General features: G+C 43.2%; 1 protein-coding gene and 1 long non-coding RNA gene across 2 annotated transcripts; one reads left to right on the top strand and one right to left on the bottom strand.

Annotated features, from left to right (window-relative positions):
- The first annotated feature begins 83,690 nt into the window (after positions 1-83,690).
- N4BP1 (NEDD4 binding protein 1) lies at positions 83,691-131,722 on the top strand. The gene is made up of 7 exons (XM_059999855.1): positions 83,691-84,138; positions 110,380-112,073; positions 119,349-119,479; positions 121,050-121,146; positions 123,241-123,348; positions 125,007-125,114; positions 126,930-131,722. Exons 1-7 carry the CDS (start codon positions 83,941-83,943, stop codon positions 127,285-127,287), a joined length of 2,694 nt encoding a protein of 897 aa, XP_059855838.1. The 5' UTR covers positions 83,691-83,940; the 3' UTR covers positions 127,288-131,722.
- On the bottom strand, positions 105,178-111,777 carry LOC132416482 (uncharacterized). Its single transcript, XR_009517608.1, has 2 exons — positions 111,640-111,777; positions 105,178-105,539 (listed from the first exon to the last, which is right to left on the bottom strand). It is a non-coding gene; the product is annotated as an uncharacterized lncRNA (long non-coding RNA).
- Positions 131,723-144,179: the final 12,457 nt, after the last annotated feature.

Genomic DNA, 144,179 nt, shown 5'->3' with positions numbered 1-144,179 from the left:
TTAAAATAAAAAACTTCTGCTCTGTGAAAGACAAGAGAAGACAAACCAGTCTGGGAGAAAATATTTTCAAAAGAAACATCTGATAAAAGACTTATCCTATATGCACAAAGAACTCTTAAAGCTCAACAAAAAGAAAATAAACAACCCAATTAAAAACTGGGCCAAAGACTTTAGCAGACGTCTTACCAAAGAAAATATACAGATGGAAAGTAAGCATATGAAAAGATGTTCAACATCACATGTCATTAGGGAACTGAAAATTTTTTTCGTAATGAAATACTACTACACACATATTAGAATGGCCAAAATTGAAAACACTGACAACACTAGATGCTGGCAAGGATGTGGAGCAATAGGCACCCTCATTCATTGCTGGTAAAATGCAAAAATAGTACAGCCACTTCAGCAGACAATTTGACAGTTCCTTACAAAACTAAACATACCCTTATCATAGAACCAGCGATCATGCTCCTTGGTATTTCCCCAAATAAAATGAAAATTTATGTCCACACAGAAACCTGTACATGGAAGTTTATAGCAGCTTTATTCATAATTACCAAAACTTGGAAGCAACCTAGAAGTCCTTAGTAGATAAATGGTTAAATAAACTGTGGTACATCCAGGCAATGGAATATTATTAATTGCTTTAAAAAAAAAAGAGCAATCAAGCCATGAAAAGACACGGAGGAACCTTAAATGTATAGTACTGAGTGAAAGAAGTCAATCTGAAAAGGCTGCATACTCTCTGATTCCACCTACGTGCCATTCTGGAAAGGGCAAAACTATGAAGACAATAAAAAGATTAGTGGTTGCCAAGGGTTAGGAAGGAGGAAAGGAGCAATGAATAGGCAGAGCACAGAAGTTTTTATGGCAGGGAAACTATTCTGCATAATAATATAATGGTGGATACAAGCCATTATAGATTTGTCTAAACCCGTAGAATGTACAACTCCAAGAGTGAACCCCAAAGTAAACCATGGACTTTGCGTGATAATCATGTGTCAGTGTAGGTTCATCAAGCGTAACAAATGTACCACACTGGTACAGAATGTAGATAATGGGAGAGGTTGTGTAGGGACAGGGAATATACGGAAACTCTCAGTACTTCACATTCAACTTTTCTGTGAACTTAAAACTGCTCTAAAAAATGAACTTTATTAACTTAAAAAAAAACTAATAGGACCACAAAAAGAACATTGTTTGTAATGCTAGGGATCCTGAATACCACTCCTTACTGTGACCGCCCCCCCCCCCCATCCAGGTCCTTGTGCAGAGACCCAGGTACAAAGAGGCCATTCTGCTTTGGCCCAAGATTCAGTGACTGAGCAGAACTGGTTCCTTGTGTAAAATCAGGCACTTCATTCTGATTGCCCACTCTTATAGCACACTTCCAGACTATTTTGCTTGTCTCTAAGTCCATAAAACAGCAGCATTAAGATAATTAGGCTTAGAAAAATATAACTCCTTAAAAATGAGGTAGCCTCTCAGAAACAATCTTAATGGCAGGAATTTGTTTTAAAAATTAACTTCAGTGCTCCAAGGCATCAGAGTTTATCTGGACTTTACGGCAATAGAGTCACCATCTCCTCTTGCACAGAACATAGAGGCTCAATAATAGAATCTCATATTATTCAAGCACCATCATCATCATCATCATGGCCATGATCGTAATCATCATCATCATCCTAAAATTTTGGAGCACTTATTATGTGCCAGGTGCAGTGTCAAGCATTTTGCATATATCATCTCATTTAATCTTCATAGCAGCTCTATGACATACTTTGTGGGAAAGTGATGAAACTAGGATTACAACCCAATCAATTCAATTCCAGAACAAATATTCTTAACCATGGAATCCCCGGGCCAAACTGAGAGCTACAATATCTGACTTCCTGGGTCCTAGGGAAGGTCCTACTGGGAGCCCACTCGGGATCCTTCAGTCTGAGCACGCCTTTATATTCCAATAAAAATTTCAGCATGCCTGGGAACACACAGATTGAATCACCACACATGACCCCAAGCTTGCTGGTGCCTGTTGGAGGTGAGAGACCCATCTGTGTCAGCTAAACAGAGAGAAGATGGAAGATGTATCTGTTTATTTTGATAAATGTAAATGAATTCTATTACTTGTCAAAATGTTATCAGGACCACAGTGAAATGAGCTCTGGTTTTTTTTCCCCCTTTCAGGGTGAAGGGAGAGAAGCGGGAGAGAAATGAATGCTCAAGACAGATTGCTTTGATTTGAAATGAAAACAAACAACTTTAGAGAAAAAAAAAAAGGCTTTCATTACATTGGAGACCTTGGCATTCTTGCAGATACGTTCATGAATTAATCATTAAAATCCTGAAATGTGGAATAAATCATGTGGTTTTCAAGGCCAGACCACGATAAAGGGGGCCTCAAACAGTTATTAAGACACAGCACTCTAAGCTGCTACAGCCCAGAATGACTTTTCTCCAGGAATAAAGTGGGTAAGATGAGTGAGTATATGTGTGTGTGTGTGTGTGTGTGTGTGTGTGTGTGTGTGTGTAAGGCAGCCCCAGGGTCCCAGGCTGGAACTGTGTGCAAACCAGCTCCAACCATGTGTCACCACACATTAGCGCTATTTAATATCTGCTAATGGAATGGCTCTGTCTGGCGTCAACAGCAGGATCAGAAGAGGGCCATGCAGCTTTTACATTATTAGTACTAATTAGGTAAATCAAAGAGGAGGAGGGCAAAGAGACCAGAGAATGCATTAGAAGGAAAGTAAGGGGATCGCTACGTACCTCGTAGTGTCAAGATCAAGGTACCAAACAGGCAATTAGTGCGGAAGATCCTTCCTGAGTGAGGAGAGAATGAGCAAGGCCCGCCCGGGGAAAAGGAGGATGACTTCATTACAGTGACTCCCTAATTAAAATGTAAGTGTTGCTGATCACTGCATAATTAAATGAGGTGGCAGGCGGTAGCAGTCAGTTATCCAGGAGTTTCTGGGCTCATGTTACTAAAGCCCCCTTCACAGGCTCCTTCACCGCCCTCCAGCAAGAGAGTCCTGGAGCTGTCCGTGGTCCTGACAGACGTCTGACTTCTAACAGGTCTGTTAGAGTGATGCTTCGAAGGGGCTTTTCTCCTAACTGCCCCGTGACCGCTTTACCAGTCCTGAGAACCACTCTGATTCTCTTTGTAACCCATTTTCAAACTATTCAGGAAAAAGAAAATGGGAAGGTGGGATTGGAAAAGACACCAAGTTTAATTAACTCCCAGCCACTGCATTCCCTATATAAAGTTGCTGAAGCTCAGGTTGACTCCTGCTGGCGTAACCTTTATCTCTCTTCTGTTTTACCTGCCAGGAGGAAGCTCTACTTCCTTAAGAGCTTGACTGGGAGCTAATCTCAGGTTTGACATGAAAACTCAGGCTACTGAGCACAGTGCCATATCTACTCAGAAATATTTGTAGGTGTGAGAGGGTAACAGCTTGGTGGATTAGATATATAGTTCCATACCAGGAAAGAAGCATCTTTCAGTATCAGAGGCTGAATGTGATGGAGAAGTTGAAATCAAGTGACTTGATTTTAATTTTTCCCCCTCGGGCTTTTTAATCTACTCTTTTCCATCTCTTTATCCTCTCCTGTTTCCTCTCTCTCTCCTCTTTATCCTCTTTCCTTTCTTCCATGTCTTCTCTCTCACATTTCTACTTCCTCTTCTCTTTCTTTCTCCCAGCTGTCTTCTTTCTCTGTGTCTATTTCTCCCTTCTTTCATGCCCCTGTGTGGGGTCCCATTATCATATTACTACTATAACCAGAGCAAACGTGAAGTTTCCATTCACTCATTCTTTTATCTTTATCTGTAGACTCCTTGGCTTAGCTCATTTTTATTAGAATGGCCCAAATTACAATTAGAGTGGCTCAAATCTTGAACAGAGGCCGGAATGATCTTTGAAAGGAAATCTAGATCCTCAGGAGCAATGACAGAAAGTAGGCATATTAGTATGGGTCTGGCTGCAGTAACAAATAGACACAATCATGTAATGTTTCAACACAATAGAATTTTATTTCTACTTGATAAAATAGAAATAAGCAGTCTATTTTATTTCTGATAAATAAAGCACCACAGTCTAGGTCAGGGAGTGGTCTCTTCTCCACACAGGCTAAGAGTGGTTTTGACATCTTCAATGGATGGCTCCCAAGACATCCAAAAAAGGGAAACAAGTAAAGAGCAGGAGTGGGAGATATGGGGGGCAGACCTGGGAGTGCCACACAACTGTAAGGGATGCTGGAAAATACATTAAACCATGTGCCATAAAGAGGAGAAAACAGATATTGGTGACCATTTAGCAGTCTCTGCCAACTGAGAGATGGGAAAGAGTCATAGGCAGAAAAGGAAACACTGAGCCAAGGGTTATATCCACACAACAGTAGAGAAGCAAGTCTTGCCACAGAACTCATCCTGGAAAAGGGTGGTGTATAACCAGAGGTATACGCCAGAAAATGTATAACCAGAGGCCCACTTCTGCTCAATCGGGATTCTCTTAAGGGCATAGGATTCGGTTTCAGAATCAGTCAGACATGGAATGAAATACAAATCCACCTCTTTCTGAGTATGTGATCATTTTTTAAAATTAATTAATTTATTTATTTGGCTGCATCAGGTCTGAGTAGTGGCACACGGGATCTTCATTGCAGTGCACAGGCTTCTCTCTAATTGTGGCACGCAGGCTCTCTAGTTGTGGCACCTGGGCTCTAGAGCTCATGGGCTCTAGAGCACATGGGCTCAGTAGTCACGGCGCATGGGCTTAGTTGTCCCATGTCATGTGACATCTCAGTTCCTCGACCAGGGATCGAACCTGCATCTCCTGCATTAGAAGGCGGATTCTTACCCACTGGACCATCAGGGAAGTACCTGAGTATGTGATCTGGAACAAACATTTCCATGAATCTCAGTTTCATCATCTGTAAAATAGGAGAAAAATATTGCTTTTTCCATATGGTGTCCCTGAAGATTACACAATATAAAAGATGCTAAATTCTTAGCATGGTATCTGGCACATAATAAGTACTCAATAGATGGTAACTGTCGATACTGTTACCATGTTCACCCCTGCTGCCATATTATTATTCTTACAGTTTCTTCTATCTGTCATGGGTGCTCCCTATTCATTTCCCCACCTAATCCGAGTCATATCTTCTCCATGAAGTCTTTCCCTCATATAGCACTCCCAGTGACTTGCTTGAACCCTTTGCCACCCAACTGAGCACTTTATTAAGGTTTGTCCACTATGAATGTAAGTCCGTGAGGTTCAGTATATTATTTATATTGTTTATTTGCTATATCTCAGAACCAAGTACAATGTCTGGTATATAGTAAGTGTTCAACTATTATTATTGTTAAATGAATATTCAGTGAATGTGAGAGACACATGTTAAAGAGCCTGATGCATGCCCTTTATAGACACAGAATCATATTGCTTTGAGGTTATTCTCTAATTTTCCGTGTCAGTTAGTCTTGTCTTCCTGATGAAATTGAATTCACAGTAGCCAGGGTGATCTTTTTAAAATGTAAATTGGATCCTTTCATTCCTCTGGTGACCCCCTCCAATAACTTTTCATCATCCTTAGAATAAAACCCAAAATCTTCACTGCAACATATAAGGCCCTGTAAGACCTGGCCCTGTCACCCTCTCTATCCTTTTATCTTACTTTCCTTCTCCATCACTACCCTCAAGCCCCATAGGCCTTCTTCCTATTCCTTTAATACATCAAGACGGTTCCCATCTCACGGGCTTTGTACTAATTATCCTCTAATATATGTACTAATATACTCCGGAGATACTTTCCCCAAGCATATTCTCAAAGCTGAGTCCCGCCTCATTATTCAGGACTCAGCTCAAACATTACCCTCTCAGAGAGGTCTTCTGGCAACACTGTATAACTTAATTCTCCTTCCATCAGTCACACACTGTCTTGGGTTGGATTCTCCAGGAAACAGACTCTGAGTTGGAGACCTGTTTGCGGAAAGTTTATGGGCCTCCCTTGGAACCAGCACTTGTCATGGGTGAAGGAAACAGGACAGAGTAGAAGGAGGGGTTAAGCTTAGATACACTCACAGCAAAGACCTCAGGTGATCCCACTGGGAGCCCTGGAGCTGAGCCAAGGGGGCTGGGCTTTGGACTTCTGCCCTGCTCACCTTTGGATGCAAGCTACTCTCATGAAGGAGACATGACCTTGGGAAAGGCAGCTCTCCCTTGGAGGGAGGTTTCCAGAGAGTGATTTGGCTGAGAGCTGTCAGCCACCAACACTCCCAACAACTGGGAAACGAGTGCCTGTGTCCTAAAGGGGGTGCGTTTGTGACACATCATAGCATCTGCTACATTCCACTCATTGTGCTCATCAGATCTGCTCCCTTCATTTGCTCAGCTCTGTGAACAGCTTCCCTAGGATTCTGGTTGGTCTCTTTTGGGGGCAAACTTCCAAGAGAGGATTCATGGGATCATCTGAGCCCCCACCACCACAGCTAACCTCTGGGTCACCTTCTTCTCCTACCCATTCCGGATCCCCCTTCCCCTCACAGCAAGCGTGCTGGTCTTCATGGCTTACCTGGTGGCAGGTCTGGCCACCATCATCATGCCCTTCTTGGGCCATGGCTGCTGCATTTACCCATCTACTTACAAAATTGGACAAGAAGTGCCCCATGGATCACCTGGGTGACAAGTATATTCTTCCCTGCCCCCATGACTCAATAGCAGCCTACATCCTATTGATGATCAGAGTTACTTAACCGGGAGCCTGAAGTGACCAGGAGGCAGCCACACCTTGAGGCGTACGTGACTCTAGCTGTGGCCCCCTGTTGGCAAAACCCCTCTCTGGGAACCAGGACTTCTAAGCCCACAGATCCCAGATTTGCTGAATAAGTGCGTCACCCCTGAAGGGAGACATCTGGGTAGCACATCACAAACCCCACTACACAAATCTGTCACACAAAACCCCACTTTAGTTTCCTGCATAGCACATTCCTCACATCCTCCATTTATCGTGTTCATTTTACCTGTGTTCTGCCCGTCTCTGGTTCCAGAATATAAGGGCTTTTTTGTTCCATCTCTCAGTGCCAAATACAGTGCCTGCCTCACGGTGGATGCCCAGTCAATACTTGTTGAGGGAGTGAATGGCGGAGTGATTGAACTGAGTGACATGGTTACAAAGTCCTCAGAGGCGGGCTGTGTTTCCTGCTGTTCTTGGAGCGCAGAGCAGTGACTCAGAGAATACTTGACTGACCGGCCCATCCCCTCTCACAGGTCACTTACAACTCTCCCCGAGTGTGAGAGGCCTCCCTAACACAATCGCAGGCTATTTTTAGTCTGCTTCTTCCTCTCTGGTCTATTAAGGTGGTGAGAAGAGGCTGGCTACCTGGGGCTTGCAGTAGCTCTAAAGAAAACCAATCTTCCTCTCTCTGGAGAACCCTAGGGGGTGTCCTGTATACCAGGCTCCAGGGCGACTACTGCCCAGGTTGTGTTAGCTGAGAGTCTTGTGATTACATTTTTCATCTTCTCACCAGGGGTACCATGGAAGTGATTACTGAGGTATACACAGCAGCTGGAGTCTCTCCTCCCTCCCACAGACACACAAACATGAGCCTCTCCCTTTCCTCAGATGGTTTCATTTTCTCTCATTAGACGACTTTCTGGGGCCTTAGGAGATTTCTCTGGTGTAGACTCTAAGGGGCCTCTTCCAGCTAATTAGATTGTGAGCTGAAAGGCTGACTGTGGACTGCTTTAATAATCTTCTATTCAGGGCTTTACATGCTCATCTAGTTTGACTATTGGAGAGGAAATCCTTTTCTACTTAGAGAGAGAGAGACAGCGAGGAAGAGCGTGTGAGGAAACAGGTTTTCTCCTTGAGACTCTATCAGCACCAAGGGCAGATGTAACGATGCTCTTCCCACGGAGGTTTTAGAGGATCTGTGTGTGGCTGGGAAAGAAAACTCTAAATCAGTTGTTGTAACCCTTCTCAATCATGAGTCAGTGCCGTGATTCCCTTAGGGGAGGGAGGAGGGAAGGACCATCCTTTTTATAGGTGAGGAGAAGCCTCAGAGACACAGACTAACGCAATGGCTCTGAAATCAGTGGCCACACCCCTTACTAGCTGTGGAACCTTTCTTGCAGGGATTTGGAACACCCTGGATGTGAAACCTAGCTTCACCACTTACAGCTCTGTGCCCTTGAACAAGTGCCCTAATTCTATAAACCTAGGTGCCTTCTTCTGTCAAATGGGGATAATAATAATACCTTTAGGGTGTGTTCAGAGCATTCAACTAGAAAATAAATGCAAGTGCTAAGAAGAGTGCCAGAAATATAGTAAGTGCTCACAAATGGTAGCTACTGCTATTATATTCCTAATCTGTAAAATGGGGATATTAACAGAATCTGCCCCCTGGAGTTGGCTGAAAGGCTTAAACGAGATGATGTATGTAGCAATGTGATCAGTGCCTGGCACAGTATGTGTCTTAGCTTGGGCTTAGCTTCTCGTTTTGCCATGACAAAATACCACAGATTAAGTGGCAACAGAATTACACAACAGAAATTTGTTTTCTTACAGTTCCGGAGGCTGGAAAATCCAAGATCTAGTTTCCAGCAGGATTCGATTCCTGGTGAGGACTCTGTTCCTGGCTTGCAGTTGGTTACCTTCTCTCTGTGCCCTCATGTGGCAAAGAGAGAAAGACACACACACAGAGAGAGAGACAGAGACAGAGAGAGGCAGACAGAGACAGAAAGAGAGACAGAGGCAGAGCTAGAGACACAGTGTATGAGCTCTTTGGTGTTTCATGTCAACATTGTGTGACTGTGGCTTACTCCTTTTGGCACCCCAGCAGTTTTCTTAGAAGGTAGCATCCATCAAAGCCTTGGGAACTAGAGAGTGAATGAATGGTCTGAACACGGGTTTAGCAGCTGCCTGGATCATCCAGATAAGACACGTCATTTATTCACCTGCCGAGGTGTCCTTTCTCATGTCATCCTCCATTGGCCTCAAAAATGGCCGTGACAGATGACATCCATCCTCAGCAGCAAAACCTTCAGAAGATTTCAAACTGACTTGACTGCAACCACCAACTGCCCTTCCCCCAGCTCCACGTGACCGTGCTTATACACAAACCCATGCTCCAAGCTGACGGGTGGGGTAACAGGAATCAGCAGCAACAAAGGGAATGATGTCTAGAGCTCCCTGAGTGCTTAGTATGTATCTGCCTCGTACCAAATACACCTTATTTATGCAGTAGGTTCTATAATTGTTCCCCTCTTGTAAAGGAGGAAACTGAGGATCATGTTGTCTTCCTGATGTCACACAGCAGGTAAGAAAAGGAGCTGGGATTGGGACCTAGTTTTGTATGGCTCCGAGGCTCATTCTGTTAACCAAAGGTCACAAACTGGACGCCACAGGCCTAAAAGGTCACCAGCTATGTTTCGTTTGACCTGCAGTGGGGTTTTTAAAATTTTTTTAATCAGAGGGAAAAATTTTTAAATGTCTATTTCTCCAAATAAAATATGTTTTTTTAACTCCTCTCGGAAATGATCAGATCTGGTAACTAGAGCCCACATTCCTGCTTGGCAGAGCCGAATAGAGGCTGCTCCCATGAACGGGGCACGCCCTCTGCACTTTGCCCCAAGCCCACTGCTCCTTTTTGTTATACCCCAGCCCGTCTTTGCTCAGCATCTGGATGACGGGGATAATAATAATGTATTGATGTTCCACATTTTACATAGTACTCCTGCATCCATTATCTCATTTAATCTTCAAAACAATAAACATTTCCTGGGTAACTGATCTGGGCCAAGGCCTGTTGCCAAGTACAGGAGAGGCAAAGAGAAATACAGCCTGGTGTCAGCCTCCCCAAAGCTCACAGCCTTGCAAGAGAGACAAACCACCAAAACGGCAGGCCAGTATGATCACAGAAGACATCCGTACCCAGCAAAGGGAGGTCCAGAGAGGCAGCAGCTGGCTGCCCAGGGAAGCTGCAAGGACTTCATGGAGTTGATATTCCTGCTGCATCCCGAGGGATGACCGGGACTGGGCAATGAGAAGGGGTGAAAATAACTCCCAGCAAAGGAACAGCGATGACAAGAAGCCAACGCTCCTCATTTTCAAGTCATGAGTTACTCGTAGGACAAAGGCCAAAATCCTAAAGGACATGGCCCCGCCCACCCCTCAAAATCCCTCTCAAACCCTCCCCCTGCTCATACCCTCCAGCCACACTTGCTTCCACCTGACCTAGGGACTTTGCATGTGATGCCTCCTCGTCTGGGATGTCTTCTCCTACTCTATCATCCTTCAGATCTCATCATAATCATCACCTCCTCTGGAAAGTTTACCCTGGTGCCTCTGACTAAATCAGGTCCCTCCTCAAACTCATAAATTTCCCTTCACGGCATGTGTCATAGTTTACAATTACATATTTCAGGCACTGTTTCATTAATGTCCATTTCCCTTGTGAAAAGACTGAAATATTGGTCCTAATTCTTTAACTCTCCCTGTGTCTGCACCCTTTGTTATACGATTTTGCATCCCCTGACTTGGGGCTAAGCCACATGACCTATTTTGGTAAATGGAGGGAAGTGATGGCGACTCAGTTTCGAGCCTAGACCTTGGGGTATTTGGTGCTTCTGCCATCAGCATGCGAAGAATGTGCCCAGCTATTCCACCGGCACAAGGAGGATGGGAGTCATGAGGATTGGACCCAGACTTGACCTGCAACTTAGAACAGCCCTGAGGAGCCCAGCTAGATCAGCCAAACTTGAAGCCAACACACAGATACAGAGGCATAGTAAAATAAATGCTTATTGCTGCATGCCGCTGGAATGTTAGAGCTGTTTATTACACTGCACTAGTAGGCTGATATACCCTACTATATGCTAAGCTCCATTTAAGCATACATCACATTTTTGTTCAACATCGCATCCTTACCACATAACAATAGTGGACCCTTAATAAGGATCAATATTTGCTAAATGGACGGATGATTAGTGGACCAAGTCACATCAGCAGTGAGAGAGACCTGAACCGCCGGGGGGCTTTCAACAAAACACAGCACACCTCCAGTCAGCCAGCGTGGCCCAAGCTTCTCGCAGATAAGCAAGGAAGAACTGGGTAGATAGAGACTCTCTCTGTGCCTGCGGTTCTCCAAGCCCTCTTCCTCCGGAACTTCAAAGCTTGGAGAGGAGGCTTACAGCAGAATGAGTGCTCGTACCCTTAGAAAATTAAGACATCCCTGCCATCATCAAAATCTATTTATCCCTCAGCAGCCTGAGTCTGACTTGGTACCTACAAATTAGCTCCCAAGCTGCTTGTCTTCATTTGGATCAACTCCGAGAGACCACGAGTCAATGGATGATGACGATGACTGTCTTTAATAAGAATACTAATCAGTGTGGGCTAGCCCCTGTGTCCCACCAGGTTAGCTACTTTAATTCCTTGCCATGATTAAGTGAGCTTTGTCCTATCTTACAGATGAGAAATCTGAGCTTCAGAGAGGTTTGTTAGCTTACCCCAGAGCACACAGCTAGCAAAGATCTGTAAGAATTCCAAACGGAGTTGTCCATGTCCCTCACCACTGAGATATGCTGCCTCGGCAATGATTCGGGAGCCCTGAGGCAGCCCCAGCTCCAGCCCACATGATCCACCCCGCCCATGTGGGCTCAGGAGAGGCTCTTCCTCTCTGTGAGTGTGGTTTCCTTCTCGGTTAAGAAGTCTGAAGGACTTCCCCAGTGTGGCTGCCCTTGGCCTGTGGTCTGAACTACCCTTCCTTCACCTACCCCAGCTGCCTTCCCCCGAGAGCATCCTGTTAGGACGAGCAGGACCCCACATTCTCAGACGCTGTGGCTGGCAACTGGCACAGCTTTTCCTGGAGACAGATGTGCAGTGTGTTATCAAAAGCCTTAAAAATACTCCTAGCGTTTCCCTGAGAGAAGGATCAAAAGTAAGAGCACAAGTGCTCACGGGCCTGAATGTTCACGTCAGCATTATTTGCAATAAGGGAAACCCAGAAACCACCTAGATATCCGTTCATAGTGGATTGGTTAAACAAACTGTGGCATGTCACTCGGCAGGAATATCACACAGCCTTTAAAAACTGAAAAATGGCTCATTTGCAATGTTATTTTTTACAGCAGTATTTGAAAGGGTGAATATTAAGGAAAATATCCAAATGTCTATCAATAGTGACTGGTTAAATAAATTGCAGCATATTCATATAATGGGTTACTATAGCATGACAAAAAGAAATGAGGAAGTTCTGCATACACTTGCTGTAGAAAGTTCTCTCAGAAACATTGTTCAGTGAAAAAGCAGGGTTTATAGTGTGGAACAATGATTATAGTGTGCAACCTTTTGCAGAGAAATAAAACCCTATATGCATACCACCTTGTATCATCGCAAGGAGACTCTGGAAAGAGATCCAAGAAATGAGCGAGAGTTTTTGGTGAGAGTAGTTAGAAGGGGGACAGGCATGAACAAAAGCTCCTCACCATAAATCTTTTTATTTTTTAACCATGTGAATGAATTACTTAGTTGCAAAATTAAATATTTGAAATTCTAAATTGTGTTTTAGAAGTATATTTAACCACATGTGGAAACACTTATAATATATTGTTAAAGAGCAGAAGCAGTTTACAATGGAGAATGTTTGACCTTGAGCAAGTCTTATGTCTCTGAGCCCCAACTTTCTTATCTATAAAATGGCAAAAAGGATACCCACCTCACAAGGCTATAGTGAGGTTAAAATGAAATCAGAGGAAGTAAGACGTGTTAGCAAGACACACAGTTGATACTAAATAACTACAGCTACTAATGATCTCATAAAAACAGCACTGGGCTTATGTGTTGTTAAACATGGCTGTCTCTTGGTGGTGGATGCAGGTGGTTTTTATTTTCTTCCTTGTTCTTTTCTAGATTTTTCAATTTTGCCATAAAGAACATACATTCCTTTAAGAGAACAATGGAAATATTATTTGCAAGGTGACAGAAAACAATATTTAAAGTATTTTTCAGAGCCCTCCCCAGCCCTGTCCCAAGCTTACTAGAAGGTTCCTGAGGGGGTCTGTGCAGGCGGGTCAGCAGGGCATGGATGGCACTTACTGGGAAAGCTCTGAACTGTGGGGTCACAGGCAACTGAAGGGACCACCTAACAGTTCATCTAGCGGGAAGCCCCACAGGTGAGGATGCAGAGCCCTGAAGGTGAGGACACTGACCCAGATTGGAATTTTGCCATTTGTGGCAAACATGGATGGACTTGGAGGGTATTGTGCTAAGTGAAATAAGTCAGACAGAGAAAATACAAACAACAAACTAATGAATATAACAAAAAGAAGCAGACTCACAGATATGGAAAACAAACTAGTGGTTACCAGTGGGGAGAGGGAAGGGAGGACAGGAAAAATAACGTGTAGGGGATTAAGAGGTACAAACTATTATGCTTAAAATAAATAGGCTACAAGGATATATTGTACAACAAGGGGAATATAGCCAATATTTTTAATAACTATAAATGGAGTATAACTTAAAAACTGTGAATCACTATACTGTACACCTGTAGCTTATACAATATTGTACATCATCTATACTTTGATTAAAAATATGATTTAAAAAAAATGTACCTTCAGACCCTAAACATACAAAAATTGTCATCACCACCCCTTATTGAGACCTGAGTGCTGACCAGGTGCTGCTCTAAGTCTTTAGGTTCCTTAATGCAGTTAATCCCCACTACAGCCCTGTGAGGTATTATTCCACTTACAGCTTAAGAAACTGCTGTAGAGAGTAGCTAACCAACTTAGCCAAGAGTGCAGAGTGGGCAAGGAAGAGAGCCAGGATTTAAACCCCGTCGGTTTACCCCTAGAACACGTGTTCATAATCTCTATGCTCTGCTATGGACAATGCTCATTGGTGGCCAGGCTTTATGATGAAAGCAGATTTTGGTTTGGGTAGGAATCAAACATCACTTGATGACAGATAGATAGATAGAAGATAGATAGATAGACAGACAGACATCGGTCTGGTGAACAAAACAAGGTATGAAATCCAGATATCGTCATTGTGGTTAAACCCAAGTACCACAGGGTGTATAGAAACCAGTTGCCTTGTGAGTATCAACTGGGAATATGGAGGCAGTTTGAACTTCAGGACCAGAATCAGACATTCTCCATCAGAACCATCCTCAGAATGCTGCCAAATACTCAGCCCAACCCGTGGCCAGATGTTCATTGCACTTTGGGGTAACCCGTGCTAACTTTGCCATCTCTGACTGTGAAAACCTATAATCCTAGGGTCTTTCGGGGAGACTGCTTCCTAAAGAAATCCCCATTTGGGGCATGAAGTCTTGGTCCATTTGTTAAAATAGGGGTATCATTGGTTTGTGTTTTGTTCCAAATGTCCTTTCCCAGGAGAGGTCACACTCTAAATAAAACACGGCCCCAGGTCTCTAATCCCTCCCTTTGCAGCCAGATCTTGGGAAATGTATATGTGCATTTCAGGTGGCCCTCTGTGGCTTGAGGGTGGTGGTTTGGCAGCCCCTGGCTATTGAAGATAGAGGTCTTGGTCTCATGTCCTTACCCTACCTCTCCCGTGTCTCCCATTTCACGTGGAGGGAATCCTCTCAGTGTGAGCTCGTCAGCAGCTGTCGTGGTCACTGGGCAGGTTTTCCACTTCATTTCTTAGCCTGTTAAGTTTAATGTCCCTATGCTTGGTGAAATAGAGGGAATGGCTTCTCCCTGTGGCTGTAACAGTGGTTTTAATCTTCTCTCAGAGATTCTACCAAGATACATACAGTTCATATTTATTCACTGCACGCAGTAGATTCCTGGATCAGCTAGCATGGCTTAAATGTGAGACACTATCAAAGCAGAGAAGCTTTTCCTAATCACTGACATCCTGAGTGCCTTTCATGGCAGAATACCACCCAGCTCCCTCCATCTACACTGGAAATCAAGGCATCCTTGACCCTCCTCCTTCTCCCTGCCCCCTGCGGTGCATCCACCATCAAGTCCTATTGGTTTATCCTCTAAAATATATCTCAAATCTATGCATGTACCTTCATCTTTACCACACCCCCTAGCCCCCATCAGCTCCTACCTGAACTGCTGCCAACAGCTTCTAACTGGTCCCCTGCTTCTACTTCTACTCCCATCTAATCCATTCCACAGAGCACAACCTGAGGAGCTTTTTAAATTACAAACTGTTTCATGTAATACTCCTCCCCTGCTTAAGCTCTTCAGTGGTTCCCCACACACTTAGAATCAATTCTAAGTTTCCTACTATGATCCACAAGGCCCTGTGTGATCTGGGACTGCACAGCTATCCGACTTCTACAGCTGCCATTCGCCCTGTGTGCGTTCCAGTCCAGCCATGCTCTCTGCTGGAGTTCTCCCAGAAGCAGACCTTGAGACACGGATTCGGTTCAAGGAGATAATTTGAGAGATAATCCCGGAAGCGCTGTGAAAGATTGGGAAACGTGTAACAGTGCATTACTGAGGGGATCACTTCTGTGGACAGTAGGGGCTCAGCTCTCCTGGGGACCCTCTGTGTAGACATGCCTCAGAGTGGTCTCAGCACAGAGTGAGGCAGCTGGGGAGTTCACCACCCTCACTGTTGAGCATCATTATGGGGGCATTAATTCCCAGTGCTCTGGCAGGGTGTCCATTTGGGCCTGGGAACACTCTTTTTCTTTTTTTTTTCTTAGCTCTCCTTTTATTTCTTTTATTTACTTTTTTACCATCTTTATTGGAGTATAATTGCTTTACAATGGTGTGTTAGTTTCTGCTGTATAAAAAAGTGAATCAGCTATACATATACATATATCCCCATATCTCCTCCCTCTTGCATCTCCCCCCCTCCCCCCTCCCTATCCCACCCCTCTAGGTGGTCACAAAGCACCAAGCTGATTTCCCTGTGCTATGCAGCTGCTTCCCACTAGCTATCGATTTTACGTTTGATGGTGTATATATGTCCATGCCACTCTCTCACTTCGTGGGCCTGGGAACACACTTAAGCAAGAAGACACAGGGCCATGCCTGCCTGGATAGACTGAGGGATCTGGCTGGAAAACCGTCAGCATTGGCTTCTGCAGGACTACTCAGCGTGTTGTCCCCAGACGAGCTACCATCCACAAAATGTAACCAGTCTGTGATAAGACGAGGAGCTTGGGCCAGAATGTCGATCAACTACATCACTGAGCATGCTGCTGGGTTCCACTGACATTTTCTTCAGAGCCAGACTCTCTTGATGAAGGAAGCAGCGCATTACCGTACACTCTGGTGCAAGCTTCCTCCCACGTCATAGCCTGGCAGTGTCAGAGACCAGGGCTTTGAATAGCCCCGTGTATTACCATCCCTCTGCCGCTAGATCACCCTGAGCCTAGTCCCACCACATGATCTCTATCTTTGCCGTTCCCACTACCTGAAATTATTTTCTCCCAGCTCCTTCCCAGCCTTCTTATGGTTTATGTGGTCCCACCTCAGGGAGGCCTTCCTGACTCCCTATGTAACGTATCCACCAACACGCTATCCTTTGTCAGTGCACCTGTGTACTTTCTTCAAGGGGCTAATGATACATACTTATTCTACGTGTTTGCTGGTTAGCACACTGTCAATCTCCCCACTTGAATATATGTTTCATGGGGGCAGGAAACTGGCCTTTTGCCATCACATCACCAGCACCAAGCACAGAGTTAACCTTCAATAAACACAGAACGGGTGAATGAATGAAAATCCATTCCAGCTTCCTTAGGGAATGTCCTCCTTCTGTCAGAAGGTGCTTAGTGCTGACGTGCCCTCCCCTTGGTGTCAAGAAGGAACACAGCTCCCCCACGCTCACCATTGAGCTCCCACGATTGCAGCTTAGCCACATCTTGATAACAGTGCCCCAGAGTCCAACCTCCCAAGACCAAGACTCTTCTCCATTCCTGAAACGCTGTGTACCAACCCCTTTGGAGCTACCCGCCCGTGTGGCTAAGAGCCCTGGCTTGAAATTAGACGCACATAGCTTCAACCCCGAGCCCTGCCACTCACCTATTGAGAGACCTTGGGCATATGGCTTCATCCCTGTGAGCCCGAATTTTCTCATCAGGGTCCCTGTAAGGATTAATGTAGACCACTTGTATAGAGCAGGGTTTCTTGACCTGGGCACTAGTGACATTTTAAGCTGGGTAATTCTTTGTTAGGGTTAGGAGCGGGCGTGCTGTCCTGTACATTGTGAGATGTATATCAGCATCCTTGGTCTCAACCCATTAGATGCCAGTAGCAATGCCCCTCAGCTCCACGGGAAAACCAGAAATGTCTCCTGACATTTTCAAATGTCCCCTGGGAGCAAAACCACTGCCAGTTGATAGCCACTAGTGTATCTTTAACAGAATGCCTGATAAGCTTATTACACTATGTACCTCAGTTTCCTTACCTATAAGACAGGCATAATAATGGTGCCTAATTCATAGACTGGTGTGAGGAGTGAGATAATACCTATAAAGTGTCTAGCAGAATACCTTGTACGTGCTAGTGCTTTTAAAACTAAAAGCTACTATGTGAGGTGATGGCTGTGTTAGTTAACTTGATTGTGGTAACGATTTCACAACATTTATGTATATTAAATCGTCACATTGTATACCTTTTAAAAAATCATATTGTACAACCTAAATATATACAATTTTTATTTGTCCATCAGAGCTCAGTAAAGCTGGGGAAGTAAAAGAAATAAGGAGAGACAAATAAAACAAAAAGCTATTTTTATCGTTAAAACTAAATTTGTTGCAATTATTGCTATTTGTATTAGAGTCCTCCTTTAATCACTATTCTGAGTTCAGTCCAATCACCCACATAGTTTAGTTTTCCCAGAAAGCCTTATTGGTCACACTGCATCCCCCAGAACTAGAGCCCTTTTCCTAATCCCCAGCTACCCTGGAGCTCCCCAGATATCAAGGTACCCGCTCACCTTCTAAAGCCAGTATGGCTGGCTCTGTTGGGAGCCTCATGGCTATGCCCTACTCACCTATGGGGCATTTAGTTATCTCATCGTGGCCACCTAGAGCTGACAGCTTCAACTGAGTCAGAATATTAAAGATTGTTGGTTGAGCTTCCAGAACACCATGATTCTCCTGTCCATTTGAACTTTCTTCATTAGTAAGGCCTACATTGGGCTTCATATCCAGCTTTCGATTAGAGTATTTTAAAAGACATTGAAGTAAATGAGGTCAGTGAAGCATTTGAGGATGCTGAGCTCTCCTTTACATTTTCCTAGGGACCCAGAGAATGAGACATGGACTCCTAATAAAGCAAGAGACTGTGGTCAGCCATAAGAAAGCATCACCAGGGAAATGTAGCTTTTAAAAGGAAAGGGAGGAAAATGGTGACTCCCCATCCTTGGACACCTCCAAGAAAAATTGGGCGTGTCAGATTCCCATGTGCTGAAGGAAGGGCTGGTACCACGGACCTTTGTAGGTCCTTCCCAATTCCGGGATTCTGAGCAGCATCCCTCCAATTACCCTGCTTCCCCCCAGGTTCTGTGCGTGGGCAGGACCACACTTCTAGCTCTCCAGCCTGATCAGGCACCCAGCGCATCTCCTATCTGGCCCCTGACTCAGCTGATCATTCTACAGAGTTGAACCCCACCCTCCCGACCCTGGTTAGCTGCTGCCATGACCATGGAGGGGATAGGAATGACATGCCTCTCAAATACAAAATTCTAGATTCATCCATTCCACCAGGCAGCATCTCCCAAGTTCCTGTGCTGCGTCTGGTGTCTTGTAGTCATTAGGGTTTCCAGGATGAACCTTCTACTAATGGTGTCTTCAGAGATTTCATAACTTAGTAGATTTAGAGATTTCACTGTTCACATGCCAATTTATGTGACTACGAGTGTATAAATGTATTTTTATTTTAATCGTTCCTGGTGGAAAGCTTTCTAAGATTCTTACAGATGTCACTATCTCACAGTCTACATTTTTCCTGGAACTCCAAGGCTGTGATTGCGAGCCCCAAGTGCTCTGTGGCCCTGTGATACAGAGCAGCTCTCCACAGTCCTGAGTGTGGCTTTTATTGGATTCTTATTGTTCCTTTCTCTTTCTCTATCCTCTGCCACTCATGAGCAGCAACATTCTGCCTGCTCTTAACAAACCAGGATATTCAGCAAGCACACGTAACGGGGCAGCCGCTTGATAGCAATTCTTCCTCGTCCTCTGACCCTCCAGATACACTCCTCCATCCGTGAACTCTGCACAGTGGGTACTATAGTTATGTCCATTCTATAGATGAAGAATTGAGTCTCAGATAGGTTAAGTGACTTGCCTGAAGTCACAGTAGCAGAGCCAGAACTCAAACTCAGACTGACTGATTTCCAAGATCGAATCCCTATCCACTCTGCTATACTACCGGGAGCTTGTCACCTTAGCTGGGATGATCAGAGAGCTGTGTGGCTCTATCCAAATCTAGATGGTTATGAGCTTTAAAATAACCATGACTGGATACCCCCCAGGTATTTCCTGAGCATGTAGTGTCATCAGGGATATGAAAGAGCATATCAGGTCCTTGACAGGCTCACAGTCTGCCTGGGAACATGGGCAGGAAGCAGCAAGAGGACATCACCAGACAGCCTGTAAGGAATGTGCTGGGAGGGTCCAGAATAAATGGTTCAGCAGACCAACCTCAACCCAAGGCTCCGCTTTCCACCAGAGGTGCGCTGTCAGCCCTGAATCAGAACACCTTAAAGAGCAGTGGGAGGGATGAGCTCACCAGCAGGGACAGGTGTCAGAGGCGCTGTGCTGTGTAGAGACAGGCTATATGGCTCCAAAGACCCTTGAATCCATTCCCTAAATCTTGGTTGAGCATTTACGACATGCAAGGCACACGGTGTTATGCTGAATGAAACAGGCAAGGCCTTGGGAAGCTTGCATTCTCGCTGGGGAGGCAGCCAACAATTAAACAAACCAGAGAATTAGAGACAGTGAGAAGCAAATGGGAAAGGCGCTACTTCAGGTGGGAGGAAGAGGTGAGTGACAAACTTTCCAAAGATGTAGCATGTAAGTTAGGGCATAAGAGGATGAGGAGGGGCCATACAAAGAGTGTTCCAAGGATATGGAAGAGTGCGTGAGAAGGCTCTGAGGCCCCCGGTGGCCCATGTGGATGAAAGTTATCTTGCCCCCCAGCAGGCTTTGCAGGTGGAGCTGTCGAACAGAAAGAAACACTGACAAGAGGTCTCATGGGGAGTGATTAGGCAGCTGTCCCGTGAGCAGCTTTGTTGTTAAGACCTGAGAAGGGAAGATGGAAGGATGACCTGCTACAGCTGGATGACTCTAAATATTTGATGATAAATGCTGATATAATAACTGATAACGATGATGATAAAAATGATCAAGAGACTAGGCCATCAGGGGGCAATGCTGCCCCTGGCATTGTGTATGTGGCCTTTTTCAGCCTCAAATAAAGGACAAAGTAGAGAGCAGTGTACTTCATTCTTTCTGCTGCCTGTGACACACCTGAGAAGCCCAGGGACCAGTCTCACAGCCCAGAGCCAGCTGGTTCCTCGTGTATGAAGGCATTCCTGCTGCTGCCAAGTCCCTACGGGGATCCAGGCACCATGATGCTCACAGGCTTCCCTGTTGCTAGAGAAACATGCTGCCGTCGAGCCCTTGTGGCTGGTGGGTAACATATCTGGTTTCCCCCTTAACTGTGAACACCTTGAGGACAGAACCAGGTCTTAACCGTCCTTATGCTCCCGGCACCTCCCCTGCCGTCTGGTGCACAGTACATGCTCAGTAACTATCGGCTGGAGGGAGGGAGGGAAAGATGGAGGAATGGATGGATAGAGACTAGATCAATTGCTCACCTCCAGTCAGGGCTAGGTACTTCACAGCTGTTCAGTAAATAGCTGAATTATGTGCACGAGAAAATGGTAGATCTCAATAAAATATTCATTGTTGCTGGTGTTGGTTGGATTAGACCTTGAACAACTGTTTCTGTAAGATACTGATTCTGTATATCCCAGAATGCCTCCTCTCACATTCACATCAAATAAAAGCACATTGTAGTATAGTGCAAAGGCAAAAAGTATAAGGACCACAGCTGGAGACCAGGTTCTGCCACTTACCAGGTTTGTGATTCTGGGCATATTTTCATAAGTCTCTGTTTCTTAGCAGGGAGAGTGGGGACAAGTGTGCCCACCCCAGAGAAGTACGGTAAGAATAAAATTGGATACGAGTTTTGAAAGTGTTTTGGGGGTTTTTGTTTATTTTTTGTTCTATCAAATAAATATGCATTTATTGAGTATCTGCTGCATATTCATCACTGAGTGAGTACTGGAGAGAAAGATAAAAGACAGTGACTGCCCTGGGGGAGCCCACAGTCCAGCAGTTAAGACAGACTCTGGAAGGGGAATCCCTAATTTTATGTGTCAGTTCGGCTGGGCCATGGAGCCCAGGTATTCGGTCAAACATTATTCTGGATGTTTCTGTGATGGTGTTTTTTGGATGAGATTGATGCCTAAATCAGTGGACTTTGAGTAAAAGAAGATTGCTCTCCATAATGTGGGTGGGCCTCATCCATTCAGCTGAAGGCCTGAATAGAACAAAGACTGACCTCCCCCAGAGGCAAAGGAATTCTGCCAGCAGAGGCCTTTGGACTTGAACTGCAACTCTTCCCTAAGTCTCCAGCATTCCAGCTTACCCCATCAGATTTTGGACTTGACAAGACTCCATAATCATGTGGACCAATTCCTTAAAAAAAAAAAAAAATATATATATATATATATATATATGTATATATATATATATGGTGTATATATATATATATACATATATATATATATATATATATATATATATATATATATACCCTAAGAAGAGTCCTTATGGACCTGGTGCATCCAGCAGCAATTGCTCCATCTGGAGGAGTGTAAAGAAAGGTCTTGGATATTGGAGCAGGGTCCTAGAGACTAATTTTCTGTTAAGAGATGAGAAAAGCTCTCCCAAGCGTCACTCAACAGGTTCCTGCCCACTCCCTCCATTTCCATAGTAGCTGTACTGATTTTGATCTGATCCTCTCTCTATCCTTCTCTTTCCCGGGCCTTTCCAAGCTGTCATTTAGTTTGAGTGCCCAGCTGTGTGACCTAGGCAAATCCTCTAACTTCTCTGAGCCTCAGTTTACTCCTTGTTAAAAGCCTATTTCATGAGGTCTAGAAGGCACCTTGTACACTGAAGGACCCCTATATTTCTTGATTATTATTAAAGTATCAAGTAGATTCATGCCCTAAGGAATATCAGTGAGTTTCTTCAGATTTCTGTCCAAGGAGGTAACGGGAAATGGGTTGACATTACAGCATGCAGTATTTGAGTTAGCTGTAAGACAAATATTTAACAAATTTGAACAATCAGATCGTGTTATAGAAGATTGTGGAATCTTATATTCTGGAGTTTCATTACAAACAGAGAAGCTGACTTTTTCTTCCCTCTTTGTTTCCTGGTGCGCTAGGAGAGGGGATTAAGAGCGCTGCTTAAAGGAGCTCCAGAGACGGGCGCGAGCCGCGGCTAAAAGCGCGGACCCCAGAGACGGGCAGGAGACGCTAAGGCTGCTGCTGCTGCCACCAAGAAGCCTGTGTGCGAGCACAGGTCACTATCCACACCCCCCTTCTAGGGAGCCTGTGCAGCCCGCTACTGCCAGGGTCCCGGGATCCAGGGACAACTTCCCCGGGAGAACGCACGGCGCGCCTCAGGCTGGTGCAACGTCACGCTGGCCTCTGCCGCCGCAGGCCCGCCCCGCATCCATACCCCTCCCTCCCCCCGGCCTGAGTGAGCCAGAGACCCCGAATCACCTGCTCCTTTAACCCCGTCCTGTCTGAGCGAAGAACAGACACCCTCTGGCGACCTACACGCAGAGGCGGGGCCAAATCCAAAGCTGAGCCTCTGGGAGCTGTGAGAACAAAGAAGCGAAAGGGAAATCTCTCCCAGCAGCCTCAGGAGCAGCGGACTAAATCTCCACCATCAACTTGATGTACCTGCATCTGTGGAATACAGGAATAGACAACGACTCATCCCAAATTGAGGAGGTGGACTTTGAGAGCAAGATTTATGATTTTTTCCCCTTTTCCTCTTTTTCTGCATGTATGTGTATGCTTCTGTGTGAGATTTTGTCTGTATAGCTTTGCTTCCACCGTTTGTCCTAGGGTTCTATCCGTCCTTTTTTTTTCTTTTTTTTTATCTTTTTAAAAATTTTTTTTTCTTAACAATTATTTTTTATTTTAATTATTTTATTTTACCTTATTTTATTTTATTTTATCTTCTTTCTTTCTTTCTTTCTTTCCTTCCTTCCTTACTCCCTCCCTCCCACCCTCCTATCTTTCTTTCTTTCATTCTTTCTTTCTTTCTTTCTTCCTTCCTTCCTTCCTTCACTTCCTTCCTTCCTTCCTCCCTCCTTTCTTTCTTTCTTTTTTTTCTTTCTTTCTTTCTACTTTTTCTCCCTTTTATTCTGAGCCGTGTGGATGAAAGGCTCTTGGTGCTGCAGCCGGGAGTCAGTGCTGTGCCTCTGAGGTGGGAGAGCCAACTTCAGGACACTGGTCCACAAGAGACCTCCCAGCTCCACATAATATCAAATGGCAAAAATCTCCCAGAGCTCTCCATCTCAACACCAGCACCCAGCTTCACTCACTGACCAGAAAGCTACAGTGCTGGACACCCTATGCCAAACAACTAGCAAGACAGGAACACAACCCCACCCTTTAGCAGAGAGGCTGCCTAAAATCATAATAAGTCCACAGACACCCCAAAACACACCACCAGACGTGGACCTGCCCACCAGAAAGACAAGATCCAGCCTCATCCACCAGAACACAGGCACTAGACCCCTCCACCAGGAAGCCTACACAACCCACTGAACCAACTTTAGCCACTGGGGACAGACACCAAAAACAACGGGAACTATGAACCTGCAGCCTGTGAAAAGGAGACCCCAAACAAAGTAAGATAAGCAAAATGAGAAGACAGAAAAACACACAGCAGATGAAGGAGCAAGATAAAAACCCACCAGACCTAACAAATGAAGAGGAAATAGGCAGTCTACCTGAAAAAGAATTCAGAATAATGATAGTAAAGATGATCCAAAATCTTGGAAATAGAATAGAGAAAATGCAAGAAACATTTAACAAGGACCTAGAAGAACTAAAGATGAAACAAGCAACAATGAACAACACAATAAATGAAATTAAAAATACTTTAGATGTGATCAATAGCAGAATAACTGAGGCAGAAGAACGGATAAGTGACCTGGAAGATAAAATAGTGGAAATAACTACAGCAGAGCACAATAAAGAAAAAAGAATGAAAAGAACTGAGGACAGTCTCAGAGACCTCTGGGACAACATTAAACACACCAACATTCAAATTGTAGGGTTTCCAGAAGAAGAAGAGAAAAAGAAAGGGACTGAGAAAATATTTGAAGAGATTATAGTTGAAAACTTCCCTAATATGGGAAAGGAAATAGTTAAGTCCAGGAAGCACAGAGAGTCCCATACAGGATAAATCCAAGGAGAAATACACCAAGACACGTATTAATCAAACTGTCAAAAATTAAATACAAAGAAAACATATTAAAAGCAGCAAGGGAAAAACAACAAATAACACACAAGAGAATCCCCATAAGGTTAACAGCTGACCTTTCAGCAGAGACTCCGCAAGCAAGAAGGGAGTGGCAGGACATATTTAAATTGATGAAGGAGAAAAACCTGCAACCAAGATTACTCTACTTAGCAAGGATCTCATTCAGATTTGATGGAGAAATTAAAACATTTACAGACAAGCAAAAGCTGAGACAGTTCAGTACCACCAAACCAGCTTTACAATAAATGCTAAAGGAACTTCTCTAGGCAAGAAACACAAGAGAAGGAAAAGACCTACAATAACGAACCCAAAACAATTAAGAAAATGGAAATAGGAACATACATATCGATAATTACCTTAAATGTAAATGGATTAAATGCGCCCACCAAAAGACACAGATTGGCTGAATGGATACAAAAACAAGACCCATATATATGCTGTCTACAAGAGACCCACTTCAGACCTACAGACACATACAGACTGAAAGTAAGGGGATGGAAAAGATATTCCATGCAAAGATATTCCATGCAAAAGATACCAAAACCAGACAAGGATGTCACCAAGAAAAAAACTACAGGCCAATATCACTGATGAACATAGATGCAAAAGAAAGTTGGAGTAGCAATTCTCATATCAGACAAAATAGACTTTAAAATAAAGACTATAAGAAGAGATAAAGAAGGACACTACATAATGATCAAGGGATCAATCCAAGAAAAAGATATAACAACTGTAAATATTTATGCACCCAACATAGGAGCACCTCAATACATAAGGCAAATACTAACATCCATAAAAGGGGAAATCAACAGTAACACATTCATAGTAGGGGACTTTAACACCCCACTTTCACCAATGGACAGATCATCCAAAATGAAAATAAATAAGGAAACACAAGCTTTAAATGATACATTAAACAAGATGGACTTCATTGATATTTATAGGACATTCCATCCAAAAACAACAGAATACACATTTTTCTCAAGTGCTCAAGGAACGTTCTCCAGGATAGATCATATCTTGGGTCACAAATCAAGCCTTGGTAAATTTAAGAAAATTGAAATTGTATCAAGTATCTTTTCCGACCACAATGCTATGAGACTGGATATCAATTACAGGAAAAGATCTGTAAAAAATACAAACACATGGAGACTAAACAATACACTACTTAATAACAAAGTGATCACTGAAGAAATCAAAGAGGAAATTTAAAAATACCTAGAAACAAATGACAATGGAGACACGATGACCCAAAATCTATGGGATGCAGCAAACGCAGTTCTAAGAGGGAAGTTTATAGCAATACAATCCTACCTTAAGAAACAGGAAACATCTCGAATAAACAACCTAACCTTGCACCTAAAGCAATTAGAGAAAGAAGAACAAAAAATCCCCAAAGTTAGCAGAAGGAAAGAAATCATAAAAATTAGATCAGAAATAAATGAGAAAGAAATGAAGGAAATGATAGCAAAGATCAATAAAACTAAAAGCTGGTTCTCTGAGAAGATAAACAAAATTGATAAACCATTAGCCAGACTCATCAAGAAAAAAAGGGAGAAGACTCAGAACAATAGAATTAGAAATGAAAAAGGAGAAGTAACAACTGACACTGCAGAAATTCAAAAGATCATGAGAAATTACTACAAGCAATTCTATGCCAATAAAATGGACAACCTGGAAGAAATGGACAAATTCTTAGAAATGCACAACCTGCCAAGACTGAACCAGGAAGAAATAGAAAATATGAACAGACCAATCACAAGCACTGAAATTGAAACAGTGATTAAAAATCTTCCAACAAAAAAAGCCCAGGACCAGATGGCTTCACAGGCGAATTCTATCAAAATTTAGAGAAGAGCTAACACCTATCCTTCTCAAACTCTTCCAAAATATAGCAGAGGGAGGAACACTCCCAGACTCATTCTACAAGGCTACCATCAACCTGATACCAAAACCAGACAAGGATGTCACCAAGAAAAAAACTACAGGCCAATATCACTGATGAACATAGATGCAAAAATCCTCAACAAAATACCGGCAAACAGAATCCAACAGCACATTAAAAGGATCATACACCATGATGAAGTGGGGTTTATTCCAAGAATGCAAGGATTGTTCAATATACACAAATCAATCAACGTGATACACTGTATTAACAAATTGAAGGAGAAAAACCATATGATCATCTCAATAGATGCAGAGAAAGCTTTTGACAAAATTCAACACCCATTTATGATAAAAACCCTGCAGAAAGTAGGCATAGAGGGAACTTTCCTCAACATAATAAAGGCCATATATGACAAACCCACAGCCAACATCATCCTCAATGGTGAAAAACTGAAAGCATTTCCACTAAGATCAGGAATAAGACAAGGTTGCCCACTCTCACCACTGTTACTCAATATAGTTTTGGAAGTTTTAGCCACAGCAATCAGAGAAGAAAAGGAAATAAAAGGAATCCAAATCAGAAAAGGAGAAGTAAAGCTGTCACTGTTTGCAGATGACATGATACTATAAATAGAGAATGCTAAACATGCTACCAGAAAACTACTAGAGCTAATCAATGAATTTGGTAAAGTAGCAGGATACAAAATTACTGCACAGAAATCTCTGGCGTTTCTATACATTAATGATGAAAAATTTGAAAGTGAAATCAAGAAAACACTCCCATTTACCAGTGCAACAAAAAGAATAAAATATCTAGGAATAAACCTACCTAAGGAGACAAAAGACCAGTATGCAGAAAATTATAAGACACTGATGAAAGAAATTAAAGATGATACAAATAGATGGGGAGATATACCATGTTCTTGGATTGGAAGAATCAATATTGTGAAAATGACTATACTATCCAAAGCAATATACAGATTCAATGCAATCCCTAATAAACTACTACTGGCATTTTTCACAGAACTAGAACAAAAAAATTCACAATTTGTATGCAAACACAAAAGACCCCGAATAGCCAAAGCAATCTTGAGAACAAAAAACGGAGCTGGAGGAGTCAGGCTCCCTGACTTCAGACTATACGACAAAGCTACAGTAATCAAGACAGTATGGTACTGGCACAAAAACAGAAAGATAGATCAATGGAACAGGATAGAAAGCCCAGAGATAAACCCACGCACATAAGGTCACCTTATCTTTGATAAAGGAGGCAGGAATGTACAGTGTAGAAAGGACAGCCTCTTCAATAAGTGGTGCTGGGAAAACTGGACAGGTACGTGTAAAAGTATGAGATTAGATCACTCCCTACCACCATACACAAAAATAAGCTCAAAATGGATTAAAGACCTAAATGTAAGGCCAGAAACTATCAAACTGTTAGAGGAAAACATAGGCAGAACACCTATGACATAAATCACAGCAAGATCCTTTTTGACCCACCTCCTAGAGAAATGTAAATAAAAACAAAAATAAACAAATGGGCCTACTGAAACTTCAAAGCTTTTGCACAGCAAAGGAAACCATAAACAAGACCAAAAGACAACCCTCAGAATGGGAGAAAATATTTGCAAATGAAGCAACTTACAAAGGATTAATCTCCAAAATTTACAAGCAGCTCATGCAATTCAATAACAAAAAAACAAACAACCCAATCCAAAAATGGGCAGAAGACCTAAACAGACATTTCTCCAAAGAAGATATACAGACTTCCAACAAACACATGAAAGAATGCTCAACATCATTAATCATTAGGGAAATGCAAATCAAAACTACAATGAGATATCATCTCACACCAGTCAGAATGGCCATCATCAAAAAATCTAGAAACAATAAATGCTGGAGAGGGTGTGGAGAAAAGGGAACACTCCTGCACTGCTGGTGGGAGTGTGAATTGGTACAGCCACTATGGAGAACAGTATGGAGGTTCCTTAAAAAACTACAAATCGAACTACCATATGACCCAGCAATCCCACTACTGGGCATATACCCTGAGAAAACCAAAATTCAAAAAGAGTCATGTACCAAAATTTTCCTTGCAGCTCTATTTACAATAGTCTGGAGATGGAAACAACCTAAGTGTCCATCATCGGATGAATGGATAAAGAAGATGTGGCACATATATACAATGGAATATTACTCAGCCATAAAAAGAAATGAAATTGAGCTAGTTGTAATGAGGTGGATGGACCTGGAGTCTGTCATACAGAGTGAAAGAAGTCAGAAAGAGAGAGACAGGTACCGTATGCTAACATACACATATGGAATTTAAGAAAAAATAAATGTCATGAAGAACCTAGGGGTAAGACAGGAATAAAGACACAGGCCTACTAGAGAATGGACTTGAGGATATGGGGAGGGGTAAGGGTAAGCTGTGATGGGCGAGAGAGTGGCATGGACATATATACACTGCCAAGCGTAAGATAGCTAGCTAGTGGGAGGCAGCCGCATAGCACAGGGAGATCAGCTCGGTGCTTTGTGACCACAAAGGAGGGGTGGGATAGGGAGGGTGGGAGGGAGTGAGATGCAGGAGGGAGGAGATATGGGAACATATGTATACGTATAGCTGATTCACTTTGTTATAAAGCAGAAACTAACACACCATTGTAAAGCAATTATACTCCAATAAAGATGTAAAAAAAAAAAAAGAAAAAAAAAAACAGAGAAGCTCCTGGGACATCAGCATGCAAAGGGCAAGAATGTAGAAAAAAATGGCATCTTGAATCACTCCAAGGGCATAGTTGGATACAAAACCTAGATGTCTGGACCTAAAATTGGCATCAGAGGGAGGACAGGTGGGCTGGCTATTCTCTGGGATGGGAAAAGCATTGACCATGGAAGGATGTGAGTCCTCTGATCCACTCTCCCCACTAGACAGAAAAGCAGGAGGTAAAGGTGATGCATCTGCCTGGCCACAGGCCAGAGTCATCCTCAGACACCAGGGATGACCCTGCAGAAAGCCCTGTGTGGTCAGTAAATCTATAGAACCTGCCCACTAACTGAGGACCCATCACTAGCCTGATGCAGGCTGGGCCATTCAGGGGATAAACTTCTGCTCGTGGGGCTCTCTACTTACCTGATGGACCCAGATTCTTTTTCAATAACCAGTTTTATTGTTCAAAGATGAAGGAGAATGCCCCGCGGACAGAAGAAACCAAATCCGTGCAGAATTCAATGGCTGCTGCATCCACTTCGAAGATTCAAAATATACCAGCATATACTGTTTCCCTCTTATGAGGAGCAAGCTACTAACTAGACTGCTCAAGGGGTGTTCCTTAATTCTCAGGCTAAACTAAAGCCCAGACACACATTAGGGAATTGAAAAGTTCATAAGTCTAGAGCCTCAAACTGGAAAATAAGAAAAACGAAGCAGAATTGTAAAAGGATGGAAAGGCAAGACACTCATGCAAGTATTCAGAGCCCAAAGTGGTATTGTGATAAGATCAGGGGCCTCGTGAGCCTGGGTTCAAATCCTGATTCTACCCCCTTATTAGTTTTGTCATCTTGTCTTTCCTTGCTTACCCTCTCTTTGCCTCACCTTCTTTTTCTATCAGATCTAGTTGTACCTACTCTCCAGGTATTTGAATCAAATCCAGTGACATCTACTCTTCTATTCTTCAACATTGTGAGCATTAAAGAATGGAGGATATCAGTAGCTAGTGTGCCTGACACATTGTGGGCTTTCAATAAACAGTCACAGTTAATGTTAATTCACCAGAAATGCTTCTTTAGGTTTGCATTAAAACACATGGAATAATTGTTTTGCAATCCAGACATACAGCAATGAGATTATAATCGAAGGAACAACATAGTGTGCGCTATGTAGAAGCTCTAATTCCGTGCTACCATTTGGTTTAGAATTTAACGTTTTCATCTTTATTTTATGCCCAGTGCAGAAATGCCTCAAGTTTATTTATCAACTAGACGCTAATGTGCATTCTAAGGGAAATTACCCTCACCAGGATCTGACTATGGTTGTAAAAGTATAAATAACAAATCACGTAGTGAAAAAAAAACATTCTTTTTTACTTTTAAATAAAGGTGAGAGAGATATTGGAGTTCATAAAATAAGTCAGCTCTGTGCTTTGCTCTCTTCAACATGTCACTAAAATCGAGGGTCCCCCTGTCTCCATTTATCTTAAACTGAACCGAGGCTCCCAGCTCCTGAAAATGAGACCACAAATGATCAATTACATCTTAGTACATGAAGGCAAAGGTTAAATGTATTATTGCTCACCACAGATCGACCCTAACTTCAGGATTAATGCCATAAACAAAAAAGGAAAAATAAAATTAGGGCTGTGAAGGTACCAGCTTTAGTCTCCAAAGAATTACAAAGGGAAATGGTGACCCCTACTGGTAGAAAGTAGAACAGCCAGCCCGCCCTCGGCACACGGAGGGAGGAAAGGACTTTTCAGATTCAGTGTGAGGCCCACTGAGGATCTCTGTGAGAAGAAAAGGATTGGATCTTCTCGTGTAGGTTGGAGCTGTTTTTGTATTTGCAAAACAGAGACTGAATGAGAGGGAGTGTTTCGGCCCAGGGTGTGAAGCCCGAAGGCAGGCTCCTTATGGACACAGATGGACTCTTCCGCCTCCGACTCTATCATGTCTGCCAAGGCTGAGAGGAAGGCAGGCAGTGCCGCCGCCCACCAGCCCCTTCCCATACAAGCCCTGATCTCAAAGCCCAGAGCTCACTTTCCAGCTTAGAGGTTCAAGGCCCCAACTGCAGATCCCATTATAAGGAGTCTCTTCATGGGCAATTGAGAGGGACGCATCATCCCTTAAAGTGCCCTGGAGAAGGGAAAATCCATAATCCATTGAGCCAGTCTCTGAACAATTGTGGAAGAGGATATAGAACAGGCAGAGTGGCCAAAGATGACAGTAGCCGTCACCAGGACCACTCAAAGGAACCACCTGTGGGAGTACACGGGGCTGCTCACCCACGAGTCCTGGCTCTCTACTGTCTGGGCACACACTGGAAGCATACTTTCTGGCCCACCTATGGCTGGATGGGACCTTGTAAATAGTTCCAGGCAGCTGTTTGAGCAGAAGTCAGAGCATTTAATCATGGGTGCAAAACCTTCCAGAGTTCTTTTATCCACAATGAGCAGAGCTCCCCCCGTGCCCAATCTGCAAGCACCATGTACTATAGTAGAAAAATAAAACTTGAGATTTGGGGGTTGTTTGTTATGCAGCATAACTTAGTCCATTATGACTGACTCATCATCTAAGCTCACAGGTTGAGAACTTTCTACTCAGAAGAATGTTGACATTCAAAGAGGATTTGTGAGGCCATATCAGGCAAGCCAGGGCTTAGCTGCTTCTTGAATTGATTAGAACACAAGTCAGACTGGTGCTGCTTTTGGTTCGGTAGGGCACTTCCCTGCCTTTTGCACATCTTGGCACATGTAGAAAATGTTAATATGTGTATGGCATCCAGGGGTGAACTGAAGGAAAATTAGGAATATCTATATAGGATTTGGTGAAAACTTCATTTTCTTTTCTTAATGTTATATAATTATAATAGGCAAAGATTTAGGGAACATGTTTATTATTAAATTTGACAAACCCTCCCTTTAAAGTCTTTTTTAATATTTTAATGGAGAAACTTGGGCTTGTTTTGGTGAATATAACTTTTTTTGCATTACATTTTATGCTGAAATGGCCACACACAATTCCTGATAATAAGTTGTTAATGATTATCTCTTCAAAGTCTTGGTATTCGCCATCCATGAGAAAATTTGTATATGCACAGATAGTGAGGAAATTTTTAAATTATCTTTACAACAATTCCAAAATTGTTAAAGTTATTCTTCTAGAATTGAACGGCTCTTTTGAATGTTGAAATTTCTTGTGACAATGCAAATGGTTTTTTCATTCAATGGAGCCTTTTCACATCGTGTATTTCAAAAGTGATGAAACTCTAATTTGCAAAACACAAAACACATATGAATCGTTAGAGCTGTCACCCTGTGTCTAGCTTGGACACCAGGGAGAGAGCTCATCAGCCACAAGTGGACAGAAATATCCAAGATCCATGATGTTTCTATGTCAGGGTTTCCACCGTGAGCTGCGTCCTTCTTAAACTCCTCATTGCCACCCCATTCGTCTTATAAAGAAAGCCACTCTCCTCCCTGCCCAGCTGACAAAGCCCTCCATTCTGGCCCTAGGACCTTCACACAAGCTATTTGTTATCTCTGCCTGGAACATTCTTGCCCTGCTTTCTCCCACCTAACCCCAATTTATACATCTAATTGCTCAGAAGGCCTTCTCTGACCCCCAACCCCAATAAAGTCTCCCAGATGGAGCCTGAAGTGTCACAGGCCCATCAGACTAGGTTCATGTTTAGGTTTTAAATTAACTACAAGGAGAGTGTCCACTTCTACTGCATCAGGGGAACATCAGGCTGGAGATTTTGGGGGAGATCTTTGAAATCACAAGAAGAAATTTCCTCCATGCTACGGGGGTGGGGCGAGTACCATATCCATCCTCTCATTTATCTAATTGAACGATCCATCCATTGATCTACCCATCCAATGATCCAATGAGAACTTACTGTGTACCAGACGCCATATTATTGACTTATTTTATTGTATTTTAATGCCTTTTACTTTTCCTTTGTGGCCCATATTACAATTATAAATAGATATTTATCTAGGTGTATTTGTTTCCCACTAGACTGTCAACTCCATAAGACCAGAGAGTGTGTCTTTTTTTGTCTACTACTGTATACCCAAGACCTGACACAGTCCCTGTATCAATATGTATTTGTTAAATGAATAAATGAATTCATGCATGAAGAATGCACTTGGCCATGGAAATTCTACACAGCAGAGAATCCACATAAAATAATGGAAGAGTGAATCTGAACGAGCTTAAAATGCTAACATAAAATGCATTTGGCCTACTCCCCTTGCTACCGACTCACATCCCTAGCCCCACTCTGCCCTCCTGCCTTCCCTTATTCACTATTATCCCTTTCTGCTCCTGAATCTGTTTCTCTGGCATTCTGTGTTTCTCTATTCTCTTTTGCATTCACATACGGCACCTGGTACACACTGGTACAGAGTAAGTGCTTATTAAATACGTACTGAATAAATGCTAGGATCGTTGGATGGATGGATGAATCAATCGATGGATGGATCATTGAATTAGATAAATGAGAGGATGGATATGGTACTCTCCCCACCACCACCCCTTAGCATGGAGGAAATTTCTTCTTGTGATTTCAGAGATTCCCCCCCAAATCTTCACTCTGGTGCTCCCCTGAACCAGTGGAAGTGGACACTTCCCTTGTAGTTAATTTAAAACCTAAACATGAATCTGGTCTGATGGGGCTGTGACATTCCAGACTCCACCCAGGCAGCCTCTCCATTACTCCTAATGACCAGCCTTGAAATGGAATTACTTCATTCTTCAGAGGAGAGTGCAGGAAGTTTTTGCCTCTCTGAACAGCAAGCACATACTGCAAAGACATTCTGCTTCTATAAATACGCTTTCCTAAATGTTAAAGGGTTAGCGCAATTTCCAAAGGTCTCTGCCTCGAAGGAGCCCTTAGACGGTATTTAATTGAACTACTTTTTTCTTTGAGGAGCGAGGAAACTAAAATGAAAGGAGTGGAAAAGCTTCTTGGTTTTATGTCAAAATATAGGCTTCTAGGTAAAATAATGGAAAGAGAATTTTCTGTTATTAAACTCGGGAAAATGAACATAAATGGCTCAACCAAGGAGAGAACAGTATGTATAGGATTTTTATAGGATAGTTGGAGGAAAAACAATCTCCTTTTAAACTCTGTTTTCAAACACTTGACAACTGTTGAAGGCACGTTTGCTGAGAAAAATCATTAGAAATCTCTCTCCCTCCTTCGGCATTCAAAAGTGAACATTAAATATAAACACGTCTACAGCAAGTTTAAATATTAACTTCTTTCATAATATCCCTAAGTGTTTCCAGAGCAAATTCCTTTGATCAGAGAAAACTGAATTTTGTAAAGGTCGAAAAGAGATCACCTAAAGGAAGCAAGCTCTCTGAAAACGGACAAATGATCAATTTGCCATTTTGTATTTCTGAAAACATTTGAACGACAATTGGCATACTTTCAACCCAAATCCCATCAAGGAGCCAGCAATTAAATCCTCGCTCCTGTTCGATGTATTCAGAATGTTCGTGTAATTCTGAATTTGATGTGATGTTCTCTGGAGACAAAGAGAACTGGGGACTGCTGGGTCAGCATTCACAGGATGCTGAGAAGAGAAGGTGAATGCGTGCACTGGTTTTGATTACCGCACAGTACAAGCGGCTGTGCACAGAACATGGCGGCACTTTTCATTTAGACCACGATGCAAATGGCGCCCCCTAGATTCTGCAGTGAACAACCTGCACATCTGTACTTGGTGCAGTTTGTAAGTTGTACTGTTGTCTTTTGTTTGGCTACCTGGCACGGAAATATTCTTTCAAGTCGAGGGGAATCCAAACCACAGGACCCCAAACCCCATTATGGTAGCCAAAGGGGATACGTATTTCCCCTTCCCCACAGCTTGGATCTGGGCCACGCTCAGTCAAAGTAAGCCAAAGTAAGCCAGTGCTTTTGCCCAGAACTCTAAATCTAAAAGCAGTGACACACACAAAAAACGAAAGCATTAATTTGAAAAGATACATGCACCCCAATGTTCATAGCAGCATTATTTACAATAGCCAAAATATGGAAGCAACCTAAGTGTCCATCAACAGATGAATGGATAAAGAAGATGTGGTATATATACCAAAATGGAATATTACTCAGCCATAAAAAAGAATGAAATTTTGCCAGTTGTAACAATATGGATGGACTTAGAGGGCATTATGCCTAGTGAAATAAGTCAGACAGAGAAAGACAAATACTGTATGATATCACTTATATGTGGAACCTAGTATAGAAAACAAACTAGTGAATATAAGGAAAAAGAAACAGACTCACAGATTTAGAGAACAAACTGAGGTTATCAGTGGGGAGAGGGAAAGGGGGAGGGGCCAGATAGGGGTAGAAGATTAAGAGGTACAAACTACTATGTATAAAATAAATAAACTTCAAGATATACTGTACAGCACAGGGACTATAGCCAATATTTTATAATAACTATAAATGGATATAAATCACTACATTGTACAGCTGAAACTTACATAATATCGTACATCAGCTACACACCAATTTAAATAAATAAATAAGTAGTGAAACAAAAAATGCAGCTGAATGGAAATCATCAAAGACAGCAGCAGTGGAGTTGAGAGGCCAGCAGTGGTGGGTCCAGCGGGCTGCCACTGACCCCTGCTCTAGGGTGGCCCCTGCCTGGGTAAGGACATGTTGGAGGGCTGAATCCAGGCCATGCTCTGCTCACCAAGCTGGTCCTCTAACACGTGGTTGCAAAGCAGGCTCCTCTTTCTAACCCACACAGGTGAGGAGCCGAGGTCCTGAGCAGGAGTTCAGGTGGAGGCACCAGCAGTTTACTCCAGGGCATAACACTGGTTGTGCCCTCAGCCACCCAGCCTCCCCTGGTCTCTGGTCTCCAGCCTTCCTGTGGATCCTGCAAGCTGCCCGTTACCCTCCCAACACGTCACTTTTCTCCTTAAGGCTGCAAGAGTCAGTTTCTGTTGTGTGCACATCTGGCGTCTGTCCAGCAGGGACCCCTGACCACACACCCCTTCTTAACAACTCATCCCACCTTGCTTTGTCACGTAAGGGTCCCTGGAAAAGGCCAGACTTAATGGGGTGTGTGGAATTAGAAAAGAATGAGCATGTTGGACGAGACTACCGTTCCACTACCCAGATTATAGGAACTGGTCTCCACGTACTGAATTTTTTAAACAGACTGGGATGTTAGAGAATATCTATCAGATGTTGGCAGATGAAACCCAGCAGAGGCAAGTGAGTTGTGGAAGGTCACCTAGCTAGTTAATAGCAGCTTCTACAAGCCTCTCTACCTTGGCTGCTCAATTGCATTATTTCCATGGACACCAGGATGTGGCTGGAGTTGAGTCAAAGAGGGGCATCACTTCCGCTCACCGAGCTGTGCCAAAACGCTCACAAGATGCTTTGCTGAAATCAGTTTGCCTTCAAAATTTAACCCTGGTCCGGAAGTGCAAACCTGAAACCTTAAGGGCAATGTTGTGAGATGTTTTCAACATTAAAAAATTAAGATCTACAGTATAGAGCTGCCTCCACTTGTGGTTCCTGGAATAAAATAACAAGGACCCTTGAGGCAGAATGGGAGGTGCATGCATGAGAGAAGCGATGAACCACTATTCGGACAGTCAGACATGTGCACCTTTTCTCCCAGAATAAAAAGAACCTTCGTCCCACACATGCTACAAAAGATGTGGGAGGGGAGCAGTAATGAAGGACAGAGGGGCTAATCCAAGACAAGTTTGGTTTCAGTGCCTCGTTTGTCTTAGTCTTGGTTCACAGGATACAGGACATCAAGGAAAGAATGAAAGCACATGTTGCATTTTCTCAATTACTGAGTGTGTGTTTCTTAGTGAGAAAATACAAAAATTCATCAGACAGTGTTTCAACTGTTATACCTCACACAGCAGTCTAATAAGACACAAAGGGTAGGAAGGTTTAGCCCCATCACAGAGATCGGCCAACTGAGGCCTGGAAAGGAGACCACAGAAGTAGCGGTCTTTCCTCCCGAGCTTCATCCAATAGACCACAGAATCCCTACAGTTCAGAGGTCAGCAAAGTTTTCAATAAAGAGCCAGATGGTAAATATTTTAGGCTGTGAAGACCATACAGTCACAACTACTCAACTCTGCCCATTTGGTAAAGGCAGTCATAAACGTAAACTAATGGGTGTGGGTGTGGTCCAATAAAACGTTAAGAAACAGTGGCCCAAATCTGGCCCGTGGCCATGGTTTGCTGTGGTTGATCAGTGTGCCCTCCGATACCCACCCGCTGTATCATCACAGACTCTCTAACTCAGCCTCGAATGTTTTCGAGGTAACATCATCTCTCAGATCCAGAGGTGGTAATTACTGCCATAAGAGACAACATCCTTTGATTCTCATAAACAATAACAGGCAGAGAGCCATGTCAGAGGATGGTAAACCTTTCGGACACACCCCTGTTGCTGAGACGATCTTCTCTTACCAGGAAGCCGAAAGCCCCTCTCACTCCCCCCGTGGGTCTCTCCATATAGCATGTGTAATTCGATGCACAGAATTAGTATGTGACATCTCCTCTCCCCTCGCAAGCATTTTTGCCTGAAAAACCAGACAGCAGTCTCATCGCGACAGCACGAGAATAACTTGTCATCCTGGTAATGGTCTAACTGCATACAAGTGTCTGTCATAATGAAAATTGGTCTCTTCCATTTCAATTCATTTTGTCAACAATCCAAATGGAACCCGAATATATCTTCCAACACCACTGCACACAGAGCAAATAGGAAGAGAACTTTAAAATGGACCTCATCATCATACAACTAAATATTTACATTAAAAAAGATTCTCTCTTCTGGAAGACATCCCAGCTCTACCATGCTCCCCTGCCAGTACACCTGCAGCTTTTTGTAGCTAATTAAGAAACTCCAGAAAATGCATTCAAAAGGGCCTCAGCAAACAGATGCCCACTCCATTAATTAAACAAGCCGGAGCAATCACCCAGGCTGTAATTGGAAAATGTGCTTCCTTCCTCCACTGTAAGGCAATCATAGTTATTTGCAAATGTTTTCTGATAGTTTCTCAAAAGACAGAGTAGGCTCTGGCTTCCTCTAGCAAGGTGCAAGATGTTTAGGAAAGGTTAGAGGTAGGAGACAGTCACCCAAGTTCACTAATTAGCTCTTCTGCCCCTTCCTCTCCCTCCAGAAGACAGTGCTAATGAGAAAAGGTAATTTAAGTGTTAAAAAAAGAAAGGAAGCTTGCTAATACTACTTAATGGCATAAAAACGTTCCCATGCAGTGAACTCTTCAGAGCTCTAATTAGGATGCACAGTGGTCCAGTATGTGTAGAAAGTAGCCACAGCCCAGTGGTCCTCCATTTAGCTGAGTTCTCACCAGTGCTGGGAGCAGGAGGGAGGTGAAGAAGGCCACCTGCGGAAGGAGGAAGGAAACAAAATAGCGGGGAGTCTCTCCTATCATCTCGTCTTTGGGTTCCAGGCAATGTTTTAGGGGAGCCCTGGTCTTAAGTAAAATGCCCTTAGTCATGGATTATCCTTAAGCATCTCATTCAGGGCTTACAGATGCCATGGCCTCCAGGAGCCAGTACTCAGGTTATTAAGCTATTGCTCTGAGCAGTAAACCCACCCTTCTACACTCTCCTCTGTGGTGTGGGGCTAAGACTTTGCAAATCACTTCTCCTTTGCCAGCTGGCTTCCTGTTAAGTGCCACTGATGGAGGGCACTAAAGGGAGACTGAAAAGCTGGAGGAGTAAAAAAGGACTTGCTCTTTCCTGTTTTGCTGTTTCCTGTTGGCCTCAACCAAGTGATGGCCCTTCCCCTCAGCAACAACAGTGGGTCCCATTTCCAAGGTCCTTCCGGCCCTCCCAGATATAAACTCGTGGCATCCTCCCTACCCACTCAGATACACCAGCCCCAGCTGGTAGCACTTCCTTCTCAGAGTTCTGAGTCCCAGTTCCATAGGGCCCCTCCTCCAAGAACCTAGGTTCCAATAGCCCCATGTTCTTAACTTTGTTTCTCAAGCCTTAAGAATAATCCATGCTTTCTGCAGTTACTACCTTTTGATACCTCAGTATTCCCTTTTTGCCCTTCAAGTCCCTTTAAAAGAGAGAATTTAAAATAGAGAAAGCTAGTGAGGTTTTTTTTCTACTGACTTGACTCTGACTAATCCAATATTTGATACCAAAAGTGGTCTTAGGAAGCTGATCCTCAAAGATGGGATTCTGGGATTGGTTGGGTCCTCTTGTCCTTGGTCTGTTGAAAACAGTGCTGTGGTCCTTGAGAAATGGGGTATTAGTACTAGTAACCTCTAGTGAGCAGTGACACCATGATTAATCACATTATCACCTGTAATTATTTCCTTTCACAGTTTCTGTGAGTCAGAAGTTCAAGGAGCAGCTTAGCTGGACAATTCTGGCTCAGGGTCTCTTATGAAGTTGCAATCAACATGTCAGCTGTGGGTAAATCAAGGGACGGCTTGACTGTGGACTGGTGTGCTCTTATGGCTGGAACGTTGGTGCTGGCTGTCAGCAGGAGGCCTCAGTTCCTCTTCACACGGACCTCTCCACAGGGCTGCTTGAGTGTCCTCACAATATGGTGGCTGGGTTTCCCAAAAGTGAGTGATGCATGACAGAGTACAAAGAAGACACAGCCCCATCCCCTAGCCAGGGTTGGACACTGACCCTGGAGGTGTCCTGGAGGGAAAAGCTCTGCTTAAAAAGAGAGAGAGAGAGAGAAAAAAAATGGGAACCTGTCAGATCCTATCCTTCAGGAATTTGATCAGGAATATTTGGTGGTCAGAGCCTAATTCCTAAGGGTACACACTAGAGGGGTGCTCTGAAGCAGCAGGGTCTATAAATGAACTCAATTTATGCAGAAGTGAAAGCCATCCAGAGGAGAAAAATATTTGGAGGGTAGAGGGTACACAGAGACTCAGAGGACAGGGAAGAAGGATGTCAGTAACAGCAGGAATAGTAAAAGCAAATATTATGAGATGTTACATTACTTGAAGGTAGCATATCTACAAATTCCAGTGGAGGGGCCAAAAGAATCTTGTTGGTAGAAAGGCCTCGGACCCTTTCAGTCCCTGAACTATGCCTCACTCTGACTCTCTGACAACTCCCAGGACAAGCCCAAGTCTTGTCTCTTTTTTGCCATGTTTCTTCTTATTAAAACCTCATTGCTGCAGTCATCTTTGTAAGGTACTCTTCCTTACACCAAAGCAACCAGATAAGCCAGGGCTTTTAATCAAATAAAACATCTTAGGGTTTACACAGCTCTCTTACAGCCCACTGGCATCAAATCCTCACAGCAGCTCAGAGAGGGAGGCAGAACAGTGACGGCTCCATCCCACAAATAAGGAGACTAAGGCTCACAGAGATTGAAGGAATTGACCAAGTTCATGCAACTAGTAAGGTAAGTCAGGGCAAAGCTCAAATCCAGTTCTACCTGCCAACCCAGTGCTCTTTCCCACGTCACCATATAACTACCATATACCTAGATAAAGGAACGACCGAAGAGACACTGAGCCACTGAGTACCCTCCACAAGACAAGCACGGTGCCAGGAGTTCAGAAATATTAGAGAACAACAGAGAAAAGGATTTCTGCCTTATGGAGCTTCCGTTCATGTGTGTAGCCATGGGAAGCAAACTACAGATGTAAGGTGAATTCTCAAAGCCCACCATGAAATCTGCCTCTTTATCCTGCCACTTCAGCATTTCAGGCCTTGTACATAATTATTAAATACACACACATGCAGCCTTATTTATTTATACACATAATTGCTATAACTGTGAGTTAGGTGAGCCGCTTCACCTCTCTGAACTCCAGTCATCCTACCTACAGAATGGAGTGCAGTAACATCCACGTCTTTTGGTTTGCTATGAGAATTCAGTGGTGTGCTGCACTTAGCACTGTGACTGACACACAGTAAACACTGAATAAGCAACACCCAACTGCTGTCCTGTCATCATCGTTGTTGTTACCTCTGAACTCCAGTGGGTGACAGCCAAGCAGATTTAATTTTGAAAATATGCAGATTTTATTAGGAAAATAAAAAGCATGGCCTGTTATGTCATTAGTATTTCCTATTTGCCCCCAGTTCTGATATGGCAACTGTGAGGAATGTTTGACCCATGTGAGATGTTCATTGCAATTTTTAATTTAATTAATTAATATGTTGCCTTGAATTAATTAATTAATATTCAAGGTCCCTTTCCCCATGCCACCTTCTTCCTCACTTGCCCAGGAAGAAGGAATCTCCATGGACTGTCAGATCTGTGAACACTATTGGGCTGAAGGGTAGAGACACCCTGTAGTAGGAGGTGAGAGGGGTAAGGAGACTGGAGCTGAGATCCAGCCCCTCTCCTCACCTCCTGCCTCCTCTCCCACATGGCACCAGCCCTGGTACAGGACTAAGCCAGCCTGGTACCAGGCACTGTCTTTCTACACCAGATCTTCTTGTAAGTCTTCCGGCTCTGGAGGGATGGAATGAATCAGCCTTCCTTCTCGACGATAAGAACTCAGCCTTCAGTCTTCACACTGAGGGACCACGTAGGCAAAGCAGGACCCATACTCCACTCCATTTCCATAGTAGTCTGTGTAAAAGGGTTGGTCCACGTTGCCCAGGTCAGCTTGCCAGAGTGTTCTGCATTGGGAGACAAGGGTCAATTCCCATTTACCACTGCTCATTTCCCTCAGGGTTCTGGTGGGAAAAAACAGGCAGAATTTGGTTTTCCTCACTTCTTGGCCAAACTTCACCTTCACACTATCTCTCACTAGGATATCGCACAGAATGAACAAATAGATGAATATGCATTTATTTATCACAGTCCCTACCTCAGGGAACTTATGCTCTGATTACGGGAGCAGAGCTGGCTTCTACAACACTCTCCAGTGCTCTCTTTTCCCTTAGAGACTGAGAGGACCATGGGGTCCAGGTGATGCCGCTACAAGAAGATGGTGACTCTGGTTCCCTGAGTGTCTATATGGAGAAGAGCCCCTTGCCAGCCCACATGGCCCAGGGCTGTTTGTTAACACAGCATAACTTAGACCATCCCAACTCTGTGGTTTAGGTGTGAACTGCAGCATGGCTTAATTTCAAAGACATGCTGCAGGTTGAGTATCAATAAAATCTCCTGAGAATCTGTCTAGTCTGTCTTAATTTCTTAAATTATATTATTCCAGGATCCTAGGGGCCATGGTGAAGAGACAGGTCCTAGTAATCAATACAAAGCAGCCAGGAGGGAAAAAAAAAAAAAAAAAGTCACCAAAACAGCAACATAATGAAAGTCACCAGAAAAGCAACATAATGAAAATTACATTCTTGGAAGATCCTCTTGTTCTGATACGAAGATATATCGGTGGAGGTAGGGACTAGAGGGGTATAGAACAAATTCAGCTAGGAATGATAAAGATACAGGAAAAAAGAGGCCATAAAATGATGCTAGAGGAACCATGAGAATCATGGAAGATGGTGGGAAGAGGGGCCTGGAGACTCCAGGCAGCCATGTGAACTTTGATCCTTCCTTTGCCCATACTCCTAGAGTCCCCAAATCATTTAGCTTCTCTGTATCTGCCCTTTCCTTGCCATCCCCACAAACATGACCAAGCCTAATCATTTTAGGCAAAGCACCATCTTCCTCAGCTGATAAAACAAACTTGCAACTCATCATAGCTGCTACTATCCACATGGTCTTGGATCATATCTCCTTTTCTTTATTTATTTCTTTATTGGAGATTCCGAAAGCTTTCAACTTTCTGTTGTGGCAGATTCTGCTAACAGAGGTGAACAATAGTAGCAAAGGAAAGCTTCCTTCTGAGGAGAAAATTTCCAACATAGAAAAATACCTGTCCATTCCCCCATTTCTCCTTGTACCCGGGTGGGAATAATATATTGAGTCTGCATAATAGGTCTAGCTAACTTCAATAAAGAGAAGAGGACTTTTAGAATTGAAGCCATTTGTTAGGATGGTGGAGGAAAAGGGGGTAAGCAGTGGTTCCCTCATGACTTTGTGAAGCCTGCATGTTTACCTTCAGATTTAATTTACATAAGAAAGAAATTTCTACCTGTTCAAAATATTCTTATCTTGGGTTTTCAGTTATACATGGTTAAATCTAATTCTTACTGGTACCATGGGGCTTCCTACTTCCTCCATTCTTTATTGGAGAAGGAAGTAAAATATATGCACTGACCTTTCATATCACAGCTAGTAGGCAGCAAAAAAGCGCCAACCAAGATCTCTCTGACTCTGAAACCTAAGCTTTCCAGAGTTGCCACAGAGCTGCTCTGACTAGCATTTTGATAAGCAAAGAATGGCACACCTGATGTCAGCGCAAAGTACCAAAAGCAAGGAAAGGTACCAAAAGTGAGTAGCTTTCCTAAAGCTACATTTTATTATATAAACAAAGGGAACTGTCTTAAGCAGAATTCTTTCAGATGTAAAAGAATCTCCACTCAAACTAGATTAAACAAGGAAAATTTTAATTAGTTCAAAGAACTGGGAAGTATGAGGATTTGCTACCTTCATGCACATATGAGTCAAGGGACTTAATGTTGTTCTCTGTCATATATTCTCTATCTTTATCTCTGTCTCTTTGTCCTTCACGCAGTGTGTTGATCTCATTCTCTTCTATAGCAGTAAATCTTTCTCTATTAGGCAAAGGGAGATGGTCCTTGACAGTCCCAAATTTACATTCTCCCAGCTTAACACACTCAGCCAAAAGAGCATCCCTTTGTCTCAATGTCCCTATATCAGTCCCAGAGAAGACCATGATTGACACTATCTACCCCTGGAACAATCACTATTGCTATGAAATGAGGTACCAAGATTGGCTAGGCAGGGTGGGGTGTATAGGATTGGGGCAAGGGATGGAGATTGACATTTCCATTAGAATGTAATGGGGGAAGGATGGCTCCCAAAGGAAAGGACAAAAGAGCAGGAAAAACATTGTATATTCACTCCAGGAGTCACTAAATATTTTTGAGCAAGGGAGTAACAAAATGAAACAAGAAAGAAACAAAATAAAAATAAACATGGGGACTTCCCTGGTGGTGCAATGGTTAAGAATCCGCCTTCCAGTGCAGGGGACACAGGTTCAAGCCCTGGTCTTCAAGCCACATGCCACGGAGCAACTAAGCCCGTGTACCACAACTACTGAGCCCACGTGCCACAACTACTGAAGCCTGCATACTCTAGGGTCCACGTCCCGCAACTACTGAGCCCACGTGCTGCACCTACTGAAGCCCACGTGCCTATAGCCCATGCTCTGCAACAAGAGAAGCCACCACAATGAGAAGCCACACACTGCAGCAAAGAGTAGCCCCTGCTTGCCACAACTAGAGAAAGCCCACGTGCAGCAGTGAAGACCCAACACAGCCAAAAATTTTAAAAATTAAAAAAAATATAAAAACATGAATGCCCTGGGCAGATCGGTTGGTGGGTAAAAGGAGGCAGCTTTTAGAATAATCAGGAAGGGAGTAATGAAGGGCTTAACCTGAGGAATGGTAATACACAACAAAAGAAAAGAACGGTCAAAAATGCCAGCCGCATGTCTACTTCCAGCCATGAGGGAATAACAGTGTCTAGACTAACCCCTCTAGGGAATTGGGAAACTGTACAAAATATATTTCCATATTGGGCAACAGGCAACAAAAGACTGTGATCCCTGAGAGAAGAGAAATAAACAAAGTGAATTCCATGATCACCCCAAATTTCTGCCTGGAGTCAATTTCCAGATTGTGGCAAAGAGAAGGGGAACCTGAATAGAGCACAGTGGGTATTGTTGAATTGAGGAGTCAGAGATCAAGAGTTTTAGGGAGCTGAGTTAGCTAAAATTTGTGGGGCAGAATGTCAAGAAGGAGAGAGCTTTTATAAAATGAGCTCCAAATACCTGCACAGGGACTGCCTTTATTCTTTGTTCAAATAACAAGCTCTGTATGGTGAAACTACATAAAGCTGGGCAAAGGACAAACTCTGGAGAAAGAACAATTACTAAAGAGCTGTAGACTAGATAATTCCCAGAGTTCACCCTGGACCTGGAATCATTCAAGTTCCCACGAGCAATAATGGAGAGACCTTACTGAATCACACAGTCTTTAGTAAAAGGCAAAAAAAAAACCAGTGTCTTAGTAGTGAAGCTAAACTAATCCCGGGGAAAATTACTCTAAAGTCACCCTTGAAGAGCTTAAAAACGAGTCTCAAAAGAAACAAGCTACCTTGAAGCGATCAATGCAACACTCAATGATGCAAAATATACAATGTCCAACTTCAATAAAAAATTACTAGACATCTGTAGAAGCATGAAAATATGATCCATAAGAATTTTAAAAATCAATAGGAACAGAGGTAGAAATGACAAAAACTATGTAATTAACAAGGGTCCTAAAACATCTCTTACAAATACATTCAAAATGCTTAACTAGTGAAAGGAAAGCATTAACATAATAAGGACAGAAGTGGAGGTCATAAAAAAGAATCAAATGGAACTACCAAAGATGAAAAAATACAATATTTCAAGAAAAAACTTCACTGGATAGGAATAACTACATAGTAGACACTGCCAAAGAAAAAAACTATAAAATTGAAGACATAACAACAGAAACTATACAAAATAAGGCACAGAACAACAAAAGAAGATTGAAAAAATGAACAGAGCCTCAGTAACCTATGGAACAACAACAAATTTTTTTTTTTTTTTTTTTTTTTTTTTTGCGGTACGCAGGCCTCTCACTGCCGTGACCTCTCCCGTTGAGGAGCACAGGCTCCGGATGCGCAGGCCCAGCGGCCATGGCTCACGGGCCCAGCTTCTCCGCGACACGTGGGATCCTCCCGGACCGGGGCACGAACCCACGTCCCCTGCGTCGGCAGGCAGACTCCCAACCACTGCGCCACCAGGGAAGCCCCAAACATTTTAATGTATGTAAAATTAAAGTCCCAGGGAAGAGGAGAGATAAAGGAGCAAAGAAAAAATGTCTGAGAAAATCACAACAACAACGAAAAAATATCTGATATGGGAACAACCCAAATGACCATCAACAAATGAATGGATAAAAAAGATGTAGTATATATACACAATGGAATATAACTCACCTTGAGAAAGGAGGATATCCTGCCACTTGCAACAACATGGATGGACCTTCAGTACATTATACTAAGTGATATAAGCACACAGAGAAAGACAAGTACTGTAAATCACATATATTTGGAATCTAAAACAACAATGTTTTAAAAAAACAAAATAGGGACTTCCCTGTTGGTCCAGTGGCTAAGACTCCACGCTCCCAATGCAGGGGGCCTGAGTTCAATCCCTGGTCAGGAACTAGATCCCACATGCCACAACTAAGAGTTCTCATGCCACAACTAAAGACCCTGCATACTGCAACTAAAGACCCTGCATGTCACAACTAAAGATCCCACATGCCACAACAAAGATCCCACATGTGGCAATGAAGATCCCACATGCTGCAACTAAGACCCAGCACAGCCAAATAAATAAATATTTTTAAAAATAAATAATGTAAAAAATAAAAAAAACAAAACAGAGTTAAACAGTGGTTACTAGGAGCTGGGGGGTGGATTGATGGTGTTTAAGGGTACAAACTTGTACCAAGTTCTAAAATAGCAATAGATATTTAATGTACAGTTTATTGTACTACAAATATGTAATGTGATCAATATCATTACAACTGCAACCATATTACAATATAGAAATGTATCAAAATAACATGACGTACACCTTAAATTTATACAGTGTTACATGTCAACTTTATCCAATAAATAAATAAATAAATTTTAAAATGATAAACCTGATGAAAATTGCAAACTGACAGATCCAAGAAGCTCAACAAGACTCAAACAGGATAAACATAAAGCAAAGTATACCAAGACATGTTTTAATCAGATTCCTGAGAACCAGAGGAAAAAGACACATTACATACTGAGGAACAAAGAGGAAAATAATTTCAGACCTCTCCTCAGAAACCCAGAAAACAATGCTAAATGAAAATGCTGAAAGAAAAAAATTATCAACTTAGAATTTTATACACAGTAAAACTATATCTCAAAAATGGAGGCAAATAAAGATATTTTCAGGAAAAAACTGAAATAATTCATCACTAGCATATCTGCACTGTAAGAAATGTTAAAGAAAGTACTTCAGGCAAAAGGAAAATTATGCCAACTAGAAGCTTACATATAAACAAAAGACTGAAGAGACAGAAATGGTGAATATAAAAGTCTTTTTTCTAATTTTTAAATTTCTTTAAAGATAATGGTTTGAAGAAAAAATAATATATTCGGGGATTTATGACATATATAGAGGTAATATATATGTGCAAAGTATGGGAGGGGGATATGGAAGTATATTATTGTAAGATTCTTATATTGTACATGAAGTGGCATAATATTATTTGAAGGTAGTCTGCAATGTTAATTATGTATATTTTAAATCCTAGAGCAACCATTTAGAAAAATATTTAAAAGGTGTTTAACTAATTAGCCAATAGTGGAAATAAAATGGAATACCAGAAGACATTCAACCCAAAAGAAGGCAAGAAAGAAGGGGAGAGGGAATAAAGAGCAGATGAGACAAATAGAAAGTGAATATCAAGCTGATAGACTGAAATCCAACTTTTTAAATTATTATATTAAATTTAAGTGGTCTAAACATTTCAATTAAAAGGCAGATTGCCAAAATGGATTTAAAAAACAAAACAAAAAAAAAACATGATCCACCTATATGCTGAATCCAAGAAACTCAATTTAAATATTAAAATACAAACAAGTGTAAAAGTATAGAAAAAGATACATGATGCAAATAATAATAATAATAAAGTTGGAATGGCTATGTTAATATCAAACAGAGTAAACATCAGAACAAGGTCTATTGCCAGGGATTAAAAGGAATTTTTCATAATGATAAAGAGTCAATCTAGCAAGTGGTATTAAATTGATACCAATTTAAAATAGATTGTTATAAATTTAGGATGTTATATATAATATCCACAATAATCCAAAGAACATATCTATAGAATATACACAAAAGAAATGAGAAGAAAATCAAATGTTTCATTACCAAAAAAAAATAAAATAAACACAAAAGAAGGCAGTAATGGAAGAAATGAGGGATTAAAAGTCACAAGACATACAGAAAGCATAACAAAATGGCAAAAGTAAGTCCTTTCCTATCAGCAATTACTTTAGATATAGATGAATTAAACTCTTTAGTCAAAAGGCATAGAGTGGACCAGAGGGCAGACAGCAGAAGCAAGAAGAAGTAAAATCCTGTAGCCTGTGGAACAAAAACCACATTCACAGAAAGACAGACAAGATGAAAAGGCAGAGGGCTATGTACCAGATGAAGGAACAAGATAAAAGCCCAGAAAAACAACTAAATGAAGTGGAGATAGGCAACCTTCCAGAAAAAGAATTCAGAATAATGATAGTGAAGATAATCCAGGACCTCAGAGAAAGAATGGAGGCAAAGATTGAGAAGATGCAAGAAATCTTTAAAAAAGACCTAGAAGAATTAAAGAACAAATGAACAGAGTTGAACAATACAGTAACTGAAATGAAAACTACACTAGAAGGAATCAATAGCAGAATAACTGAGGCAGAAGAACGGATAAGTGACCTGGAAGACAGAATGGTGGAATTCACAGCTGTGGAACAGAATTAAGAAAAGAGTGAAAAGAAAGGAAGACAGCCTAAGAGACCTCTGGGACAACATTAAGTGCAACAAAATTCGCATTATAGGGGTCCCAGGAAGAGAAAAGAGAGAGAAAGGACCGGAGAAATATTTGAAGAGATTATAGTCGAAAAGTTCCCTAACATGGGAAAGGAAATAGCCACCCAAGTCCAGGAAGTGCAGCAAGTCCCATACAGGATAAACCCAAAGAGAAACACACTGAGACACATAGTAATCAAATTGGCAAAAATTAAAGACAAAGAAAAATTATTGAAAGCAGGAAGGGGAAAATGACAAATAATATAGAAGGGAACTCCCATAAGGTTAACAGCTGATTTCTCAGCAGAAACTCTACAAGCTAGAAGGGAGTGGCATAATATACTTAAAGTGATGAAAGGGAAGAACCTACAACCAAGATTACTCTACACGCAAGGATCTAATTCAGATTTAATGGAGAAATCAAAACCTTTACAGACAAGCAAAAGCTAACAGAATTCAGCACAACCAAACGAGCTCTACAACAAATGCTAAAGGAACTTCCCTAAGTGGGAAACACAAGAAAAGAAAAGGACCTACAAAAACAAACCCAAAACAATTAAGAAAATGGTCATAGGAACATACATATTGATAATTACCTTAAACGTGAGTGGATTAAATGCTCCAACCAAAAGACACAGGCTTGCTGAATGGATACAAAAACAAGACCCATATATATGCTGTCTACAAGAGACCCACTTCAGACCTAGGGACACATACAGACTGAAATTGAGGGGATGGAAAAATATATTCCATGCAAATGGAAATCAAAAGAAAGCTGGAGTAGCAATACTCATCAGATAAAACAGACTTTAAAATAAAAGATGTTACAAGAGACAAGGAAAGACACTACATAATGATCAAGGGATCAATCCAAGAAGAAGATATAACAATTATAAATATATATGCACCCAACAAGGGGGAGCACCTCAATATATAAGGCAACTGCTAACAGCTGTAAAAGAGGAAATCAACAGTAACACAATAACAGTGGGGGACTTTAACACCTCACTTACACCAATGGACAGATCATCCAAAATGAAAATAAATAAGGAAAGCGAAGCTTTAAATGACAGAATATACCAGATAGATTTAATTGATATTTATAGGACATTCCATCCAAAAACAGCAGATTACACTTTCTTCTCAAGTGCGCATGGAACATTCTCCAGGATAGATCACATCTTGGGTCACAAATCAAGCCTCAGTAAATCTAAGAAAATAGAAATCATATCAAGCATCTTTTCTGACCACAACGTTATGAGATTAGAAATGAATTACAGGGGAAAAAATGTAAAAAACACAAACACATGGAGGCTAAACAAAATGCTACTAAATAACCACGATATCACTGAAGAAATCAAAGAGGAAATCAAAAAATACCTAGAGACAAATGACAATGAAAACACAATGATCCAAAACCTATGGGATGCAGCAAAAGCTGTTCTAAGAGGGAAGCTTATAGCCATACAAGCCTACCTCAAGAAACAAGAAAAATCTCAAATAAACAATCTAACCTCACACCTAAAGGAACTAGAGAAAGAAGACAAAATAAGCCCAAAGTTAGCAGAAGGAAAGAAATTATAAAGATCAGAGCAGAAATAAATGAAATAGAAACAAAGAAAATAATAGCAAAGATCAATAAAACTAAAAGCTGGTTCTTTGAGAAGATAAACAAAATTGATAAACCATTAGCAAGACTCATCAAGAAAAAGAGGGAGGGGCTTCCCTGGTGGCGCAGTGGTTGGGAGTCTGCCTGCCAATGCAGGGGACACGGGTTCATGCCCTGATCCAGGAAGATCCTGGGAAGAGGCTGGGCCCGTGAGCCATGGCTGCTGGGCCTGCACGTCCAGAGCCTGTGCTCCACAGCGGGAGAGGCCACAGCAGTGACAGGCCCGTGTACCACCAAAAAAAAAAAAAAAAAAAAGAGGGAGAGGACTCAAATCAATAAAATTAGAAATGAAAAAGGAGAAGTTACAACAGATACCACAGAAATACATGCACAAATTCTTATAAAGGTATAACCTTCCAAGACTGAACCTGGAAGAAATAGAAAGTCTGAACAGACCAGTCACCAGGAATGAAATTGAAACTGTGATTAAACATCTTCAAAGCAACAAAAGTCCAGGACCAGATGGCTTCAGAGGAGAATTCTATCAAACATTTAGAGAAGAGCTAACACCCATCCTTCTCGAACTCTTCCAAAAATTTGCAGAGGAAGGAATACTCCTAAACTCATTCTATGAGGCAACCATCACCCTGATACCAAAACCAGACAAAGATACTACAAAAAAAAGAAAATTACAGACCAATATCACTGATGAATACAGATGCAAAAATCCTCAACAAAATACTAGAAAACAGAATCCAACAACACATTAAAAGGATCATACACCATAATCAAGTGGGCTTTATGCCAGGGATGCAAGGATTCTTCAATATACGCAAATCAATCAATGTGATACACCATATTAACAAACTGAAGAATAAAAGCCATTATGATCATCTCAATAGAGGTAGAAAAAGCTTTTGACAAAATTCAACACCCATTTATGATAAAAACTCTCCAGAAAGTGGGCATAGAGGGAACCTACCTCAACATAATAAAGGCCATATATAATAAACCCACAGCCAACATCGTCCTCAATGGTGAAAAACTGAAACCATTTCCACTAAGATCAGGAAGAAGACAAGGTTGCCCACTCTCACCACTCTTATTCAACATAGTTTTGGAAGTAGTAGCCACAGCAATCAGAGAAGAAAAAGAAATAAAAGGAATACAAATCGGAAAAGAAGAATAAAGCTGTCATTGTTTGCAGATGACATGATACTATACATAGAGAATCCTAAATATGCCACCAGAAAACTACTACAGCTAATCAATGAATTTGGTAAAGTAGAAAGATACAAAATTAATGCACAGAAATCTCTGGCATTCTTATACACTAATGATGAAAAATATGAAAGTGAAATTAAGGAAACACTCCCATTTACCATTGCAACAAAAAGAATAAAATATCTAGGAATAAACCTACCTAAGGAGACAAAAGACCAGTATGCAGAAAATTACAAGACACTGATGAAAGAAATTAAAATGATACAAATAGATGGAGAGATATACCATGTTCTTGGATTGGAGGATTCAACATTGTGAAAATGACTCTACTACCCAAAGCAATCTACAGATTCAATGCAATCCCTATCAAACTACCACTGGCACTTTTCACAGAACTAGAACTAAAAATTTCACAATTTGTATGGAAATACAAAAGACCCCGAATAGCCAAAGCAATCTTGAGAACGAAAAATGGAACTGGAGGAATCAGGCACCCTGACTTCAGACTATACTACAAAGCTACAGTAATCAAGAAGTGTGGTACTGGCACAAAAACAGAAATATAGATCAATGGAACAGGATAGAAAGCCCAGAGATAAACACACACACATATGGTCACCTTATCTTTGATAAAGGAGGCAAGAATATACAGTGGAGAAAAGATAGCCTCTTCAATAAGTGGTGCTGGGAAAGTATGAAATTAGAACACTCCCTAACACCATACACAAAAATAAACTCAAAATGGATTAAAGACCTAAATGTAAGGCCAGACACTATCAAACTCTTAGAGGAAAACATAGGCAGAACACTCCATGACATAAATCACAGCAAGATTCTTTTTGACCCACCTCCTAGAGAAATGGAAATAAAAACAAAAATAAACAAATAGGACCTAATGAAATTTCAAAGCTTTTACACAGCAAAGGAAACCATAAACAAGACCAAAAGACAACCCTCAGAATGGGAGAAAATATTTGCAAATGAAGCAACTGACAAAGGATTAATCTCCAAAATTTATAAGCAGCTCACGCAGCTCAATAACAAACAACCCAATCCAAAAATGGGCAGAAGTCCTAAACAGACATTTCTCCAAAGAAGATATACAGATTGCCAATAAACACATGAAACAATGCTCAACATCATTAATCATTAGAGAAGTGCAAATCAAAACTACAATGAGATATCATCTCAACCCGGTCAGAATGGCCATCTTCAAAAAATCTAGAAACAATAAATGCTGGAGAGGGTGTGGAGAAAAGGGAACAGTCTGGCACTGTTGGTGGGAATGTGAATTGATACAGCTACTATGGAGAATAGTATGGAGGTTCCTTAAAAAACTACAAATAGAACTACCATATGACCCAGCAATCCCACTACTGGGCATATACCCTGAGAAAACCATAATTCAAACAGAGTCATGTACCAAAATGTTCATTGCAGCTCTATTTACAATAGTCAGGAGATGGAAGCAACCTAATTGTCCATCAACAGATGAATGGAAAAAGAAGATGTGGTACATATATACAATGGAATATTACTCAGCCATAAAAAGAAACGACATTGAGTTATTTGTAGTGAGGTGGATAGACCTCGAGTCTGTCATACAGAGTACAGTAAGTCAGAAAGAGAAAAAATACCGTATGCTAACAAATATATATGGAATCTAAGAAAAAGAAAAAAAAAAGGTCATGAAATACCTAGGGGTAAGACGGGAATAAAGACACAGACCTACTAGAGCATGGACTTGAGGATGTGGGGAGGGTGAAGGGTAAGCTGTGACAAAGTGAGAGAGTGGCATGGACATATATACACTACCAAACGTGAAATAGATAGCTAGTGGGAAGCAGCCACATAGCACAGGGAGATCAGCTCAGTGCATTGCTACCACCTAGATGGGTGGGACAGGGAGCCTGGGAGGGAGGGAGACGCAAGAGGGAAGAGATATGGGAATATATGTGTATGTATAACTAATTCACTTTATCATAAAGCAGAAACTAACACACCATTGTAAAGCAATTATACTCCAATAAAGATGTTAACGAAAAAAGAAAAAACACCATTAGAAACTGTTCATTTAATATCTTAACATATATTCAAATTTATACAAAATACAATTTACTTTTATAAATATGTGATATTTAAAGCAATAGAAAATAGGAAAAATCCTCATTGTAACGTTAATTTTTTAAATTGTGTAGAATATATGATAAAAATATAAAGATTCTAATATCAAAAAAAAAAGAACTAAGTAAAATCAGCCACTTAAAAAAAAAAACTATGGGATGCAGCAAATGCAGTTCTAAGAGGGAAGTTTATAGCCATACAAGCCTACCTAAAGAAACAAGAAAAATCTCAAATAAACAATTTAACCTTACACGTAAAGGAACTAGAGAAAGAAGAACAAACAAAACCCAAAGGTAGTACAATGAAAGAAATCATAAAGATCAGAGCAGAAATAAATGAAATAGAAACAAAGAAAACAATAGCAAAGATCAATAAAACTAAAAGCTGTTTCTTTGAGAAGATAAAATTGATAAACCATTAGCCAGACTCACCAGAAAAGAGGGAGAGGACTCAATCAATAAAATTATAAATGAAAAAGAAGTTACAACAGACACCGCAGAAATACAAAGCATCCTAAGAGAGTACTACAAGCAACTCTATGCAAAAAAAATGGACAACCTGGAAGAGATGGACAAATTCTTAGAAAGGTATAACCTTCCAAGCCTGAACCAGGAAAAAATAGAAAGTCTGAACAGACCAATCACAAGGAATGAAATTGAAACTGTGATTAAAAATCTTCCAAGCAACAAAAGTCCAGGACCAGATGGCTTCAGAGGTGAATTCTATCAAACATTTATAGAAGAGCTAACACCCATCCTTTTCAAACTCTTCCAAAAAATTGCAGAGGGAGGAATACTCCTAAACTCATTCTATGAGGCAACCATCACCCTGATACCAAAACCAGACAAAGATATTACAAAAAAAGAAAATTACAGACCAATATCACTGATGAATATAGATGCAAAAATCCTAAACAAACTACTAGCAAACAGAATCCAACAACACATTAAAAGGATCATACACCATGATCAAGTGGGATTTATCCCAGGGATGCAAGGATTCTTCAATATACGCAAATCAATCAATGTGATACACCATATTAACAAACTGAAGAATAAAAGCCATTATGATCATCTCAATAGAGGCAGAAAAAGCTTTTGACAAAATTCAACACCCATTTATGATAAAAACTCTCCAGAAAGTGGGCATAGAGGGAATCTACCTCAACATAATAAAGGCCATATATGACAAACCCACAGCCAACATCATTCTCAATGGTGGAAAACTGAAAGCATTTCCTCTAATATCAGGAACAAGACAAGGATATCCACTCTCACCACTTTTATTCAACATAGTTTTGGAAGTAGTAGTCACAGCAATCAGAGAAGAAAAAGAAATAAAAGGAATACAAATTGGAAAGGAAGAAGTAAAACTGTCACTGTTTGCAGATGACATGATACTATACATAGAAAATCCTAAATATGCCATCAGAAAACTACTAGAGCTAATCAATGAATTTGGTAAAGTTGCAGGATACAAAATTAATGCACAGAAATCTCGTGCATTCCTATACACTAATGATGAAAAATCTGAAAGTGAAATTAAGGAAACACTCCCATTTACCACTGCAACAAAAAGAATAAAATACCTAGGAATAAACCTACCTAAGGAGACAAAAGACCTGTATGCAGAAAACTATAAGACACTGATGAAAAAAATTAAAGATGATACCAACAGATGGACATACCATGTTCTTGGATTGGAAGAATCAATATTATGAAAATGACTATACTACCCAAAGCAATCTACAGATTCAATGCAATCCATATCAAATTACCAATGGCATTTTTAAAGAACTGGAACAAAAAATGTTAAAATTTGTATGGAGACAAAAAAGACCCCAAATAGTCAAAGCAGTCTTGAGGGGAAAAAACGGAGTGGAAGGAATCAGACTCTCTGACTTCAGACTATACTACAAAGCTACAGTAATCAAGACAGTGTGGTACTGGCACAAAAACAGCAACATAGATCAATGGGACAAGATAGAAAGCCCAGAGATAAACCCACATACCTATGGTCAACTAATCTATCACAAAAGAGGCAAGGATATACAATGGAGAAAAGACAGTGTCTTCAATAAGTGGTGCTGGGAAAACTGGACAGCTACATGTGAAAGAATGAAATTAGAACACTCCTTAACATCATACACAAAAATGAACTCAAAATGGATTTGAGACCTAAATATAAGACTGGACACTATAAAACTCTTAGAGGAAAAGATAGGAAGAACACTCTTTGACATAAATCACAGCAAGACCTTTTTTGATCCACCTCCTAGAGTAATGGAAATAAAAACAAAAATTAACAAATAGGGCCTAATGAAACTTAAAAGCTTTTGCACAGTAAAGGAAACCATAAACAAGACCAAAAGACAACCCTCAGAATGGGAGAAAATATTTGCAAATGAGTCAACGGACAAAGCATTAATCTCCAAAATATATAAACAGCTCATGCAGCTCAATATTAAAGAAACAAACAACCCAATCCAAAAATGGGCAGAAGATCTAAATAGACATTTCTCCAAAGAAGACATACAGATGGCCAAGAAGCACATGATAAGCTGCTCAACATCACTAATATTAGAGAAATGCAAATCAAAACTACAATGAGGTATCACCTCACACCAGTTAGAATGGGCATCATCCGAAAATCTGCAAACAACAAATGCTGGAGAGGGTGTGGAGAAAAGGGAACCCTCTTGTACTGTTGGTGGGAATGTAAATTGATAGAGCCACTATGGAGAACAGTATGGAGGTTCCTTAAGAAACTAAAAATAGAATTATCATATGATCCAGCAATCCCACTACTGGTCATGTACTCAGGGAAAACCATAATTCAAAAAGACACATATACCCCAATGTTCATTGCAGCACTATTTACAATAGCCAGGTCATGGAAGCAACCTAAATGCCCATTGACAGACGAATTTATAAAGAAGATGTGGTATATATATACAATGAAATATTACTCAGCCTTAAAAAGGAACAAAATTGGGTCATTTGTTGAGACGTGGATGGATCTAGAGACTGTCATACAGAGTGAAGTAAGTCAGAAAGAGAAAAAGAAATATCGTATATTAACACATGCATGTGGAACCTAGAAAAATGGTACAGATGAACTGGTTTGCAGGGCAGAAGTTGAGACACAGATGTAGAGAACAAATGTATGGACACAAAGGGGGGAAAGCCACAGGGGGTGGGGGTGGGGATGGTGGTTTGATGAATTGGGCAATTGGGATTGACATGTATACACTGATGTGTATAAAATTGATGACTAATAAGAACCTGTTGTATAAAAAAATTATATTTAAAAAACTTGTTTAAAAGGCATAGAGTGAATAATTGAAAAAAAAAAGTTCCAACTATATGACATCTACAAGAGGTTTATTTTAGACCTAAGAAATACATAGATTGAAAGTAAAAAGATATAAAAAGATAATTCATACGACTAATAACTAAAAGAGAGCAGGGATGGCCACACTAATATCAGACAAAATAGACCTTAAGTTAAAAAGAAACGTTGCAAGAATCAATGAAGAGCATTCTTTATTGATAAAGGGGTAAATTATTCAAGAAGATATAACAATTACCAAATATTAGAGCTCAAAAATATATGAAGCAAACATTAACAGAATTGAAGAGAGAAATATACAGTTTTACAATAATAGTAAGAGATTTCAATACCCCCACTCTCAATAACAGATATAACAGCTGACAGAAAATGAAGAAATAGAGGACTTAAACAACATTATAAACCAGTTGGACCTAACAGTCATATACAGGACACTCCACCCAATAATAGAAGAATACATATTTTTCTCAAGTATACATGGAACATTCTCCAGAAGAGATCATGTATTATGCCAAAAATTTTTAATAAAATTTAAAAGATTGAAATGATACCAAGTATCTTTACCGATCACAATGGAATGAATCTAGAAATCAATAGCAGAAGGAAAACTGGAAAATTCACAAATATGCAGAAATTAAATGACACATTCTTAAACAACCAATTGTCTAAAAAGGAAATCAAAAGGCAAATTAGAAAATATCTTGACAGAAACGAACATGATAACACAACATACCAAAACATAGGATGCAATGAAAGCAGTACTAAGGGGAATATTTATAGCTGTACAAAAGAGAAAAGGATCCCAAATCAACAATCTAAGTTTATACCTTGAGGAACAAATAAATAAATAAACTATAACCAAAACTAGCAGAAGAAAGAAAATAATAAAGATTAGAGCAGAGATAAATAAAATAGAGAATAGGAAAACAATAAAGAAAATCAATGATACCAAAAGTTGGTTCTTCTAAAATGACAACAAAATTGACAAACCTTTAGCTAGATTAAAAAGAAACAGAGAGGTCTCAAATTACTAAAATCATAAGTTTAAAATGGGAACATTATTATCAATTCTACAGAAATAAAAGGACCATAAAAGAGTAGTATGAAAAATTGTATACCAAAATAATTGGATAACCTAAATGTAATGGACAAATTCCTAGAAACATACACCCTACCAAAACTGAGTAATAGAGAAGTAGAAAATCTGAACAGATCTACACTTACTAAGGAAGTTTAATTCTGTAAGTTAAAACTTCTCAACAAAGAAAAGCCGTGAACCAAATGGCTTTAATTCTATGAAACATTTAAAGAACTAACACCAATCCTTCTCAAATTCTTCCAAAAAATTGAAGAGAAGGGAACACTTCCTCAATCATTCTACAAGCTCAGCATTACCATGATACCAAAGCCACACAAAGAAACTACCATATGTGTGTGTGTGTATATATATATATATATATATATATACAGACCAGTATTGTTTATAAATATTGGTATAAAAATCCTCAACAAAATACTAGCAAACCAAATTCATCAGCATGTTAAAATGATTACAAAACATGACCAAGTGGGATTTATTCCTTGAACGCTAGGATAGTTCAACATATGAAAAACAATATGATACACTACATTAAGAGAATGAAGTGAGAAAAAAATCACATGATCCCCTCAATAGAGACAGATAAAGCATTTGGCAAATCCATACCCTTTCATGATAAAAAAAAATGAATTCAATAAATTCAGAATAGAAGGAAACTACCTCAACATCAGAAAAATCATATATGAAAAAACTACAGCTAACATCATATTCAATGGTTAAAGTTGAAAAGCTTTTCTTCTAAGATCAGAAACAAAACAAGGATAACTTTCATAATTTCTATTTAACATAGTGTTGGAAATGCTAGCCAGAGCAATCACATAAGGAAAAGAAATGCAAGGTATCCGAATTAGGAAGGAAGAAGTAAAATTATCTCTGTTTACAGATGATATAACCTTATACATGGAAAACCCTAAAAATTCCACACAAAAAAAAAAACTGTTTGAACTTATACACAAATTCAGCAAAGTTGCAGGATACAAAATCAATACACAAAATTAGTTGCATTTTTATACACTAACAGTGGACAATATAAAAGGAAAATTAAGAAAACAGTCCCATTTACAACAGCACCAAAAAGAATAAAATACTTAGAAATAAACTTAACCAAGAAGGTGAAAGTACACTGAAAACTACAGAACACTGTGGAAAGAAATTAAAGAATATACAAACAAATGAAAATGCATATTCATAGACTGGAAAACTTAATACTTTTCAAATATCCATACTACCCAAAGAAATCTAGAGATTCAATGCAATCTCTATCAAAATCCTAACAACCTTTTTGCAAAAACAGAAAAGTCCATCCAAAGTTTCAAGGAACCCCAAGTAGTCAAAACAATCTTTGAAAAAAGAACAAACTTAGAGGTCTTATACTTCCTGATTTCAAAATATATTACAGCTACAGTAATCAAAACTGTATTACCAGCATAATGGCAGACCAATGGAATATAATAGAGAGCCCAGAAATAAACCCTCACTTATGTGGTCAAATGAGTCAAAAAGGGAGCCAGGACTACACAATGGGGAATGAACAGTCTCTTCAACAAACAGTTCTGGGAAATATGAACATCCACATGCAAGTGAACAAAAATTGACCCTTACTTTATACCAGAGACAAAAATGAACTCAAAGTGGATCAAACCTAAACATAAGAGCTAAAATCATAAAACCCTTCTTAGAAAACATAAGGGTAAAACTTCATGACATTTGGCAGTGATTTATGGATATGACACCAAAAGTACTGACAATAAAAGAAAAAATAGATAAGTTGGACTTCATCAAAATTAAAAATTTTGTGCCTCAAAGGGCACTATCAACAGAGTGAAAAAGCAACTCATGGAATGAGAGAAAATATTTGCAAATCATATACCTTATAAGTGGTTAGTATCCAGAACATATAAAGAGCTACAACTCAACAACAACAAAATATCCCATTAAAAATTGGGGAAAGGAGATTTCCAGTGTCCAATTCCATAAGAAAGGAGCTGAATAGACTGAAAAATTAACAACTCTTTTTGGATCCATAAGAGAGGTAAGATCAAAGGGCAAATCAATGTTGAAATTGTTACCTCTAAAATCAAGAACAAGATGGAGATGTCCACTCTCACCACTTTTATTCAACATAGTACTGGAAGTCCTAGCCAGAACAGTTAGGCTAGAAAAAGAAATAAAAGTCATTAAAATCAAAAAGGAGGAAATAAAACTGTTTCTATTTGCAGATGATATGACATAGAAAACCCTAACGACTCCACCAAAAAATTTGTTAGAACTAATAAAAGAATTCAGTAAAGTTGCAGGATACAAAATCAATATACAAAACTCAGTTGTGGGCTTCCCTGGTGGCACAGTGGTTGAGAGTCCACCTGCCGATGCAGGGGACACGAGTTCGTGCCCCGGTCCGGGAAGATCCCACATGTCGCGGAGCGGCTGGGCCCGTGAGCCATGGCCACTGAGTCTGCGTGTCCAGAGCCTGTGCTCCACAATGGGAGAGGCCACAACAGTGAAAGGCCCGCGTACCACAAAAAAAAATCAGTTGTATTTCTATATACTAACTACAAACTATTAGAAAGATAAATTAAGAAAACAATCTCATTTATAATTTCATCAAAAGAATAAATTTATAGGAATAAATTTAACCAAGGAGGTGAAAGACTTGTACACTGGGCTTCCCTGGTGGTGCAGCGGTTGAGAGTCTGCCTGCCAATGCAGGGGACGCGGGTTCGTGCCCTAGTCCAGGAGGATCCCACATGCCGCGGAGCGGCTGGGCCTGTGAGCAATGGCCGTTGAGGCTGTGCATCCGGAGCCTGTGCTCCACAACGGGAGAGGCCACAGCAGTGAGAGGCCCACATATCGCAAAAAAAAAAAAAAAAAAAAAAAAAAGACTTGTACACTGAAAAGTATAGGACATTAATGAAAGAAACTGAAGACACAATAAATAGAAAAATATTCCATGCTCATGAATTGGAAGAATTAAAATGTTGTTAAAATGTCCATACTACCCAAAGCAATCTACAGATTCAATGCAATCCCTATCAAAATTCCAAGGGTATTTTTCACAGAAAAAAACGTCCTAAAATTCAAATGAAACCACAGAAGACCCTGAATAGCCAAAGCCATCTAGAGAAAGAAGAACAGAGCTGGGGGTATCCAATTTCCTGCTTTCAAACTATATTACAAAGCTATACTAATCAAAAGAGTATGGTACTAGCATAAAAGCAGACACATAAATCAGTGGAATAGAAAGTCCAGAAATAAACGCATGCATATATGGTCAACTAATTTATGACAAAGGAGCCAAAATTAACAATGGGGAAAAGATAGTCTATGCAATAAATGGTGTTAAGAAACTAGATATCCACATTCAAAAGAATGAAATTGGACCCTTATATTATACCATACATAAAAATTAACTCAAAATAGTTTAAAGACTTAACTGTAAGACCTGAAACCATAAAACTCCCAGAAGAATACAGGGGAAAATTTCCTTGATATTGGTCTTGTCAATGATTTCTTGGGTATGGCACCAAAAGCACAACCAACAAAAGCAAAAATAAACAAGTGAGACTACATCAAACTAAAAAGCCTCTGTAAGCAAAAGAATAAATCAGCAAAATGAAAAGGCAACCTCATGGCATTCACAAAGATTAACCTGAAATGAATCATAGGCCTAAATGTAATCGTTAGCTCTCAAAGAAATCATAGACTATTTTGAAGTAAGAGTAGGCAAAATTTTTTCCAATAGGATACAAAAAGCACAAATCATAAAAGAAAAAATATGATAAAGTTGGATTTCATCAAAATTAAAAACTCCTCCAGGATTATGTAAAAACTCCTTAGATGTGCCTTCACTTCCCATACCTTAAGCTCTTTGGGGTTACTGGAGGTTAACCCACCCAGAAAGCCTAAGTCTCAGCCCTGGGCATTTGAGGTGAAATTTGAAGCTGACACATGCACTGTAATAGATGACAATGAATTTTAAGGAAGTTTATAATGCACGCAAGAACTGCTATTTAATAGGTTGCTTTGAAAACAATAAAGATACTTTTGGAATTTGTATAGTTATCCATGTTTACGTTTATTGTCCTTACAGTTGAATTTGTCTCCTGGTGAGTCTTTGAGGTCTTCCTCACATCTTACAGCTGGAAAGAGGGAAGTGGGGAGGAGGAGGGGGCAGGAAAGGACCCCAGAAGAAAGATGGAAAGAAGAGAGGGGATAGAAGACAGGAGGAAGGAGCAAATAGTGTGATGAGACCCTTCATCACCTAACAGACCAGTAGGGGATCCACAGGGGGAAGAGGGTAAAGCTGAAAACAAGTGTTTCCTAAGGTGAGGACCCCAGGCACATGGCTGAGAGGTGGGATTCTCCCAGCCTCCTGCCCATAGACCACAAGCACTTTTGCCCTGGTCTAGGGATGGAGAACCATGAGGGACACTTCTCAGCCACAAGTGAGAACTCCTTGTGGACCCTGAGAATGGGAACTGTCTGCCTTCTTCCCACAGTGCTGGGCAAGTAGGGCTCTGAAAGCCACTAATATTCTGCAAATTCTTGGACATAAAAACAGATAAGGTCCCTGTCCTCAGAGACAGTCAAGTGGGAAAGACAGATAAATGAACCCACCAAGATAAGATTACAAGCCAACATAAGTGCTACAGAGAAAAAAAGAGGATATTTGTATTTAGATTCACAGTGTCAGATGTTGCAAAGGTAGGGCCCCAGCAAGGACAGAAGCCTACCCGGCTTACCTGGGATTTAGCTCTGGCCCCTCTGCTTGGCAGCCTCCAGCTGAGATGTCAGGGCCAAGGCACTTCCTAGCTGGCATTACTGACTGGGAGCAAGTCAGGGAGACAGATGGATTCCTCCCATGCAGTGTGCTTGGCCAGAGGAACACTGGGGACTAAGGCATGTTATGTGAACAAATAAATAGCCTTCCCACTTCTCAGCACCAAAATAAATTTTGAAAATTAAATCTTGAAAATCCACTTGGCAGAAGAAAAACTAAATTTAACTCCTGCTCTCCTAAAGATATCATTTTAAAAGATGAAAGAGCAAGCCACAGAGGGGGAGAAAATATAACACATATAGTTGAAAAAGGATTGGTGTCCAGATAAATTTTTTAAAAAACAACTCTTACAACTCAATAATAAGACAATGCCCAATAAAAAATGAGCAAAAAATGTGAGTAGACACTTAGCAAAAGAAGACTTACATAAATGGCCAATAAGTCCATGAAAAGATACTCAACATCATTAGTCATCAAGAAAGTCCAAGTTAAAATCAAAATGAAGAGATGCCACTGCACACTCGATAAAATAGCTAATATTAAAAAGACCAACATTGGGACTTCCCTGGTGGTCCAGTGGTTAAGAATCCACCTTCCAATACAGGGGACACGGGTTCAAACCCTAGGTGGGGAATTAAGATCCCACAGGCCGTGGGGCAACTAAGTCCGCACACCACAACTACTGAGCCCACATGCCACAACTAGAGAGCCTGAGTGCTGCAACTACAGAGCCCATGTACTCTGGAGCCCATGTGCTACAACTACGGAGCCCACATGCCCTGGAGCCCACACACCACAACTAGAGAGAAGCCCGAAAACCGCAACAAAAGATCCTGCGTGCTGCAACCAAGACCTGATGCAGCCAAAAATAAAAATAAATAAATAAATATTTTTAAAAAAACAACAAAACCAAACCAAAACAACAATAAAAAACCCACAGTGCTAAAAATAAGAAAACAGTCAGGTTTAAAAAAAAAAATCAAAAGACCGATATTATCAAGCATTGGTATAGACACGGAGCAACCCAACCCAAGACACTTATACATTGCTAAAGGGAATGTAAAATGGCAAAATCGCTTTGAAAAATAATTTGGCATTTTCCTTTTAAAGGCTACCCATTATAGTATGACTCAGCAGTCCCACTCCTAGGTATCTACCTAAGAGAAATGGAAGTATACCTCCACACAAAATCTTAAGGAATGTTCATGGCAGCTTCACTCATATTAGACAAAAACTGGAAACAACTCAAATGTCCACCAAGAGATAAATGAATGAAAAAATTAGGGTATATACATACAATGGAAACTAGTCAGAAAAAAAAATTAATACACGTGACTTGGATGAGTCTCAAAACATGCTGAGAGAGCCGGACATGAAAGAATACTTACTGCATGTTTCTATTTACAGGAAGCTCTAGAAATGGCAAATCTAATCTTTCGTGGCAGAACAGAGGTCCGTGGGTACAAGGAAACGTGGAGTGACAGCACTGTTCTATATTTGAATGTGGTGGCAGTGGACACCTGGGTGCAAACATTTATCAACACTCGTGGAACTGCACACAAAAAGGGGATGCATGTTATTGTACATATATTATACCTCAGTAAAGTTGTTTTTTAAAAATCTCAGGCCTGGAGACTTTAAGCATGACACCACTGAAACAAGGAAGTCAGGAGAATTTTCTTGGTGAGATAACAGAGCTGAAACTTGCCTCTGGCCTTACCCTCTCCTACCAGCTCCACCCTCTGCTGACATCTTCTCCCACTGAGGCCCAGATTTACTCTTAAGCTGCCCAGACAGAGTAGTGTCACATCCATACAACAGTCCTGCAAACAGGTAAAGAAAGGGAAATACTAGGTCGTAACAAGCCCTAGAGTGAGGAACAAAAAGCTCCTCAGCTTTGCCCCCCACCAGCTGGACAGCCTTAGTCAAGGAAGTGGCTTCACTTTGGTGGCCCTTGGCTCCTTGTCTGCAAAACTGGGGTGATCATCAAGAGCCCTGGTGACTTTGAGGGGTCTGCTTGCTGGAGTGATGAAGCAGGAGCCAGGCCAAGGGGACTGGGAAGGGAGGTGCAGGAGAACACAGTGTTTAAGAGTTCCCCATGTCCCACCCAGCTTGACTACAGAATATCATTGAATCCAGTCAAGAAAACAGGCCTGTAAGACCTTTGCCAATTGCTAAGGGCTAAGCAATTGTAAGCGACTGGCATTTTGTCCCACTCCTCCTGCATTTTCTCTCTTCTCTCATTTCCTCAACGGATCTTGACAGGACAGTTTTCCCTTCTCTCGATGTGTGTGCTGAACATGGAGCAGGCACCTTATTCCATAGGAATTCCCTTTTATTTATTTATTTATTTGTTTGTTTGTTTGTTTATTTATATCTTTGGCTGCGTTGGGTCTTCGTTGCAGTGCATGGGCTTTCTCTAGTTGCGGCGAGCCAGGACTACTCTTCCTTGCGGTGCACGAACTTCTCATTGCGGTGGCTTCTCCTGTTGTACAGCATGGGCTCTAAGCATATGGGCTTCAGTAGTTGAGGCTCATGGGCTATAGAGCACAGGATCAGTAGTTAAGGCACATGGGCTTAGCTGCTCTGCAGCATGTAGGATCTTCCTGGGCTAGGGATCGAACCCGTGTCCCCTGCATTGGCAGGCGGATTCCTTTTTTCTTTTTAAGGTTTATTTTTATTTTTTTATTTTTTTAAACATCTTTTTTGGAGTATAATTGCTTTACAATGGTGTGTTAGTTTCTGCTGTATAACAAAGTGAATCAGCTATGCATATACATATATCCCCATATCTCCTCCCTCTTGCGTCTCCCCCCCACCCTCCCTATCCCACCCCTCTAGGTGATCACAAAGCACATAGCTGATCTCCCTGTGCTATGCAGCTGCTTCCCACTAGCTGTCTATTTTACATTTGGTAGTGTATAATACGTCCATGCCACTCTCTCACTTCGTCCCAGCTTACACTTCCCCCTCCCCGTGTCCTAAAGTCCATTCTCTACCTCTGCATCTTTGTTCCTTTCCTGCCCCTAGGCTCTTCAGAACCTTTTTTTTTCTTTTAGATTCTATATACATATGTTAGCATATGGTATTTGTTTTTCTCTTTCTGACTTATTTCACTCTGTATGAGTCTGTAGGTCCATCCACCTCACTACAAATAACTCAATTTCGTTTCTTTTTATGGCTGAGTAATATTCCATTGTATATGTGTGCCACATCTTCTTTATCCATTCATCTGTCTATAGACACTTAGGTTGCTTCCATGTCCTGGCTACTGTAAATAGAGCTGCAAAAACATTGTGGTACATGACTCTTTTGAATTATGGTTTTCTCAGGGTATATGCCCAGTAGTGGGATTGCTGGGTCTTATGGTAGTTCTATTTTTAGTTTTTTAAGGAACCTCCATAGTGGCTGTATCAATTCACATTCCCACCAACAGTGCAACAGGGTCCCCTTTTCTCCACACCCTCTCCAGCATTTATTGTCTGTAGATTTTTTGATGATGGCCATTCTGACTGGTGTGAGGTGATACCTAATTGTAGTTTTCATTTGCATTTCTCTAATGATTAGTGATATTGAGCATCCTTTCATGTGTTTGTTGGCAATCTGTATATCTTCTTTGGAGAAATGTCTATTTAGATCTTCTGCCCATTTTTGGATTGGGTTGTTTGTTCTTTTTTGATATTGAGCTGCATAAGCTCCCTGTATATTTTGGAGATTAATCCTTTGTCAGTTGCTCCATTTGCAAATATTTTCTACCATTCTACCATTCTGAGGGTTGTTTTCCTCTTGTTTATGGTTTGCTTTGCTGTGCAAAAGCTTTTAAGTTTCACTAGGTCCCATTTGTTTATTTTTGTTTTTATTTCCATTTCTTACATTTAGGTCTTTAATCCATTTTGAGTTTATTTTTGTGTATGGTGTTAGGGAGTGTTCTAATTTCATTCTTTTACATGTAGCTGTCCAGTTTTCCCAGCACCACTTAAAGAGGCTGTCTTTTCTCCACTGTATATTCTTGCCTCCTTTATCAAAGATAAGGTGACCATATGTGCATGGGTTTATCTCTGGGCTTTCTATCCTGTTCCATAGGTCTATGTTTCTGTTTTTGTGCCAGTACCATATTGTCTTGATTACTGTAGCTTTGTAGTATAGTCTGAAGTCTGGAAGCCTGATTCCTCCAGCTCCATTTTTCTTTCTAAAGATTGCTTTGGCTTATCAGGGTCTTTTATGTTTCCATACAAATTGTGAAATTTTTTGTTATAGTTCTGTGAAAAATGTCATTGGTAGTTTGATAGGGGTTGCATTGAATCTGTAGATTGCTTTGGGTAGTATAGTCATTTTCACAATGTTGATTCTTCCAATCCAAAAACATGGTATTTCCCTCCATCTGTTTGTTATCGTCTTTACTTTCTTTCAACAGTGTCTTATAGTTTTCTGCATACGGGTCTTTTGTCTCCTTAGGTAGGTTTATTCCTAGGTATTTTATTCTTTTTGTTGCAATGGTAAATGGGAGTGTTTCCTTAATTTCTCTTTCAGGTTTTTCATTATTAGTGTATGCAAGAGATTTCTGTGCATTAACTTTATATCCTGCTGCTTTACCAGATTCATTGATTCACTCTAGTAGTTTTCTGGTAGCATCTTTGAGACTCTCTATGTATAGTATCATGTCATCTGCAAATAGTGGCAGTTTTACTTCTTTTCTGATTTTGGATTCCTTTTATTTCTTTTTCTTCTCTGATTGCTGTGGCTAAAACTTCCAAAACTATGTTGAATAAGAGTGATGAGAGTGGGCAAACTTGTCTTGTTCCTGATCTTAGTGGAAATGGTTTCAGTTTTTCACCATTGAGAATGATGTTATGTTGGCTGTGGGTTTGTCATATATGGCCTTTATTATGTTGAGGAAAGTTCCCTTTATGCCTACTTTCTGGAGAGTTTTTATCATAAATGGGTGTTGAATTGTGTTGAAAGCTTTTTCTGCATCTATTGAGATGATCATATGGTTTTTCTCTTTCAATTTGTTAACATGGTTTATCACATTGATTGATTTGCATATATTGAAGAATCCTTGCATTCCTGCGATAAACCCCACTTGATCACGGTGTATGATCCTTTTAATGTGCTGTTGGATTCTGTTTGCTAGTATTTTGTTGAGGAATTTTGCATCTATGTTCATCAATGATACTGGTCTGTAATTTTCTTTCTTTGTGATATCTTTGTCTGGTTTTGGTATCAGGGTGATGGTGGCCTTGTAGAATGAGTTTGGGAGTGCTCCTCCCTCTGTTATATTTTGGAAGAGTTTGAGAAGGATATGTGTTAGCTGGCAGGTGGATTCTTAACCACTGCACTACCAGGGAAGTCGGAATTCCCTTTCTTACAGTCCAAGTCCTTTTCCCCAGCTCCGTTCCCTCTTTTCTGTGTAATTCAATCTATGGTGGACTTAGCAGTTTGGAGCAGCTATGTTGTACTGAATCATTTTAAAATTCAAGCTCATTCAGATCCATAAACAGAGGTGTAGCACTTTGTGGGGGAATGCACATGGCAGCAGCCTTTCTCAACACACAGCCATCTTCCCAGAAATACAGTCAGTCCTCAGCTCAGCATTTCCCCCAATGGCAGTCATGTGAATACACCTTCATTATTCTGCCAACATTGTTATATTCACTTATCACCCAACTAATCTAATTTTCTTTAAATCAACTTCAAATCAGTTTTTTTTTTTTGTTTTTTTTTGTTTTTGTGGTACATGGGCCTCTAACTGCTGTGGCCTCTCCCGTTGCGAAGCACAGGCTCCGGACGCGCAGGCTAAGCGGCCATGGCTCACAGGCCCAGCCGTTCCGCAGCATGTGGGATCTTCCTGGACTGGGGCAGGAACCCGTGTCCCCTGCATCGACAGGCGGACTCTCAACCACTGCACCACCAGGGAAGCCTCAGTTTATTATTTTTTAACTTAGCTCACTCTAAACAATAATAACCATGAAGTCATGAGTATGATGTGTTAATATTTTCCTAATTTAAAAAATTATATATAGAGAATTACATTCATCCATATAACCTCTAACATCATTTCATGTACCACCATGTTCCACATACCACACTCTGGGAAACACCACCTGAAGTCACCACTGTGACCCAAGACCAGGCCTCAACATGATAGTAACACTAGTCAACCCAAACCCCTTTTTTATTTTTAATTTTAATTTTTTTATTGAAGTATAGTTGATTTACAATGTTGTGTTAGTTTCAATTGTACAGCAAAATGATTCAGTTATACACACATATATATCATTTTTTTTCAGATTCTTTTCCCTTATAGGTTATTACAAAATATTCAGTATACAGTAGGTCCTTGTTGGTTATCTATTTTACATATAGTAGTGTGTATATGTTAATCCCAAACTCCTAATTTATCCCTTCCTGCCTTTTCCCCTTTGGCAACCATAAGTTTGTCTTCTATGTCTGTAAGTCTATTTCTGTTTTGTAAGTAAGTTCATCTGTATCACTTTTTTTAGATTCCACATATAAGCTATATCATATGATATTTATCTTTCTCTGTCTGGTTTACTTCACTTAGTATGATAATCTCTAGGTCCATCCATGTTCCTGCAAAATAACATTATTTCATTCTTTTTTATGGCTGAGTAATATTCCATTGCACATATATACTACCTCTTCTTTAACCATTCATCTGTCGATGGACACTTGGGTTGCTTCCATGTCTTGGTTGTTGTAAATAGTGCTTCAAAGAACATTGGGGTGCATGCATCTTTTCAAATCATAGTTTTCTCTGTATGTATGCCCAGGAGTGGGATTGCTAGATCATATGGTAGTTCTATTTTTAGTTTTTTAAGGAACCTCCATACTGTTCTCCATAGTGAGACCCCATTTTTTAAATAGAGCTTCCACTGTATATGCTCTGTCTGGATTGAGGTTATTGCTTTTGGGGGCTTATATTAGTCTGCTAGGGCTGCCACAACAAATTACCACAGACTGGAAGGCTTAAACAACAGAAATGTATTTCCTCACAGTTCTGGAGTCTGTAAGTCTGAGATCAAGTTGTTGGCAGCGTTGATTTCTCCAGAGGCCTCTCTCCTTGGCTTGTAGATGCTGCCTTCTTGCAGAGCATGCAGAGATGCTATAATGTAAACAGCTCAAATAGTATTACCCCCTCTTCTACAAACTCAGAAAGATTAGGTGAATGACTTACCTGCAACTCCCTGGGTAAAAGAGAGGGGCGCTCATGCCAGAACCCAGGTCTCTGACTGCCTGGCTCCAGTAAACAAAATAGCACAGGTCTAAAAATAGTCGAAAATGTGGGGGTCCACACCAGAAAGGCCTCCTTCTTTTGCTACAGAGGAAATATATCAAAACTGTTATAATTGTTTGCTCTAGAGCCAGGCTGCCCTGAGTTCCCTCCCAGCTCCAGCCTTCACCTCTGAGGGAGCCTGATCAAATCACCTCATCCCTCTCCACCTCTGCAACATGGGGGTAACAAGAGTACCTGCTTCAAATGAACTAATCCATGAGGAAGACTTGGCACAGTGCCCGACATATAAGAAAGGCTCGATAGGATGTAGCTATCAACATCCTGTTACCACAGACAGAAGTCACTCAGTTCTTATCCTCACCGGCGGCTTTCTGGATGGTAATGCCAGGCTCTTGCCACAGGGTGGCACTCTTGTCTCTGACCTCCTTTCTTGCGTGAGTCACTAAAGTTTCATTTCTCAAAATTCCAGGTTGGGCAAGGATGAAAGACAGATCCAGAAAAAGATTAAAAAAGTTTGGGCACTACAGCCAAAAGAGTGTCTACCCTGTCACATCAAAAGTGCAGAAACTGGGCTTCCCTTGTGGTGCAGTGGTTGAGAGTCCACCTGCCGATGCAGGGGACACGGGTTCGTGCCCCAGTCCGGGAGGATCCCACATGCCTCGGAGCGGCTGGGCCCGTGAGCCATGGCCGCTGGGCCTGCGCGTCCGGAGCCTGTGCTCCGCAACGGGAGAGGCCACAACAATGAGAGGCCCACGTACGGCAAAAAAAAAAAAAAGAAAAGAAAAAAAAGTGCAGAAACTGCTTCATTCACTCACCTCTGCTGGCTCTTAGAGCTGGGTTCCCAAGCCTGGCTGGTCCCCAACCTTCAGAAGAGGCTGAAGGAGCTGATAAAACTGGATGGTCCAGCCTCAGCCCCGCACGCCATGCAGGGGTTCAGGAGTCAGGCCTGGGATTCTGAGGGAGAAGGGGGATTGAAATTCATTGCTACAGAGCAGAGCTCTCTCAGACTTTAATGCACTTGCAAATCACCTAGGGACCTTGCTAAAATGCAGATTCTGATTCAGCTGGTCTGGGGAGGGGCCCGGGATTCTGCGTTTCTAACAAGCTCTCAGGTGATGCCCATGCTGCCTTGAGTACCAAGAGCCTAAAGGACCTGGCCCATTGCCTAGCAGCATACACTCTTTGAATGCTTACTCTGTGTAAGCTCCTCATATGTCCTAATTCACTGAACCCTCACGATAGCCACATGCACTCAGTACTATTGTCCCTGCTTTATGGATGAGAAACAAAAACATTAACTAACTGTCTCAAGGTCAAAACAGCTAATTAGTAGCAGAGCCGAGGCTCACAATACACTTTTGCTAAAGCAAATATTAAAGTAAACACGATCCAGCTTTCCTCCCTCACTTTCCAAGACAAAGAGGAAAGGTCACGGAGGCAGCAGAGCAGTGAAGAGGACAGATTCTGGAGCCAAACCTCCCAGACTCACAATCTCAACTCTGCCACTTAGGAGCTGTGTGACTTTGACAGGTGGCCTGACCTCTCTGTGCCTCATTTTCTTCATCTCAAAACTGAGAATAACAGTAGCACCTACTTCAGGGAGTTGTTACCAGGATTAAGTGAGGCAATTGAATAAGGTGCTGAGCAGGCCCCTGGCACGTGGTCAACACCCAGCGTTGCCTGTGCCCCAGTCATACTTTCAAGGCTGTGAGAATGGCAAGGAACAACGAGGTCTCCACTTTGGGTTTTCAGGAGCTCACGGTTTAATGAGGGACAGTGGGAGAAAGTGCTAATGGAAGGGCCATCAGAGCACCCATGGAGAGTGACCACTACCATGCAGCACAGCAAGAGGTGGCACCCCAGCACCCTCGTGTGCAACTTACATTAATTCATTTGTATGCATCTTCCCACCTACCCCCCAAAAGAAGTTTAATATCTTGAGTGACTCCACCCACCACTCCACCCAACAAGCCCAGAGAGGGCATGAGATGGGGGCTGTGAATCTGCTGGGCCCTGTATGCCAAAAGTCTCTCACGGTGTGAGCTGACCACAACGTGGGTGACTGCAGTGTGTAAAGACACTTGATTTGGACCCCAAGGCCCCTAAATGCACACCTGCTACTCCATATGGCACGTTATCCATTCCAGCACTGGAGGAAAAACAGCCTGGGATTTACTGAGGCAAGGGGCCGAGTCTTGAACATGGGGCTGTCGGTTTTCAAGGGTGAGTCTAAGCCATACATTTTATTTTGAGGTCATGGTTTAAACTCTAGGTAAGTTGAACGGGCTCCTCTGGGTGCTAGTTACCAATATGTCTTCAAGAGACTGGAAAATATCTTAAGGCCCATCAGCAGGGGAGTGGTGAGCAGAAACTATGGTCTCTGTACAATGAGCTACCCTAGCAGCTAACAGAAGCAATGAGCTGCGGCATTATTTACAATAGCCGAGATGTGGAAACAACTTAAGTATCCATGGGTGAATGGATAAAGGAGATGTGATGTATATGTATATACACAATGGAATACCATTCAATCATTAAAAAATAAAAAAGAAGGAAATCCTGCCATGTGCAACAACATGGGTGGGCCTTGAGGGTATTATGCTAGGCGAAGCAAGTCAGAGAAAGACAAATACCATATGATCTCACTTATATGTGAAATGTAAAAAACAAGCAAACGAAAACCACACCCATAGCTACAGAGGAGGGGGTGGGAGGATGGAGAATATGGGCAAAGGGGGTTAAAAGGTACAAACTTCCAGTTAGAAAAGAGATGTCATGGGGATGTAATGTACAGCATGGCGACTCTAGTTAATAATACTGTACTGAATATCTGAAAGTTGCTAATAGATATTAAAAGTCATCATCACAAGAAAAAGTTTCTGTTAACTAGACTTATTGTAGTTAAGGTATAAGATGTTGAATCATTAGGTTGTACACCTGAAACTAATATAATGTTACGTTGATTATACCTCAATTTAAAATTTTTAATTATTAATTAATTTTAAAAAGGAATGAGGGGCTCTTGAAGTTCTGATATAGAAAGTTCTCCAAGATATAGTGTCCTATGACAATAACAAGATGCAGATTGGTACGGACAGTTTGTTACTCTTTGTGCAAAAAAGGAAGGGGGGGGGATGTATTTGTATGTATTCGTGTGTACTTTAAAAAGGAAAGATCCATATAAAACTAATAGCAATGGTTACCCATGGTGAGGGGTCACCAGACAGACAGGGGACAAAGGCAAGAGAGAATCCTCCTACTGAACGCCTCTTTTTAAAAATTGTGGTTAAAAAAAAAAACACATAACATAAAAGTCACCATCTTTAAATTTTCAAGCGCAGTTGTCAGGAATGTTAAGTGTATTCACATTGCTTTGCAATGGTACTGAATATATTTTAGTACTTTGAAAAATTTTTGAACCACATACCTGTATTGCCTATTTTAAAAATTAACTCTAAAATCGTTATACCCAAATAACGTGAAAAAAGAGAATTGTTGTACTGGGAAAAGTTAGGGAAAAAGTGCTTTGAAATCAGAATGAATTGAATTCCAATCCTGTCCCTGCCATTTACTGGACTGGGGCAAGTCAAGTAATCCTCTAAGCTTTAGTCTCCCCTTTCTTTAAAATGTACAGAAAGACGGTGCCCCCTCAAAGGGCAGTGGTGAGCATTAAATGAGAATTCTCATGAAGCCCAGGTGCAGTACCTCGCAGGAAGTAAGTTCCCCATCCACAATCAATTATTTTTTCACTGCGCCTGGAAGAAGCCTGGACAAAGGAGTGCCTTTCAGGCCAGTGCAGTGGTGTGCAACCTTTGAAGGACAAGAATCGCGGGGGGGAGGGGCGGGGGAGACTGCCTCCCAGGACTCCACTCCAAACCTACTGCCCCAGAATCTACTGGTGAGACCAGAGTACTCCGATTCTAACACCCCCCCTCCCCACCACCAACTCAGACCAAAGCGAGAGAACACCTAAGGTGGAGAGCCTGTGCTCCTGGTTGCACCCCGGCATCCAGCTGCAAAACCTACCTGGACTTTGAGCTGTTTGCTCAAGCGTCCACCAGGCGAAGGAGGGCGGGCGCTGGCGGTGGGGGCGGGAGGTGGCAGGCCCAGGCGGACGGACATGGAGATGTCATTCTGGACGCAGAGGAGTTCCAACCTCCTCGCTGAGACTGCTGAGAAAGAGAGCTTTGGGGAGCAATTTCCGTGTGTGTTGCGGGGCGGCGGGGGGAGGAGGTGCCTTTTCTGTACCTTGAATCTTGCATCGCTTTCCTTTCCACTTAAAGCAGCGAAAAAGAATGCACTGTCCCAATTAAATTCATTCATCATCCATTTATTGAGATTCTGATGCAGCTCCCCAGCTGCTCTCTCCACACCCGGGGATGCGGTGGGGAGCAGACCCAGTGCCCCTTGGTCGCCTGGAGGTGCCAGTGGTAAGCGTTTATCCCAGAGAAAAGCACGGCGAGACGCGGCGGCGGCGGCTGCCCACTTTCCTTCGGTTCTCTCCGGGCCCCTCCATCCGTGGGAGGCTTTTCTTCCAATTGCCCACATCCATTTACTTTGCATCCCCTTTCGGCCTTGCCAACTGCTCGCAAAAGACCTGCGTCCCCGGATTTCCCGGGGATTCTCATCCTCTCCCTCCGGATGAAGGGGGCTCGAAATCGGAGGCTGCACTGGCTCCATGGGGACAGCAGGTGGCGCCCTGGGCTTTGGTGGCCGAGACAAGACGGCCTTAAGTAACGACTTTCCTAGAGAGAGCAGAGGTGCCCGGTGCACAGAGGGGCGCAAGGAGTATTTGATAAGGAAGCGAGTGTGCATGTGAAACATGAAATCGTTTCCCCTTACACTGTCTCCTGGTCTAAGCTCCAGAGCTGGCAGGAGGGTGAAAGAAGGAGAAGGCGCCGGCTGGAAGGGCAGCAACCTCCTCAATTGCAGAAAAGGGGAACTCGGCCCAGAGCCAGGAGGCTCACGCAGGCCCCCAGGGGGAATGGCACAGCCAAGACTCCTGTCCTTCCAGCTCCTGGGCCGGCCTAGAGCCAGCCCTTAGACTCACCGACGGGGCTCTTCCAAAAAATTTGCCGGTATTCGCACAGCCCTTCTTAAGAGATGGTGTACTGGGCTCTGAACTAAGATGAGTATTTCCCACGCTCGAGCCCTTTACATCCTTGTTTGTGATTCTGGCCGTATCTCCACACCACCGGCGTTGTTAACCGGTTAACATTTTTCTTAAAATCAACTCACGTTTTAAATTTAAATATAATTATGAGGGAAATATTTGATTGTTGTAATAACTGGAAGCCCGGTATTTCTTGCCAAAAACAGGACTGTAGAAAGACATACATAACAATTACGATTCCTTAGAAGTCTGGCTGTTTCCCAGTGAAGATCGTTTGCCATACCAGCAGGGACGAGTTTTCCACACTTTAGGAAAAACTGGAATTCCAGTACAAGCTCTCCCAGTTATTCTGAATGAGAGGAGACAAGAGGTGGTGATGGGAGAGAAGGGAGCGGAGCTGGAGAGAGAGGCAACTACATTTTTTACCACAGTTGCAGAACAAAGGGAGCCTTGACTAATATTCCATGTCCTTCCTGCAGTATGCACGTACTTCCGGGAACAGCAAGTTATTTTTTACTCTGGGAAGCCGGAGGCAAAGGGTGGTGACCCAGCTTCCTGTGAGCCTGCCCCACCCTTTCTATGGAAAGAAAGACAGCATCTCAGGGTGAGGAGGCCCTTAGATGTTGACCAGCCAGAGAGTTGGAGGGGAACCGAGGTAGGCCTCTACCCTTTCTGCTTCTGCGGAGAAGTCTTCAATACTGAAGAACTGCTGTGCCAGTCCTGCCTCTATCACTTCCTGGTGGCGGGGACTTCAGACAAGTTCCTTAACCCCCGTAAGTCTCAGTTTCTTCATCTGTAAAATGGGCATGATGCCTACTTCATAGAGTTGTTTGTAGGCGCTAAATAGGATGATCTGTGTAGAGTCAGCCAATCAATAATTTGCAGAACGCCTACTGTTGTAAGTGCTGGGTGCATAGCCCAGTTCCTCACGTAGGGTTAAGCCTGCAAGGAGTATTTGGAAAAGCAGTGTATATAATATACTCGTAAGTTTGTATAGCATATCTTCCATGCCACAGCAACTTCAGCCAATCCCCTTCTCGTATGTGGTCTCTGCATCTTCTGAGGGCCCTCAGCACTCCCTGTGGTGGTGACAGCATTCTCCCTTTCATTATGGAGACATCACCTTCCTTCTCCTTCTCCAGGAAGACAAGCAGAGCCCACTGTAGTCATCGCTGCCCCTCCGTCCCACCCAGTGTCTGTAGAATGCCCTGAACATTACATAGGCACTCACGTGAAGTTTGTTGTCTGAAATTCCACTGCCCATGTGGCTCAGACCAGAAGTCTTGCAAAGCAAACACCTTTTGTTTGGCCATTTTGTTCTGAAAGTGTCTGTAACCAGCCAGGTGTTGGACCCGATCGCAGTGCACGTGACTGAGCACCTGGAGTCTCCACCCCTCCAGCTTGGTGGCCTCACCAACACACAGGAGCCCTGCAGCCCCTTCTTCCTGGCTCAGCCACACCTCCAACAAACAGGAAACCTAACTACCAGGACACTGAAGCCCTTGCCTTTGTGACCTGGAGACCCCACTTATCAAGGAACATTGATCACCTTCTGGTGACTTCCCATCACATGTAAAATAAAGTCTGACATCCTTCCCAGGTGCACTTGGCCCCCATGCTCTGGCCTCTGCCCACCTCTAAACCTCAATCCCTTCTCCTCGTCTCATGCCCCGCCCCCAGCTTCAGGCACACGGGCCTCCCTGCTGCTCTGCAAACACCCTAACCACTGTCTCTGCCTAGAAGCTCTTCTCCAGATGTCCCCACGGCCCCCCATCCAGATCACTGCTCAAATGTCAACCCCTCAAAGAGGTCTTCCCTGTCCAGCCTGTGTTGAGTAGCACAAACACAGCTTCTCCTTGGCAGAGCCCTTGTCACTGCTGGGACACTCTTTTTCTCATATTCGTCATATTTCCACATGGAGGAAGACCAGTCAGACCATCTCTGTTGGCCTGTCTCCCTACCCATCACTCCCTGTTCTCTGTGGGAGGACTGAGTTGTCTGACGGATGAGTCTGGGGGAAGACACTGAGCATGCTCAGCTTGGCCGCCTTCTCCGGGGAGCCAGCCTTTCTGCAGAGAGCAAGTTCTCATCTGCTCTCTGTCTCACAGAAGGGGCCTCCCCACCTGCCCAGGAGGGAGGGGGAAGAAGAGAAGGCCTGAGGGTATCCAGCTGTGCCAGTCACTGGACTCTGTCTAGTTCATGAGTAAAGCATTAACTAGCTATATCCTCCAGTCAGCGTTACCAATTATAAGTTTAAATATCTGTTGGGCTCTTATGCTGGCCTGTCAGTGGTTATGGATTTAGATGTGTCTCTTTTATCTATCACTGCATAACAAATCGTCCCAAACTCAATAGCTTAAGTTAACAATTTACTATTTCTCAAGAGTCTGTGGGTTGACCAGATAGTTCTTTTGCTTCCCAGGTTGTCAGCTGGAATGCTGGACCGGCTGGAAGGTCCCAAATGGCCTCACTCACATGGCTGGTGTTTGGTGCTGGCCACTAGCTGGGAGCTCATCTGGGGCTGTCTGCTGGGGGGGTGGGGGTGGGTGGGCGGGGCTTGGCTCTCCTCCACATAGCTGCTTGGGCTTGGGCTTCCTCCTGGCATGGCAACTAGGTTCCAAGTGGGACTGTTCCAAAAGCAAGTGTTCCAAGAGGAAGGAAGTAGGAGCCAACAGTCTTCTTAAGTTTTCTTCTTGGTCATAGAAGCCCTGGAATATCACTCCTACTGAATCCTATTGGTCGATGCAGTCACAGAGCCATCCCAGCATCTTGATGTAAAGAGCAGTCTGCACATACAGGGAGGGAAGGGCCTTCTTTGGAAACTACCTACCACACATGGGGGATAGACTATTGATCCATCCAAACCCCTACAGTTACACCCCCACACTACATCATTCATTCATTCATTCATTCATTCATTGTCTCTTCCCTTCTAGTAAGTTCATGAGAGTAGACACTTTGCTTTGTTGATTGCTGTATTCCCAGGACTCAGAACAATGCCCGACACATAGTAGGGGCTCAGTAAATATTTGTTGAATGAATGAATTAAACAGTCATTCAACTGCCCCTACCAGCCACAGGAAGTTGAACAGGCCAACAAGGATTCATGGAAGAAGTGAGACTTAAGCTTGGCTTTAAAGACAGCTAGTCCTGGCAAGAACATGTTCTGCAGATAGGCTGAGGAGAAGCAGTGATGGGTAAGGAGTGATGGGAGTTGTGTTGTTCAGTCACTTGCCTGGTGGACACACGACTGACCAGGACTCTCTTAAGCCATGTTGTTCCACATTCAATACAGACAGAACAACAAGTCAAAGGGAACTCAGAGAGCTTTCATTATACTAGACGTGTGTGTGTGTGTGTGTGTGTGTGTGTGTGTGTGTGTGTGTGTATGTGTGTCCCACAGGGAGTATGCAGAAGGGAGTAGGAGATGGAATCTGAATTCCCATTAGCTCAGCCCCAGGGACAGGGCTTTCCCTGAACTTGTAGAGACCAGTGGTTCTCACTGGGGGTAATGGTGGGGGTTAGTCTCTCCCCACTTCCCCAGGGGATATTAGACAATACCTGGAGACATTTTTGTTGTGGGCACAATTGGGGTGGGAGGGCACTAATGGCATCCAGCGAGTGAGGCCAGGGATGCTGCCAAACATCGTATAATTCACAGGACAGGCCCCCACAACAAAGAATTATCTGCCCCAAATGTTGACTGTGCCATTGTTGAGAACCCCTGCTGTAAAGGGTGATGGGAAAATACTGAGAATTAGGAGCATCAGGGAGCTGGCAGGCAGGCAATCTTTGTAGTAGAATTTGGTCCAGAAATTGCGTCCCACTTAAGATGACTGAATTTTATAAATAACTCCCCTCAATGCTGTAGTAGTAGTAGCAGGTTGAATTAATGTTAGGGGAGTTTCAACAGCATGGATAATGAAAATGCAAAGGAATTATAAAGGGAGAAAAATACATGATGAGAAGCAGCAGAAGCAGCAAGTTTTTTCTGCAGCGAAGGAAAAACAAGTCCCTTGCACTTTAATGTCAAGATTCTACCACCAAAATCCCTCTCAAATTCCCCCTCTCTGTCTCCACTCCAAAGTCCCTAGTCCAAGCCACCATCATCTCCCTCCCAGACCAATATCCCCTAAGTGCTCTTCCCAGGTTCACCCCGCCCCCCTCCCCCCCCCCCCCCAGGCTTCCTCCCCCGGGGAAAGGAGAAAGATCTTGGAACATAAAATAAATGGTGCACTTGCTGTTAAAAACATGGGAAAGGACTTCCCTGGTGGCGCAGTGGTTAAGAATCTGCCTGCCAATGCAGGGGACACAGGTTCGAGCCCTGGTCCGGGAAGATCCCACATGCTGTGGAGCAACTAAGCCCATACGCCACAACTACTGAGCCTGTGCTCTAGAGCCCGTGAGCCACAACTACTGAGCCCGCATATTGCAACGTCTGAAGCCCACGTGCCTAGAGCCCGTGCTCCGCAACAAGAGAAGCCACCGCAATGAGAAGCCTGCACACCGCAAGGAAGAGTAGCCCTCGCTCGCCGCAACTAGAGAAAGCCCACAAGCAGCAACAAAGACCCAACGCAGCCAAAAGTAGTTGGCCCACCAGGTTCTGGAGGATCCAACCCTATTTTACCTGCGGGTGCCCCGCTGCCTCAGCACATTCCAGCCATGAAGGGCTGCTCTCCATTCCTGGAATACTTCTAGCTCAATCCAGGCTCAGATCACTGGCCCCCTGGAGCTGAAGTTCTGATGACATCTGGAGATGGACATGCACCAGTCATATCACACAAATGCCTGTGAAACTGGCCCTAGTGCTGTGAGTGAGAGGGCCACAGTGCCCCACGAGCCTGGGACCAGGGGACTTGACTCATCAGAGAGACCAGTGAATGAATTCTTGAACAAGTCACTCCCAGAACTGAGATCTGACGGCTGAGCAGGAGTTAAGTCAGTGAAAAGAAAGCTAGAGGAAGCAACAGCTTGTGCAAATACCCTTGGGCAGTATAACCTGGGCCAGGTGGAGGGAGGAGGAGAAGAAAGCAGGGGTGGGTCTTGCAAGTGCTGCAAGCCAAGTTAGAGTTTGAATTTTATTCTGAGCATAATGCGAAGCTCTTGTAAGGTCTTAAGCAAGAGATTAACTGATGAAATTTGTAACTTGAGAAGATTACTCTGGCCAGAGTAATTTCTCCCAACCTTCCAGCAGTTGTAGCTCCTGAAATTTAGAGAGAGGCCAGGAAGAATGTGGGAGAGACCCCACAGCTGTCAAAGGGAGAGATGACGGTAACTTGGACTAGTGACAAGGGAGATAAGAGACATTGAACAGTTTGCCAATGTATTAAATTTTCTGTGAGGCTGAAGCGCAGTTGTATTCCTGTTCCTTACTCTAAGCCCTAGGTGTTATTACACCAAAAACAAAGAACCCAGGGAAACACTCCATCTTGAGTCTGTTTATTAGACTGGTTGGTGAGCCAAGCAATATGACAGGTTCAAGTCTGTCTGGTTTTGAGAGCATCCCAAGGCAAGGAGGGTCCAAACATTAAGGGGTTAGTCATGAGAACATATTATTTCCTCTTGCTTTTGTACAAGGGCAGAAAAGGGAGCCAGTTGCGTATATAACACCCAGTACAGAGTCAAACTGCCAGGATTCAAATGCCTATTCCTAGCACTTCACTTACCAGCTCTGTGGAACGTTCCAGAACCTCTCTATGCTTCTCTTTCCTCATCTTTAAAATAGGAATGATAAAAATATCAACCACTGCTGGAGTTTTAGGAAGCCAGTAAACACTCTTCCTGACCCTCCTGCATTCAGGACTGAGAAATAAAAGCAGGTGTCAGACAGTTAGAGATCAAAGTGTCATCTTTATTACTGACAAAGCTGGACTGGAGGATGTGGTTGAGTGAAAATACTTCACACAGTCACTGACACCGTGGGCAACCGCAGACAGCAGATAATAACACACCCTCTCTGGGGGCAGGGCGGCCCAACCCAGCACTGATCCTTCTCAGAAAGTCAGCCGTCAGTGGGGTCAGAGAAGTTCTTCTCCTGCCCTGGGGGAGACTGGGCGAGGGGCACTGCATGTGTTCTTCCACAGTCAGCCCTGCTGGAGAAAAGGGTAGGAATCCACCGCCTGCCCTCACAATGAAAATATGAGAAGGGGAAATAAGTGATTCCCTCAACACCCTCTCATGGGTTGTTATGGAGATTAGAGAAAACAAACAGCTACAGTATCTGGAATATAGACTCCGTGAAGGTCTTATCCCTGGTGCTAACTGTCCTGGGTGGTGAGGCCAGCCAGGTAGGCAAGACCGGCCAAGTGACGGAAGTTGTGGTTCAGAAACTACAGGAAGCAAGGGAGTTTCCTAAAAGGGGATTTCTCTCTCTCCCTCTCTCTGCTTGTTCCCTACACTCAGGAAACCTTGAGAGTTCCCTAAAGGGAAATGCTGACCAGATATGAACTGGCAAGTGTTCTAAACAGAGGGAAAAAAATCCCAAAGCTGTGTCTCTGGCGATACACCAACCCAGTGCCTTCTGAACACAGTCTAAAGGCCCAATTTTCTTCTGTGGTTGTGTGTATGAACTACTAGTGTTGTTTTAGGGCAGGTTTCTTGGGGGAAAGGGGAAGGAGCTGTAGAGTGTTTTTCAAAGCAGCCTCTTCTCAGCCCTAATAATTAAGCAATTAAGACTCACCAGCAGGGAAGTTGCTGGGAGCAAACAGGAACTGCCCTGGGGAAAGCCCTGTCCAATCACTGAACAACAGCAATTCCATTTAAGGTGAGTGCACCAGGAAGACAGGAAATAACACGTTGTGCTGACTCCTGCTCTGGGTGCAGTCTATTTGCAAGGCCACACTCTCCACCTGACCAGCCAATCTCAGGTCATCTACCTCATGGAGGAAGGCTGCTGGCTGTGTGGACACCCAGGGAAAAGCCCAGGGGAGCAGGAAGTTGTCAGTCCGTGAGCCTACTGGCTCTCTTCCCTGTGCTGAGTCATCCTTTGGTGGGGCACCAGGGGACCACACCTGTCTGAATTTCTGAGGCATATGGAAAACCCCAGGAGCCCGGATCCTTGAGAGGTTTTACCTTGGGTAATCCCTCTTACCAAGACCATTCCCACTTGGCCTTTCCAACAGCAACATCTTTAGTTCCCCTTCTTTCTCCTCAAGGGGGAATCTATACAGCGGGAGGGGGCTCCCAGGCCCATTAAATTCAGTATGGTTGCATAATCCACACAAAGCTTTTCTGTGAAAATGGAGCCTTAACTATATTGCTAATTTAACGATAATAATAGCTAGTATTTAATGATCATTTACTGTGTCCAGGTACTATCTTAATTTTCACAGTAGGAAGTACTATTGTTACCCACATTTCCAGATGAGAAATTACGACTTAGACAAGTTAAGTAATACGCCCATGGTCCCTAACTATCTACTATACCCACAATATTTAGCCCAGAGAAAGGAAACCACTATCTTCCACAATCTGTTTTCATGGACACAGAGAACATAATATCTGGAAAAGAACTGGAGATAACTAAAGCAACCCTTGAATTTACAGATGGGAAAACAGACCTGGAGAGGGCTTAGGGTGTACTTGCCCAAGTACCCCACTAAAATCACGGAGAAGCCCCTAGTCCCACACTTCTTGTACCTCTTCTATAACACATTCTCCTCCTCCCTTCCCAGAAGAAAACACTCTCTTGACCTTTCCTTAATCATTTCTTTGCTTTTCAATTCTCCATACACATTATTCCCATTTTCTTCTCTTCCTGTTACCATTTTTACTGAAAAAACAACGGAAAGCAAAGGAAAGGGAGAGAAAGAGAGACAGAGACAGAGACAGAGATAGAGAGAGGTGGGGGAGGGATCGAGGGAGGAAGAGAAAAAAACATCTATCAATAAATGAGAAGCTGGATAACTCAGTTTGCTAGAGTGCTATATTGGGCTTCAAGCTGTCTGAAAGCAAGCCAAATCCCTTGTGTGACACTGGGTCAGTCCCGCCTACTGGCTCGGAGCCTCAATTTCCCCATCTGTAAAACCATAAATTCATCATCCACCAGGCCACGCAAAAGCGTCGTGGCCTAACCAAAGGCCACCCAGGCGCCCCTCCACAGCCATCGTTGGGCCCTCAACAAACATGGCGACTGTGCGTGACGTACACTTTCGTCGCCTCCGCGCCCCCCCCAGGGGGTGGCGACACTCAATGACGGCGTTGGGCGGGGCGCATGCGCGGCGGCGGGGCCCGGCCCGCGGCGGCGGCGGGGGTGGCGGCGGCGGCGAAGGGGCTTTTTACCCGCAGTTGCCCAGCTGCGGCTGCCGCTGCGGGATGGTGTAGCTGGGCGTCCGGCCAGGCGGCAGGGCGCGGGCCGGGCCGAGGCGGCCTGGAGGGCCGACGCCGCCTGACGAGCTCGGGTACAGGGGCAGCACGCTGAGGGGGCGTCGCCGCCGCCGGCCCCCGGCGCCGCCGCGGGAGGCCGCGCCCGCCATGGCGGCCCGGGCGGTACTGGACGAGTTCACGGCGCCCGCCGAGAAGGCGGCGCTGCTGGAACGGAGACGCGGCCGCATCGAGGGCCTGTTCGGCGTGAGCCTGGCCGTGCTTGGCGCGCTCGGGGCTGAGGAACCGCTCCCTGCGCGCATCTGGCTGCAGCTCCGCGGGGCGCAAGAGGCGGTGCACAGCGCTAAGGTGAGTCCGGCCGCCGACCCCGCGCGATCGCCTTCCCCAGCCCGGCCCCCGCGGCCTTCTGTCGATCGGGGTCCCTGGGCGTCCCCACCCCCTTCTTCCCTGCCCTTCCTGCGCTGACCGAGCCAGGCGCGGTGGTGAGAGCGCGGTCTCCCGAGCCTCCGCTCTAGAGCCATGTGACCTTGGGCTAGCGGTTTCATCCCGGGCGCCTCAGTTTCCCCATTTGTAAAGTGGCGCTGACGAAAGCAGCTGACTCGGAAGGCCGTCGCGAGGATTGGAGTAGGTGATGTGCGTAGAGCGCAGAGTGCAGTGGCTGGCAGGCACGGAGTGAACGCGTTGAGAGTGTTGCCTGTTGTTATCTTTCCCCCCAGCCGGCGGGCTGGTGCGCAGGGCCTGATGGCTGGGCCCGCAGCCTCCTGGCCTACCACCTCAGCCACTTATCTCTTCCCAGGTCTCCGCTACAGGGATTCTGAACCTCTTGGGGATGTCAGACCCCTCTGAGAATCTGACAAAACCATCACAGTAGTACAGTACTCAGAGAATATCAAGAAGGGATAAGGATGATTAATAATAGTATTAAAAATAGCATTATTCCATGTATTGATTTTGTGTACCACTAGCATTTATCGAACGGTTGTAGCACATCAGACGTTATGTTCAATACTTCGGAAGGATTATCGAATTCAGTCCTTAAAAAATCCAGTGAGGTAGATTTTATTATCTTCCTGTTTTTAACAGCTGGGGAAACTGAAACTTTCGAAGAGGTGACTCACCTTCTCTCTAAATCAGCATTTCACACTTAGACTTACTTCGGGCACCTTCAGCTACTCCCTTCCCTCCCCAAGCCCAAATATTGCAAGAGTACATCCTCCCCCTCCCGGGGAGGTAAGTTTCTCCAGGTTTTCCCATCGAGTAAGTGGGAGAGCCAGGATTCAGACCGAGGGAGTTTGTTTCCAGAGACCTTGCTCTTGATACCTACCTCCCAGATGCTGAGCACTGGGGGTAGGGATCCATTTTTGGCGTCGTACTTCAGAAATTTCACAGTGCCCTTGAAGAATCTGATTAGCTGTGACTCTTGACTTTCTTAGATTAAAAAAGAAGCCTGTATGCTTGCTTTTAACGTGCTTAGAGGAGGTAGGACACTTAACTGTATGATTCTTCTCCACAGCTTAACTTAAAGCACTGCAGATGTTGAATCAAGTTTGCTTTCCTGTTCTTGATTTTTTTGAACCAGTTGTCTGGTCTAACTCCTTCCCAGTCCCCTCCTTGTTTTCTCCCCAGCTACCCAATTTCTTCCCACTCCCCAGGGCTAAAAAGTTTGACATGACTAAGTCCTATTATGGCTTCTGAAAGTCTCTTACATGCATTCATTCCTTCCTTTTCCATTATTTTTGCAGCAGTTAAGACCTTCTTTCTTGGTATGTGCCCTCTCCCTTATTTCATTGCCTTCCCTCCCTCCCCAGTACAACTTGCCTTAGACTAATCCTCCCACAAAAAGTCATTCTCCTGCCCTGGGATCTAGTAGAGCCTCCTGTTGCCTATCTCATTCACTCTAAACTTTTCTGATTTACAAAACACTTATTTATTCAACCCCACTTTGTTTTCCTAATTCTCTGCCTTAGCAGGTCTCAGCTTAAATCTCCACTGTAGCCTGACTAGTCTCACTGCTTTTATTGTGTACTCTGCCTGATCCCAGTTCAGCTCTACTCAAGGCTCACTGCAAGCATGGCAAGTGCTTCTTTTGCTCTACAGAAAAACCCTGCTGGACCCTCCCAACTCCAGTTGCCTCGCTTGTCCCTGCCATGCAGTTCAGCATAAGCTAATTGGAAAAGGTGTGTCTTACAGTATATTGGTAGTATGTGTCACCTGCCCATTTATCTTTTTGATGTGTGCTACTCATAATCTAACTCTCCCACTTATAAGAAATCCTTTTTTTCCCTTTGAGATTTATGGGGAAAAGTTGAATGCCATACTCAAGGGGTTTTTGTTCTTGTTAATTCATTTTGGAGTGTGTTTTAATTCCTTTAAGGAAGAGAAAACCATTAACTTGATTTTTAAAAATTAAGAACAGAGGGAAAGGGCTTCCCAGGTGGCGCAGTGGTTAAGAATCCGCCTGCCAATGCAGGGGACACGGGTTCGAGCCCTGGTCCGGGAAGATCCCACATGCCTCGCAGCAACTAAGCCCGTGCACCACAACTACTGAACCTGCGCTCTAGAGCCCACAAGCCACAACTACCGAAGCCCGTGCACCTAGAGCCCGTTCTCTGCAACAAGAGAAGCCACTGCAATGAGAAGCCCGCACACCGCACCAAAGAGTAGCCCCCGCTCGCCGCAACTAGAGAAAGCCCACACGCAGCAACGAAGACCCAACAGAGACAAAAAAAATAAATTAATTAAATAAATTAATTGAAAAAAAAACAGAAGGGAATTCCCTGGCCGTCCAGCGGTTAGGACTCTGTGCTTCCACTGCAGGGGGCACGGCTTCGATCCCTGGTCGGGAACTAAGATCCCGCATGTCCCGTAGTGTGGCTAAAAAAATTAAGAACAGGAGAACAATCTTCAGCGTATACAATATTTTAAGTTAAGCTGTGGAGGAGAAGAAGGTTTGGGGGAAGGAGGATTTAGAGTAAGGACTTTTTTAAACTAGCTGGTAGAGTCTCCAAGCAGCTTTGTGGGTCCCATCAAGTGGTTCGTGTCGTTTTCCTCCTTTAAAAATGTTAATTCACTACCCTTTAGAAAATGCTTGAGTAGAGGAGAATGTGGAGCTTTAGTTAGTTAGGGCTCCATTCACTGGAGAGAGGTGAGATGGGGCTACTGGTAGAAAGTGATAATGTCCTGGGAAGTTTTTGTTTTTTTAAAAAAGGCACATGCTCTTGAGTGACCACTTTTGTCAAAGGGGAAATTTGTTGGAGGAAGCAGTACTTGAGCTGGGCTTTGAAGATCTGGGAAGATTCCCAGGTAGAGGTGGTTGCAAGCAAGGGCCTCGAAGCCAGAACAACATGGAGTGTCTGGGTAGGAAGAGTCATGCTGCCCTGTGAGAGATGAAGCCTCCAGGGACCCAAATGCTGTGCTAAGGCCACTGGGCCTTATCAGTAGGGAGTCAGTGAGGATTTGGGAGAGGAAGGATTTGCTTGAAACTCTGTATTTGAAGACAGGCAGACCCAACTGTGGAAGGAACTTTGTTCCAGTTTAGAACTGGACATGGGTGGGGTGACACGGTTTTCACTGGGACTTGGCAACTGAGTGGATGCAGGGATTGAGGGAGAGGTTTGAAGCCCTGGTGTCAGGAAGGATGGTGGATACGTTGTTTGACCTGTAGGTTGGTGGGACCGGGTAGCCGATACTTAAAGACAACTTCTGTGCCAGGAAATACACTAGCTGTTGCCTCTGGACCTCAAGGAACCCACAGCCTAGTAGGGGAGAAAGTTGGAAACAACATTTAAGAGTTGAAGTATGTGCAAGTAATATAGGAGAGGAAGGGTTGTTCTGCCCAGTGGGATGCTGGAGGATGAATGAGAGTTTTCCAGAAGGAAGAGCATGTGCAAAATCACAGGGATATGAAGTAGTCCCGTTTTTTCATGGATTCCTCAAGTGAAGGACAGGAATGGGGGAAGGTGCCAGCTCACAAAGCACGTGCGACCTGCTAAAGAACATGGATTTTACCAAGCAGGGAGGCAGCGGAGAGTAATGGAAGGTTGTAAGAACAGCAGTGATGCTGTCAGATTTACATTTCAATGCCTCCATCATCAGGTCCATTGTTGGCTACTGATGATATAAGTATAGAAATTGGGGATAAGTGTTTAGAACTTTTAGAGCAATGTGACATTACTACAAGGGCTAGAGAAGCAATGTCTGAAAGTGAGAGGGAAACCAAAAGCGGGCATTGTCCATAGGGGCCCAGTGGGAGGGGACTGAAGTCCAAGGTGGCAGACGTCATGGAAACAAAGGAAGTTGAGGATTGAACGTCAGAGAAGAAGTGGAGGCACTGACCGAGCTGCCTCATTCACAAAGAAATCGAAGATTCAAAGCAGGGGTGGGATCTTGGAGTCTGGCCTGGGTGAGGAGAGATGAGGCTGAAGAGATCTCTGTCCTGGGGAGTGCAAAGAGTTAGATCCTTCCCTTAGATCAAAGAGCCCCTGGGACTAGGTGGGGGACTGCATAGGGAAGTGGCTGGCTGGTCGGAAGGAACGGGTGAACCGAGATGCTCATGCCCTGTGGGAGAGGGCAGACGCTCATGCTCAGTATCCGCTGGTTACACATATGGGCCTAGTGATGTCTGATCTTCTCACCCAAGGGAAGCCAGTAGTCTGCATTTTGTAATGGGAAATCTGTTTTGTTTTAAGAGGCAGCTAATTTATGTTTTAAAAGCCATGTATGCTATGAATTACATCTCAGTAAAAGTTTTGCACTAATACATTCTTTTTAAAGTACATATTCTAAAAAAAGAAATATAGGAAGCAACCACATATGCTAAACAAAACATGGCAGTAGACCAGATTCAGCTTTTGGACTGCCTTTTTAGGACTTCTGCTTTAGGTAGTAGGAGACAAGATAAGTGAGGATACACATTTTTTTTCCTATTTGGTGAAGTGGGTAATTGAAGGCCTTAATGGCCTATAGTACTGTCTTAGTAAAGTGGGATGCCAGTTTATGCCCAGAGAGGGAGGGTGAGACCTTGAAGACAGTGCAGTATGTCAACACAGATACAGTGGAACTGTTGGAAGTGCATTAGAAAAAAACAAAAAAGGACTGTGGACTTGAAGTGAGGGCCAGGGAAGGTTAGGTGGTTTGAATTTATAGTATCACTTGATCCAGAAATTCTCAAGTAGGTGATGATTTCCCCCACTCAGGATGTTGGTGAAGCCAGCACATAAAGACTAAAGGAATCTGAAGTGCAATTGAGCAAGGCAAAACGGGGCCCAGGAACTGTTTCTGAATGGTCAGCCTTATTTGAGCTAGGACAGTCCAAAAATATGCAAGACTTACCTTCTACTGTTAGTGAACTAATAGCTTGAGAGGTTCAGACTGGAGAGGAGGCAGGTGAAGGCAGAAGGGCATAATGAACTGTAAGAATAAAGGGAGGGACAGGACCTTAGACCGTGTCCCCTCCTAGACTCAGGGAATCATGCAGGCAGAGGACAGTTTCAGTAAGTGTTGGAGAATTCTAGAGGTGGTAGTTAAAGAAGCATTTCATAGATCAGAATCTTGGATCTGGAGGAATTCTGAGAACCAAGGGGTGGTACCTCAGTGGTCATGGGTGAAGTGGAAGTGTTCCTTTTAACTTAGAGAAGTGAGAGGCTAAAGGATGGACGTGTGAGCCATCTGGAGATAATGCAGTGCTGAGATCATGGAGGTCCATAGCAGGGAATTGGGTGCTAAAGTTAGTTGGTAAGCTAGGAGCCTGTCCTGGAGGTTAACAAACAAAAGAGGAGTAATTGGAAGTAAACAGCATGGCTACTTGTTGTATGGTTTCTCCCTGAACCTTTAGGGTACTGAATTTGCTACCTTCAGCTGCCCATCAGGTGGTGTTATTTCAGGCATTACTTCATGGCAGTGAATAGCCACTGTGAAGCATAGCCAGTGACCTACCAAGAACACCAATCTGGAGGACTTATAAGGAGAGTAATTTGGAGGACTCATCAGTCTTAAACATTGAAATTACAATGCACCTGAGAAACTGTGGTAAGGTAGGCTAACATCCAGTCTGCTTTTTATTTGAGAGGAAAAGAAGAGAGGGTCTTATGAAGAGTTGATGATTGTCCTTTACCTGAGTTTTTGCTTGCATATTTGTGGAGTAAGAGAGGAGAAAGATAAGGGTAAAGAAAATGCAATTCCAGTAGAAGTGGCCTGTTACTTCATTGACTTCAGAGGGTTAAGATGGACCCTATATTGTTTTATTTCCTTTTCCGTTAGGAGAACTCGGTACCTGGTTTCATGAATGAATTCTTGAACAGTAGATTTGTTCATGGAGGAAATAATTTATAGATGTAATACTGGGTAGTGACAGAGTTTTTTGTTTTGATTTTACCAGAAAGGAGGTTGGAGGCCTTTTTGCTTTTTCTAGAATGATAGTTTTTAACTCACCGTGGTTGTAAATCATCTTCTCAAGAAACAGAGGTTTGTTCAGTCTCTTTTATGGTTAATATTTTGGGGTTATACCAGAATGTTGAAATAAGGGATACTCACGCTGATTGTACTAGGCTCAAAGTGATTGCTCATGACTGTAGCTTCCTCTTCCCTATTTGTTTACCAGCTAGTATTACAGGGTTTTAATTAAATCAGGGACAACATCTTGTTCTATGTTGACTTTTTACTAAATTAATATAATTGTATGAAGTTAGAAGGCTTGCATTTCAGAAACAGAATTATAGGGGGGAAATCCTTACAGTAATTAATTAAAGAACTGTTTTTTATAAAAATAAGTTATGTCATATGGAAACAACATAGGAAAATCCTTTTGTTTAAAGAAACTGAATTATTTCTTTTAATTGTTAATTTAAGAGGTTCCTTTGAACTTAGAGAAAGTTTTGTTCAGTCTTAGTGCTTACAGAATTACTTACTTTAATTGATGAATAAGAACTGTGTGGATTCACATCTGAATTTTCTATGTAAAAGTCAGTTGTGATTATGACACCTTTTCATCGAAAATCCCTATCTACCAGTCATCTGGGATCTTTATCCATTCTTGAACCTACGTGTTTAGTTCACTGTATGTTTCATTATTAACCCTGGTATTTTTTAAATTAAGATAATAAAGTCATTACTTTGTTATAATAGGTTAATGCAGATGATATATCTCTAACAGTTAGACTGATAGATAGATCAGGATTTGGCTACAGTGATAGAAATTATACAAAATGGTTTAGTTTTCTTTCACTCAATAAAAAATCTTAAGATAAACAACAGTCCAAGGCTGAGCAGTGGTTAGGAGCTGTCAGGGTGAAGGTCTCTGCAGTTCTTTTGGCCTTTCCCTCATGGTCACAGAATACCTACTGCAGCTCCAGCCATCAAGTTTCTATTTCAAGAAGGAAGGAAGAAGCCACAACACCTTTCTACAACACCCCAGCAGACTTTTCCTTATCTCTTTCTGGACAGAACTATGTCATATGGCCAATACTTGCAGGAAAGAGAGCTAGGAAATGTTCAGTTTTAACTAGACACATTGCTGCCCTGAACAAAATCTGGGTTCTGTTTGTTAAAGAAGCAGAACGTGGATATTGGTAGACAATAGGAACGACTGCCACATCATATTATCTACTTCTCAAAATATGCCTTGAATCCTCACCATTTTTTTAGTTTTGTTTTTGTAAATAGGAATTTTTTAAATGAGCACTTTATTTTTGGTTGTTTTTTGTTTTTAATTAAAATGTAATTCCTAAAGATACAAGGTGAGCACATGCCAAGCATTTATTTATAACTCATTTTTGAGGGAACTAGCTGGATAGGAAAACTGGTTCAAGGAACAGTACAGGAAATGAATATAGGTACTGAAAAAGAATGTTGAAATAAGACTGCTAGATTGGATACAAAACTTGTTCATGTCCTACAGGATAATGAAACAGTAATTTGGGGGTTGTCACAGAAATCATCTGTGTCTTTACTGGACAAAAATATGCAAGTTAAATGTGTAATTTCACAGATTCTGGGCCTTTTTCAATATAAATAGTATGTCAAACAAAAAACACATTCCACTAGAGCGTACAAACATGGGCGAGCTTTTTCTGTAAAGGGCCAGGCGATAAATAGTTTCAGACTTTATGAACCATACAGGGTCTCTGTCTCATATTCTTCTTTGTTTTTGCTTTTTACAACCCTTTAAAAGGTAAAAACAATTCTTAGGGCCCGTACAAAAATAGTTTGAAGGCTGGATTTACACTGTCCAGTGTATTGCCACTACCACATGTGGCTGTTTAATTAAAATTCAGTGAAATTAAATATTCATTTCCTCAGTTGTATTTCACGTGCTCAGTGGCCATAATGTAGCTATTGGATACCAATTTGTACAGTGCAGATACAGAACATATGTCGTTACAGAAAGTTCTATTGGACAGTGCTGCCCTAGCTATGAAATAATCCTTGGTCGGGCCTGCTAGACAGTTCTCTAGTATGACACTGAGAGAGCATGCAGCTATTCTTTTACCTTACTTCCAGAGTTTCTGTAATTTGTGTTATTTGTGCCCTTGTAGTTATAAATGGCTTCAAAGATTACTCTTGATCACATACACACACACACACACACACACACACACACACACACACACACGCATGTAGACTAGCCTGATTGTATATAGAGTATGGCAGGAGGTATTAGCAATTACTGACACTAGAGAATTATCCTCTCTGGAAATTTCATAAGGAACCTTAGGTTACCTTTTCAGTAGCTGGGTGGTTTTCATTTGTTTTTGGTTTTAGTTGTCTCTTTTGTCTCTTCTATTTTAAAGCTAGGAAGCAAATCTCCAAAAAAAAATCAAGAAAATCATCTCTACATATTTCACCTGTAGCATTTATACATTTGGATGAATGCTTCTCTCCTCAAGATTCCCAAAATATGCTAAAATTTCTTGCCTGCCAGGAAGGGACTTTCTTTATACTGCATGCCACAGAGTAGGTACCAGAGCAGTATCCTGAGTTGGTTCCATAGATGAACTACAATCCTTGTTTTTTAATAGTAACCTTGCCATACCTGATTAAGTGAGGTTTATTCTTAAATATGACATTCTAATTATGGTCTGTGTTGCACAATGAATTTGTCTGATTTTGTCCTAGTAAAAGGGAGGACAGATTCTTAATGATCCTGTGCAAGTAACTACATTGCCATGAAAAGTAAAGAGACTCAGTAGAAGTAGACCAAGCTTCCCTTTTGATTTGACACAGTTAGTAAGTGTGATTTAAGAAATTCAGAGTAACCCAATGAAATTAATAGTTTTAGCATCCTTATAAGGTGAAAGACAAATCTTTGTGATTGATTGCCTGGGGACCTTTGCGAAACATCGAAGATAGTTTAGGTGTAAAAGACATTCAGAGTGGTATACTACATAGCAATAGAAAAGAGCAAATTACTGAGACATGCAGTAATGTGGATGAATCTCAAAAATAGTATGCCAAGTGAAAAAAGCCATACACAAAAAGAGTGCATACTAATTCTATATGTGACATACTAAGCAAGACAAGAATTGTGTAATTATGGTGGGGAAAAAAATCAGAATAATTAGAACAGAGCAACTGGAAAAACACATTAAATACAGACTGGGTATTAGATGATACTAAGGAATTACTGTTCATTTTCTTGGGTGCAGTAATGACATTGTGGTTATACTAAAAAGAAAACGTGTAATGTGTGTGTTTATGCTTGGCGACTCTCACTTGGAAATTAGCCATGTATCCAAAGAGTGTCCATTAGTTAACCATTTACTGTTGGTCCAACCAAGGTCTTAAAGTTAACTAAGGATGTTGGAAATTATGCTTAAGCTGACAACTACTGAGCAACATAACTTCTGATATCAAAAAATGTAGCAGTGTTATAATTCAATTTAGTTTAATGTATAAATTTTTATTTTTCATAATCAGTCTCTTCATGAAAGAAAACTTTTAAGTTAAAAAAATCTTATGATGCATTGTACTCTGCACTGATAAAATCAGAGAAAGGCCATCTATTTTTAAGTTAGTATTAAAATTATCAAGTCAGATTGATTTGTCCAAGGATTTTTTTTTTTTTTTTTTTTTTTTTTGTGGCCATGTCTTGCGGCCTGCAGGATCTTAGTTCCCCAACCAGGGGACCAGGGATTGAACCTGGGCCACAGCAGTGAATGCACTGCTTCCTAACCACTGGACTGCCAGGGAATTCCCTAAGGATTATTTTTATTACATGAATTTGGATTCTAAATACAGATGCCTTTGAATTTTCAGCTTCTGTGCATTTTGCATTGTTTCTCTTTTGTCCTTAAAAAGCTAACACATTATAAATTTGGATGTTTAGTTTCTTTATTTTCTAAGAGTTCTAGATATATAGATTTATGTAAAAGCTTGTTCTCTATAAACCAATTCGAACAGAAATTCTTTTTTTTTTTTTTTTTTTTTTTGCGGTACGTGGGCCTCTCACTGTTGTGGCCTCTCCCGTTGCGGAGCACAGGCTCCAGACGCGCAGGCTCAGCGGCCATGGCTCATGGGCCCAGCCGCTCCGTGGCATGTGGGATCTTCCCGGACCGGGGCACGAACCCATGTCCCCTGCATCTGCAGGCGGACTCTAAACCACTGCGCCACCAGGGAAGCCCCGAAGAGAAATTCTTTAAGAAACTTTATTATCTACTTCATTAATAACCCCTGGAGATAGGAATATATTTCACATTCACACCATGAAGAAGTAAAGGCTTTTTCTCATTTATAGAGACAGACACACAGAGAGCTTTCAGCTTTGGTTCCGTAATTGTAGCCACAGGTCGAAAGTAATCCAAAAACACAAAACTGGCCCAGATTTCATAAGGGCTGTTCTTCTGTTAGTAGTCCTGAGACATGTTCTTGCACAAACAGAAGAACAGAAAAGACTAAAACCAGATTTTCCTGTAGTCTCTCATGCCACAGAAAGTGGATCCCTGTTATCTGGTGACAGATCGCCACATGGTCAGACACCTAAAACTCAGATTCCTGCAGACTAGATTCATGTGTGAGACTGACCTGGTAGTCTGTAGCCACTTGGTCCCTGAGGCAGTGTGGAAACGGACATGTGGCGAAGAACCATAAAGTGAAAACACAAAATCAGAAGGGAAAAGAACAGGGTAACAGCATTAGTAAAATTCACTTCCTGCTTGGGATTCACTCTAGGAGCCAAAATTAGGTAAACCTGGGCTCCCAGAGCCAATGAGGTACCCTTCTTGGGCCACTCAGTTTAATAGCTCCAAGCAGGTGAGCTCACTTGGACATCTCCATTGGTCCTACAAGACTGCCAAAGTGAAAATTTATTTTAAAAGTTATAAACATGACTTTCAGACAGTCAGGTATCTCATAAATGAGGGAACCAACAGGAACGGAAAGGTGTTTCAAAGAGCTTTTGAGGATCTGATTATTTGAGGCTCTGAGTATCTGCACCAAAAAAAAAAGAAATGATGGAATAAAATTGCATGTAGATATAAACTGGCTAATATCTTACAAAGCAGTGAAGTTATAACTATTTCTACCAGATGGAGATAATTGGCATCTCGGCTGGACAGAAATCTACATTTTGACATGTAGCATCACAGTCCGGGCCCTAATCAATAATAAATGGTGTGTAAGACAAAGGTACATTTCCCAGAGAAGTAAATCATCTTTGGGTGGGCGAAAGAGAGTGCTCCGTTGTGATTGAGAGGCCATCCTTTTGCCATATTTAGAAGTGTTTGATAATTTTTCTTAATGTTATGCAATCTATTAAAATGAACACCCTCCCCCACTTTTTCGTCATTTGGCCACACTCTCTCTTCAACAATGTTACACACATCATTGATACTACTAGGCTGGATGTCAGCCTGTGTTCCCAAACTTCCTAATTCCTGTTTTGATATGTATTTGTTAGACATTTATTGATTGATTTCAGGTTTTCTCAACAGTGGCACTATTGACATTTTGGTCAGCTAATACTTTGGTTGTAGGGGGTTGTAATGTACGCTGCAGGATGTTTAGCAGCATCTCTGGCCTCTACCCCCAAGGTGCCAGGAGCACCTCTTCAGTTGTGACAACCAGAATTGTGTCCTGACATTGCTAGTTCCCCCAGGAAGAGCAGAAACACCTCTGGTTAAAACCAAGGCCAGTACCCGCACTGTCTAGTAGAGTTATGATAAATGCTGTTGTTTAAATAATAAGATACTGTTGTGTGTAGAAAACAGATTAACATCCTCCCACCCCATTTTTGCCAATTCTTGAAGGAAGGGTTAAATTAGGCTCCAAAAATAAGAAACCATGCTGAAGTCCAAACCAACAAAGACTTTGAGTATAATTCTGAGGATCTTGAACATTAATCCTTCGCAGTGAGGAGCTTTAGAAAGTATTTGAGTAAGGAGGTGAAGGGTGTGTTTTCAGGCATAGCTTTTATACTGTTACAAGGCAGTGGAGTGGGACAAGACTGGCAACAGAAAGAAGAGGTTAGTGTTGGTTGTAGTGTTCACATGCAACTAGGTTTGTGAAGGATTGCAAGTGAAGGAAGAGGAAAGAAAGCTTTGAATCTAGGCATCTACGTTTCATAGAAAGGAACTTGGACCAAAGATGGAGTGGAGGAGAGCTGAGAGCTCTGATTCAGACCTGTAAAGTTTGAGGCACTTGTGGGATAGGTAGAAATACCCAGGGGATAGTCTGCAGCCTAACAGTATTAAAGGCTAGAGGTGGACATTTGGAGTTACCATCAGAGATATAAAAGTTACGGTTGGAACTTGAAAAGCCTATTAGAGTATAATTGAGGGAGAGGACCAAGACAGAACCTCACGGAATATCTACATTTAATGTACGGTAGGAAAAGGCAGCAAAGGATTTGGGAGGATAGTCAGAAAGATAGGAAGTAAGGACAGCTAGTGGTATCTCAGAAGTGTGGAAGGGCAAGAACTTGTCAAGAAGTTGGTCAACGGTAGATATCGTGCTACCTACCAAGTAAGTAGAGAGCCCAAGTAGGAGAGTACAGAGAAAAGGGCCTTTCGGTTTGGCATTAGTTGTCATTCAGGAAAGTGGTTTCAGCTTGAATGGGGGCAGAATCCAGATTTCAAGGGGTTGACAGGGAAAGGGCTTTAGGCTACTTTTTCAAAAAGTGTGAAGATGAAAAGACCGAGTGGTTGCATGCATAGGCAGTCGGGCTGAGGGAAGTGTTCTGGGGGATCAGGAAGGCTCACGCATGTTTGTAGACAGAGGGGCGGGGTAGGTGGCTAAAGGGGGAGGGATGAATCAAGGTCTGGGAAAATGGCATGGCTTTGAAGCAGAAGCAAGGAGAAGAATTTGTGAAAGTTAGAATTTTTAGATGAAAACACAGAGGCAGTCAAAGGAATTCATATCTGTTGGCCTCCAGGCTCTGGTAAAATCACATCTTTTACGAAAAATGAGAAAATTGACAGAAATGAGGTTGGGGACCTGAAGACATTATTTGGGTAAGAGTGAAGATAAGTTGCTCAGGAGAGCTGAAAGTTTTGGAAGCTGTAGAATTTCAGAGATTTACAGATGTAATGGGGATGAGGTCTAGGGTAGAGTGTGGCCCCTGGTGTGTCTCCAGAAGTAGACTCAGAGTGAGCATGCAGGGAAGTCCCTGTGGGGCAGCTAAGGTGCTCCTCCTGGGGAAGAACTCGGTCGGCATTTTGGAAATAAGATTGAGGAGAAAGATGGAACAGAAAGCAAATGTTGGAAATGCATTGGAAAAATGACTAAAATGGTTATTTTTATTTTATAGTGATATTATTAATGTAGGTGACCAGATAGAGACATGTTATCTTAACAGGTTAAAATGGACCTGTTACAGATATGTAGGTAATGATATTAAAAGTTTGTTTTATCTAAGGCACTATGGTGCTTCTAATTTATGTACGTTCTGTAGGACTCATATGTCAAAGTCTAAAAATCATATTAATCCTCCTACTTTCTTTTCTCTTAGAGATAACATATATCACCATTTATGCGAGAGTATCTTAAGTTATAAGAAATCTTTAGAATCCTGAAGTGTGCAGCCAAAGCAGAGAACTACCGGTCCGAACAGTTTTAGAAATCTATCTGTAATGTATTAGGAGCCTCCTTGCCTTTGTAGTTTCTCCCTCCTCCTTGATTTGTGGTGGACTTGAGTATCTTCGGTTATATTTGTGCCAGGGTGCAGTTATGCTCCTGGCAGCTGCCAGAGCGTGTCAGTTCTACACTCATGATAGATGATCTCAAGTTGCTATGTTTTTTAACCATTATGTCTTCCTTATTTTTGCACCTGTGCTGTCAATTATCATTTGCTGTTGCGTGCTCTGCAGGTAGCACCCTATGCTGTTCCTTTTGTATTTTCATTCAGCTGCTTCAAACCATGTGCAATCTGGGAGACAATCTGATAAAGTCCCTGAAGTGTGTGCCCATAAATAAGAGGTGGTAGATAGTGAAGAGTGGTGCCAAGAACCCTTTCCCCAGGTCAAACCTGCAGACTCTTGAATAGCCACTTTGATCCTTTCTGCTTTTAGCTATGTTCTGAATGGCAGGGGTTGCCAGGAGCTTCTCTCTGATTCGTGAATTGTTATATAGTTGAGAAGAACTGAATTTGTAGAAAGTAGAATAACAGAAATTCATTTTGCCATACGAAAGGGAAGTTACTGTTGTGTATATTATATGCTCCCCCCCTTTTTTCTTAAAATCCTGAGTAAAGTAAAACAATATATGAATGCTGCAGGATGGAGGGGAAACAATTTTGACTAACATTCAAATGTTCAGGTACCAAATCCAGCCAAATGCAAATGATGACTACTTAGATCCACAGAATCTTTCTTACCGATACAACTGATGGCCAGACAGTTTTGTAACACTGTATGCCTGTACACTTTATTGCTCACTCCTGAACTGGAGTATAGAAATCAATTGTTGCTATTAGTAATTTCCCAAGAGTAAATTGTTAATGAAAAAACGGAATCTGAATCTCAAGGGATAATTACTCATTCCTCTTAGGGGACACACAAAAAGGAGTTTTGGGTATGTGAAGCTATAACAAGCTCCTAGCACAGCTCTTCCTCAAATCTATGCAGTTAATCTTGCATTAATAGTTTTGGTTACTTGGGGGTAATGTCAGACAGCTGTGCTTGTATTGGGCACTTCTCTGCCAGTCTTCCTAGTGCTTACACGATAGGAGCTCTCCTGAGGCCCTCTGTAATCTTGTCATACAGCATCACAGCATGTTATGCATCCACTTTTAAACTTTTTTATTAAAATTAGGAAGTAGGGAATGTAATAAAATAATATATGCACATGGTTAAAACAAATCAAGTACTAGAGTTTTTATTAAGAATAGCAGTCCCTTTGCTTCTACCAAACACCCTAGCTTCCTGAAGGTAACTACTTCGCATTGTTTTTAGCTGTTTGTTCTGATGTTTACCTAAATAATTATAAATAATATACTGCTATTTCTTATCAATATTAGGCATTATGCACTTTCTTTACGATAAATGATGAGGCAAAAACTAGGCCCATTTTCTCAATTGCTATGGTCTGGATATTTGTGTCTCCTCAAAATTAATGAATGTTGAAATCCTCATGCCCAATGTGATGGTATTAGGAGAATGGGGCCTTTGGGGGGTGATTAGGTCATGAGGACAGAACCCCCATGGATGAGATTAATACCCTTAGAAGAGAGGCTTGAGAGAGCTCCATTGCCCCTTCCACCATGTGAGGACACAACAAGAAGACCGCAGTCTGGAAGAGGGCCCTCACCCGACCGTGCTGTCGCTCTGATTTTGGACTTCGAGCCTCCAGAGCTGAAAGAAATATCTGTTGTTTATAAGCCACTCAGTATGGCATTTTGTTACAGTAGCCCAAACAGACTAAGACACCAACATAGTTTTTTGTTTGTTTGGTTTTTGGTTTTTTTAGTTAAAGCAAGAAACAGGTTTATATAATTATGACATATAAATACTAGTTGTTGCAAGGCCAAGTACTTTATTATATTACATTATGTTCTCTTTCTGGTATAGCTTTTAATTTTTCCTGGGATTTTTATCTTCCCTTTTCTTACCTACTTATGAAATTTGCTTTAAACATCCCTAATATTTTACAAATATTCTTTTCATCTTAAGATATAAATATTCCTTTATATCTTAACTATTCTTTAAGCCTCTTTTTCTGGGAGAACACCCCTGGAGTCCTCTTCCCTCCTCCAGTCAGCTGGTTGCTCAGCTTATCTGCCGCATGGCTAAAATCTGTGGACTTCTATTTGCCACTCTTGGATGGAATTTAGTAATTACTTTATCTCTCATGTTTTTGGTGGCCTTCATCTTAAAATAGTTTCTCAAGAAAAGAATCCATGGGAGTAATTTTCTCAGCCTTTGGCATGCTAGAAATGTCTTTATTCTGCTTTATATTTGGTATGTAATGTGGATGTTATAGAATTATAGATTGAAGATCATTTTCCCTTAGCATTTTGAATGCATTGCTACCCTGTTTTCCCTGACTATCCAGACTTGCTACTGAGAATTTGACATTCTGATTATCATTCCTTTATGTGTGCCCTATTCCCACCCCGCCCACAGGATTTTTCTCTAGTGGGCCTTTAAAAAGTAATCATGCTTGGATATTCTGTGGACCCTTTCAAGGTGGGATCTGGGTGCACTGGCTCCCAAACAAGATTTAATGTAACTTTTTTCACTAATGCATGGGGTCTTATGCATTTTAGTTCCAGGAAATTATTTGTGTTATTTCTTAAGTGCCATTCTGTCTTTTTGGAATGCCAGTTATTTGGACTTAGGATATCCTAGATGGACGTTTAAAGTTTCTTTTCTTTCATTTCTTTCTTTTTCTGATACTTTTGGAGGGATTTCTTCCACTTTGTCTTTTGGTTCTTCTATTGACTCTGTTTTGGCCATCATGTTCGTAATTTGCTAGTGCTCTTATTCTAATTATTTTTTTCTTAGCATTTTGATATCTGTTTTATGAATTCATTATCATCTTATATCTGTTTGAAAGCAGTAATTAAAATTTTGTTTAAGTTTTCTTTTCTACCCTGCATTACCTACTTTCCTCCAGTTTTTCTCTATTTTGCGTTCTGCTTTATTGGTTTCTGTCTTCATATTTGCCAGACTTTCTTCTGACATGGTTTTTTTTTTTTAATGTTTCATACTAAATCTGAAAAGCCAGTTGGAAACCTTGTGTCTGGGCAGGATCTGTTGATAAGTGGCCTTTGTCTTGGATCAATTAGAGAATTAGCCGTTGTTTGAGAGGATATTTTTTTTTTGGAAGTCTGTTATCTGGAGAAGAAAGCTCTTCTTCCCAGGTTGGCTCACTGTTGCTGGCATTCCACTGAGTGGATGTAATCCACTTTTTCTTATCCAGTGGCTGCATAGTAGTCAGCAGTATTTGACTCCTGTGAATTCAACCATACACTTACTTAAGCTAAACAGGCAGCCTCATTTACATATTAGCAGGCAGCAGGGAGCAGCTCCAGTTCTGAGTAAGATGGACTCTACCCTGCCAGTCCTGTGACTATAGTGATAGAACCTGGACAGAATGCATGGAACAGGTATTTAAGGACTCTGAAAAGTAAACAGTAGCAGGCAGATTGGGAAAGAAAACCAGAATTCACAGTACCACCAAACCAGTGGTGAGTTTACCATTTTTTCCATTGTTATCTCTCAGCCTGAACTCAATACAGCCTAATCTGGAAGTGGAAATGGGCACTAGGGCACAAAAGGAGCACCTGGAGAAGCCCTCTAGTTTAACTCAAGGGGCAGAAAATGGAGCATGTAATACTGTGCAAAAATCCGTTTTTGTTTTTCTTCATTCCATTGCACACCAGTTTCCAAACAGTCCTATGATGGTGGCAGTGGGAGCTTGCAGGACTCAAAATTCTGAAGGAGGAGAACCTTCCTCTCTGATTGGTGGGGTTGTGGTTCCAGGAGGATGGGGCCAGTCTCATTGCTTTCTCTCCCTCTCTGTCCTTTGGATGGACCAGGCACAGTTGCAGAAATGTAAGGCAAAGTGGGGTAACCAAAGCCCCATCTTTCTGACTGGAGGACTGAAAAGAAGAGCGCAGGGAATCAGAAAACACTAGAAAGATGGCAGAGAGGGAGGAGCTCAGGAAAATGACTCCATCAAAGTTGTGTGTGATCTCCTAGGTTCATCCCCAAGCTACACACATGCATGGATCTACTCCTTATCAGCAAAACAAAGACTTTTGAGAACAATAGAAAAACCACCATCCAGGTCCCAGATTGGCCACTGGGTATCGCACATGTGGGACAGATACAAATAGCACTGCAGAGGCTTTAAAAACTGAACTGATATTGGAACCACAGCTCACAGAAGACTGGGTACAGCTTGCAACCTGAATCTAACTAGGTCAATTACCTGCTAGAACAGAAATGTTGACATTCATCATGGGTTTAAACAAGACACAGAACTCATAATATTCAAAATGGATACAATACAAAATTACTTGGCATATGAAGAACGAGGAAAATACCAAATCTCATGAGAAAAAACAGTGGACACCAGTGCCAGGATGACACAGGTGTTGGAATTATTTAACAAAGAATTTAAGACATGTATTATAAAAATGCTCCAACAAGCAATCACAAGTACTCTTAAAGCTAATAGTAAAAGAGAAAGTTTCAGCAAAGAAATAGAAGACATAAAGAAGAACCAAATGGAAAGGTTAGAACTGAAAACTACAGTAACCTAAATAACACCTCTCTGGATGAACTCAGTTTTTATTTTTTTAAAGATTAATTAATTTTTGGCTGCGTGAGGTCTTAGTTGCAGCACACAGGATCTTTCATTGCAGCGTGAGGGCTCTTCGTTGTGGCACATGGGTTTCTCTCTAGTTGTGGAGTGCAGGTTTTCTCTTCTCTAGTTGTGGCGTGCAGGCTCTAGAGTGTGTGGACTCTGTATTTGTGGTGCGTGGGCTCTGTAGTTTGCAACATGCAGGCTCTCTAGTTAAGGCGTGCGAGCTTAGTAGTTGTGGCGCGAGGGCTTAGTTGCCCTGTGGCACGTGGGATCTTAGTTCCCTGACGAGGGCTCAAACCCGAATCCGCTGCACTGGAAGGCAGATTGTTTACCACTGGACCATCAGGGAAGTCCCTGAACTCAGTTTTTAAATGGAGATGACGGAGTAGTCAGTGAACTTGAAGATAGAACAATGGAAGTTATCTAATCTGAACAAGGTGAGTAGAGGAGAAAGTGTGGTGCTAAACAAAATATTTGGAGAAATAATAGCTGAAAACTTCCCAAGTTTGGCAGAAGATGTAAACATAATGATTCAAGAAACTGTGAACTCAAGCATAATAAACTCAAAGAATTCCACACCAAGCATGTCATAACCACACTGCTGAAAACTGAAGACACATTAAAAATCATGAAAGTATCAAGACAAAAACACAGTTCAGGGAACAGCAACTACAGTGAGTACAGATTTCTCATCAGAAACCATGGAGACCAGAGAAGTGACACAATATTATTTAAGTGGTGAAAGAAAAGGACTTTTAACCAAGAATTTTCTGTCAAGTGAAATGAAAGTGAAATAAAGCATGATAAAGCATTCTCGGTTGAAGAAAACACTAAAATCATCGCCAGTAGCCTGCTGGAAAAGAATTGCTGAAGGAAGTTCTTCAGACAGAAATGATATACTATATCTGGGTAAATACAATAGATTACTTTCTCCTGTTGAGTTCTTTAAAGTGAGTTAATGGTTGAAAGTAAAATTTATGACATCATCTGATAGGATTTCAAATGTATGTACGTGGAATTGATGAGATAGCTGTAACATACAAGAGAGAGCAGGGAGGGTAGAGACTGAGGGTAAAGGAACCCATATGATGGTGGTGTTCTAAAATTTATACCCACAGGAGTTTAAATTATGGAGGTGACTGAGTGATGGCACGGAGAAGTCAATGCCATTGAAAGAAGAGTTTGATTACTTAACATTTCCCAAGACAAGAGGGCATGCCTCACCTTGCAGGGCCATCAGGTTTTTGGCAGGAGGCAGAAGCAGGAGTAAGGGGAAAGGCATAGCAGGGTAAACAGTTTAGGATTGGCTAGTTTGGATAATCCCTGCCAGCTTTGGGGCATAGGGGATGCCCTTAGTTGTTTGGTACCTGGTCCTGGCTTGATACAGGACTTGATTTGTGAATTAGATAAGGAGAAGGGGTGGGGGCACAGCACTGTACTCGAAAGGCATGCTGTAAGCAGGCTGGCCACAACTCCTAGGAATTAGCTAGCTGGGCGGGTGAGTCTCTCCCCAGGTCTGAAAGGCCTCCCAAGATGTCAAAGCATCATAAGATATAGAAAATAAAAAACACGAATAGTATGGGTGGTAAGGTTTATACATTCCTATTGAAGTGATAGACTACTGATTTTAAGTGGACTGTGAAAATTAAATATGTAATTGATCGCATGACTACTTTAAAAACTACATAAAGAGATACAGTAAAAAATGCAATAAATTACATTGTAATACTAAAAAATGTTTGCATAATGCACAAGAAGGCCAGATAGGGAAAAAAGGAATTAAAAATAGGGAACAGGCAGAAAACAAACAAATGGTAGACTTAAATCCAAACTTACTGATACTTTCATTGAAATTAAACAGTCTAAACACACCAATTTAAAAGAGATTATCAGAATGGATTTAAAAAACAACCAAACTGTGTGTTGTCTTCAAGAGACTTATTTCAAATATAATGATACAGGTAAGTTAAAATTAAAAGGAGGGGAAAATATACTGTGTAAAAATTAACCAAAAGGAAGCTTGGAGTGGCAATATTACTGTCAGACAAAATAGCCTTCAGAGCAAAGAGAGGGTCAATTTACTGAAAAGACATAACATTGCTAAATGTGTATATTCCTAATAATAGAGCTGCAAAATAGTTAAAACAAAAACTGGTAGCACTGAAAGGAGAAATTGACATACCTACAGTAATAGTTGGAGGCTTCAACATGTTTCTCTCAACAGTTGATAGAACCATGAGACAGAAAATCCGCAAGGATATAAGAGAACTCAACACCGCCAACCAACCAGGTTCTAATTGATGTTTATAGAACACTCTGCCCAGCAACAGCAGAATACACATTCTTTTCAATGCCCACGGAATGTATATCATGATAGATTATAACCTGGGCATAAAACGAATCTCAACAAATTCAAAAGAACTGAAATCATATAGAGTGTGTTCTCTGACCACAAAGGAATCAAACTAGAAATCAGTAACAGAAAGATAACAAGAAAATATCCAAATACTTGGAAACTCAACAACAGACCTCTGAATGTTAGATAATTTGAAGAGAAATTTTAAAATACATTGAGCTGAAGGAAAATGAAAATAATATATATTAAAATTTGTGAGATGTAGCTAAAGCAGTGATGAAAGAGAAATATTTTTAAATTTAAAAAATATATTTATTTATTTATTTTTGGCTGCATTGGGTCTTCGTTGCTGCGCATGGGCTTTTCTCTAGTTGCGGTGAGCAGGGGCTACTTTTCGTTTTGGTGCGTGGGCTTCTTATTGCGGTGGCTTCTCTTTGTTGCAGAGCACGGGCTCTAGGCACATGGGCTTCAGTAGTTGTGGTACACGGGCTCAGTGGTTGTGGCTTGCGGGCTCTAAAGCGCAGGCTCAGTAGTTGTGGCGAACGGGCTAAGTTGCTCCGTGGCATGTGGGATCTTCCCGGACCAGGGATTGAACCCCTGTCCCCTGCATTGGCAGGTGGATTCCTAACCACTGCGCCACCAGGGAAGTCCCCTGAAAGAGAAATTTATAACACATATTACATTAAAAAAGAAGAAAAGTCTCAAATCAATAATCTAAGCTTTCACCTCTAGGAACTAGAAAAAGATGAGTAAAATAAACTCAAAGTAAGCAAGGGGAAGGAAATAAAGAGCAGAGGTCAGTGAAGTTGAAAACACAGAAATAATAAACTCGATGAAACAACAAGCTTGTTCTTTAGGGAAAAAATTCAGTGAAATTGACAAACTTCAGCAACACTGAAGAAGACATAAATTACTAATAATCAGGATATCAACTACAGACCCTGCAGACATCAAAAAGATAAGGAAATCCTACAACTTTACACACGTAAATTTGACAACTTAGATGAAATTAGCCAATTCCTCAAAAAGTGGAGACTACCATAACTTACCCAATATGAAATAGATAATTTGAATAAGACCTACAGCTGTTAGGGAAATTGAATTAATAATTTTAAAATTCTCAAATCACAGCAAGATCCTTTTTGACTCACCTCCTAGAGAAATTGAAATAAAAACAAAAATAAACAAATGGGACCTAACGAAACTTAAAAGCTTTTGCACAGCAAAGGAAACCATAAACAAGACAAAAAGGCAACCCTCAGAGTGGGAGAAAATGTTTACAAACGAAGCAACTGACAAAGGATTAATCTCCAAAATATACAAGCAGCTCATGCACCTCAATATCAAAAAAACAAACAACTCAATCCAAAAATGGGCGGAAGACCTAAATAGACATTTCTTCAAAGAAGACATACAGATAGCCAATAAACACATGAAAGGATGCTCAGCATCACTAATCATTAGAGAAAGGCAAATCAAAACTACAATGAGGTATCATCTCACACCGGTCAGAATGTCCATCATCAAAAAATCTACAAACAATAAATGCTGGAGAGGGTAATGTAGATTGATACAGCCACTTTGGAGAACAGTATGGAGGTTCCTTAAAAAAGTAAAAATAGAACTACCATATGACCCAGCAGTGCCACTACTGGGCATATACCCTAAGAAAACCATAATTCAAAAAGAGTCGTGTACCACAATGATCATTGCAGCACTATTTAGAATAGCCAGGACATGGAAGCAACCTAAGTGTCCATTGACAGATGAATAGATAAAGAAGATGTGGCACATATATACAATGGAATATTACTTAGCCATAAAAAGAAATGAAATTGAGTTATTTGTAGTGAGGTGGATGGACCGAGCGACTGTCATACAGAGTGAAGTAAGTCAGAAAGAGAACAACAAATACTGTATGCTAACACATATATATGGAATCTTTTTAAAAAAATGGTTCTGAAGAACCTAGGGGCAGGACAGGAATAAAGATGCAGATGCAGGGAATGGACTTGAGGACACGGGGAGGGGGAAGGGTAAGCTGGGACAAAGTGAGAGAGTAGCTTTGAGATATATACACTACCAAATGTAAAATAGATGGCTAGTGGGAAGCAGCCTCATAGCACAGGGAGATCAGCTCAATGTTTTGTGACCACCTAGATGGCGGTGGGGGATAGGGAGGGTGGGAGGGAGACGCAAGAGGGAAGGGATATGGGGATATATGTATACATATAGCTGGTTCACTTTGTTATACAGCAGAAACTAACACAACATTGTAAAGCAGTTATACTCCAATAAAGATGTTAAAAAAAATAAAATTCTCATAAAAGGGACTTCCCTGGTCATCCAGTGGTTAAGACTTTGCGCTCCCAATGCAGGGGGCCTGGGTTCAATCCCTGGTCGGGGAAACTAGATTCCGCATGCTGCAATGAAGCTCCTGCGTGCGACAATAAAGACCCTATGTGCTGCAACTGAGACTCGGCACAGCCAAATAAATAAATACTAAAAAAAAAATTCTCAAGAAAGAAATTGCTGAGCCAAGCTGTTTCACTGGAGAAGTCTACAAAGTGTTTAAAAGAGTTAACACCAATTCTGCACAATCTCTTCTAGAAAATACAAGGGCAGAGAACACTCCTATATTCATTCGTAATCAGTATTTTCCCGATGCTAAAACCAGACAAGGCAGTACAAAATATAGCAAATAGAATCCGTCAATGTATAAAAAAATTATACATCATGACCAAGCGGTGATTATTCCAGGGATAGAAGGCTGGTTAAATATTGAAAAATCAGTTAATGTAATCTATCATACGAACAGGCTGAAGAAGTGAAATCATAACATGATTACATCAGTTGATTTAGTAAGGCATTTAACAAGTTTCAACACTCATGTTTCATGTTCATGCTCCTAGAAAAGTAGGAATATAGGGTAACTTCCTTAATTTGATGAAGAATATCTACAAAAAGTTTAACTTAATGGTGAAAGATTGAATGTTTTCTCCAAAGACTGAACGAAAGCAAGCATGTCAGCTCTCACCACTGCTTTTCAGCACAGTGCTGGAAGTTCTACCAGTACAATAAGGCAAGAAAGTAAAAGGCATATAGATCAGAAAAAAAACCAAAAGGAAATGACATAATTGTCTGCATAGAAAATCCCAGGGTATCTAGAAGAAAAAAATCCTAGAATTAGAAATATGATCAGCAGGGTCACAGGATATATGACCAATATACAAAAATCAATTGTATTTCTATTTATTAGCAATGAACACATAGGAACCAAAATTAAAATGCAGTGCCATGTTCAGTTGCTCAAAAAAATGAAATACTTGGGCGTAAACCTCATAAAATGTGTATAGGACTCAAAACTATAAAACAGTGATGAAAGAAAGCAGAGATCTGGAGAACTGGAGAAACATACCATGTTCATACATCAGAAGAGTCAGCAGATGTCACTTGTCCTCAAATCAATGTGCAAGTTTAACATAATTGCTAAATAAGATTATGCTAAAATTTGATTTGGAAAGGCAAAGAAACTAGAATAGCTAAAAATAATTTTTAAAAGAAGAATAAAGTGGGAGCAATCATTGTCCAATTTTAAGACATTAGATAATTATAATAGTCAAGACTGGTATTGGTGAAGGGATAAATTCATAAGTTGATGGGACAGAATAGGAAACCCAGATATAGACCCACACAAGTTTGGCCAACTGATTTTTGACAAACAGGCAAAAGCAATTCAATAGAGAAAAGATAGTCTTTTCAGGAAATGATGCTAGAGCAACTAGATATCCATAAGCAAAAAATGAACCTCGAACAAAGCCTCACATTTGATAACAAAAATGAACTCAAAATGGATTATAGATTTAAATGTGAAACTTTTAGATGCTAACACACGAGAAATCTTTGGGACCTAAGTCTTGATGAAGAAAAAACCAAAAATGGGCTTCCTTAAAATCAAAAACTTTTTCTGTCACAAAAGAGGATGAAAAGACAAACTATAGATAAGGGGAAAATATTTGCAAGCCACTTACTTGACAAAGGATTCATTCATACCACCAAGCCCATAGATATTCCACGTTTATCCAAAAGAACATGAGAGAGTAAAGAATTCATGACTGAACATTATTATAGTGCGTGGGTTGAGCTTTTCCCCTTGATGTTTTCCTTGTATTTCTGGTGTTCCATCTCCTTGTAGGAATCTTGTAGTTCATGTGTAAACAAGGAATATGTACACATTTGTATATAAATTCTAGTGGAGGACATGTGGCCATTATAACAGCAAGTGTACATAGTACGTGCAAGTTTGTAAAGCCTCATTGTAACCGGTTGCACAGGTTGAACTTTTTAAAATAGCACCATTTTGGATAACGCCATTCTGATTTTAGTGTAAAGTATAGATCAGATATCGCCAGGCTCATTTCTTACAGATGTCTGTCCAGAAAGCTCTCACTGATAATTTGAAGTAACAGTGTTTATTATTTAGTAAGCACGTGTGAGACACTATTGTCAGAACTTTACATTTATTATTTCTTTGAATTTCCTCAAAACACCTGAGATTGCACTAGCCTCTCTCTCTTTCACTGTTGGCAGAAACTGGGCTCAGAAGGGTTAGGTAACTTGAGCAAGGTCACCAGTTGCATGGCTGGAATTTGAGCCTAGGAACTGGCTCCAGTGCCCAGGTTATTAACAAGTATGCTCCATTGTTTGTGGGAGTGCTTTTTGCACCTTTACTTGATTCACACTTCAGCCTCCAGTGGCAACCTAATTGCTTAAGAACCCAGTTCCCTTTTTTACCTCGTTCAGGCCTCTTTCAATATCAAATTTCACTGGAAACCGTAGCTTTATATCTGAGAAAGGCAGTACTATTCAGCATTCTGTGGTTCTTTATATTTAGATCTACATTTAAATAGTCTGGTCTTCTTGGAAAACAGATGTAAAAGTATATAGGGTATATACATTGTTCCAGCCAGCTAGAAGAATTTTTTTGTTAAACTGATCTTGTTATTAAATGCCTTCAAAAAAATCAGTCTGTTTCATTTGGAAACAATAGTAGCAAAACAAAAGTCAAGGTTTGTTCTAGAGTAAATCATTTGATTTGATTATCTTCTCTCTTAATTATGTCATAGTAGTAATAAATGACTAGTAACAAGCAAAGATGTTTATTCTTTATAGACATAAATAAATCCAGTCTTGTCATTGTCCACTGTGCAGCTGGGCAAACTCCTAAGATCACATTGCAAGATACACTATTGAAAATGTTATACATACCTACCTTTTAGACTTAGATGCAAAGTTTTCAGTTCCCTGAAAACAATTAAGTGACTTACATCTGTTATTTTAAATATTTCAGTTAAAACGTGGTATTTTTTCCAAGGATGTTAGCATGCTTTTGACTTTTGTGCAGCTTGATATTGGTAATTTCATGTGTAACATAGTAATGTGCTGTAAGGAGCTTTTGTAAATTGATCTAATTTCTTATTTTCTCCTTACAGGAATATATTAAAGGAATCTGTGAACCCGAACTAGAAGAAAGAGAATGTTACCCCAAGGCCATGCACTGCATTTTTGTTGGGGCACAGAGCCTGTTTCTGAAGAGCTTGATTCAGGACACCTGTGCGGATCTCTGCATTCTCGACATCGGTCTTCTTGGCATCAGAGGAAGTGCCGAAGCTGTGGTCATGGCTAGGAGTCACATTCAGCAGTTTGTAAAGCTCTTCGAGAATAATGAGAACCTACCCAACAGCCAAAAAGAATCAGAGGTAAAAAGGGAATTTAAACAATTTGTTGAAGCTCGTGCAGACAGTTACACAATGGACTTGTTGATTTTACCCACTTCCTTGAAAAAAGAACTTTTGGCACTCACCCAAGGTGAGGAGAATCTATTTGAAACAGGAGATGATGATGTAATTGAAATTAGAGATTCTAAACAAACAGAGTTTACACAGAATGCTGCCACAGGGCTGAATATTTCCAGAGATGAAATTGTTTTGCAGGAAGAGGCAAGAAATAAAGCTGGGACTCCTGTTTCTGAGCTTACAAAACAAATGGACACAGTCTTTTCTAGTTCACAGGATGTACTTTTTGTTCCAATAAATGGTGTAACGCCAGATGAAGAGGCGCTTTCCAAAGACAGAGTGTGTCACAAAAGGAGGTTTTCTGATTCTGAAGAAAGGCATACCAAGAAACAGTTTTCGTTGGAAAATGTTCAAGAGGGAGAGCTTTTACATGATGGTAAGACATTAGCTGGAAGTGTCATCATTGACCTATCTGATTCTTCTACTGATGCTGAAAATTTAAGTCCAGATGTAAAAGACACTACTGAGGAAATGGAATACAACATCCTTGTAAACTTTTTTAAAACCATGGGCTATTCCCAAGAAATTGTAGAAAAGGTCATTAGGGAGTATGGGCCGTCTACTGAACCATTATTACTCTTGGAGGAAATTGAAAAGGAAAATAAAAGATTCCAAGAAGACAGAGAATTTCCACCTGGTACTGTGTATCCAGAGACCAAGAGAACCAAAAATAAAGGTGTTTGTAGCAGCATAAATGAGCTTACAGCAGATTCCACTCCAAAGAAAACACAGACTCACACACAGCAAAATATGGTAGAAAATTTTTCTCAGTTACCATTCAAAGTAGAATCGAAACCATGTACCTCAAATTGCAAAATTAATACTTTCAGAACAGTGCCAATAGAACAGAAACAAGAAATCTGGAGTTCAAATCAGAGCTACCTTTGTAATACGGACCTTGAAACTGATGGCCTTTTGCCCTCTCTAGCCCCTTCAAGTCCCAAAGAAATTGTCAATTTTGTTTCAAGAGGAGCTTCAAGTCACCAGCCCAGAATTCCAGTTTTTCCTGAAAATGGTGTGCAGCAGCAAGCAGAACCCTTGCTTCCAAATAATATGAAGTCTGCCTGTGAAAACCGCTCGAGGTGTTGTGCCTCTCCTCAGTCTAAGCCAAATTGTCCACCCCTTTCTCCACCAATGCCGCTGCCCCAACTGTTGCCTTCAGTTACTGATGCAAGGTTGGCAGGACCTTCTGAGCACATCGATTCCTCAGTTACTGGGGTTCAAAGATTTCGAGATACTCTGAAAGTGCCCTACAAGCTGGAATTAAAAAATGAACCAGGGAGGACGGATTTGAAGCACATTGTTATAGATGGGAGCAATGTTGCAATTACGTAAGTCCACTCTCTTCAAATTATCGTTTTCAGTAGGCCTCTTAGCCATGTCTCAGAATTGCATGTGTTTGTAGGAACTATCCTGTGTGTCTGTGTAGTTGACCTATAGCCTTACCTGACAGAAAGAAGAAAACAGCTGATTGGGAAAGTTTTGTTATTCCACCCTCTGGCATCGTATAAACTCTTTCTTCACTCTGCTGAACCTGTATTTCTGAGAGCAAGGAATGATAGAAAACTTGCCTTTTCACATTGCGTTTCCCAGTGATAAGCAGTAAAGAGACTTTTAAATCCTTAGGTTCTTAATGCCATGAACACCATTAGGTTTTGAATACGAGGATGAAGCTTAAGACAAAAAAGAGATTTTTTCTTTTTATGTACAGCATGCCAGGTCTTTAGCCATGTATGTGCAGGGGTAATAGGTGTGATGTACTTCTGTTATACTTTTGTTGATAGAGTGATAGCAATTTCCTTTCTAAGGAAATTCTTCAGTTTGGGCTTCTTTATGGGCCTCTGCTCCTACTAAAAGTTTGTATATTTGTTTTTAGTAAAAGGAGTTAAATGATTGTTTCCATTTAGCCTGTCTTGGAACCCTCTTAGGATTCTGATTTTATACTTCCAGTGTGGGATTGGATTTGTTCTCTAAGGGGCGGTTGGATATAGTGACTAAGGAGAGTTTGGGGGTCAGAGAGTCTCCACCTCACTGTGGACCAGCTGTTTGACATCAGGCAGGTTTCGGCCTCCTGAGTTTCACTTGCTACAGCCTTTTGCCCCGTCCTAAAGGACATCTTTATCACGCCATTTCAACAACTGCTAGGTAGTCTCCCTCCGGTTTTCAAAACCAGTTACTCCACTGATTTTGAAGAAGTCTTCAAGGTGTAGCATTTAAGTAGCTGCAGTTCAAGAAATGGGGCATGGAAGGTTGGCAGGACCTTCTGACATGGAATGAAGTTGAAATACAACTGGCCCTTTAACGATGTGAGGTTAGGGGGCACCGACCCTCTGCCCAGGCAAAATAACTTTACCATTCGGCCCTCCATAAAGCTGTTCTGAGTCCTCGGATCATACAGTACTGTAGTATTTACTACTGGAAAAAATAATCCACGTTTAAGTGGACCTTGAAGTTCAGACCTTGTGTTGTTCAAGGGTCAGCTGTACTTTTCTGAATTGCTGAATGTTTATGTGACCTCTTTCCTAGGAGTTCTAAAAGATCAGTTAATCCCCTGATTTTTCAGGAATACTTGATAAAATTGAAAAATAAAGTGAATTTTATTATTAAAATACACATTTATTATGTATTCGTTATTTTTTGTTTTGTTGATTTTTTTTGTTGTTGTTAGAATTTTCAAAGAAATTCACAAGAAGATAATAGGATGAATTCCATGTTGGTTTCATTTGGGATTCGCATGTGCCCATCACATACATGGCCCATCTTGTTTCATCATTTCAAACATTGTTTCACCTATACCCCCACCTGCTGCCTTTCACCCATTTTGAAGGAATTCATTTCATTTCCATCTATAAATATTTTAGTATCTATTTTTTAAAATGCAGGGATTCTTTTGATTTTTATTTTTTTGAATGGTGCTGTACTTTGCTGTCAAAAAAAGAAGAAAATGCCAGCATTTCATATGTTAAAGTTTTAATATAGGCAGTAAAAATGTGTAATATACTTGTCTTCATTTCCAGATAATACTGTTTATTGTCATTTCACTTTGTTTTTTGGCAGTTCTTTTGGGGGAAACCCAGCAAATGACCCACAGCTGCATAGCATTATCTAAGTAAAAATGTAAAGTGCAATTTCAATCGCTCACAGTCCAAGCCCCACAGTAGTTCCTCCTTGTTACAATTTCTTGAGCCAAATGATGATATAAAATTTAGGTCACGATTATGAGTAATATTAATCCTTTCTCATTTTTCTGTGTATGGAGAGATTTCCCAAATTGGTGTTCAAAGACTAAGAAATGCAAATTAAGGTAGAATGAGCAGTGATAATGACACTTTTAAAAAACCTTTTTGTGGTAACTAGTATATTTCTCAAAGGGGTCACTATTGGAATTTAGAGTGGCACTGGCTATCCAGGACAGGGTGTTTTGCATATCTAGTCCCTCCTACTTTGCCCGTACTGCCCTCTGGCCATTGTGACACCCCAAAACAGTGTCACATATTTCCTAACACCCTTCAGTACGGTACCATTTCTTTTGAAAACCGCTGAATTAGTGCACTAAGGGAAACCATAAGCTGATTATTTGAGAGAGGATTTCGATTTTCTTTGAATTCACAGGTGTCTCAAAAGCAACTCTTTTACAAAGGATGTATTATCCTAAGAAGACAGACTTATACTTAATTTGATGTAGATTGATCTGAAAACACAGGTGTCTCAAAAGCAACTCTTTTACAAAGGATGTATTATCCTAAGAAGACAGACTTATACTTAATTTGATGTAGATTGATCTGAAAACATCAGTAATTAAAATTAACTCTTATTCTGGGAAGAAACTCTTTAATGGGTACAGGGTTTTATTTTGGAGTGATGGAAATGTTTTGGAATAAGATATAAATGGTGGTTGCACAACATTGTGAATGTACTAAATGCCACTGAATTGTTCACTTTAAAATGATTATTTTATGTTATGTGAATTTCACCTTAACTTTTTAAGTCAGAAAAAATTATTATTCTAAATCAACTGCTTCAATATTATATGTGAATTATAGACTATAACTTCCATAAAAGAAGTGATGCGTGTCTGTTCTGTTCCCTGAACTACCCCCAAGGTCCATGGTGCCTGGCACATAGTAGCCAATTGGTGACGATGGCTTGAATGAATCGATGAATTAAAGACTAAGAAAGATTAGGATTGTTTAAATGATTTTTCACCACCCATTTATATTGCTATTCCAACTGCTATTCTACTAATCAGTTTGGATTACATTTGAACAAATACTTGGAGTCTGTTTTTTTAAATAAATTTATTTATTTTATTTTTATTTATTTTTGGCTGCATTGGGTCTTTGTTGCTGCGCTCAGGCTTTCTCTAGTTGCGGCGAGCCGGGGCTACTCTTAGTTGCATTGCGCTGGCTTCTCATCACGGTGGCTTCTCTTCTTACGGAGTATGGGTTCCAGGCGCACGGGCTTCAGTAGTTGCAGCATGCGGGCTCAGTAGTTGTGGCTTGTGGGCTCTAGAGTGCAGGCTCAGTAGTTGTGGCGCATGGGCTTAGTTGCTCCGCGGCATGTGGGATCTTTCTGAATCAGGGCTCGAACCCGTGTCCCCTGCATTGGCAGGCGGATTCTTATCCACTGCACCACCAGGGAAGCCCCCAAATATTTGGAAGCTTAAAACAAACACTTGTTATGTGTCAGGTGCTCAACTTTATCTTTTAAAATATCATCTTCACACCAGTTTTGTGAAGTAAAAATTAATCTGTAATGTATATAATATGATATGGCCTAAAAATCTTGTCCAAGATTATGCAGATATGAGATTTGGGCCCATGTTATTACTCTCCAGAGCCATCACACACCCTGCCTCTTCCCACAGAAGCTGAGGTTGAACTTTTAGGCCTTGGCAACATTGGATACCTAAGTCTTGAGTTGCTCAGGCACTGCTGAGTAAACCTCGCTAATTTGACCCAGCTAGTTGAGGAAGTAGTTAAAAAGGAAATTTGAGTTCTTAAGCAATAGGTTTGAACCCCACCTTAGAGCCATTCAGGCCCACCCATCCCTGGGTTTCTGCAAAGCCTTGTTTATTTGTCTGTCCAGTGTGGTGTCTGCAGTTTATAACACACCATGAGAAATTCCAAAATACCCTACTTAATGCTGCTGATTATGCATATCTCTACTTGGTTTTTCCCATTTGTCACCACGAGTGAGTCAAACGATGAGTAAATGGAAATTGTTTGTGTGTGGCTAGGCATCACCATGGAGGCCAGATAACACTCGGCCTCTGTCAGTTTGAAACTTCAGCATAAGAGCACCTGACTTATCTGTGTAGATAATTTTCCATGTAGATGAGGTTTGTCCCTTCACTTGCCTCTACATTTTAACCATTTTTCATGCTAGTCTTTCTATATCAGGGTTCCATGGCTATTTTTATTAAGTGGAAGCTATAGAAAGGGATTATTCTTTCCTGGGTAACTCAAAAGGTTTCTCACTCTTTTCCCACACTGCCCTGTCTTGGTTCTGTGATGGCCATGAGTGTTTATCAGGTATTTATCACCCACCTCCTCTCTGCTTTGGGCCCTCTTTCTAGTTGACTGTCTGCTACAATATGGAAAGCAACCAGATATTTTAAGTTGTTCCCAAGTTTATGGAAACAGGAGTTTAAATCTCCCTTGAGAGCCTGCACATCTGGCTTCTCAGGCTTAATATCTGTTAATTCTATGTTTGGATCTGCGAACCCCAGAGCTTTGGCCTTCACAGACGCAGAGAGGTGTTATTGTATGTATACCCTTTGTCTCTGAGTCCGAAAAGACCACTGGTCTGAGTTTACCTGTCAGCAAGTTGCTCTGGTTTGATTGCAGGGAGGCTAGGAGACAGCACATTTTTTGCCTGGTCAGGGTGTGAGAGTAAAAGTAGGCAAGGTCAAGGACACTTCGTATTATTTTAAGGTCAGTAATTTGGCTCCACTTGATTTTGTTTCTGTTGTTTTATGGATGAGTCCATTTGTTCTCTACCAGAATTTTGAACTGCTATTTATTCCTAAAACAGCGCTAGAGATTTTTCAGGGTATTAAAAATGATTTGATCTTATCACTGAGGATAACTAACCCTTTGGAAATTTGTTTTAGTGCTAATGATTCTAGAAACTCCACTTTCCCCCTCTAAGCTTGTGAGGGGTCCAGGGCAGCAGAATTTTATCTACTGTCATTTCCCTCCTTTTCCTTAGTGACCCAAGGTAATGGACTGGGGACTTTATTTCCACCCAGTTTCTACTGTTTCCATCAACAGAAGCATTTAAGGAAAGGAGGAGAAAAAGAGTTCATACACATTTGTGTCTGATGAATAAACTGAGAAGGCACTTTATAAGCTTTTTTAGTGCATTTATCTCAAGGGTAAGACCCCCTGTACAAAAACTACCCCCCCTGCCCCAGTAATAAATGTCATATTGCTACATTCTTGCCATATTTAAATGCTTTTTTATAAATAAACCACTGCTAAGTTATTTCATCAAGAATGGGTTTGTTTACTTGCATACGTTTTCTGGGGTATAGCTGATGCCTGTGCAGTCTCTTATTTATGGTTCACTGAGAAGAGAGTGGGCTTTAGCCTCTAAAAGGAGGCATTTCTGAGCCACTCTTCTGGACTTTAGATGTTTCTTACAGGTCCAGCCCATTCCTGCTCCATGAGAATGTAGATTTAGTTGGGGACAGTACCGCTGGGGGTGTAGTTGAAAGGGCACTGGCCCAGGAGTGAGGAAATGTCAGTCTAATCCCAGCTCATCCACCCTCTGCCAGTGCAAGCTGGGCAAGTGGCTCTTTCTCTCAAGAGGTGTTTCATTCTTTTTATCTCTAATGTGACTTTAAATGCATTCCTAAGTTCTGTGGTTCTGGTGCACAGTACAAGATAGCAAGTCAGAGAAAAGAAGAGGGATGGTTGAGGGCCTGTGTCTAGAGACAGCTTCATAGAAGAAGAGTGACTGGCCTTGGGTCCTGAGGGCATTCGGAGAGGAGGTTTAAGAGAGAAGAAAAAGCTCAGAATCCAGGAAGAGTCAAATGGCAAGACCACCTGGGCCAAAATCCAGAGTGTGATGACGGATGGTGGTGGAAGCAGAAGGTATGCTTTGGCCAGATCCCATCTGACTAGTCAGGTGTGGAGGCGCCCTCGAAGCCAGGCACTGGATTTGTGTAGAAGAATGATGCTGTAGAAGGCCCTGAGCAGAATCAGAGACTGCATGGCTGCATTTCAGGGTCAGTCTGACTGGAGTCAGTGCAGGTGGGTTAGAATTAGCAGAGCCTGGGGGTGACTTGGGACACTTTGTGCCTGAGGAGGCAGAGCTCCAAATGAAGGAAGTACCTGCCAAGTGGTTTTGAGATGTGAGAAGACAGGACTGAAGATGCAGAATTTACTGTCATTGCCTCATAGGCGATCATTGAAGCAGTGAGGACAGATTATGCTAATCTCAACTGTAACATCACAGGGATTTCTCCCTTTTTCTAATACTCATGAGTAGACAAATGGATTACTACCTGCAAAATTTCAAACTTTTAAAAACACTTTTTAAATAAAACCTTTACTTTTACTTAACTGCTGGAGAATAAATTTTAAATATTTTTCTTCTTTTCTTTTGAAATTTGTTACCAGGTTTTGGGGTGGGGAACAGCTTTTAATCCTCTATACCAGGGGTTACAAGTTAGGGGCCAAATCTGGCCACCACCTGTTTTTATAAACATGGAATTTAGCTACACCCCTTTACTTACGGTTGACAGTTCAACCGTGGCACAGCAGACAGTGCCTGGCCTTTTGCAGAAAAAGTGTATTCAGTCATGTTCAGTACTGTCCCGTGTTTATTTTCTGCCTGCTTTCTGCTTCGTTCAACAAAATCACAGCCATGGCCCCCAGGTAGTTTCATTTGAGCCTTGCCCTCAACTTGTTTCCTGGAAGCTGTAAACTGAGTCACTTTCACAGTTCTCCAGAAAAGGGGATGCAGCCCTCCTGGAGCCACAGGCATTCGCGAAGCCTTTGGAAGTTGTGGTGGTGAGGACCATGTCATGGAATAGTTCTGATCGCAGCTGCTTCTGCTTCAGCAACAAATTCCTTCATAAAATTCATAGAACATTCTTAGAGGCCCGTGGACTAGGTCTCTTTATCTGAAAACAAAAATAAAAGGTGTCATAAGGGCTTCCCTGGTGGCGCAGTGGTTGAGAGTCCGCCTGCCGATGCAGGGGACACGGGTTCGTGCCCCGGTCCAGGAAGATCCCACATGCTGCGGAGCGGCTGGGCCTGTGAGCCATGACCACTGAGCCTGTGCTTGGGGAGCCTGTGTTTTTTACTGCAGAAAAAAAAAAAAAAAGGTGTAATAAACAAGTATGCCCTAAAGCTAAAACTGCCTTCTACCACAAAAGGGCACTCAATTAAATCAGCTGAATAAAATACAACAGAAATCACAGAGCTATTAAGAATCCTACCTCCTGTCATGGGTTCTCTCTTGGCTTTGCAGAGCAGCAGACTATTAAAGGAAATTATTAAATTAAATAATTAATTATTAAAGTTATCATGGTGAAACTTAACATACTTTAAACATGCTTTAAACTGAAATAAATTTTACTTTTTCTCATATAGCCATGGTCTGAAAAAGTTCTTTTCTTGTCGTGGAATTGCGATTGCGGTTGAATATTTTTGGAAGCTTGGCAACAGAAACATCACTGTATTTGTCCCGCAGTGGAGAACAAGGCGTGATCCTAATGTCACAGGTGAGGCAAACTGAATTTTCCAGATTACTAATTAGGTATTTAATGAGTTGGCTTGTAATTGCAACACACACTACTTAGAATAGAGTCATGTGCAGCAACTTTAAAAACAAAACTGTAAATTCTTTGCACCCAGTAAAAACAAATCAGTTGAGGAGTATTACAGCATAAGAAATACTTGGGGGAAGGATGGAAAGTTAAATAGCTGTTTATATAGAAAGTTATATTAGACTTCATTATATATCACAAAAATTTTCTTTGACTTTCTAAAAAGTTGATTAAATATGTCATTCTAGTAGCCTGGGTTTCTTACTCTTTAAACAGTATTTTTGAAAATGGCCATTTGATAAATTTGGAACCCTCAAAGAGAATGCCTTTTTAACAGCCTGTTTAATAGCTTAATATGAGTCATTTATGTTAATTGTATGGTACTGCGTGGCTGACCTGCAGGCCACACACAAAAGATTTGAACTTACTATAAATCCTTAAATATTCCAGAGAAGCTTGAAGTTTTTTGTTTCTTGGGTCGTAATAGGAAAACCAGTGAAAGGGCTATGCCAGGCAGCTTAACACATCAGATTACCTGGAAATAAAAGGTAGATTGGGAGGAGGAAGCGTGAGAACAGGACTCCCCCAACACATTTACAGCAGGAAGTAAAACTTAGTCACTGTTGAGGTGGAAATGGTAAAACCACATTTCCCAAGTATCCCAATTTGCCTCACTCAGGGGAAATGTATTGGTCCTAACAGAAGGTACTTGAGAAATGAGGCAGATCCACTCATTTCAGTTATTTTTGCAGTAAGATCCCTGTAAGAGTCTTGTAAGCCTTATGTGCTGTGCATTTCTAGAATCATAAAGACACCATGTTTGGGCACTTCAGCTTAAGTCAGTGGTGAGTACCATTGTAGGGAATGTAGGTGTGGGGATCTTAGATTCTGAGCTTTTAGCTTCATTTTTGCCCATTACTCGTTTGTGGCTTTGGCCCTCCTTTATCTTCTGTCACAACCCACTCCCATGAAAATCAGTAAATATTTGTACAGATAACAGAGAGAGATTAGATAGGATGCCAACCAGAGGGAGATTTGACAAACTCTTGGAATAGAGACCAAACCTGCCCTTCCTGGGATCGGGACAGAGCAGTTTGTCTGCTTCTACTGCCATCACTCTTCCTGTTCCCACCCCTGCCCTCCCTCCCAGGGACTCTTGCCCTTACTCTCTTTGTCCTCTACTGCTTGTAATGTGGCTGTGAAAAAGTTCTTAATGGTAAGATCCATTAAATATAAGTTTATGGTTTACTCTTCTTAATTTAAGAAGCAAATGAGTTGAACAGTTTTAAGTTTAAAAAATAGCTAAAGTCAGTTTTTATGTTATATTTGTCTTAATATATGTCTTGCTTGATTTTTTTTTTTCCCTTCCGTCCCAGTAAGTTAGTAACATTGAGTCTTCTTGAGTCAATAGAAAAAGGGTTTCCCACAACTCTTCAGGTGAAACATTTGGGAGTGCTTTCATTTATTTAAATATCTGGAAAGATAGCCTTTTTCTGAATGTGTATTCAACTTATTCCATGAACAGAACAGCACTTCTTAACCCAGCTCCAGGAGCTCGGAATATTATCTTTAACTCCTGCACGGATGGTCTTTGGAGAAAGAATTGCTTCTCATGATGACAGGTATGAAAGGCTGGTTTCCTTTCTAAAGTGGGTGTGGGGTGGTGAGGGGCCAACCACCTCCTCCACCGGACGGTGGACACGCTTGGCTCGGGTTTGAGAATTTTAACATTTATGGTCATTAAGGTTATACATTCAGTGGTCTTTGCTGTACGGTTTAGGAGATTACCAAAGAAGCTGCTGAGTTAGAATTTTTAATAAAACATGACTGAGAATCTATAAGTAAAAGCAGATATTGAGTTTGTAGTCTTTTTGATACTTCCTAAAAGTAATGTTTGTCTTGTCCTAGTGTGGCAGCCTCAAGAGTGGTTTTCAAACATTCCTCTGTCTCCTGCTGGTTATACTTGGCCAGTGACTTAGTCTGTCATTGTGATGCCTGAGCCCTCAGTATTTCTTCCACATCATAGAACATGGTCTCAGCTGCCCCTCATGTTATAGGAATAAGCTGCATTTCTTAGGTTGTTACATTGCTCAGAGAACAGGTGCTGAGATGACAAGTGTCTGGGAACCTAAACAGTGGCTGCCTGTTCTTTCCTCTCCTGCCCTCACCCTCTTTCTTTCTCTCTGGCCTCTAGCACTTAAGCCCCCTAGTGGTTTAGCCTCAGCGTTCTACCACAGTGCTCCCCCACATTGAAGACAGTGCTTAGCTTGTAACCCAAGGTAGTGAGTGATGGTCAGATGGGTGAGAGCTGAAAAGAGGGGCGTAGCAAGGGGGGCCTTCTCACTGACAGCCCCTTACCCTTCACCAGGCTGGTATGAGAGACCAGATCTGATGGGGAGAGTCAGGGGTGGCATGAAGAAGAGTGTTGGAGGGGGCACCTTTGGGCCGGGGCGTAGGTGAGAAGGTACTGGGAGAGTGGGATGGAGGGCCCACCTTTGCTCCAGCTCTAAGATACTGGGTAGGGACCGTGGAGTGCTCAGGTGAAAAGGCAGGTCTGACCGCCAGGCTCGTGAAGAACCTTCAGATGCTCTAACGCTGCAGCTTCATTCTCACACCAGCAGAAATTGAATGCATACGCAAGTGTGTAGGCTAGGCCTTTGCTTAATTTATATGGCTCTCTGGGTTTTTAGCAGATGTGAATATGAGTCCTGATTCACAGTACATGCACGGAAGCCCTTACTACCTATTTTTGTTAATACGTCTGGGCAGATATTACCACTTACAGTTCATGCCAGTTAGAAATAATTTAAGATACTTATTAATAAATCCAAAATGCTAAATCATATTTACTTACCAAGGTTTCCTAAGATTTCTGAAACTAATGAGGCTTGTTTTTTAATCTTCTTTTAAGTACTCACTACTATTAATAAAAGCAGTTGTTTGCACCTTTAATTCTAGTAGTGATTCTCTTACTTTATTGTTTCATTATCTTTGTCTACATTGCCTCAGGCAAATGCGGTTATCCTGATTAGGAGATAAAACTCATATTATCCTCACAAATCTCTCATTAAGAGGGCTTGAACATGAATAATCTCCAACAACGAAATAGAATTCTCCTTAATATTTAATTCTTAAACTTTTTGATTACCATGTATCTTTTCATAATTTGCATTTGAGTGGATCTATAACTTGGACTAAACTGAATGGCAGTTCTGGACATCTCTTCTTAAGTCAGAGCAGAAAATGTGAATTTAGGCATTGAAAAAAACATTGCGAGGCCAACTGTGTCAAGCAGCTACTCTTAGAACCAAAGTACCGTAGCTTATCAACCAAAACCCTAACAGTGATTTCACAGGCTTGTCAACCCTTATTCATTCTCTGCTCTAGTCCTCATGCATTATCTTATTACCACCCTTTATTGATAATACAACTTCTCTAGAAAGATGTATAAATTATGGTTGAGATTATTTTGAAAAAGAGTTAGATTGTATGAAAACCAGATCTTCATTTATAATTATTCTAGTAATTTCAGATGTTCAGTATTTCAGATTGATCTTCAGTTGACAAGGGCTTAACTTTCTGCTTCCCAGCCTTGGTTAAATTCTTTGGTGATTTTCCTGTGAAGAGGAAATCCTTCTGTTTTCTTATAACACAGCTTCTCTGAGCCAGGGATGCCTGCCTCCTTGCCCGTTTTAACCGCTTTTATATTACCATAGGTTTCTACTACACTTAGCGGACAAAACTGGGGGCATAATTGTAACAAATGATAACTTCAGAGAATTTGTGACTGAGTCAGCCTCTTGGAGAGAAATAATTACAAAAAGGTAATATTTTCTTCTTTGTCTTTGGTCAGAGATGTCTTTTGTTGTTTATTATTTGTTTTGCGTCCACCTTGGAAGCAGTGTCGGGGGCCTAAAGTATAAGACTATGCTCCCAGTCCACAGGATGGCTGGCCCTTCTCCGTAAGCGGGAGGGCGCAACACAAAGCAGTAGCTCCAGCAGGTGATGTGTGAGCATGCTCTGTGCCTACAGGTGTCTTCTGTAGATCAGTTTTCCCTGGCAGGAGGCAAGAGGCACATCTTTGTGGCACAGTTAACTCTCTGTTAACTGTGATGGAGCAGAAATGGCCACCTGACTTCACCTTGCCCTGATGCCGAGGGATACTTGAGCAAGTCATTGGGCCTCCTGACTTTACTCAGTTATGAAATATGAAGGTTGGGGTTCAATGACAACTATGAGTTCATCAAGAGGGTAGGACCAAAATCAATATACTGATTGGGCTTTCACTTTTGGGAGAGGAGAGAGTGTTTCTACTTTTTACTATCTGATGCTTTTCTTGAGCATTTTACCATCATTTTACCAAGTTTAGTCATCTGTATTGAAAACATGTTGAATATCATCCAAAATAACAAAGTCAGGAGTTTGCAGTCACTACTGTAAGTTTTTTGTTTGTAATGACACTCTGAATGTGTTCAGCTGCATTAAGATCAGTGAACACAAGCTTCCAGGACTTTCCATTAGCAAGCATCGTCTGACAAGTTAACAAAAAGCAATATTCTTATGGTAGTGCCAGGGATGAGTCATAAATGCCACAAATCTAAAAAACATACCTCAAGGCTGTGTATATCTAGTATAACTATTCTATAACTAGTGTAACTACCTACTTACCTCTTTAGGGGTTTCACAGTTGCCACTTGTCTGATATTTATATTTTGTGGAGGATTTTAGAAAATGATTCTTTGGTTCATCATTCTAGAAAATGATGCCCAGGTGAAAGTTAATTACTATATGCATTTTGACTGAAAAAACTGTTGTTGATAGCTGAACTCAGAATTGGTCTTTGACCTGGGTACAGTATGTGCTTCTGTTGGATCTGTGCCCTGGGCTGGTTGTCAGTATTGGACACTCATCTGTGTATGCATGGAAGGTTTAAATGAGTCAAGACTCAGTCACACACCAACCCATTGCCTTCAGAATTCATAAAACAAGGCAGAAACCAAAGTCCAAGCAGCAAACCAGCCATTTGGACTTTTTTCTTTTTTAAACATTTTTGTAGACTTGATAAATCATGCTCAACTGACCTTCAATATTCTTTCTTCATACACTGTTTCCCTTTTTTAAAAGAACATCAGTGGGTTTGCTTATGGACTCATTTATTCAAAAATTAAACCTTGGTTGAGCACCTGTTGTATCCTAAGCACCTGTTGTATCCTAAGACAGTCTTTCAGTCTTATTTTTCAAAGTTACATTGAAAGTCAGGAGAAGGAACTGCTTCCCAGGCCCAGATAAAAATCTGAAAGTCTTGCTAAGAAATGTGAGAGCCCATAGGGTAAAAGTTTCTTACTCTATTGTATTGACCAATATTTGTATCCAAAAGAGAAATTAAAATGGTTTAACTGGGGTGTATTTGTTTTTTGCTTTAGGCAGTTAAGCAGCCTTTAATTTTTTTCCTCCAGCACTGTAATTGTTCTCCATGTTGTAGATTGCTCCAGTATACCTTTGTGGGGGACATATTTATGGTCCCTGATGATCCTCTGGGAAGAAGTGGACCTCGATTAGAAGAATTTCTTCGGAAGGAAGTCTTCCTTAGGTATTTCCTTTTCCAGATTGTCTTGCATTTACAAGTTTGTTTCAGTTCTTTGTGCTTCAGGGTGAGTACTCTCTCTCTAAAGATTAAAAATGGTGTTTTCTTTTTTAAAATAGCCTTAGATTTAGTGCTGGTGAAATATATGTGGAATGTCTCCCAAAGACCAAATCTTCATTTGTGGTCCTTTTGGTTTTAATCCCAGGAGAGGATGGGGAGCCAGATTTTCTGTAGGTCTAAGAAGACAAAGCAGATTTTGCTAGTGGTCACTTATTAGTGAATGCTGCTTGGGTTCATGGTGTGTGTCTGAATATCTTTTTTAAGTTCATTTTCCCAAATCATTTGCTTTGAATATTTTATGCTTATATTAATTTATTTACTCTTCAGGAATCACTGCCTGGGGAAGTGTTACTTTCTACCTCAATAGAGAAGCCAGTATTCTCTATTTATCCGAAATTGATTTGATAGCTTAGGTTTTCTTTGTTGTGGATTTGGGTTTTTTGTTTGTTTGTGTTTAAAGACATGTTGCTAGTGGTTGTTTCTGTTTTCAGAATTCTCAAGTAATGGACGCTGTTAACTAAAGTGTCCTGTGTGCCTGAGTGGCAGATCATATTCCCCAGTGATAGACCTTTTCCCTTTTTTAAAGTAAAACAGGCTACATTTCTGTGTATTTCTCAACAGATGTTTGCACAGGGATGCTATGGAGGTCTAAACTGAAAGGAATCAGACGCACAGCTCCCCCAGCTTTTTAAGGCAGTGAGACTATAGCTGATCCTTTCCATTTATAACAGGATCCTTTGGGGGGACGGGTGGTTCACACAGAGCTGTCTTCTGCACACAAGACCAGCATGATTTCAGCTCCCAGGTCTTGTGAATCATTTCTCTTTTGAACCTTTGGGTTTCATTACACAGATGAGGACTTAGTTCCCAAAGGTCCTGCTTCTCTACCGACACCAAGAGAACGGCAGCCATTTTTAACACCTGTTGAATGTCCACATGTCTCATTTTCTTTCAGAAGTCTGAACTTGGAAATCCTCTGCTAGGCTTTAAGACCTGAGGCCTGTGTGCAAGCATCAAGGCCCATGGGTCAAACAATGGAAGGAGAGTTCCGGCTCCTTCTACAGCCTCAGCAGCCTGGCAGCAGGGTCAGTCCTGCCTGCTCACCTAATGGCTCTTCACAAAAGTGTTAATTAATTGAATAAGAAGTTAGTAATAGCCCCCCCCACAGAGGGACTGAGCTTTTGAAGTTGGGAGAAGTGTTCAGGCAGCCCCATTTCTCAGCTGCAAGGCAGAGTCAAGTGGGAGGCTTTTTAACAGTACAGACGCTGTATACACACTCACGTGCATTCAAGTTGTGGGCACCAATGTCTCACTCAGACTTGGGGGGCTGGGGAGGCAGCCTCTCTGCCCAAAGTGGTTTCGTTTTTCTCAGCCCTGTCAACCAGGCTCCACAGAGAATCAGAACCTGCAGGAGAGTAGGGCCGTGTTTCCAGTTCTTTTGAAAGCTTCCAGGTGATTCTGGTACACCCTGGTTTAGAGCCAAGCAGCTGGTTAGTCCTCACAGCAGCAGGCCAGGGAGGTGGAGTCGCTCATGAAGAGCTAGCATTCCCTGTCATGACTGATGGGGAATTGGTGTCATTGGCATCCTCACGGGCCCCACTGTGGACAGCTGCCATCCCTGCCTTGGCTGCAGTCTTCTATCTTGCCTTCAGAAGCCAGAGAGCAAGCAGCTCCTTGAGCCTTGGTGTCAGCAGCAGATGTTTAGACAGATTTCTTGTTTATCTCATAACCCAGCTCACCAGGACTTGCTTCCGTTCACAGAGATATGCAGCCCCTACTCAATGCCCTGCCAACTGTGGGCATGTTTGACCCCAACTTCAGAGTCCCTGGCACCCAGGCAGCCAGCACCGGCCACCAGCCTCCAGCCCGGATTCAGGGCACCCCACCCAGCCACTGGCTTCCTCAGCAGTCCCGCTTCCCACTTTTGCCAAACCTTCCCAACATCCAGCAGAATCTGCCCATGCCAGCACAGAGATCTTCTGCGGAAACCAACGAGCTAAGGGAAGCCCTTCTGAAGATCTTCCCTGACTCAGAGCAAAGACTGAAAATCGACCAGATCTTGGCAGCTCATCCATACATGAAAGACCTGAACGCGCTTTCCGCCATGGTGTTGGACTGAAGGCCGTCGGGAACTGGGGCTCCGGGCTGAAGATGCACTCAGTCTAGTATCTGCACATGGCAGCAGGAAGTGACAAAATGTGAAGAAACCAATTTCCCAGTGGAAATGCTGTTGTAGTGTATAGAAAAAAACAGATGTTTTGTGTATAAAAAAATCTGGGTTTTCAAAACCAGCTTTTTTCTATATATAAATTATGCTGCTATTACAGATTTAACATTTTCTGTAAAAGGAAAGTCTACATTTTCTGCCTGTTCAGAACTGTTTAATAGCAGTTACTCTTGAGTGTACTTACATTTTTATGTTTTTTAAACTATTTTCCTTAACGCTGAAAATATTGACAAATGGATATGATTAGCCTTTCTAAATAAAAAAAGAGTTGCTTTCTTAGGGAAGGCAAGACCTCTTATATTTTCTTGAGATGACTATGTCACATCCGCTAGCATGAAGTGTGCTCACCCCTCCCAGCTCCTCTGCCCTCAGCCCTGGCATTAGAGTCCCGAGGAGTTAATTTTGCTCCTCTGGAGTCTTTCATTGGAGCCATTTGTGAGAGTGAAAAGTGGCGCCGCTAGATGGCACCTTGTGCCTAGCCGCTGTTAATGACCAGGGCAAAGTTAGACGCACAGAACATCCAAGCCGAAGAAACTTGAGAGCTCACTTAGTCTAGCCCTTCCTCCCCTCCCACCCTGCAGAAGAGGGAACTGAGGCTCAGAGTGCCCTCTGTCTGGACGCGCCCAAGTCCACAGCCGTGGACCAGATTCCTCGTCCTGGGCTCAGACACACTCACCAGCCAGTCCCTGACTGACTCTAGAAGTCACATATTAGCTTCTGAAGATACTAGTGGGATGTGAGAAAGTTTAGTGAGGAGCCCCATCATTAGAGTAATTTTGTGCCCACAGCCTTGGGAGACCACCCGCCATGTGAAGTTTGTGCAGCTTTGCCAAAAAAATGGTTTTCTATTCTCAAGAATGACCCAAGCCAGTAAACAGCATTAGTAGCTTCTGTGGGGACCCAGAGCCCCATATTTATTTTTCCTGTGTTTGTCTCTCTAGTGTCCTCCTAAGCTGCCCTTCCTGTCTGTGAGTCTTTCTCAGAACTGATATCTTAGTATTGTGTTTTCAGTGTTGCCTAAATTCTGTGTCAGTGAAATACTTTTTCTGGCTAATTAATTCCTAACATCTTTATTGTTCTCTGGACCTTCAAAGGGCTTCGTATTTTATACCTGTTCTCTCCGTAGGCTGCTCGTGGTCAGTCTCACGTCTGCCTTGTAGATCACATCTCTCCCGGTCCCCAGAAACAGCTGCCGAGGACTCGGTGCTGGTTCGTTCTTCACGGTGAAGGGACTTAGCTGGCCATGAGCACACCTAGGTGTCTCCCCCCAGTGCTCCCTCCAGGCGTGTCTGACCCCCGCATCCCTCGAGGGGTGAGTCCAGAGTCCTCCAGGTGGCCAAAGTCATCCTTCAATCATGTTTTCTCTTGGATGCCTTTAAGATGCATCCTACTGTGGAACTGCTTGTCAGCAAGGGGGCAGGTTGCCCGAGTCACCCAGCTATGCACGTGGAGGTAGAAGACTCGAGGCAGGCCGGAAGGCGACATTAGTCCCAGCCCCTGTGCCTCAGCTTCACAACTGGTGGTTTTTAAAAATAACAGCAGAGGTGTGAGGGCTGGGTCTTGCGGTGACTCTGACCTTTGGGGTCAGGGTTTTGTCCAGCAGCCTTGCCAATCCAGCACTTCTCCTGTTTCAGAGAAGGACCTAGAGGGCATACCTTGATTGCCAGTCCTGGAAGGGGGCTGAGCCTCCGCTGATGCCAGGTAGAGCTGGCTAGGCCTAGAGGTCAGGAGTTTTCTGGGCTCTAGAAGTGACTTGACCTTTGACCTATGAATTGTGTAAGCCTCTGTGGTCTTAGTATTGTTTCTGAGAGCTCTACCTGCCCCTTTCCACTTTCTCGGCTGCAGGAAGGAAGAACATAGAAGACCAAGTGGGAGGAGTGTCAGAAAAGCATTACTTACTTACCTTGGTAAATGAAACAATTCATGGTTCGTTCTTAAATCTATCAAATTTAGTTAAATTTAATATTTTACAATTCAATTTTCAAACGATTATTAAAAGAAGTCCGTTACTTGTTCCCAGGCTCCTCTTAATACTAGGCTCAGTGTTGATGCTGTAAACTATTTCTTGATGGTCTGCCTCCCATGGAAGAGTTCTAAACCACCTTGGGAGTGTCAGCAGCAGTGCTTCCTGTAACGCCTTGGGGCTGTAGGGGGCTGTCGTGTGCGGTGGCTCTGCATCCCGTATTCCATGGTATTCCATGGAATGAATGAAGTAGGTGGCAGGGCAGAGGATGCCACCCTCATTCAGCAGACTGGTGTCTGCTGCTCAGAGAGGTTGTCCAGGGTTAAAGAATAAGTAGGTGGTGATGCGGAGTGATTCCTGGGCCTGCATTCTTCCCCAGGCCCCAGGCTGCCGCCTCTGGGAGAAGAAAGACTGGTTTGACCTTTCTGTCAAGTAGCCGGTGTTTGAGACCCTGTAGGCTGCCAGCTGGAAGAACAGTAAGAAGGCCTCTCAGCCATCCTGGATGAAGGGTCAGCATTGTTCTGGCAGGCGTAGCGGGCCATGGCTGTGTCTCCAGGGACTCTGGGGGCCTGTTGCAGCTTTTGGTGTCCGTGACAGGAGGGGTGGTTTTGCTTTATTGCCTGGGCTTATTGTGGCACGTGGGGAATATGATCCACGCATAGAAGCCCCTGAGGCTCTGAGCGCACCCCGCCACCGCCAGGTCCGTGCCCCTCCCCCCAGGCCCTGGGCCCAGGCACCACCCCCTCTCAGGCCCAGCCTGCCTCCCACACACCTCTGAGACACCGCGTCCTTTGGAGGTCCCTCCCCAGTTCCACCTCCCCACCAGCCCTTCCACGTCCCCACCTGTCCTTCCTTCCGTCCGTCCGTCCATCCATCCCTGGGCCCATCTCCTCTCATCTCCCAACGGTAGTTTGGTTAGTTACTCAGACTCCATTTCTGCATTATCTACCTCTCCATCATTCCCCATGTCCTCCAGATCCTTGAGATTAAAATAACCTGAAAGGAACTCTGTTTGTCACTACTTCCCCCCCACACGCTTGCCACTCTTCACTCCCCTGTCTGCAAACTTGGCCTGCACCCCACCACGTGGGAATAGTCTAGGAAAGTCATCGGAGACCGCCCAGTTGCCAAATTCAGAGGCCTTTTCCCAATCCTTAATCTCCGTGTCCACATTCAGTGACCGTAGCATGACATCGTTGACCTTATTTCCCTATTTTCTGAGATTTCCCTCACTCCTAAACGTCTTCATTCCTCTTCCTTCTTTTACCTAAAGGCCAGTTCAACAGGTGATTCTCAAACCTTGGACCAGCTATGGGACTCACAGCAGGGAGGGCAGCTATTAGTAAAAATGCAGACTGCTGGGCACTACCCCCAGAGATGTTTATGCAGTAGCTCTGGAGTAAAGCCTGGGAATCTGCAGCTTCAGCAAGCTCCCTGGATGGTTCCCATGCGGGTGGCCCAGGGACCACATTTTGAGAAGCCCTCACCCTTAGGGGCCAGCACACTTCCTGACTCCCACCGCCCCTCTTTGCAATGGCTTCCAGTCCCAGCTCCAGCCCTGCCCTTCACGAGTTCATTTCTAGCTCTACCTAGAAGCCCTGGGACATCTTCAGACCCACTGTCCCCCAGACACTGGGCCTGCGTCTGTTCCTTGCTCTCCTTTCCCGCCCCCCCGCCACAAGATCTCCTTGCCCACTCTTGTCCCTTTTTGACCACTGCCCCCCAGTCACGCTCTCATGGCCTCCGTGTGGGCGTCAGCCTCTGACCAGTCAGCCCGCCTCTCAGCTTTCCCCCTCTCCCTCCCAGACTCCACAACCACTAGATTTATCTTCTAAGAACACATTTCTGCACACCCCTCTTCTTGTTCAGTGATCAGTGGCTCTCTTGACCAGAGCGTCAAGTTCAGACCTCCTTGAGCTTAGTATCCTTGGCTGTCCACCTCCCAGTTGTACCTGACTGCCCACTTTGTATAGCCCACCTGCCCACTCACTGCAGCCACCCAATTTCCTCTGTTACCTGTGAGCTCCCACCTCTGAGTGCATCTCTCCTCTGCTAGAAATGCCCTTTCTCCCAAATGGCTTCCCCGCTCAAAGGCCCAGCCCTGCGTCCTCTGTACCCTCGCCTAAAGCTTCCGACAGAAGCAGCCTCATGGTGTTCTGTGACCCCATAGCATTTGTGTCTTGCTTTCGGCACTTGCCACTCTGGCTGGTGTCACCACAGCTGATTGTGTACCGTGTCTTACCTCCTTTTCTAGACTGTGAGCTCCTCGTGGGCAGGGCTGTCTGTGTTCACTCTCTGTATTTCCCACAGTACCTAGCACAGTGCCTTGCACTTAATAGGTGCTGAATAAAGTCTGCTCAATTGAACTGGAGGATGGTGCCTTCTTGACAGCGGCTCTAGCAGCCAGCAAGGCCTTCGGAAATCAGATTCTCAGCAGTCACTCCTGGAACCCACTACTCTCCATTTTCCCTTCACGTCAAGGCTCTAACACCACCTGGTCCAGGGATGGGCACCTGCCCCAGGCTGAGCCAAGCAGTGTGCTCTGTCGTCCTGCCCACAGGTGGCCGGGACAGACACCTGGCCAAGCTAAGGCCAGTCAGGACCACTCCTTGGAATTGTCCCCTCTGGTAGTGGTGGGGGAGGCTACAGAGTGTCACACCCAGGTCTGTTGGAGGCTGCTTCCTGCCCTGGGTCAGGGGAGGAGCTGGTCTATAGTGGGAGAGAAGCAGAAGCGTGACAGCATGATTCCTGGTGGCATGAGTTCCAGGTTCCTGTTGTCATGGAAACCTGAGGGCTCTCATGCCTTTCCTCAGATGTTGAGGTGCCTGTTATCCTGACACACTTCACTTTTTCCTTAAGTTGGGTTTACCAAGAGTCTTGAGTGACATACATATCACTGTCCTTACACTTGGCAGATCAAATGAGGGAATCTCATTGTATCGTTAGGAAGATCCCAAAGACCAGAGCATCAGCACTGCAGGAGCGTCCCCCCAGTCGGTTTCCAAGTAACCTCAGGAGGCTCCACCCACACCCTCACGCAGGGTGGCGCCTCTCCCGTTGCGGACGCGCAGGCTCAGCGGCCCAAACGCTCTGCGGCATGTGGGACCCTCCCGGACCGGGGCACAAACCCGTGTCCCCTGCATCGGCAGGCGGACTCTCAACCACTGCGCCACCAGGGAAGCCCATCCTCCGTCCTCTTGAGGTTGTGCCTTAACAAATGCCCTGATGTGAATTTCCTTGCTCCGTTGCCTAGCTGGGCAGAGACCAGGCCTGCTTCGTCAGAGTTAGACCTTCTGTACCCTTCCGCGTGCTCACCGGTAAGAGATCGGTGATGGGATCCTCTTTCCTAGCCCAGGGCTGTTGTGAGGAAGAAATGGGCCAGGAACTGCCTGACACAGAGCCCGCTCAGTGACTGTGGTGACTGGCTCTGCCCAGCAGCGCTGTGGGCACTTATGGAACTGTTCACACCCTTACAGATCATCCCAAAGGTAGAGATCTTGTGTCTCCAAAAGCTCAGCGATCTCGTGTTCTGGATTCTGAATGTTCTTCTCTGTCCCTGCTGGCTCACCCAGAGTGTGGTCCAGACCCTCCTCAGAGCCTCGGCAGGGCTGCAGAGAGGTCCTGCTGTGACCTGGAGAGGACATCGCTCCCCTTAACAGGCTCGGCTCCCTGGAGAGCCCGTTGGTGTCGCAGCAGAGAGGGAACCAGAGGGACACCAGCGGAGCCGCTGCTTGGCCACAGGATGCGCGGGAAAGCTGATCCCTGGCTGACACAGCACCCGCCAGGCCGGGTCTTGCCTCATCTGCTCCTTACGCCGCTGCTTTGAGGTCTCCATATTGCAGGAGACGAGACAAGGCCCGGCGATGCTGAGACTCGCACTGCTCAAAGCCCGTGTGTCCAGGATGCAGGGTTTGAATTCCCGCAGCCATTCCACCTCCCCGAGAGGCAGGCTGTGCCAGGGCGACTTAGCAGCCAGAATGGCGCCCGAGATGGACCCCCTCCCCCACCCAGGGAGCAGAATGGAGGGCTCGTGACCCGGGTCAAGGTTGTCAGCCTGCTGGGCAGAGGGAGGCTGTGGAAGGAAGCTGCCTCCCACCTCCCACCTTCCTGAGTAGTGGGGCCCGTGTCCAGCCCTGTTCCTGTGGGAGGACGCCAGGAACACGTTATTTTTTTTAAGTTGACCAGCACTGCAGAAGCGCCGTCCAGAGTATGCCTGTGTGCACGTCATACCCGCCTTCCTCTTCATTTAGGGGGATGCACAGCAGTAAAGTGACCTTTGATGGGTTTTGAAAACTGAAAGCAACCTTTTTTACAGCTCAGTTTCCAGTCTTGTGACATCTGTAGTTCCAGGGCTGGTGACAGTCATCGGGGAAACTGAGACTGGGCACGCAGGGATTTGCCCAGAAACTGGGCATCAGTGCCCACAGCCAGTGCTGGAGCTGCAGCCCAGGAGCCCCAGGGCTCCTGGAATCAGCCCCCTGCCACCTCTTCCCACACGACTCCCAGCCGCAGACTAGGACCTTTGGGCCTTTCCCTCCCACCGCTCGCCCCACAAGTCCCCAGGGAGCCCTACTCGCCCCACAGTCTGAAACCCAGTCTGGGGTCAGGCCTGGGCAGGCCTGCCCTCCCCGCTCCCGGCTTCCAGAGAGAGAAGGAGGGGGCCTCCCCTGAAAAGAATGCGCTTGTCTGCCCGCCTGTCTGGCTCCGGGATCAGTCTAGGGTTTCAGCCACCAAAAAAGGCTGCAGGAAGGAGAGGGCCTCCCGCAGCTGGCCTTGAGGAGCTGCAGAAGCTGCTTTGCTCACATGACCTCCCCAGACTAGAGGGTCTCTCAACGACAGCGGGTCCCTCTCCCCTTGCCAGCCCCTCCTGAGGGTACAACACGTGCCCCCTTCCCACCAAGGTGGGCAGGGCACTGGCGCTTCTTCCCATTTTAAGGCTGAGGAACCTGAGGCCCAGTGGTGAGTGGCAGGAGTAGAGCTGGAGCCCCAGTACCCGCATCCTCTGCGTGCTCTCTTGCCAGCCCCTCTGTAATGCCTCCCTCTCCCCTGTCCCTAAGCCGCCGCTGTGGGCCTGGGACAGTGCTGGGGGAGGCGAGAAACAGCCCTAAGGGGCCTTTGCAAAGCGCCCATGCTCCTCCGCCCTGGCGATGAGGGCGTGGGCCCTTCTCTGGCACTTCCTGCTGTGTGACCTTGAGGAAGTTACGCAACCTCTCAGATGAGGCTGGTCCCCTCATCTGTGAATGAAGTGAGGATGTTGCCCTCACAGCTGGCGGCTTTCAATCCTGAGGCACATCAGAGTCATCTGGAGGAAGGGCTGTAAACATGCTTGTGCCCAGGCCGCGCCCCAGACTAGGGAGATCAGCGTCTGGAACCCCCGGGGATCCCGGGGTGCCCTCAACACACCGACACCCTATGAAGAGTTGTTGCCACCAGGATAAAATCCTAAGACAAGGGCCTGGCACCTGCGAGTCCCTCCCTTTCCTGACACCCCCCTTCAGTGGCTCCAGGAAGGGCTTGTCCTCCAGGCTTCATCTGACCTTCAGTGTTTTCCAAATCCCAAGCCCCACAGAGGCAGAAGAGTGCAGAGCTGGGCAGCCAGGGGACCCCTCCCTCCTGGGACAAGCGGCTGGGACTGGCTTGGTCTCCCCACCCCCAGCCCAGCTGTGCGTCCTCACTGCCGGGCAGAAGCTGGCTGTAATTACCTGGGACACTTCTGAACAAGGACAGAGGGAAGGGAGCGCCCGCCGCCCACCAGGCACACGGGCCTCTTTCCACCAAACCAGGGTCTTCCCACAGCCCGTCGCTTGCCCCGCAGACCCCAGTCACTGCCCTGCATGGCACTGGTGGGCCCTGGGAGCCCAGCAGGATCGGCGCACGCCGTTGAGGACTGGAAGAGTCCGCCACGCGGAGACCTCCTGTTTCACAGGGCAGAGGCCGGCAGGCTTGGGCTCCGGGGACCTTCAGCCGTTAGGTGAGGCAAGCCTTGCGTCCAGATCTCATACACTGCCCCCCTGGGAGACGCGGGGTCTCCTCTCAGAGCGTTTCCAGCCGCCTGACACCTCCAGCTTTCTCGCCCCCGACCAGGAACGTGGGCATTGAGGACCAGCCTGAGCATCGTGCGCAGATGGAGGTCGTGCTGAGTGGGGACACTGGAGGGTGACTGCTGGCACAGCTGGTGGGAGGAGGCCCTCGTCTGCCACAGAGCTGGCGGCCGCAGAGGGGCTGCCTACCTCAGATGTCCCAACCCCCCCGCCCCCTGCCACCAGCTTGGGGCCATCTGCTGCTGCCATCTGAGGCTTAGCGGAATGATCGTCCCAGCCTAAACCACCCCTGGGGCTCTGCAGCCCCCGTCAGGGTCGTGGTGAGCCCCAGGAAAGTCTGCGGCCTGGGGCTGGCCCTGAGAACCCTCGCAACAGGAAGTGACTTGACAACACGAGCCTCGACCCCCTCCCTTCTCCACAGCCCCCTCCAGACTGAACCCAGACCTCATCTGTTTGGTCTTTCCAGGCGTCCGTCACAGTCCCAGCCACAGCGCCCCACCATCTTCCTCCTTGGGTGAGTCTCTGCAGCTGCCCAGTGGGACAGGCAAGAATGATTCCCCCACTCTACAGATGTGGAACCTGAGGCAGGCCCGCCCTGTGACCTGCAGAGCCAAGACTTGAACCCAGGCGTCCACACTCCGTCCCTCCACTGAATGACTCAGGAAGCCACAGCTGGGTGTCCATGCATGCATTCATTGATGTCAACCTCTAGTCCCTTCTGAGTACTGCATTTCTGCTGGGATGGGCAACGGTGGGGGACCGACAGCCTATTTGGGCGAGGAGACCAGAGACAGAAGTGCGAATGGGGTAAATGGGATCAGCCACGAAGAGAGGGTGGGGCTGTGAATGGAAGAGCGTTCCTGGCAGAGGAACAGCACATGGAGAGGAAGGCCACAGCGGAGGCTGGAGAGGTCAGGGAAGAGGGTTTGCTGCGTCCTAAGGGATGTGTTCTGCCTTCTTTCCCTGAACTGGGGGCCCGCGGGGGGCCAGCCGGGGTGCACGCTCTGCTCTTTGGAAAAGCCCTTTCCAAGCCTGTTCCTGCACCTTGCAGACAACCCTCGCTCCAGCCCTCCCTGGCTCTTGGAACGGGAACGTGACCTAAGTTTCTGGCTAACCCAGCTCCATTCCTGCAGTGGGTAAAGGGAGTGGCGGAGGGAGGGCACTGCCTGAGGAATCCCTGCTGGGCTCCCCAGGGTGTCTCCTGGGAGGCCCACCAGTCAACAGCATGTGGTGGTCTGTCACCAAATGGTCACGACTAGATCTTCCCGAAGACTGAGCTGGGTCTCCTCTGCGGCAACACCTCTGGCCCTCCATTTGTCTCCTCCCTGAAGAGCCAGGACCAAGGAGTGATTCCGTCCTGCCGCCTGTGACCGCAGAGTTCCAGGGCTTTCCCTGGTATCAGGGAGACCCACTGGCTCCTCTTTGGGAAAGGGGCGAGGTGGCTTTTCTAGGGGCAGAGATTCGTTCCTAATCATGACAGCGTATGAACTCCTTAACTCCTCTGTGCCTCAGTTTCCCCTATCATACACTCGGTCACCCCCGTTTGGCAAGATAATGCCTGCTGTCTGCCCCTTATTAATTAAGTGGGCTTAGTTCCTTTGTCCTTTTTTCAACTTTTTGGGAAGAGCACACACATCATGAATAGACGGCTCACTGAGTGTTCCCAAACCCATCATACCATGTCACCAGCACCCAGACAAAGGAACGGAGCACGTGAGCTTCCGGGAGCCCCCTGTGCCCCCACCCCATCCCACCAAGGTAACCACGACCTTGACTTCCCATGGGCTTTAAGAAGGCTTCACCCTCCTCCTTCTGTACAGAGCAGACCAGGACCCTTCAAAAAAGGGGGTGGGGGATGGGCTTCCCTGGTGGCGCAATGGTTGACAGTCCGCCTGCCGATGCAGGGGACACGGGTTCGTGCCCCGGTCCGGGAAGATCCCACATGCCGCGGAGCGGCTGGGCCCGTGAGCCATGGCCGCTGAGCCTGCACGTCCGGAGCCTGTGCTCCGCAATGGGAGAGGCTACAGCAGTGAGAGGCCCGTGCACCGCAAAAAAAAAAAAGGGTGGGGGAGAGAAAGAGAGATCAGAAGGGCCGGCTTCCAGGACTCCTGTGCACACCTGAGCCCTGGAGCTGGGTGGAACCCTGTGTGCCCCGGGGCTTTACCAGCCAGCCCTGCCCAGGGGAACCCAGGAGACACCTCCGGAGAGCAAATCTACAGAGGAGCACTTGTCCATCACTTTCCAAGAAAAAGAACACTTTTTTCTTATCTTTAAAAATTGTATGAGGTCTTCAGAATCACATGCCCAATTGGTGGACCAGAGAAAAGTAGCGAAGTTTCATTTTTTTTAAGCTGGAACATTCAAGGAAGAGCCGTCCAGCTGGCCTGCATTCCAGGGCCTTTCTTCAGTGCCCTGCCTTCCCTAGCCCCTCTCTGGAGGCAGCACCCCCCTTGCCTGCCTGTCCTCCTGCACTTGGTAATTGCAACCAGCTGTCCAGAGCGGAAGCTCACGCTTCCAGGCCCATGCAGGCTGCTATCTGGGTGGCTGTAAGGGCAGAAGTCCCCATCTCTCCCGCCCCCAAGCCCATCTCCTCTCAGGTCAAGGACTGCCCCCCGCCAGTTCTGGTCCCAGCTCTGCTGTGGCCTCCCTCAGGCCCGTTCCTTCCCCTGTCGGGGTGTCAGTGTCCCAGTATGTAAAACCAGTGAGTGCCCACACTGCTACTGGTCTGGCCCCCTGTGAGACAGACCCATGGACATAAGAGCACTGAGAGATTTGGGAGGGATAGTTCTCCAGGCATCAGCTCCAAGGCCACTCCTCCAGGAAGTCTCCCAGGAAGGCCCCCTGCCCCTCAGCACATCAGCCTCTGGCAGCTTGTACCGTCCATTCATTTAGCAGCTTCTACTTGCGGCACAGGGAGCACACAGCTGTGAACAAGGTGGCGTAGCCTCTGCCCTCAGGGAGCCGTGGCCTGGGTCCCTTACCCAGCTGGCATCTCCCATTCCTTCTGGGGTGAGTCTATGTGGGTAGTACACAGGGGCTGAGATTGCACTTCTCTTATATGTTTCTGTCAAGAAACTTGGTTGCAAGAACAGACACCCTCTCAACCTGGCTGAAGCCAGGAGCAAGTTTATCGGGAGCCACCAGTCCCAGTTCTGGCTCTTCCAGGTCTCACAGGAGTTCCTTGAACAAACTTCACCCCTCCCCAGGCCTGGATCCCCATCTCAGGATGAGGGGTCGGAGGCTGACCTCTGAAGACTTGTACAGCTCCAATCTTTGCTGATTCTTGGAATCTCTTTTTCTCATCCAGAGAAAAGGAGGTCAAGACCAGGAAGAACAAACTGAGGCTTCCTTAGAAAACAAGCAGAAATTTCTTATAAAGTTAGATGAGTATCTACCCTATGGCCTAGCAGTTCTCTTCCTAGGTATTTACCGAAGAAAATGAAAACATATGTCCACACAAAGACTTGTACAAGAACATCTATAGCAGTCTTATTCTAATCGCCGAAACAGGAAGCAGCCCAAGTGTCCAAACTAATTGTGGAACATCCATATGGTGGAATATTACTCAGCAGATACTCAGACAGTACTATTCTGGCTGTACAGACGATGCACGCAACAGTATGGATGAATCCCACAGTCGTTACATGGAGTGAGAAAAGCCAGACGAAAAGTGCACGCTGCATGAATCGTGTATGGGAAGTTCTAGCACAGACAAAACTACCCTATGGGAACAGCAATCAGAAAGTGGTGGCAAGGGGAGGCCCAGAGGGAACTATGTGGGACGATAGAACTTGTCTTATATCTTGTTTTTTGTTGTTTTTTTTTAAAGAAGATGTTGGGGGTAGGAGTTAATTAATTTATTTATTTTTGCTGTGTTGGGTCTTCGTTTCTGTGCGAGGGCTTTCTCTAGTCGTGGCAAGCGGGGCCACTCTTCATCGCGGTGCGCGGGCCTCTCACTATCGCGGCCTCTCTTGTTGCGGAGCACAGGCTCCAGACGCGCAGGCTCAGTAGCTGTGGCTCACGGGCCCAGCCGCTCCGCGGCATGTGGGATCTTCCCGGACCGGGGCACGAACCCGTGTCCCCTGCATCGGCAGGCGGACTCTCAACCACTGCGTCACCAGGGAAGCCCTCAAACCTTCAAATTTTTAAATCACTTGTATAGATTCAGAGCAGTTCCAATCAAAATTCCAGCAGGATTTTTTGGTAAAAATTTGCAAACTGATTCTAAAACCTATGTTGAAAAGCTAAAGAACCTAGAATATCCAAAAACAATCTTGAAAAAGAGCAACAAAGTTGGAGGAATCGTACTACCAGATTTCCAGATTTAGTAGAAAGCTACAGAATCAGGACATTATGTTTCTGGCAAAGGATAGACACATAGATCAGTGGAACAGAAGAGTGTCCAAAAATAGAACCACACAAATATAGTCAATTGATTTTTCACAAAAGTGCAAAGACAAGTCGATGAAGAAATGATGTTCTTTTCATTAACTGGTATGTCCGTGTGACAGAAGGACTCTTAGGTGGCCCCGCATGACCCTTGCCTCCTGGTGTTCACACCTTGGTGTAAACTCGTCCTCTTGAGTGTGGGTGGGACTTGTGACTTGCTTCTAACCGACGGAATATGGCAAAGTGACAAGGGATGTCATTCCCCTGATTACATTATGTTGCATGAGACTCCATCCTGTGGCAACTTGCTCCACAGCCTCTCCCTGCTGGCTTGATGGAGCAAGTAGCTGTGTTTAGAAAGCCCACATGACAAGGAACTGCAGGAGACCTCTAGGAACTGGGTGGCCTCTAGGAGCTGAAAGTCACCAGCAAGAAGCCAAGGCCCTCAGTCCTCCAGCTGCAAAGAAATGAATTCCACCAACAATTTGGATGAGCATGGAAGCAGATTCTTTCCAGTCAAGCCTCCAGATGAGAAGACAGCCCAGCCAACACGCTGATTGAAGCCCAGTGAGACCCTAAGATGACCCAGCTAAGCTGTGCTCAGACTCCTGACCCACAGAAACTGTGAGATAATAAATGTGTTTCATTTTAAGCCGCTAAGGTTGTGATAATTTATGATGCAACGTAGAAAATCCATTCGCCAAAAAATAAAACCTCTACCTATATCTCACATCATATACAAAAGAAGTTAACCCAAAGTGGACCATAGGTCTCAGTGTGAAGCCATAAAACTTAGAGAAAAAAACAAAAACACTGAACACAGGTGTATTTGGTCAGACAGTGGCCAAGGTAGGAGCCATGGGGCAGGGCGGAGGCAGTGCTGGAGGGACGCACAGTTGTGACCCATTAGGACTCGAGGTCCAGAGCTGCCCAAGGTGGCATGGGAACAGCAGCAGCTTCGACCCTGGGATCTCCCTGGCGGCGTCTCTGGTCTCCTCTGGCTCTCAACTGCCCAGTCCTTCGGTATTCTCTAATCTGGTCCAAATCTGATTGGTTTGGCTAACGCCACCCCAACGGGTCAGCGTTCTTTGCCCCAGGCCCCTTCATCATTGGCTGACCAACCTATGGACGCACAGTCCTGGCTCAGTGCCCACCCTAGTTCAGTTTCCTCCCCTGAGCACGGCCAGCCACTGCCACCTCCCAGTGGGGCCACAGGAGGGACACTGGATCATACAGATGCCGTGACTGACACATCAGAAAGGCACATCTCCGTGCCTCGATGCCTCTGCTGCCCACCAAGGCGCTAAGTCCCTTCTGTGCCCACGTCTGAGGTTCCCTGGAGAGGGACACACCGCAGGCCAGGGATCCCGTGGCCCTCTGGCGCCTCCACGCCCACGCTGCTGCTGGGCTGCAAGCTCAGGCAAGCTGCAGCTGCCCGGAAGCCCCATCTGAGAAGGCTGGGAAGCCATTCCACCAAGACAGGTGTTAGAAGTTGCCAGGGCGGGGTTGGTGCAGAAAGCTACCTGGGAAGTGCCAGCCCATCCCTTTCTAAGAAGACGCTCCTCCAGGGAAATGGGCAGCGCGGCCCTGAGTCACCAGTAACAACGGGCACCGAGGGGCCTCCAGGAAGAGCAAATTCACCAGCACTTCTGCGTGCCAGAGACCAGGAGACGGGGAGACTCTCAAGTAGCTGAACAGAGTGGCTTGTGAGCCAAGCAAGCGTCAACATCTGCGGAGGGAGGAACAAAGGGGTCCTACAAAAGCAGAGTTAGGTGGAGGGCGCTGGGCCCCAGATGAAAGAGGGGCTGAGTTCTACGCTGCCTTGACTAACCCCCAGTCAGTCCCTGATGCGGTGCCCCCAACAACCCCCTGCCGTGTAGTTTCATTCGTGCCCAGAGCCCCCAGCGTTCTCAGAGCACTCCGCCGTCCTCCCTCCCAGGCTGGTCCGTAGAGTTCAGTCATGTCTGCATAAGCACCGTCTTGGCAGGACACAGTACAAGGGTTAGCTGGCCTCCCAACAGGCAGTGGCTGGCGGCAGGGTGGGGTGGGGACTGTGACTCCTAGAGTGTCCCAAGGACACGAAAGCTGTTTCAAGAATCACAAAATACAAATCGTGGTTTGTTTCTTCCTGTGGGCTCGTAAAGCCGCCAACATCTTCATCAAGATAGAAAAGTAGAAGAAAGAAAACAGGGACTATGCAGGAGAAGGGGTCACCCAGCGGGCTCTCCCTGACCCCAAACAAGGTGCCAAGCAGGCATCCAACCAGTTCACGATGTGGGGAGAAGACCTCAGAGGTAAGAGACAGGGCGAAAACCTCCAAGGATGGGTGGAGGCGAAGGCCTGTGACTCCCGTGCCTCCTGCGATGTTTCTGTTGCTTGTCATGAGATGCAGGTTGCCATGGTGATGGGTAGAGGAAAGGTCCAACAGAGGAGATTGGGAAAAGGTCTCAAGGGAAGATGCTGGGGGCGTTTGCTTGTTCTGTTGTGAACCCCGTGAGCCTTTGTCAACTTATATTCATTTGAGGTGGTCTGAGGACTTTACATAGCCTCCCCCTAGCGCTGACCAAGGGCCACCGCGTAATGGAGCCTTCCTGTGTCAGGTGACAAGGGTGATCCAAAATATAAAAGGCTCCATCCTGGGAGGCTTCCTGGAGGAGACACATGTGGGAATGGGTCTGACAGGCTCTAACCGCCCTGGACCTTGGGAGCATGCAGCAGGACAGAGCGCTCCGGGTGGTGGGGGCCACCAAGGCCCCTGCAGGAATTAGCAAGTTGTGTCCAATGGCCTGGGAAGAGACCAAAGGATCCTCAGGCAGGGGGAGGAGCTGCCAAGTGGACCAGGGTCTGAAGTTCATCACCTCCAGTGGCCGTCAGGATCTGCTGCCACCCACAAGGTCCCCAGCCATCCCGGTGCACCTCCTCACTCCCTGTCACCTGCTGGTGCCCAAGGGATTCCTGGAAGTATTGGAATTCTGCCCTGAGGTTGCTGCAGCCTCAGCCCTGAGGTTGCTGGAGGTTGCTGGCCCCTGCCTCTCACCAGCTTCGTTTGAGCCTCGTGTTTTGAACACAGAACTGGGCACACTGCTCACTGCCGGGACAAAACAGACACAGCAAGACAGGGTTCTGGCCCTCATGGAGCTTACATCCAGTGGGGAAATGAAACAGTACTCACATAAACTTGCAAATAGACATAATGACAGTGGAGATAGATGCAAAGAAGAAACGTATAGGGTGCTGTGCGCATAAGGCAAGAGGGAGGACAGGAGCAGGGGGCTGGTCAAGGGATCTGTTGCTACATAACAAACTACCCCCAAATGCAGTGGCTTAAACAACAATAATCTTTCCCTGTCTCTCACGGTTTCTGTGGATCAGAACTGTAGAAAGAAAGGACCCAGTGCGGATGGCCCATCTCTATGATGCCTGGGGACTCAGCTGGAGGACTTGAAGTCTGGGCGCTGGAACCATCTGAAAGCTCACTCACTCCCATGTGAGCCTGTCTTGGCAGTTAGGACACTCATGCGACCTCCATCTGAGGCCCGGGCTTCCTCACAACACGGTACCTACGTTCTAAGAGTAAGCAGCCCAAGAGAGAAAGAGCCGGAAGGAAGCCACGTTGCCTTGTAAGGGCTTCAGAAGTCATACGGTGTCACTTCTACGTTTTCTATTGGTCGAGGCAGTTATAAGGATGGAGCCAGGTCCAAGTGTAGGAAACAGAGACTCTCCCTCTTGGCAGAGGAGCATCAATGCCATCTTGTAAGAGCCTGAGAGAAGGGATATATATATATACACACACATACATAATATATATAGGTGCAGCCATCTTTGGAAAATAGTGAATACGGTCCCAGAAGCAAGCCTTGCGCGATGCTCTGGAGTGAGCCAGGCTCCAGGAGCCTTCCAGGCAGAGGGCAGATCATAGGGACTCCTCTGCAGTGGGAAGGAGTCGGGTGTGTGTGAGCACTAAATAGAAGCCCTGTGTTCCTAGAATGAGGGTTTGCGGGAACAGAAAGTGAGGCTGGAATGGTGGTGGGGGACCAGAGAGCACCGGGCTCTGGGGCCATGTGTGGGTTTAGGTTTTGAGCCTGAGGGCACTGTGAAGCTGGAAGTGACCTGATCAAACAGATGTTCTTTTTTTTTTTAATATTTATTTATTTGGTTGAGCCAGGTCTTAGTTGTGGCAGGCAGTTTCCTCTTAATTGTGGCATGCGAAGTCTTAGTTGCTGCACACATGTGGGATCTAGTTCCCTGGCCAGGGATCGAACCCAGGCCCCCTGCACTGGGAGCACGGAGTTTTAACCACTGTGCCACCAGGGAAGTCCCAAACAGATGTTCTAAATACTTCATCTTCTGCTGAGTGGAGATGGGTTGGATGGGGTAAGAGTGGATGGAGA

The sequence above is a fragment of the Delphinus delphis genome, chromosome 20 (assembly GCF_949987515.2).
Source record: "Delphinus delphis chromosome 20, mDelDel1.2, whole genome shotgun sequence".
NCBI classification, from domain to species: Eukaryota; Metazoa; Chordata; class Mammalia; order Artiodactyla; family Delphinidae; genus Delphinus; species Delphinus delphis.
The sequence above is the reverse complement of the archived record's forward strand: the minus strand, read 5'-3'. Positions and strand labels throughout refer to the sequence as shown.

Coding starts and splice junctions, on each gene's coding strand:
- N4BP1 (XM_059999855.1), top strand. CDS start 83,941: ATGGCGGCCCGGGCGGTACTGGACGAGTTCACGGCGCCCGCCGAGAAG. Junction 112,074..119,348: donor GGGAGCAATGTTGCAATTAC/GTAAGTCCACTC, acceptor TTTCTCATATAG/CCATGGTCTGAAAAAGTTCT. Junction 121,147..123,240: donor ATTGCTTCTCATGATGACAG/GTATGAAAGGCT, acceptor ATATTACCATAG/GTTTCTACTACACTTAGCGG.